At 27.9% G+C, this 144,179-nt stretch overlaps 2 protein-coding genes across 4 annotated transcripts; one reads left to right on the top strand and one right to left on the bottom strand.

Moving 5' to 3' along the window:
• Positions 1 to 52,494: 52,494 nt before the first annotated feature.
• Positions 52,495 to 112,252, bottom strand: LOC135922931 (squamous cell carcinoma antigen recognized by T-cells 3-like). 2 transcript variants are annotated; one of them, XM_065457467.1, is made up of 16 exons: positions 112,138 to 112,252; positions 111,997 to 112,098; positions 98,929 to 99,271; positions 97,868 to 98,218; positions 96,424 to 96,640; positions 92,694 to 93,045; positions 92,319 to 92,559; positions 79,954 to 80,134; positions 79,137 to 79,269; positions 67,287 to 67,460; positions 60,547 to 60,808; positions 60,154 to 60,278; positions 56,853 to 57,047; positions 53,855 to 54,048; positions 53,389 to 53,565; positions 52,495 to 52,920 (listed from the first exon to the last, which is right to left on the bottom strand). In XM_065457467.1, exons 1-16 carry the CDS (start codon positions 112,234 to 112,236, stop codon positions 52,878 to 52,880), a joined length of 3,189 nt encoding a protein of 1,062 aa, XP_065313539.1. In that variant the 5' UTR covers positions 112,237 to 112,252; the 3' UTR covers positions 52,495 to 52,877. The 2 variants fall into 2 exon arrangements, with proteins under 2 accessions (XP_065313539.1, XP_065313538.1); XM_065457466.1 differs by having other exon boundaries at positions 52,497 to 52,920; positions 97,811 to 98,218.
• Positions 112,253 to 125,341: 13,089 nt separating this feature from the next.
• On the top strand, positions 125,342 to 141,477 carry LOC135931435 (ERI1 exoribonuclease 3-like). Of its 2 annotated transcripts, none has more exons than XM_065468535.1 (2): positions 125,342 to 125,472; positions 140,447 to 141,477. In XM_065468535.1, exon 2 carries the CDS (start codon positions 140,537 to 140,539, stop codon positions 141,386 to 141,388), a length of 852 nt encoding a protein of 283 aa, XP_065324607.1. In that variant the 5' UTR covers positions 125,342 to 125,472; positions 140,447 to 140,536; the 3' UTR covers positions 141,389 to 141,477. The 2 variants fall into 2 exon arrangements, with proteins under 2 accessions (XP_065324607.1, XP_065324608.1); XM_065468536.1 differs by having other exon boundaries at positions 125,366 to 125,472; positions 140,591 to 141,474.
• Positions 141,478 to 144,179: the final 2,702 nt, after the last annotated feature.

Below are 144,179 nucleotides of genomic sequence, written 5' to 3'. Positions count from 1 at the left end.
GGGTATTTTGTAAGTATTAAATAAACAATTACTTTCGCATCTATGATGATTTTGACAAAAATTGCACAAACTAGCCCTGGTCTCCCCTACTATCAAGGATGGAGGTCGTGTATAGTTTTACAAAATGGGCTATTAGAGAGGAAATTAGAACCAAATTTAAGAATAGACTAATACTAGGTATATTTAAAGAATTGACTGTGAATCATTTTATACCAGGGCCTTAGTCTTATGGTAGACAGACCAATAAATGGCCTTAAAGGTTAAAGTCTAAGGAAATGGTTATATCCAATTTTTTCTACCATCCGAGTAAAGATTGCCTATTGATAGCCAACGCATTCTAAATATCTTAGGAAATCGCTGAAAGTTGAAAAATACGGTAAATACATAATCATCTATTACCAAAAAACTCTCTCCTACATCTTGGAAAAACGAAATAATATAAATCATCAAAAAAAATTGGCAAGATTTTTCCTTGAAGTTATTCGGATTGGTCTCGGGTTATACACATTAAGATAATTGTAGCAATAGAAACTTCTATCTTCATGCATGGTATATAGATGAAAGTTTATTTTGTGGATATCCCATTAAGATTAAAATATATGGTAAAATAAATCAAGAGATAGGTTCTTCTATGGGTCTTGATCACAATGCGAACAAAACTAAATTTTTGCTAACTACATTCAGTAAACCTAGACATAGGCTTTCAAAGATATTAGGCTAATAAATTTTTGATTAAGGGATCCCTAAAGAGGAGAGGTGATTATAATATTCTTTTAATTCAATTTCATAATGGGGATCTAGCTTGTAAATTAATTTCAGCATTTATATTCTCTGTTTTCACATAATTTGAAAAACTTAATAAGTCCTTTTTCTAACCCCACCAAGTATAAATACAAGGATGAAACGGATTGCGAATAAATTTGATAACCATTCTACTCTAATTCAATTTGATGTGCATTTCTCTTTTTCTGTCTTAAAAATTTAGCTAGAGATACAAATTTCCCAAAAAAAATATTTCCAAAAATTTTGGATTAGAACCCAACAATAAATGTTTATCTTTGCCCTACATCTTATTATCATTCTTATTGAATTACCTTACCACGTAACTGCATGATACCAAAAACTGGTTTCATATGAAAAGGTCCTGACTACAATGTATTCATGGCAGTCGACTCTATCCTCTCCCAGTACATTCTTGGCTACTCATCATAGCTAGTACTGAGATCTGGTAGTAACATTTTCAACGACGATACTCTCTGGCAATTTTAGAAATAACTTTTAGTGGTATAGCATAACAATTCCTCAAAAGGACAAAAAATAAAATTTTAAAACCTAAGTTGACTTTCTTGACTCCTTCTAATTTTAATAGAAACCTTACCAAGGTTATCTAGAAGGCTAGACCCGAATTATATTATATAATATTAGAATATCTCTTTATTCCAATTTCTAAAAAAATCATAATAACCATAAAGCCGAAAAGCCAAAGATACCTAAAAATAAGTCGAACTTCCAGTAAATTTTAAATGGGAAAACCCAATCTAATAATGCCGCTCCCCCCCCCCCCCCTCCACCCCTAAGTAAAATCCAGGCTACACCGCTAATATATACTTTCAAAAAAATAACAACTTCAAAAAATGTAAAATATTTTTTTCTTTATTTTTTATAATTTACTATCAGCACGGAGTATTATATGTTATTATTATTAATGCTTAGTAAAATATAATATTCAATTAGATTTGTAAATAATATAACAAGATATATTACATATTTAACTATTGCCCTTATTCTTTTATATTTTACATTTTTTCATATGATATCAGAGATTAAAAAAAAACAATTTTTAGAATATATGGATTTTTTATGACTTTCCTCTATTTGATTCCTTATTTAATATATTAATAACAAATTATTAATGAAATCCATCCCGTTACAAAATGAATCCCAAAAAATTATATTGAAAAAAATTGAAAACTGAAGGCTTCCCAAGATATTATAATTCGAAATAAGGAATCAACTTTAGAGAATTTAATATATATAAATTTATCTTTACTAAATAATAGCTCAGTCATAACGCTTGAGCGTAAAGAAATCATCATTGCAACCGTTTATAATTTCACTGTCACCAAAATTTATCTTATTTTGATATGTCATTTTTCAAAATATCAAGACTATTTGACTACTTATACCACCGCGACTAAGTTACAACTTTATTATATACTTCTGGTCGTATATTTTAAAATACAATAAAAGTAGACTTTTTATAATTATAGTAATTTTTTATATATTTAGTTTATTAAAATTTTTATTAAATTACTTTAGTGCTTCTATATTTTTTGTTCTATCTTGATTGATATAAATATTAAAAATTTCCTATTTTTTTAAATACTTTTTTATTTATACTGTTTACCAAACAGAATGAAACATTAAATTATAAAATGTAGAATATTTAGAATATTTAGGCATTAAATATTATCCTAAGACATAGAATTTAAAAATTTGGTAAACTTATGTTTAGAACTACGTGTTAATATGAAATTTAGATTCATATAAAAATATAAATCTATTCAAAATATAATGAGATTTTAATTTTATTTCTATATCTAGTGTTGTTAAAACGACTCATTTTGAGCCGATTTTTAAAACGGCTAACTCAATTTTTTAGCCGCCTAAGTCTCGAGATTTCAAAAATATATGTCTAGAACTTTGTTCCTTCTATGAACAAAATTTTCAAGCTTGCGTATTATTTTTCTGGATGAAATATTGAGTTAGCCGTTTTTAAAAAATAGCTCAAAACGAGCCATTTAACACTATCTATATCTATTAAAACTGAAAAAAACGAATAATATCTGTAAAAAATTTTTGAATTAGGTAAAAAGTAATCTATATTCAACATGATTGATTTTTGAGTCGCAATTTAAAATCCGATATTTGGACTCAGCCTAAGGCATGATGTTATTGTTTTTAATTTCCTTTGAATTGGTTCCTGTTTACTGTCTAAAAAATTGATTGATTAATTAATAAGTAATAATAAGGCATTATGACCCCACTGTAATTTTCATCCTAATATGATGCAAATCTTTTTTGCGAAATTTTTAAAGCCATCTATGAAACTTTTTAAACCACTAAATCCATTTGAAATAATTTTCAGAGTTAATGCTTCCAGAAGTTTAGCTAACTTCATTCTTAAGGCTTTATCAAAGTTTTTATTTTTCTCATAACTTGGTTATTCTTTTTATGGTTAGCAAAATTGATTGAAGAATTAGTAAGTATGGCAATTAATATTAACGCAAACCAAATATTTATTAATTATATATTCTACTTTCTGGCATGATGCCAATTTCGGAAACTTATATAACCGATAATTTTTTAAAGTTTTAACATTCAAACGATTAAAGTAAAAGTGTATTAATTAAACGCTACTCAGTCCTAAGCATCAAGTTTATCAAACTTTTAAAAACACTAATTCTAAAGATTAGGCAAATATGTAATGCTAAAGTAGTATAAATTTTACTTTAAAATTTCAGTCATTAGCTAAATTAAATTTTCTAAAACTAGTATCAAGATTAAAGAGAAACGAAAAATACAGAAACTCTAAAATAATAATAAAAAAAAGTAAATAAACAAAATATATACAAGGGGGGACCGGGGATAATCTGTTCTCGGGGTAGGTATTTCCTTCTCGAATAATTTAAAAATTAATAAAGTTTAAGTTTTGAAATTTAAGCCAAATATGTATTTTAATAAGGTGCTTAAGTAGGTCCAAAAATGTTTCGGACAAAATTGCTCATGAAAAATTTTAAATGCAAATTTAAATTTCTACATACCCAAAGTTACTAAAATTTTACATTTTCACTAATAACTTCTTTTATAAACGTTATTTGGACTTGATATTAATTCTAAATGATAAAGAAATATATATTTTATCATATATAAAAATATTGACACAATTTATGGTAATTTAATATCTTAAAATTATATTTTAACTAGAAGACCTGGGGCAGGTTTTGGCGGGGTACGTATCAGCCATTTTTAAGCTGGGATTTTGAATAAAAAAAAATTTAACTAAATTTATAAAAACATTAGAAGCCACTAGTTTATCTAGGACCACTAATGACAATATGAAGATGACTGACTTATTTTTTTATTTTCATTTTTTAAATTTCGCATCAATTATAAATGATTTTTTTCTTAAATATTAATTTCGGTAGAGATATATGTAAAGAATAAAATTACGTTTGATTTAGAAAAATTGCTTTGTCTATTTTTTTATAACACTAATTTTATGGACAATATAACCCCGTTCTCCCCTATATATTATAATTACTTTTTTTTATAAAAAATTAACTTTATTTCCAAATTCTGGAGCTTTGATAAATTTAATTATTAATGTAGGTAGTGTAGCTAAAAGGCCCGATGGCCCAATTAAAATTTTGGCCAAAAGAATATTATGCAAGCTTGAAAATTTTTCTCATAGATGGCAGAAAGGTTTAAACCTCTATTTGCCAAATTTCAAGGTTTATATAATATAATTTTTTGCTAAAATCTTAATCGGGCCGTTTTAAAAAGAACCAAAGAAGGCCGTTTAAAAACATAGGCATAAAAACACCATAGATAATTTTTTGCCCTTAAGAGCTAAGGTGCTATTATTAAAGTAGTATTAACTAGCCTTTTACGCTTGAAAATAGAAGAGGTCAAATGACGATCCCATGGGAATTACAGAATTTTTGGAAAGCATCCCGTTTTTTATTTTTTTATTATAATTTTTAACAAAAACAATTTATGCGAAAATTTGATTGAAAAATTAAATGATTATAATATTTTTTAATTGATTTAGGATTTTTACACTTCCGATTTTAAAAGAAGAATTTGTGAGAATATTTTAAAGAAATGGTAAATTTAATAGTAGGGTTTATCAATTTAAAAGATATAAAAGTTTTGTCTAGATATTAATATAACATAAATTTTTCCTAATCATATTTTCTATTTATGTCACTCATAAATACATGTTTAAAAAAGCAAAGTAAAAATAACCAGAAAATAATCAAAAATCCTTATATTCGTAGATGGGGACAAGGCCAAAGGTGACAAATAGGGGTTTGGAAATAAAGTCCCCTACACCCCCCCCCCCCTCATAATTAGGGAATTTTGTAAACCACTCCCACCTCCACTTCTTTTGGATAAGTTATATTATAAGGGTTCTTTTAATAGGTTATATAAAATAATCAATTTAAAATTATTTTTCTTCTATATGAATATATATGGTAATTTTTTTTAATATTTAATTTAAAAAAAGATAACTTTAACAATAACATCTAGTTTTATTTTAAAATAAACTATTAGTAAACTCTAGTCGTTATTTTATTCATCAAACGTCATTTATATTTCAACCCCCCGCCCCCCCCCCCCCCCCGCCCTTACTGTTTAAAGTCTCACAATTTTTAAAATTACAATTACAAATAAAAATTACCTTCTTCGGCTAAGTTCTTTAGCATTAGCTTCAGGGCTAATATGTGGTAATTTGTAATACGATAATAATGGCGATACGTATAATGCGCTCTGACTACTAAGTGGCCCGATTAAACCAACCAAAGAAATGTTGTACCTGAGATTGTTATTAATTATGCTTTGAATCTATTATTCTTTAAAACATTGTGAAGATACATATAGTTTGTAATATATAATAATCGAAAAAATAAGCTAAAAAAATAATAAATATACAAAATATATTCTCATAAATAAATGCATATTATTAAATTTGGCAATATTTTGATTTTGAATTACTGTTTTCATTTTCACTTTCTGTGGCAGAGTAATTTTCTAATTCAATTGAATAATAATTTTCATTTATGTTTTTAATTAATCGCACATTATAATAACGGCTAACTAATTTGCCCCTAGTCAAAGTTTTCAGTCTATTTCGGTTCTATTATGAATAAGACAGACCAATTTCTTTTTGAAGAGGAAGTTAAACTTGGAAGATTTAATAAGATATTTGCGATTTTCGTTAAAGGGCAAGGTGGGCAAAGTCCCTTCCACCTGCTTGATGCCGAAATCTAATTAATGGCCAAGGTTTATAATGCATTCCCTATATTTTGTTTTGTAAGATAGCTTGATTATCACTACCTTGCAGAATTCCTTGTTCTTTTGTCATATCACAAGCTTGATTGAATTCATTTTCGTGAGATTCCTTGATAACGAGGATCTAATAAGTAGGCAGCATTATAAACATGTATTTAGATCATATTTCTTATTTCATACATATTTATAAAAAAAATTTATTCTGATAGAGAGAATATTGAGTCTTGACACGATTGAATAAAATATTGTTCTAACTTGGGACAAAGTGCATTTGTCCCCTTGAATTCTCAATAACATAGCTAGAGGATCAAATGTATTTAAAAGCTGAATTTTTTATCCAAAATTGTTATTCGCCTAGAATTTGATAACTTATTCCTCTTACGCATATATCAAACAGTTCAATAAACGACGGTCAATTTAAATCTCTTTCGAAAATTTATTAGTTGCATACATTATATTAAGTCCACCTCGTTGAACTAATTGCAATGTGTGTGCAGCCCATCCATAATATTGAATATTATGGTTGATTTGGATTTTAAAAGTATTTAAGCAGCTTCTATATTAGCATCTCTGTAACTAAATAATACACTTTTGTAGGATTTAACTCCTCAACTATATTTTTAAATTGCTGAATATAATCTGCCGTATGCCGATTCTGGGAATTTAAAACTTATAAAATATGGGAACTATTGTCATTACCATAAAATTTAGAAAGCTTTCATTAGACTGAAAAAGTAGGCCCAGCCAGTTTTTTAAAAAAAATCGGGTTCGGGCCGGGTCGGGCCTAATATTTTTAAAAAAAATTCGGGACGGGTCGGACCTTGGAAATTTTTTAAAATATATTTAGATTTATCAATTTTATATTGAATTTTTTATGTAAAATAAGAATATTTTATTTTATTTATAAAACTAGACGCCATATATGTCTATTATTTTGAGTAATTATAAAAATTAATTTCTATATTTAAATAAAATCGGGCCGGACAGGGCCGGTAAATTTTTTTAAAGAAATTTCGGGTTCTGGCCAGGCCGGCAAAACTTTTTAAAAAAATTATGGGTCCTAGCCGGCAAAACTTTTTTTAAAAAAAATTCGGCTTGAAAAATTAGGCCCAATGCAGATCACTAGCTTTCATTTCCGATCTCCACTTCTCTAAAACAATAGATAAACGGAAAGCTGTATGTATAATATCATCAATTTTTGTTTCTATGTTTTCAAAAGCTAATCTAGGAGGTCACGCCAACTGCTTTAACTGAGTAAAATTATAAATAGGGCATATTCTTTAAAAAAACTATTTTATATATGGATTTTCGGCGATTGAATTGTTTAAAATAATATTTTAGAGTATTGACCAATTTGACCAGTCATATATACTTTCTGTCGACTTTATTTGACCAATCAATTGCCTGTTTGCCCCTGTTATAAATGATAAATAATAAACTACAAGCTGTTAAAAAATTTGAACAGCAAATTTCTAAACTAATGTTCTGGCGAATACGGAATTCTTTAGGATCATCTGTGAGATGGATAATTTTTCTTCCTAGCTCTTTCAAGAAGGAAAGTAGCTCATGTTATACAGTAAATTATTCAATCCATATCATTAGCCTTTACAATCTCAGGGGGCTCAAAAAATTTTTTAAAATTATTTTCAAACTTTTTTTTATATCTAATATTATCTATAATTACCCTCTTTTTTTAGCTAACATTATCTAAAATTCCTTTTTAACTAACTTACCTTTTTTTAGTATATAAAAAAATTCAAAATTTTGTGGGCTCTTCAAATTTTTTAGCCCCCCCTCCCCCCCCTCCCATAAAAAAATGACCCTACTGGTTAATATAGTTAGATAAATATCTTGTTTGTAAAATTTTACCGAATTTACGGTTTAGATCCGTGATAGATAATGGATCCTTATTTCGACTTAATAAACATTCCGAAAATGTTAATTATTCTCTAATAACCAGTGCTAATTATTTACTAGCTAATTTAATTTGGAATATAATATATTACACAAAAATATTAGCCTTCTTTTTAAACATAAATATAAAAATATATTATTATTAAAATAGAAGGGAAATTAACCTCCGTATTTTTTTCCTAATAATTTTATTCTGATTAAATATTTAATTGATCTTCTAATTTTAATAATTATTTATAATTTTATAATATTGAGAAATAAACGTCTGTTAGTTGAATTATCTGAATATTTGTCTTACTTGGGCAGTGGCAACATTGGAACATGGGCACGATAAAATAACCAATACTTATGTTATAAGAAGGTAGGAACAATTTTTCGTTTAACATTTCTATGATATAAATCATGCCGTATGATTCAATTATGGATACAAAGTTTAATTCATTTGAGACATATAATCGGGATCGGGATTACCAAGGTATATTTCATAGAGGCCGCCCACGTTGAAATCTTTCAACTTCACCAGCTGGGTTATAGGAAAAATTTTGAGGATGATGTTTTCACTACTGCAAACCATTACCAAAATAGCGTAGATCCTTAAAATTGACATCGTAGAGTAAATTTGTTGTTTCTACAAAAATTATTTAAAATTTTTTATATTAATTTTTAAAATAATTTTATATTATTATCCAAATAATATTAAATATTGGAATAATAGGGAATGACTTAAAACATAATATAGCGATGGTTAAATATGAATTAAAAAAAATAAATTAGTAACTTTTTTTAAATTATATTTAATTGGAAAATTTCTTTAAATTAAATTTCGTTTGAAATCGCAGTAAAACTATTATGCACGTTAATTGAAATAAAAGAATAACTCTTCCCGAAATGAATAATTCTTTACCTTTGTGCATATTGATTTATCATCTATCTACTATAATATTGAAATCATTAAATCATATCGATTTATTGTAATTCATAGCAGGCGCCAACTTAATTGAAGTATCAAAACCCTACTTATTCGGTAGAGAGGGAGGGAGTATATTCTTTATATACAAAACTACTATCCAAATTTAAATGAAGGATCTATTGAAAAATATATTAATTATTGTGTTATTATTGATTTTGATTTATAAATATATGTTAACTTTAAACATAAAATTATCAAATAAATATCAATATGATTTTTTGTACCTGAAATTTTAGAGAAATTCATGAAAATTAATTGATTCAAACCTCGATTTATTAAAAAACAAAAATAACTTCAGAGAATTCGATTATAATTATTTAAATTATTAACAGGCGACAAAGACACATACAGAATTAATTTAGAAATTAGTTTTAAGATAAGAAATTCCAAGTATTTAATTTTTTCTTGAGAGAATGTTTTGTCCTTGGACGAAATTATTATATCTCCTTTTTAATCGTACCCCATCGGTCAGGACTGGCCTCTGACTATTTTAAAGTCGTATTATAGATTTATATTTAATGACATATAAGGCCTCATCTAAAAAGTATAGCGTTCGTAGACCTTGATGTGTTTGAGAGTTGAACAACGAATATTTAAATTTAATTAAATTTTTCTGCCAGATATTTTTTCAGTTGCTTTTCTGAATAACATTTAAATTATTATTGGGTTATATTTTAAAAGGTTGAAATAAAAAGGCAGACGAAATATGATTTTCAAAAACATGAAAAAAATTGAAAGTGGTAAAACATTTTTGCCGAAAGCAACGTAATAGACGCAGGATATATTTTTTTCTAAATGTCAATTGAATACTTCCAGATTATCAAAATTTATATATTTTGCATTTAAATATCTATAGAATAGAAAAAATAAATAACTAATCTTTAAATCTTATTATACACTCTAATTATAAATTAAAGCTTTGTTTATTATTTTATTACATTAATCCCCTAACCAATACTTGTTTAAATTGGGGCATTCGTGCTTTTGATCGGAGTCTAGTAGCCCGATCTGTTTGACATAGTCATTTTTTGTCTTCAAACTATGTTAAATTTACATATATAATTATTATGGTTTGTATATTCTTAACCCTCTTCAAAACTTTTGTGTAGTTTACAGGAAATCTACAACTAGTGTTGTTAAACGGCTCGTTTTGAGCCGATTTTTAAAAACGGCTTACTCAATATTTCATCCATAATAATATTACACAAGCCTTAAGATTTTGTTTGTAAAAGGAACAACGGTTTGGACATCTATTAGCAAAATCTCGAGGCTTAGGCAATATTTACTGGCTAAAATATTGAGTTAGCCGTTTTAAAAAATCGGCTCAAAACGAACCATTTAACAACACCACATACAACTTTACAAAATTTCTTAGTTTTAATATCGACAATTATCTTTTGAAAACCATAAATGCTTTATCTAAACCTCAGCAACTAAATTTAATAATATTTTGACAGAGGGGAGATGCCTTGCCAGGCTGAAATTTGAATTGAATAAAAATATTTTTTTAAAATGTTTTTACTACTTATAAATAACTAAAAAATAATAATTAATAAACTAAACTTCAAAAATATTTTAAAAAAGGAAGTTTTATTAAAAGAATATATATTATTTTACCTGAAAATTTTTTTTAGAATAAAATTGTTCCTAGAAATACCCCCCCCCCCCCCCTTACATTTCTCTCCCATTGATTTAATGGTTTTTTATTAATTTTAATAGCAATTTGTTGAGCTTGGCATAAGATTTAAAAAAAATTATTTTATTTTGATTCCACGGCTATGTTCACATGAAAATCTTGTATTAGTCTTAAATAACTATGGAATATTAGTAATTAAGCCTTTATAGCTTAAAATTCAAGCATTATAGATTTATAATTTGTGACCAAGGAATATTATTACTCATATAGAATTTTTTAATATTTTGAGGTATAAAGGATTTTAATTAATTTACTTATATTGTCTAGCCCTAAATTAATTCAGTCAGAGTGAAATTATATAAATATATGTTTATTGTATGAAAAGTAAATAATGAGAACTTTAATACAATATTTATGTATACAAACATTTATATTTTATTAAATGAAAAATCAAATTTGACAATATAATATTTAAAAAAAAGATAAAACACTAAAATATTAAAACAAGTATATAAAAATATATAAAATTGATAAATAAAAATAAATATATATTATAAGTAATTTTTAAAATGAATTTTTAATAAAATTAGATGAGATTAGGAATGATTTGGATTTCCCAATCATTTTTATTAGGCCTAGGCATGTGAATATGTACAGCAGCATTCCAAATTGCTGTGCACACTGATTTCACAATATAAGTTATACAGGATTTTGAAATCCTTGAGCTATAAGCAAGTTGTGTAAAATATACACCATAAATACCTATTATATAAATAATTAATAATGAATTAAATTTATTTTACCTCATCTTGTATAATTATAAAATTGAGAATGTGTTAAATCGCCTTTATTATTAATATAATCAGAAAAAAGATTTCTTTTAACATATATTTGAGATGTCTTGCTCCTCTTCCTTTCTTTATTTTTTTAAGGAAATATAAGGCAAGTAATTTTTTTTGTTTTAAATTTAAAGGTTTCATATTAAAATTAAATTTAACGCATTAATTTAAACAAGGCTGCGTTTAAGTTTTTATGTATGAGTTTTGAAACGCTGCGTTGCAACGTTCAATTTGTGCGCACTATTAGTTACCCTAAATTTATCTATAATTATTAGCCAGACCATTTAGATAATATTTATATAAAGGTAATTTATACAATTAACAGTAACATCTTAACATCAATATCCAAGGAATGAAAAATAATTTTTCCTATACCACCTCCTATAACTTCAGAGTTTATAACAAGCTCACTTTCAATTGAAACTACTAACAACACATTATCTTGAAAAAAAATAAAAATACATTTACAAACACTATACTTAATTAATATTCTGATCCCATCTACAACAAAACCCTTATATACCAACATACCAGCAAATAACCTACTCCAATGGAATCCCGGAAAAAAACCCCTGGAAAAAACCGCCGGAAAAAATACCTCCAGGAAAATATACCCCCGGAAAAAAGCCCCCAGGAATTAAAACCCCCAGAAAAAAACTCCCGGAAAATAAACCCCTGGATTTTTTTTTTCATATTTATAGAATTTACTTAAGACCTAATAATAGTGTTGTTAAACGACTCATTTTGAGCCGATTTTTCAAAACGGCTAACTCAATATTTTAGCCAGAAAAATATTGCTTAAGCCTCGAGATTTTGATAATATATTTCTAAACCTTTGTTCCTTCTATGAGCAAGTTCTTCAGACTTGCGTAATATTTATTTTGATGAAATATTGAGTTAGCCGTTTATCGGCTCAAAACGAGTTGTTTATAAACACTACCTAATAATATAGGTATATTTTTATTTGAATTATAAGGGATATGCTCATACATATTTATAATGTATTGATTAATTAGTATTTTAGATAAAAATATAATATATTAATCAGTAAATTTCTTTAGGCCCTAATTCATTATTTAAAGATTACTCATATACCCTTCCATTAAAAAAGCTTAAACAAGATGCTGAAGTTCAAATTAATACGGGGAAAACCCCAGTAAAATAACCTATGTATTTATTATTTTCGTAAAGATTATTTGCTATAGTAATATATACAATATCAATCTTTTAATTACATTATTAAGTAGACTAAATTTGACAAAATTTTGTAATAAAATATATTTATTTTATTGATAAATCAAGATATATACAAAGAATAATAATTATATTGATTGACATCGAATATTGAAGGAAATCGCTCTCACACGGTATTCCTTTTAAAATTTCTTTAACCGAATCTGGGTATTATAACTGCGATTTTTTAACTATCTACAAGCCATCGTTCAAATTTCATCGATAACCACCTCGCATTCCATTTTTTAAAATAAATACCCAGATTGATGGGTGTTTATTCATAAACAGATTAGAAAAACGATGATTCCAACCTTCGCATTGATTATTTGTGCGTTATTCGTCGGATAGAGTGCTCTTATTCACGTTCCAAGTTTCCGGAGGAAATCGAGGCTTAATTCGACGTGTTTGGAATTGAGAATTGCTTCTTGTGACAAATTAAATATGGAAAAAAAATCCGAGGGTTTTTTTCCGGGGTTTTATTTTCCTGGTGGTTTATTTTCCGGGGGTTTTTTTCAGGGGGATTTTTCCCGGGGTTTTTTTCTTCCTATTACCATGTTTTTGTCTTAGACTCAAATTAACAAACTTCTCAGATATTAAACCATCTTCTCATAATAAGCATGTCATAAACTTATTAATATAAAAAAAGATGACCATCTATACAAACATGGCCCTCAAGCCCTCCCTTGCTTAGGTTCTAATACACTTTGCCCAAAACCAATAGAACCCCCAATTAATACCAAACATATACATGTAAATAACGAATCACTTGAAGAATTTTTCTTTTATTAAAAAAATACCAACAATAAAACACATCCCATCTAGTGTTATTTACCAGATCACTGACCACCTTACTAAATTATTTGATAATATTAACATAGATTTGTCAAATTTAAATCATTGGAATAATCTCTTCACTGAAAGGGAATGATTCCTTTTCAAATGCCTCTCAATCCCAAAGATAACAAATCTATATCACTACCTAACTTAATAAAAGACAGACTCAAAAATTTAGAAAATTTAACACAATTAGAATACATTAAAAATCCCAATAATTCTAATGAAAGTTTCGTAATATCTGCAACAAAATATCCAAAGAAATAAATGAAGGCGACATATACAGTGCACAAAAATTAATCTCTTTACAAACAAACCTCCCATTTAACGACCTTGACAACCTAAAATCCCTTCACCCACTAGTCTCTTACTCTAGCATACCAAACCCAACGCTCAATACCCCCCCCCCCCTTTTATAAATATAAACCTAGATATTTGCGAAACTATAAGTGAATTTAAGAAATTTTCAGCAGGCCCTGATGGCTTTAAACCATCTTACTTCCAAACATTTCGAAAATCTCACAATTCCAATAATTTTTTTAACTCACTTACCACCTTCCTTAATAATATAACTACTAAAGATATTCCCACATTAGCTCATCAAATTATATTTGGAGCTAACTTGATTGCTTTCGAAAAACCTAATGGAGGCATCCGCCCAAAAAGACGCCTGATAGCTAAAATTATTGCAAAAAAAATAAAATCTGATACTCAGTCTCTGTTTGGCAAATACCAATTAGGATGCGGAACTAAAGGAGGCGTAGATATCACCTCTCACTGCCTACGAATCTACCTCCAAAATCCACCAATAAACTTCTTTTATGCAAAATCGATTTTAAGAATGCCTTCAATACAATTTCACGTTCCTCGGCACTCGAATCTTTTTACAATAATTTTCTCCAATACTCGCGTTTCGTAGAAATCTGCTATAACAATAGAACTCCCCTCATTTTTAATGGTAGTGTTATATATTCCGAAGAGGGAGTACAAAAGGGCGACCCCCTCGGCCTTATTCTTTTCTGCTTAGCTATGCACAATATTATGAAAGATCTTAAATTCGATTTTTACCCTAACCTTAACCTATGGTACCTAGATGATGGAACGCTTTGCGGTAATTCACATCAATTAAGCATAGCCCTTAACCACAAGCAGAATGCACGATACAGAAATATGCTCCCTCAACCCCGAGATTCCCTATGATTTATTTAAAGATTACACTATTACGAAAAAATAAAATAGATATTCAACTCAACTCTTGGGCTCCCCATTACTTAATAATAATATATCCGAAAAAACTATCGATAAAACTTTTTCTGAGAATCAAAACTTGGGAAAGTTTATCAACCATATTCCATCGTACCAGCTGTTTTACTCACTAAAAAAGTGTTTATATCTACCTAAAATCTCGCATCTCTTCCACTCATCCTCCTCATTCACCTTCTCAAAGTTTTTCATTCAACACAATATTAACAAAACCTTTATAGAAAGGTTCCTCAACATTTCATTATCAGACTTTAATTGGCACTTAGCCCAATTACCCGCTAAACTAGGTAGCATCGACTTGATTCCATTAGAATTACTTTCCCTATCTCTATTTATTTCAAATCGTCTATCTCTTAATTCTGCGATCTCATCATTCATAACTCCCAATAATGATCTTCTAATAGCAGCAATTGAAAGATGGAATTTACTTACCCCAGACGGTTATATATTTCCAACCGAAATCTCTAATAATCTATCATCAAACCCCTAATAAAGAAATTACAAAATAGCCTTAATCCTACCGATAGTAACGATATACAACTATTACAATCCAACGATAAATATGGCGGGCATGAATGGCTCAAAGCACTTCCAAGCCAAACTTTAGATAATCTGTTAACCAATGACCAACTGAGAGTTACTATAGGATTTAGACTTGGATGCTCGCTTACACAGCCACACACTTGCCACGCAACTTACCCATTCATCGCCCGACACGGCCTAAACTGTACCCGCAGCCAAGGTCGCCATCTCCGGCATAAAGCAATTAATAAAATCACCCATAATGCTTATAAGGCAAAAATACCCAACATCCTCGAAACAACCAACCTTCATTACAGGATGGCCTTAGACCCGACGGTTTAACCTGTACCCCCTCATCCAATAGGAAATCTCTCATAACACAATCACTCTTGTTTTTTAGGTACATATTCATTATTAAAAAGCTCTTTTTAGAGCCTCCGATACTTAATATATTTATTTTATTTAGAATTTTGGATAAAAATCGCACTGAGACTTGTAAGTTGTATTGTAACCAGTGGCGTAGACAAGGGTAGAGGAGGAGGGGAGGGGGGTTGAACCCCCCTTAACAAAATTGTTTATTTAATTAAAAAAATTTTTTTTACTCAGCTAATGAAAATGGAGCTTTTTGTAAAGTATGCGTTATATTTTCACCAAGATATGCTGGAAACGGGTTACAAAAACTCAGAACATTGGTAAAGTGATCAAAAAATGCTCTTGAAAATTTTAATTATCATCAACAAAATAAATATCATCTCAATTCTTGTGAAGCCACTTCTATGAATCAAAAGATATCAATATCTATGTATTGAATAAAAAAACAATTGATATTGTTACAACCTACTGAGCAAGAATAATTATAATAATTAATGCAATCATTTGGTTAGGGAGGCAGGGTTTGGCATTAAGAGCTCATAGAATATCTACTGGCCCCTTAACACTTACATACTCTTCTCATAATGAAGGGAATTTCAAGGTATTGTTGAAACTTTTATGCATTAATAAGGATGACTATATAAAGGTTTTGAAAGCTATGCTAAAAATGCCACCTACCTTAGTCCAAGTATTCAAAATGAAATCATAGCCATATGCAATAGGTTCATATTAAAAGAAATTTCTATTAGTAACATAGAGCAATTATATGGAATCAGGTGATTTCAAAATGAAGGAACTCTTTATTTATTGACTTACATGACACCACTAAATCATAGACGATAGTGAAAGAAATTTTAGCATCCCTTCAAGACCTAGATTTAAATATAAATCTAATGAGAGGCCAAGGATATGATGGAGCTCCCTCGATGAGTGGTCACGTTAAAGGGGCGCAGTTAAAAGAGAGCTTAGCACAACTCTATATGTTCACTGTAGTTCACATTACCTAAATATGATATCTGAGGCAGCAAAATTCGAGACATCCGAACTATTACGTAAAAATATTTTAATTTAATTGTAACTTATTAGATTTTATTATGTATTATAGATATTTTTATATAATTCTAATATATTTTTCAAAATTTAGAAACAATATCATCGGTTTGTGCCTTTTTCACACCACCCGAATAGGCAGCTTTTTATCTGAACGTTTGATGATATTGATTTACATAATCAAAAAAAACTAAAAAGATTAAAGATTTTGTCCAACTAGATTTATTGAAAGACAAAAATCAGTGAGACTTTTCATCGAAATATTTGAAGTTATTTTTGCAGTGCTCGAATCTTACATATTTAGCAAAAAAAGTCCGCAGATGCTGAAAATATTTTGCAAGCTATTAGGAGCCACAATTTTTAATATCAATTAAATGTGTATATTTTTTATTTAATTATACATAGGATTTTAGCAAAATGCTACTAAAAATTGATATGGATTTGAAGGAGGTTATGATGAGGGCAAAGGATATTTTTGAAATATTAACAAATATCAGAGATAATGTAGATGAAAAATTTCATGAAATATACGAGAAAGTAAAGGAGATCCCTCATATGTTTGAGATTGAAATTTTTAAACCTAGAGTAGTTTACATTACGATTGAGGATTTTTATAAATTAAATATTTTTATTCCCCTTATTGATACATTTTTATTTCAATTAAAGGAAAGATTTATTAGTCACAATTTTATTTTAAAAAGCTTTAATTTCTTCTGTCGATTGAGTCTGAATTGTTGATTACACTTGAAACGCGAGAGGATATTAAGAAAATCTCAGAGTTTTATTCTGATGATTTATCAAGTGTGATGTCAAATTTTGGTATAAAAATCTTGATAGAATAGCTCTTTAAGACCAAAAAAGGCTTTGCAGACCCTTTTCATGTGTAATTCCATTTTAGATTCCCTGCCTAATATCAAAACATTGGTTTTTATTTTAGCTACTTAACCGATTAGTAGGGGAGACTGGGGTTAGGTAAACCGTGGGGCTTGGCAAACCATTTAATATTATTTTAAAATTATAAATACTAGAAGGTTAAAATTTTATCCTAATATAGATTTTATTAGTTTACATCTATAGACAAAAAATCTTTTGAAATGATTAATTATTAAAAATTTTATTTAAGAAATAAAATTTTGATGAAATTTTCTAAAGATTTTTACAAGACAGAATTTTAATTTTTATTAAAATATATATTCATTTATATATAAATTAAATTTTATAGCAAAGTTTAAACACTCTTTTATAATTTGGGAAAGTTTTATGAATATTTATTATGCCTATATAGTATTTCAATCATGATTAGTAAATTTAGAGCTAGCGGGGCTTGCTAAACAATACATGTCAATCCATTTCAATAATTTTTTTTAGCAATTATTACATTATTCGATATGGTGCGAAAATATAAATCCAAAAAAATTAATATAGGAGAATCATTTAATATTGATAATTATTTAGAAGTATATAAAAATTTAATGAATTAATATTATAATTGTAATTAGGCTATTAGGGTATATGAAAATTGTAAATCAACAAGGAAGACTAGTCAACTTACAGGTAAATTTATCTACATTATCTATCATATTTTTAAGATATAATCACAATAATTTTATGTAATTTTTAAACAATATAATCAATTTTTAGCAATATTTAATAATAGAAATTATGTAAATATTTTTATTAAATGTAATTTATAAATGATCTTATATTTTAGATTGATTACAATTTAGATGAAATATAGTATTATTGTATTAATTTGATGTAATTCTTAAACAATAAAATCAATTTTTAGCAATATTTAATGATAGAAATTATGTAAATATTTTTATTAAATGTAATTTATAAATGATCTTATATTTTAGATTGATTACAATTTAGATGAAGTATAGTATTATTGTATTAATTTTATGTAATTCTTAAACATTAAAATCAAATTTTAGCAATATTTAATAATAGAGAATATGCTAATAAAATCTAAATGGTAATGGTAAAGAGATTATCATTTTTAAATTTTATGTTCTTAAATGTTAAACTTATAATTAAATAATTATATATTTTACTTGACATTTTTATTTTAGGTATTCCTAGATTAAACTTTATGAGATATTATAAGAGATATCAAGAAAGTGGCATACTTACTAGTGTAGGACAAAATAATAAAAAGAGGATATTCACAGAAGAAGAAGAGGGAGATATAACTAAATATCTGATTCAATCTAGCCAAATTTTTTATGGCCTTTCAATTAAAAAGGTATAGTTTATTCTTAATTATTTTATATTGTTTTTTAGATAAAAAAGCCTACCAAATGGCAGTAAATATGAAGAAAAAATTTCCTAAATCTTAAAAGGACAATTCAATGGCTGGCCATGACTGGTATTTAGGATTTATGTCAAGAAATCCTACTCTCTCCTTAAGATCCTCTGAAGCTACAAGTATGGCTAGGGCAACTGGATTTAATGAAGAAAATGTTCTATACTTTTTTGATTTATATAAAAGTTTATTAAATGATTTGTTAAGTAAATGTTTACATTTTATTTAGGAATATTAGATGAACATAAATTAGAATGTATGGCAATTTACAACATGGATAGAAACTTAGATATATGTAATGATACTCCATCTACGTCTTATGTTCATTTAGATAATATTCCTGGACCATCGTGCAATTTATCAATATCCTTGCCTCATCCCAAAAAGGAAAGAGTCAAGAGAGTTAAAAGGAGAGCAGAGATATTTACATCATCTCCTTATAAAAAGAAATTAATTGAGAAAGAAAAGAAAATATTAACAAGAGAAAAATAGTGAAAAAAATTATTCACAAAGATATTTGTGTTTGTTGTAAGCTGGAATATATCAAACATCATAATTGTGAGTGGTACCAGTGCAGAATGTGCCACGAATGGGCACATGGTACATTTGCTAATTTTGATAAATTTTTTATATGTCCAAAATGTGTATTAAATTAACCAAAATTAAGTTTCAATTTTTATATATAATTAGCTTCAGATTTATATGTATTATGATATTTTTAACAATAAAAGAATAAAATTATAGTATATGTATCATTATTAATAAATAAAAATACATTTCAATTTATTATGGCCTAAAAAAACCATTGGTTTAGGAAGCCCCTTGAAGTGGTTTGCCTCACCCCGCTATTGGGGCTTGTTGGGCAAATTTACGACTTTTACAAAAAATAAAATTTAAAAAAAATGATTATATTCTAGAATTTTTTTATAAGGCACCTTTATAGAGTATAGTTTTAGGTATCCAATCATATATTGCTTTTTATATTATCTAAAAAAACCCAGGAGCTATAAACAATTTTGTAAAAATCGGTTCACCTAACCCCAGTCTCCCCTACTTGCACTAATGAAAGGTCTTTTTCAACTTTGAAAAGATTAAAAACTTATTTAAGAAATAGCACCAGTGAAAACTGTTTAAATGGATTAGCCCTATTAATATTTATAAGGAGATTATTCTAGATAAAAATCTGATTCTAGATGAATTAGCCAAATCTCAGAGAAAAGTAGACCTCTCTTTATCAATTCAAATCATAAAATTGCTATATGATTATAAAATGTTCTTAGTCATAAAATTTTATATGCAAAACTTAATTATAATGAATTAGTCATAATATTTATATATTTTTTATATTATACTATTTTTAATAAAAGTATTGCATTTACAATAAGAATTATTTATATTTCATTTTGATTCATTTGTATTAATTATAATTGTTAAATTATTTTTTTTAAATATCGTACAAGAATTACTTATATTTTATTGAATTATATTTTTTTTAAATATAGTTATTTACAATAAATTTTTAATATAATAATCTGTAAAATATTTCTAGATTTTGAAATTTATTTTATTGTATATTATCATTAAAATAAATGCATAGTTAAATAAAGAGATGTTATTTATACTAGAGATCTGCAAAAGTAGGGCACGACTCCACCCGGCCCGAAATTTTTCAAATATATCTTAAATTTATAAATTTTATGTTGTATTTTTTATGCTAAATAAAAATATTTGATTTTATTTATAGAAACTAAACGTCATATAACATATATCTTTTATTTTGAGCAATTAAAAAATTAATTTCTATATTTAAATAAATTCGGGTCCGGCCGGGCTGGTAATTTTTTTTAAAAAAAATTTCGGGTTCGGGCCGAGCCGGCAAAATCTTTTAAAAAAATTTTCGGGCAGGCCGGGCTTGAGAAATTAGGTCCTATGCAGATCACTAATTTATACTAAAGTATTTTAATACTAAATAAAATTTATAATGAAATTCTCTTAAATTTAATTAAAATAATTATTTTTTTTCTTTCTATACTGGATGAATTACTTTATAATTGACTAAACATTGATAAAATTTTTAGAATAATGCTTTCAGTCGCTTATTAATCATACATTTGGCCAAAATTCTGCTACTAATATTTATTGTATTTATGCTGGCTACTATAGTGGTTAGACACTAATAAATCACATAATATTGCTTAAATTTTAAAATAAGGGTTGGGGGCGAAGCCCCCCAAAATTTTTTTAACCCCCCCCCCCCCCCCATGGATAAATCCTGTCTAAGCTACTGATTATAACCCATTATGATGTCTATCTAGTCCTAACCTTTTGCCATTTTTTTCTCAAGGCTAGTTAGAAAGGAAAGAAAGAAAGGGTTATATACTTAGAATTTTATTTTTCAAAGATCCGAATCCGAAAATTTGTTTTAGAAATATTCAAGTTAATTAAAAAGTAAATTTTTAAGGAAATCAAAATATTATACACCATATGAAATAAAATATATAAAAATTATAAATCGTTTGGCATCTAGGAGGCAACAATAAGTAATAATCTTTCTTACCTTACTTATTGAAAATAATGGAAGAAAATGAGTTGAGAAGGGGAAAAAATAGTTTAGAAACATAACAAAAATTATTACTAATAATAACAAAAATTATTACTAATAAAATAATATTTTACAGAGGGGAGAGGCCTAGCGGAACTGAATGTTTAATTAAATGAAAAATTTTTTTTTAAAATTTTTTCATTTATAAATAAATAACTAAAAATAATAATTAATAAATCAACAAAATAAAAAAAGGTAGTTTTATTAAAAGTATATATATTATTTTGCCTAAAAAATTATTTTTAGAATAAAATCGTTCTTAAAAAATACCCTCCTCCCCTCCCCTTAGTGGCACTGCTACTAAATATTAATTTATTTTTTACCCTTAATATTTTACCATAAAGTGACATTGTCCAATTCAGAAAATCAAAAGGAGGTTTGTCTTTGTCTTATTATTTAATAATGTGAATGTAGCTTCGTACACGACGAAAAAGTCTAGAAAAAAATGCATATATTGTTCGACTTTGTATAGTTATAATACGTCTCAAAGTATGTTATTTATTTTATTTTGTCACATTTTCTCATTAGAAATTTTTCGCCATCATCATGGAGCCATTTGATGAGTACTTATTCATTTATAATGACAATCCTTCTAAAACTATTTCATTATTGCAGGGATTGAAAAGAAAGTACATTTGTAATATAATACATTTTTATAGAATTAATATAAATTATATATTCGATAATTTTTATTTATTCTAAATTTATCTCTTTAGAAAAGTATCATTAAATGATGATAGTAACAATCAAATAATGACCTATCATCTTGAGCCAGTAGTGCCATAGAAAACAAACTTGCTAGATTAGTGGAGAGGGAATGCAGATCGATTTCCTCATTTAGCTAAGATGGCGAAAGACTTTCTATGTCAAAAAACAACTTGACTGACTTAGAAAAGAACTTTTCCTCTTGCCGGAAATACTATTACAAAATTGAGCGGGGTGGCTCACTCCACCCTGAAAGTCATTATCCTGGGCTATAAATATAATAGCTCTACATGACTATAATATATGGCAAATTAAAACATCTTTTATTTGATACCCATATTATTATTTTGTGTTGATAAAAATATGCCTCACTCCTCAAGCCTTAGATTAGCCCATCGAGAGGGAACGCTTTTCTACTAATTGATATCTTTTGATTAGCTTTTAGATTACAACTAAAAATAAATGGGGTTTTGCTCTGGGTCTAAATTACGGGTATAGACCTCGTATCTAAACTAGTAGTCTGAGCCGAAAAATTGGTTTAGTTTCAAGCCGGCTCAGGAGTTGTTTCGAGTCTATTTGTTATCTAAATTTAATTATTTAAATATTTTAAAAGAGTATAAAAAATCTAGAATTAGTGTACCATGCAAAGTTCCCTCATTTATATTTTTTAATAATATTTTTATTTTTTTGTTTTTTAAATTTTTTTTTAAACAGAAAATGAATTTATTTATTTGATGTTTTTTTAATAAAAAAAATGATATGCTGATATTGTAATATTATTTATGTTACAATTTATTAGTGATTTTCACACCCAAAATTTTAAGCAAAAATTATTTTTTGAAGTTCAAAAAGATTTTTGAACATATTTTAATTTGATAAGAATTTTAAATCTTGTTTGTAAATAAATCATTTTTGAGGATTGTGATCTTTTATAGTTTTTTTTTACCATTTTTGTAAAAAATATTTATTTTTTTTTAAAGGGTAAGATACTTTATTTAAATAACAAATTTCACAAATTTTTCATTTACGAACTATAATTATATATATAAAAAAACTAATAATATATTAAAAATAAATTAAAAAATATGTATGTATAAAAGAGAAATGAGATAAAAAAATAATAATAAAATTTTTTAAAAAAGGGTACAAATCACCCTAGAGAAGAGTAAATGCTTAAAAAATTGGACCGGCAGATTTCCAGGGAAATCTGCTAGCGAAGGTAAAATCCTTCATTGGGATCCCCTGAGATCTGCCTCATTTTTTTCCCCTATAGTTTTGATGAAATTGAGAGCATCACTTTCGAACATGCCTAGGGTATTGGTAACGATTGAGATAAACACGGATTAGTGAGGCAAGCTTATTTGTTTTTTAGGATTTCGGCCTTTTCGATGTCAGAAAATGAGAGGTTGGACTTGGCAGGACACAGGTATAGTCCCAAGCTAGGGGGAGGCCATAAGTCCAGGGAATGAGAGATATGCCTTTCATTTGAGAGGCCCACTGGTTCAAGGGTGGGTGGAATATTAACTTTTTTAAGAGCAGCTAGGAGGATGTTGTTAATAGATTTATGACGCGGTTGTCGTCTATGGGAGAACCCTCGGTGCAACGGATGGTGAGCTTTCGATTCGATAGAATGGCCACAGTCGATGCGAATGGAGGGAATCACGTCGTTACAGTCAAGGCGTAGGGCTATGGAAATGCGTAGCTGTTCTCCAGTCAAGAGGAAGTCAAGATTAGAACTGGGGATGGCTTCGAGCTATTCTTAACCTGAGCTTGCATATAGTACTAAATTATTGGGATTGTCCTCAAAGGGCCTGTTCGAAATAAGGTATTCAACGGAACGGGCGATCAGAGGAGCATCCCAGTCTTTCTGAATGCTGGAAGCCGGACGACAAAGGGTGGGTGAGCAATTGCTGTCCCAGAAGGTGAAGGCCTGTGAGAGGTCAGTGTCTATGAGATAAAGGCTGAGAGGGAAAGTTGTATCGGGGATCGGATACCAATACCATCAGACCTCCTGGGAGAAGGGTGGCCTGAAGCCAAGATGAATTGGAAAATTTAAGGTTTAATGTTTTCAAGGAGACCCTTAATTTGGGTTTCATGAGAAACAAGCAAGTCACGGCATTTAAAGATCGGAGAGTATCTCAGGGCGTAAAGGATTTTAGGTACGTTGAAATAATTTTTTATTAAAAAAAAGATTGATGGGCTGGGAGGTAATTAAATAATGTATTTAATTTGGATAAATTGTTAAGGGATTTGTTTAAAAATGTCTCGATGGCTTTTCCACCTCCTATGGGTGATCCAAGGTGAGTCATCTCGTCTATGTTGATGACGTGATATGCCATGTTTGAAGGGATAGAAGTGGGATTTAGGAAACAAATCTCACATTTGGGGAGGTTAAGAGATAGTCCTGTTATATGAAAGAGATTCTCAATGATGGGGGGAATGGACATAATTGAGGAGAGGTTGCCCGAGAGAATGCCGTCACCAGGAATTTAAGATAAGGTTAGATTTAGCTTGAATTTCCTGGATTATCTTGTGGATCCCGATGCAAAAGAGGGCTGGGCCTAAGAGGTCACCTTGCTGAATTCCCTCTTGAGATACGATTATATTATTATTGAATTTTAAAAAAAAATGGTTCGAATAGCTGTGGAGGATGTAAGTAGAATATTCGGGGTATTGGTTGCAAAATAGAGGAACGAAGTGTTGGCGTTTTATTGGATTAAATGCATTGTTGAAATCCAGTTTTAGGACAACGTCATCAGGTATAATACAGTTAGCTATAGTTAAACAAGCAAGGTGAGCGGGAATTTCAGAGCCTCTAGGAACACCAAACCTAAGTTGAAGTGGCGACAAGAATGAAGAAAGGGATTCTTTTATTCGTGAAGCAATATTAGAGGCGGTCCTTCGGAAGAAAGACCCAACAGCAATTGGGCGAATACCTCCATCCTTTTTTTGAGGGCTATAAGGCGGGCACCAAAGAGAATAGATATGATAGGTGATGGAAGGGGTCCATTAAGAATTATATTTAGTAACCTGGTAAGATTCTGTAAGAGGGCTCTACACGAAATGTTGGGTTTTAAAATGTCTTGCTTGATAATAGCGCGAATTCCATCAAGACCTCCGGAAGAGTCTCTTTTAAAAGATCTAACAGCTTTGATAGTCTCATCAATGATGATTTCGGGAGCTATATGATCAATTTGGCTTCAGAAGGCAAATTCTGAATCACTTATAGGGTGTTTTAGAAGCAAAGCTTCTAAGGTAGACTCATGTTAGGAGCTAAGGAGTCTTCAGAGGTCATAGCCAGGAGGACTGAGTTTATATTAAGGCTGTTTATTTTGTTTAAAACTATTTTAGCCCTATGGGCAATGGAGGGTGAATTGGATGGATGGGTACGGGGTGTAGGGGTTTGTTTGGAATCCGGGTTGAACAGGGATATTGATGATTTAATATGTTTGGATAATAGAATATTTTTATTATCAGGGATTTTAAGGATGAAATTGGTAAAACTGAGTAAGTTTTTCCAATTGGATAGGTTTCCCGGATTGTTTACAGTAAATAGGATTAACTTGTTGAAGGAGTCTGCAAAAGAGTTGCGAGCACCTCGTGGTATGCGGGATATGGTAGGAAAGTTAGGTAGAGATAAAAAATCATTGGCCCATGATTGTATGTTGGGAGCAGTGTTGTTAAAATAGCGCGCTACTTTTTTCAGTAGCGGTAGCTTTAGCTGGCTACTTTTTTTAGAAAATAGCCCTAGCGGTAGCTCGCTACTAATTTAGAACTAAAAATTATTAAAATATATTTTTTATTAAATCAAAAATTATAATCCTTTTATTTTATTTAATTTTGAAATTTATATTTAAAAATATACATTATAAATCAGGTTAGCATTATAAATCTAGTTATTAAAAATGTGTGAGATTGTTGAAGATAGTGAAGTTTCTTTGGAAAATGAGAAAAATATATATTATCCTTTCCCAAAATTCAAAAAATACTTTAATCTTGAAGAAAAAATTACTACTGGATAGCGGTTTCGATGCAAGAAAATTTTGCCAACCACTGGTAGAGTCTGTGCTAAAAGGCATTAAGAAAAGGTCAAAACTTTATTTTTATTTTCTATTATACAATTATATAAAATGAATGATTTATTGCTTGATTAGCCATAATTTAAATTGGCTTAATTTACAATTCAATCTATAATATTAATATATAATATTAATACAAAATTAAAAATTAATATATTATTAATTACCTTGTGTATAATAATTATATTTTTAAAATCTTTATTTAACATAATTTAATGCTATTTTATAAATGAATCTAAATCTCAGATAAATTTAAATTTTGAAGATTAAATAGGTATTTTTCTTATTTTATAATTAATACAATCACTTTATATAAATTAGATTTCCAGATCTGTATGATGATGATAATGTAATAGCTGCTATCGTCATCCTAGTTTCAAGTTATATTGGCTATACATTAATTTGACTGAATCTAAATGGCAACTTGATAGGCTGATGGTAACATTAAAAAATGCCATGCCTAACCACGATACTAATACTATAGCAAGATCGAAACCTCGGCCTTCCATAGACGATTTTTTTTAAAATAAATAATAGTAATATTATTGAACCTCTAGATTATTTTTTTAAATCTAAAAATACTCATTTAAGTATCTTCGATGATTTTTTTCATATAAAAAGTGTGTTTATTAAATTTAATCTGCGTTGCCCTCAAATGCTAGTGCTGAACGATTATTTAGTATGGCAAGCTTATACTTTCTGATCGTTGCTCTAGACTTGGGGATGACAGTACAAAATGTTATTATTATAAAGTGCAATATTAAATAAATTATATATATATATATATGTGTGTAACAAATTATAGTCATGTTTTTATACCAATATTTTATTTGTGGAAATAAAGTTATGTAAAAAGAATTTTAAAAAACATCAAAATAGCATAAAAAGTAGCTAATAGCGCGCTACTTATTTGAAAACGATAGCGATAGCGCGCTATTTTTAAAAGTAGCGTTTAACAACACTGGTTGGGAGTTTCTTGACTGGGAGACAAATCAGTAGCACCAATAGGAGAGGGGCTGGCTAGATTTAATAGACTGAATGGAGGAGAATCTGTGTGTGTTATACTTGGTAGACCTGAACCTCGACATCTGGAGGATGGGGGACCATAGATTTGAAACTTTCTAGCTTTGGTAATATTTGTAGATTTATTGCATAAGGGGCATCTTTCATGCATTTTAATTTTATTTGCAAACACTCTAATTAATACATAGAATTCAGGGTGATTAAAATGATAGATAAAATTTGACATATGTTTAAAAGATTGGAATGATAACTTATGCAAGGTGTGTGATGTAGGAAAGGTGTTAAAGGTAGACATATATTTATATAAATAAAGTAAGATGAGGATAGGGTAAATCATATTAAATATTGCAATGGGAAACTGTGAAATAGTAGAGTGATCAGGGTCTAGTTGTTTTAAGAGTATCATAGACATTAGGATTAATAAATCATTATCATATTTTTTTTTAATAAACAAAAAATTTTAAAAACCATATAAGAATGATAATGCATATCTGTAGGCATAATTATGTTGAACTATTATGGAATGCAGTTGAGTAAATGTCTGTGTTTGAAATCGATGGAGGACCATGAATTAGAAACATCCTTACTTTGGTTATGTTTGAAAATTTATTGCATATGGGACACATATCATGTTTAAAATTTTTATATGTTAACCATCTTATTAATACATAGGAGAATTCCAAATAAGAGATAAGATTTGACATATATTAAGAATTTAGAATGATAATATGCAGGATATATATTGAAGGTGAGTAAGATGTAGGCAGAGTAAATCATAATAAAAGCAGCTTTAGGAGGCATGAGAATGGCAGCGCATAAACTATAGGCATAATTATATTAACCAGTTATGGAATGCAGTTGAAGATATATGACTGTATAACAATCTATTAGATAAGTAATAACAATGGTTTGGTGGTATTTGACAATTAATTAAAAAAATAAAATTTATTTTTTTAAGTATATTAAAAGAGGTGGTTTTTCTAAATAGTTTTTTTTTAAAAAATATTTATTTTAAACTGTTTTATTTTATTTTATATGATCTTTTGAAGGATAACATTTTAATGTGACAATTGTCATATTCGTTATTCTTCAATATTTTTGAAATTTTTTGACAAAAAATTGTATAAATAATATTTATATTGTAATAATTTTAAATTATAAATTTAAATGAAGATGTTCCTTGGAAAAATGACAAATATATTAATCGGTATTTTTAAACATTAGATTTTTTTGACGCTAATGGGCAATAATATGTATTTTTAACATGTTAAATAAAATTTCAATTAAGATGTACCATATAAAAGTGACAATTGTCATAATCGTTATTTTTAAAGTTTTTGATGCAAATGGGCAAAAATAAGTATTGATAACATGTTAAATTAAAAAATTAGTGATGATGTACCATAGAGAAGTGACAATTATCATAAACGTTATTTAAGTTTTTGATTTTTTTGACGCAAGTGGGTAATAATATAGATTGTAAACATGCTAAATTAAAATTTCAGTGAAGATGTACCATAGATAAGTGACAATTGTCATAATCGTTATTTTTAAAGTTTTTTAAATTTTTGAAGTAGATGGGTTAAATTAAGTATTGCTAAAATGTTTAAATAAAACTTCAGTGAATAAGTACCCTAGATAAGTGATAATTGTCATAATCGTTATTTTTAAAGTTTTTTGAATTTTTTTAATGGAAATAATGAAATGTCAGTGAAGATGTACCCTAGATAAGTAATAATTGTATCAGCTCTTTTTTAATGTTGTTTTAGGTTTAACTAATCACCATCTTTCAATTGTTATAGTTGATTATTTATATTCCTATCTTCATTATCAACAAAGATTTTACTTTATAATATTTTTTTTTATCCTATTGGAAAATCCTCTCGTTGAGCCACATAAGTAGCCTCCAGAACTCTTAGGTAGCTCACGTGCTTATTTTCAACTACAAGTATAAATATATTTAAATTCCACTTCAGTTTGGTACTTTGTTTTGGATAATTTTATGAATAATTTTATGAATAATATTTTCGTTTTTAAAATAATTTATACATTTTAAGAAAATACTAAAAACACAAAAACATCAGAGATTAATTTTTCTTTAATGCTACTTCGTCTTATTTACTTTATATTTTCAATTAATGTCTAAAAAATTTTTATATTATTTTATTGTTTATAAAAATGTGATAGAAAGGAAATAACACTCAATACTGGAAAAGTCACAATTTAAAAAATTGTTTAATTTTTTTTTAAAATTCTTGGTTAAATCTTTTCCATTTTTACTTATAATTTACTTAATTTGATAACCAATTAAAAAAAATAAAAAATAGTCACTATAGTTATCTTCACATTATTTTTACTTGAAATATTTAATTAAATTATTATATGGCCAAAATAAACGAAATATATGATAATATATTTAAATAATAAAGCTAACAAAAGCCGGAGTCAATTTTCCACTCAAAAAAATCTGAGTTTAGGACTAAGTAGACTTGGCTCAGCCATTAACAACACTAATCGCAAATAAAATTACGGCTCAAAGATCGGCTTGAGCCGACTCGAGCTAGCCGACTAATATGGCTCAAAAAGCTGGCTTGTTGCCTGAGTCAATTTTCACTCAAAAACTAGATGAGTTTAAAGCTAAGCCGGCTTGGCTCAGCCATTTTACAACCCAATTAACAACACTAATCGCAAATAAATAAATTTCGGCTCAAAAATTGGCTAGAGTCAAATTCTGAGCCAGGTTGAGCCTACTTGAGTTAGCCGACTGGGCTTGAGCGATCGTCTTGAGCAATGGTTTGAGCCTAAGCGAATTTTCGGCTTAAAAACTGGCTGAGTTTAGGGCTAAACCGGCTGATTAGCTTAGCCGTTTAACAACACTAATCTAAACCCCAAGTCTATGGTCTTAGTTAATGTTGTCAAAAACCGATTTGGATCAATTTTTAAATACGGCCGGATTAAGATTCTAGCCAAATAATATTGTAAAATCTCAAGATTTGACAAATAGAAGCCCAATCCTTTCTACATCTATAAGCAAAATTACCAGGTTTGCACAATATTATTTTGGTTATAATCTTAATCGAGCTGTTTTAAAAAATCAATCTGGCTTTTTGGTTTAGGGGATTTTTAGACCCAAACCACGGGTCTGGAATTCTCACAACCAGTCAATTAACCAATAAAGCATACTAATTAGGTATTTATAAATTGGATAATCCATAGACTTATATTAATACGACTGCTCAACGCACAATTGTATAATGTTATAAAAATGTTTTGGCAGCCATTTTCAAAATAGCTGATATCGTATTATCATATGCATTTATCTTATCAAAAATTTTTTCTTTTGTAAAAAATAACAGGATATTTACTGAAACTCCCCTCAGAAACCTATCAACTCCCTTAAAAAAATTTGCCTTATTAATTAAACCTTTTTAATTATAATGGTACTCCCTTCATAAATTTTAAGAAAAATAACTTAAATTATTAATTGAATATAAACTTATATGTTTATACCCGTTTTATTGTATCCAATCTTCAAGTATATAAAATAATATTGATATTAACTAAAAATAATAATAAAAATTAATGCTAATAATCATAAGAATGTATGTCTGTAATTTTCCCAATTTCCATCACTCTTTTCTTTCTATTTATCGCCTCGTATATTGTCATATATGACATCTCCCTTCTTTAATTCGCTCTGTCCCCGTTCTTTGACTTGTCTTCTTTACGAGTAATGCCTTTCATAGCTTTCATGTTTCATTCTTTCTACCCTCTCAGTATCGAATTCCCTACAACCCAGATCCTATTGTGATAATTAGTTTACAGGTTATTATTTTTGCAATATTCTCCGCATCTGATGTACTCATACATACACCAATGCTATGATTTTGTTATTCATCATATTTCTACTATAATTATTCATTCTTCCTCTTATCTTATTCTTTATCGTTTTCGTCTCTGTTGTAACCTTTTTCACTTCATTCCAATCTTTTCGTACCTTAAAGTTTTCTTTCTTCTTTTCACGCCCAGACCTGTCTTTCACTAATCTACTCTCAATCCTCCTTTAATTCCTGTTATATCACGCGGTATACGTAAATAATGATCGGTCGCCTTTAGGATTTGTTTTATTGTGCTTATTGTTACAATAAATAAATTTGTTTATATTACAAATAATATATTTTATAAGTGTAAATCTATTACACAATATTATGAATTTTTCTGCGTGTCTAACAATATGGTATGTCTTGTTTGTGTGTGTCTAGAATTATTATAATATTATATTATGAATTTGTTTGCGTGTCTAGCAATATGGTATGTCTTGTTTGTGTGGTGTATAGAATTATTATAATATTATATATCTTTCCGTTTTACAAATATGTTTAAAAAAAGATGAAATTAACTAAAATTTCCTATTCTCCGATTCTGAGAATGATTGTAAAAATTTAATAGAGAAAATATAATTTTAAATTTTAAATAATAGTAACTAATTAATTAAGATGTAGAAAAAGGAGAATTTAAATATAAAATATAACTAAGTCTTTGCCATTTGCTTCTCGACTTCTATTATCTTTAGTGAACTCAGTCTTTATATGTTGTCCCTAATTAATTCCTAAAAATCTTTCCTTTCTTTCTTCCCCCTATTCTCTTTTCATTGTTTCTTTTTACTCCTTCTCCTCTTTTCTCCTTTTCTTTCCTTTTGTTTTACCTTCTATCTCTCTCTCCTTCTTTCTTTCCTCCCCTTTCCAATTTGAATAATTTCATTAATCGCCCTTCGTATTAGTCATTTAATGCTTTATTTTCTTATTCAATTTGAATCCTCCGAATTGAATACTTCTTGGAATTATTGGCCGTATTTTGATTATCCAACGCTCAATTCAATTATTCTATTCTGTCGAATTCTCATAAATCAAATTAAATATCATATTTTGACTCTTACGAATATACTTATATTTATATTCACCAAATTCCGAATCGAATAGGAATACGAATATATTCAATTTTTCGTAATTCGTTATTGGTCTTTATGATCCTCTTGCCTGGCCGTAATTCTAGATTCTTCAATATATCCTTATTTCTTCTTACAAATAATTAATAATTACCCCCAAAAAGTTTTTTTAACTAACCATCCCAATACATAACATTCATAAACCTTTAAATCCTGGTTTTACTTTACTTTAATTTCATTTCAATATTTTATAATATCTAACTCTTCTTTAATATATAATTATTTTCCCCATAATTTCTATAAAATATTCCTATAATATATATAAATTCACCCGATATCTGTATCCTTCGTAACCCTTTATATAAATTCTCAATTTAAAATTATTATAGAAGTTCAAAATAAAGATCCAAATAATGAATGAAAAACCTTTTATTTTTTCCCCTCTTTTCAGATATTCTATCATAATCCCTCATTTTGATTTTCACTTTTTCTTCCACTTTATTATTCAATTTTAAGAAAATTTAATCCTAACAAAGTTATCTTCCCTCTTAATCTTCTTTAAAAGTTCCAAGTTACTAAAATTAAGTTAATAAAATCCTTTTTAATTCTCTTACATTGGAAATTCCGTGTGCTTCTAAATTTATCTCCATTTAATTTAGGTTTATCTGTACTATGATGTACACTTATTTCATTCTTTTACCAAAACAATTAAATTAATTTAGGCTTATATGTATTATCAACTGTCTATAAAACATTATTCAACCAGAACCAAATAAAATAATTTTCCCTTTTACCTTAATTCGAAATGTAGGCTTATCTGTACTATATGGCATATGCTATAAAAATTATTCAACCAGAACCATATAAAATAATTTTCCTACCTTCTCCCTTATTATTAAATGTAGACTCATTTGTACTATGACGTACGCCTATAACTTGTTCTGGCTGAATCATAATAAAGAGACACTTCTTTATTTTCACCTTTACCTTAACTTCCCTAAAATGTAAACTTATTTGTACTATGACGTACGTCTATAACTTGTTCTGGCTGATAAATCATAATAAAGAGACACTTCTTTATTTTCACCTTTACCTTAATTTCCCTGTAGGCTTATTTGTACTATGACGTACGCCTATAACTTGTTCTGGCTGAAAAATCATAATAAAGCGACACTTCTTTATTTTCACCTTTACCTTAATTTCCCTAAAATGTAGGCTTATTTATAATATGACTTACTCCTTATTATTCTGGTTCAATAATTGCAATGAAATAAACTCCTTTATTTTCTTATTCTTCCTAAAATTTTAGTTTTTAATATCCTTATTCCCCTAAATTTTAAAAAATGTCCATATTTCATCAAATTTATATCAATGGACTCTAAATATTCAATTCCTCTTTCATATAGTTTCAAATTAATTATTTAACCTTATATATATATAATATCCTTTCTCCTTTTATCATTATTTACTTATCTTTTTTCCATGGTTTAATCTCCTCCCATTTTTCCTTTTATCCATTTTCCTATAATATTACTAACAAAATAAAGGAAAAAGCTAAACTTAATTTCAAAAATAAGAAAAACAACTAGTTACTCTCAAAAATCTAATAATAAAAATTAAGTACTTTCAAAAATATCCTATAAACTTACCTCTAAAAATTACGAGGAAAATTTACCAAAAAAAATATCAAAGGAACCCAAATGAGGGAAAAAAAAATCAAAATAATCTAACAAATTTAAGAGATATTTTTATTGAATTTTGAACACAAATTGATAAAAAAATACTTTGAAAAAATCAGAGAAAAAAATTAATTGTTTTTGAAATTTTCATCACAAAAGAATAAAATAATTCAATTCATTTTTGAAAAAACGAAGAATAAAAATTCATATAAAAAAAATGATAAAAATTTTATCACAAAAAAATGATTGACATTTTAAATTTCATATAAACAAAAAAATATATTACGAACTAGAACAATTACTAATTATTAATATCTCCATTCTTGAAAGAAACAAGTTGTATTTTGTTTTAAATTAAATTTTATTTCTACTTTTAAAAAATCAAATAATTATAATCATCATATGTATAACAATCAACTGGTATATATAATAAAACATTTCAATAGATATTCAAATTAATACTCAATTAACATTAAAATAAATTATTTCAACTGATCACAAATTTAAATTAACATTACAATAAATTATGTTAATTGAACACAATTAACATTCCCCTCTTCGACAAAGTATCAAGTTGCTGTTTGGTGAGCGCATAAGTCTATGTTTGAGTCGCGTGAGTCCATACGTTTTCGTAGGTTTGATAAAATTGTTGTACGTTATCATTATCATAAGGAATGATTGATCAAATTTGAATATATGGAATACGGAATAAAATTTTAAATTTGGAAAAAAGAATTTGGAATAAAAATTTTGGAATATGAAATGATAAATATATAGAATTCCGTAAGAATGATAAATCAAAAAAGATTATTATATAATATTTCGCGTTTTTTCAAATTTTGCATTTTATATATTTTATTTTAATAATTTAAGTTGCATTTTAATATTTTATTTTAATAATTTAAGTTACGTTTTAATATTTTATTTTAATAATTTAAGTTACGTTTTAATATTTTATTTTAATAATTTAAGTTACGTTTTAATATTTTATTTTAATAATTTAAGTTCAATAGATTAGGTAGTCATCTCAATAGATTAAGCATTGGTCATATAGATTAGGTAGTCATCTCAATAAATTAGGCATTGATCATGTCAATAGATTAGGTAGTCATCTCAATAGATTAGGTAGTCATCTCAATAGATTAGGTAGTCATCTCAATAGATTAGGTAGTCATCTCAATAGATTAGGTAGTCATCTCAATAGATTAGGCATTGATCATGTCAATAGATTAGGTAGTCATCTCAATAGATTAAGCATTGGTCATATAATAGATTAGGTAGTCATCTCAATAGATTAGGCAGTCATATCAATAGATTAGGTAGTCATCTCAATAGATTAGGTAGTCATCTCAATAGGTAGTCCTCAATAGATTAGGTAGTCATCTCAATAGATTAGGCAGTCATATCAATAGATTAGGCAGTCATTTCAATAGATTAGGTAGTCATCTCAATAGGTAGTCGTCTCATTCTAGTCCACCACCCAGAGCCAGGGCACGATAAGTTACCTAATAAGGTCCTAGCCTTATATGCGTCAGACGCAATGTAATCCTCAAAGTATGCAACCATATCAAGGTATGTGTCCGTCATCTCTCCAATAAGTTTTAGAAATCTGAGACACGGATCGCATATAGCAGTAAGTTTACTGTCCATAATTAGCATTAAGTTTATTGTCCATAATTAGCATTAAGTTTATTGTCCATAATTAGCATTAAGTTTATTGTCCATTATAAAAATTTTACTTTAAGAAAATACTATATGTTTTAAGTTATGAATTTCATATCGAACAAAAAAAATTATGTTCATCGTCAAACGGAATTAAATAATTCTATGTCTTTAAATTTTACATCGTCAAAGCAAATCAAAAAAAAATCCTATGCTTTAATTTTGAGTCGTCAAAGGAAATTAGATAAATCAATCTCATTGAATTTAAGTCGTCAAAGGAAATTGGATAATTCTTTAAATTTAAGTTTTTAAAGAAAACTAGATTATTCTAAATCTCTAATTTTAAGTTATAAAAGAAAATTAGATAATATTATGTCTTTATATTTAAATTATCAAAATAGATCAGAAAATACTATAACATAAAAATATGTGTAATTCGTATTCAATTTATATACTATAATTTGTAGCATTATAAGCGTATCAAAATATAAATTGACGTAAAATAGTAAGTTTTAACATTTTGTGATCACGCAACCTATGAACATAAAGTTCTTATCTTGAATAATATGCGGTCTCCCATTTGTACCAATATGGGATTGATATTTATTGCTGAGGCTAGTGGGAGAGACTGAATATCTATGGAACTAATAATAAATAAATAAATATATAATTATTAATAATTTCTAATACTAATTCACTACTTTTACTCTTTATTCAACTTCTATCAAATCCAAAATAATAATCAAAATATCGTATAATTTTCGAAGAATCCAAATTATCCAAAAACTGTCCTTTTTTGAATTAACAATGTATATATATATATAAAAAAATTAAACAATTTTCGAAGAATTAAAAATATAAAATTTGCATATTTGAATATATATATAAAATTTATAGAAAAATATTATGTTCAATTTAAGATTATTTACATAGACAAATTACCCCAAAAATATTATCTTCGTCTACCATTTATTTATGAATAATCACTTTTCAAAATTAACATTCGAATTTGCATATACAACACCTCCTTCCTTTAGATCTCCCTTGCCCCCGAAGTGTTCGCTGATTCAACCATATTTCGCATCGGTAAATTCGTATTATTGTTCGCTGTCAACTCTACACTGGGACAATATCGTAACTTGTGTCCTCCCCCACAAGCCCAACATTCCACTCTCCTTCTTGTGTTATATGGTGCTATCCTGTGAACCCCTCTCGTTGGCGTCTCTTGTAGCCAATCCCCATATCTTTGTTTTGCTTCGTTCCTAGCGGCTTCTACCCATCTGTTGGACTCTTCTGAACCGTCAACCTCTCGGATCTCTATCTTCATTATTTTGTTACCCACTCTAACATAGGAGTCCATCTAAATAAAATACTTTATACACATATATATATATATTCTTCGACTCTTATTTCTCTATACTAGGTTAGATTTTCTTCTCTAACTCTTTATAAAATATAACTCTCCTAATTAAGTCTAACATCCATTTTATTTCCTACAACGTATGATTCTCCTACTATGTCTATCATCACGTTATTCCTTTCCAAATTATGATTCTCCTACTATGTCTATCATCACGTTATTCCTTTCCAAATTATGATTCTCCTACTATGTCTATCATCAATTTATTCCTTTCTAAATTATGATTCTCCTACTATGTCTATCATCAATTTATTCTTTTCTAATTCTTCGTATAATTCTCATTTCTCTCTAAGGCCTTAAGCTTCTACACCTTACTTGCTTCAGGTGCCTTGTAAAGGTTCCTCCTTGTCCTTCAATCTTTACTTCTACTTTTTTCTTTCCTATATTTTTGCTTATTACACCCTTCCCCCATTTAATAGGCCCATCAAACAACAATACCCACACCAAACTTCTTACTGGAAATCTTTCACTATCTGCTTGTTCTCTCCTTATCACTTTTTCCTTTAAAAAATCTAATTCTGATCTCGTCTTTCTTCCTAAAAATATTTCAGCTGGTGACTTTCCTTTTGCTGTTTCCGTACTGTTGTATGCTAACAATGATAACCACCATTGACCTTCTCCATATTTTGCTTTTTTCAACCAACTCTTTACTAACGCTACCATTCGTTCAGCTTGTCCATTGCTTCTTGGGTAATAAGGTGGTGATAATAAATGTCTAATATTCCACCTATCACAAAATTTATCAAATGCTCTACCTTTAAACGCTGGACCTCCATCTGATACTATCGTCTTCATCAAACCATATTTGCCTACAAAATCCTTTATCTTGTCTAAAGCTACTCTTGTTGATAAACCTGAAACTTGCTGACAATCTATCCATTTTGAACCTGCATCTACCATGATAAAAAATCTTTTCTTCTCATATTCTAAAAAATCTACATGTATTCTTTCGCATGGAATGTCTGTCTTTGGCCATTTATCTTCCTTATTCTTTGCTGGAACATTAGCCCACATGTTACAGGTTTCACAGCTCCTTGCTAACTCTTCAATTTCCTTATTCATCTTAGGCCACCACATATATTCTCTTGCTTTGTTTTTCATTCTTTCTATGCCTTGATGACCTGAATGTATTACATTTAAGGTTTCCTTTCTTAATTTATTCGGTATCACTAATCTATATCCTCTCAATAAACAATTGTCTTCTATATTTAATTCACTAACTTTTTTAAACGCTTTATCTTCATTTTTCCATTCTATATCTCCTTTTAAACAAGCTTTAATTCTTATTAATTCTTCATCTTTTTGGGATATCTTATCTACTATATCAAATGTTATAGGTTTTTCTCTTGTATCTATTCTCACCGCTCTTATAATATTACCATTTACATTTTCTTCTTCTTCTATATATTCTAAACTATTGATTACTGGTTCTTTGTCTTCAATGTCTTTATTAAACAATCTTGATAAAATGTCCGGTAAGCAATTTTGTTTACCTTCTCTGAATTTTATTTCAAAATCGAAATTACCAACTAAAATTAGCCATTTTTGCAACCTGGGTGAAATCATAAGTTCCTTATTCTCTTTTTTAAATAAATCTACCAACGGTTTATGGTCCGTATACAATAAAAACCTTTTTCCTATCAGATATTCCTTACATTTCGTAAGCCCGAATTTCACTGCTAGAGCCTCTCTTTCTATCGTTGAGTAATTTTTCTCAGTGCTATTAAATCGTCTCGATAAAAATAAAACAGGTTTCTCCACATTATCTATCATCTGCAACAAAACTCCTCCTATACCTTCATTAGAAGCATCTACTGCTAAAATAATATTTAATTTCTCATTAAAACAACTTAAAATCGGCTTCTCTACCATCTTTATTTTCAACTTTTCGAAACTTTTCTCCTGTGCTTCTCCCCATTCAAACTTTTTATTTTTCTTTAATAAATCATACAACGGTGTAGCAATTTCTGCAAAATTTTGAACAAACCGATGATAATAATTTGTTGCTCCTAAAAACGCTTGTACCTCCGCTTTATTATTCGGGGCTCTCATATTCATGATCTTATCTATATTCTTTCCAATTGGCGTAATTTCATTTCCCTTTATAACATGTCCTAAATACTTTATTTCTTTTACTCCAAAAACGCAATTAGCTTTTAAACCATTTTCTAATATAATATCTAACACTTTAACTAATCTCGAATTGTGTTCTTCTTCTGTTCTACCAGATATCAAAACATCATCTAAATAATACATTATTCCTTTTATTCCTTGAAATAACGCCGTCATCGTTCTTTGAAATATTGGCGCTGATATTTTCAAACCAAAAGGTAATCGGCAGAATGCAAACAAACCTCTATGAGTTGTAATCGTTAGTATCTTACTTGTCTTTTCACACCTTAATTTGCAAATAAGCATTCGAAAAATCAATCTTTGAAATCAGGGTGTCTCCTCTTAAATTCGCTAGCAATTGTTCTATTCTAGGTAGTGGATACTTTTCATTTATTACGCACTTATTAACTGTTACTCTATAGTCTATACACAATCTTAAACTGTTATCTGGTTTTCTTATGGGCACTAAAGGTTTGCCCATTCACTATGCACTATTGGTTTTATTATTCCGTCTTTTAACCATTTATCTAATTCTTTATCTATCTCTTCTATCCAGGAAAACGGTAATCTTCTTATGCCGCAAAACTTAGGCCTATAATTTTCTTCTAATCGTATATCTACTTCAAAATTTTTCAGAGTACCTAATTCTTCTTTAAAGACTTCATTATACCTATTCAAAATAATCTTTATTTCTTTGTCAACAATATCTTCAACAACATTCTGGTCTACCATATTATTAATTTCTTGTTTAATTTCGACTGAATTTACCTCTATTGTCTTTGTATCTCTTGTTTTCTTATTTTCTTCTAAGTTGCTTCTATATTTAATCAAAAATTCTGGTGTTCGATTTCTAAGTTTATCGAGAACTAATTCTTGTTTATCCTCTATAATAGGTAACTTAAATCTATCGAAATCTATCCTTTCACTATTTTCATCATTACTTACAGGGATAGTATCGAAAAATTTCCACCAATTATAAACTGGACCTAACGTTCTTATATCATCCCATCCTAAAATCGGTTCAATCTTCAACGTCGTTATCCACAAATTTATACTTTTATTAACTCTTGGTAACCTTACCCTATAATACCCTAAAATTTTCACCATGCTACCATCCAATTGTTTGGCTTTTATCTTTTTAGTAACAAACTCTTTCTCTGGCCAAAATCTCATAAAATCCTTTATACTTATTAAACTAATTTCTGCTCCTGTATCTAATAAAAAACAAATTTCTGCTTCCTCCATGTTTATCTTTACTCTAGGGCATCTATTTTTCATTAAAAAATTCTCTAATTCCATTTTTAGTACGTCTACCCTAGTTGCCTTTTTAATTCTATATATTTCAAAATCTCTACTTTTTATCTTTATATCACTTCTATTAATATCGCTTGAATTATCATTATCAACGTTAAAGCACTTTTTATCATAGCAAAATTTCTCGTTCTTATTACCATAATTATTCTTACTTGCACTAGCATTATCAACATTATCCAACTTATCATTATTAAAATTAAAATCTTTATTCTTATTTTCTACTAAATTATCAACGTTAAAAAAATTATTATCATTACCAAATTTATCATTATTAAAATATTTATTCTTACCTGAATTAAAATTATCAACATTAGAAAAATTATTATCATTACAAAATTTATCATTAAAATTAAAATATTTATTCTTACCTGAATTAAAACTATTAACATTAGAAAAATTATTATCATTACAAAATTTATCATTAAAATTAAAATATTTATTCTTACCTGAATTAAAATTATCAACCTTAGAAAAATTATTATCATTACAAAATTTATCATTCAAAATAACATATTTATTACCTGAATTAAAATTATCAACATTAGAAAAATTATTATCATTACAAAATTTATCATTAAAATTAAAATATTTATTCTTACCTGAATTAAAACTATTAACATTAGAAAAATTATAATCATTACAAAATTTATCATTAAAATTAAAATATTTATTCTTACCTGAATTAAAACTATCAACCTTAGAAAAATTATTATCATTACAAAATTTATCATTAAAATTAAAATATTTCTCTCTTAGTCATTTATTGCAATTTTCTTGGGTGTGTCCTTCTTGGGCACAATTATTGCACCTTACAATTGAATTGTTTACTCTGCAACTTATAGCCACATGGCCATTCTTGCCACACCTCGCGCATCTTAGATTCTTCGTTATCTCACACTGGCGCGACATGTGGCCCGGATGACCACAACTATAGCAAATTATCTGTCTGTAATTATCCGTTCGTATGAAGTTGTTTATATTTCTTTTCTTATCTTCCTCTCTTAATATATTCTTAATATTTTCTAACTCTTTAATCTCTATCTTAACGTAAGTCGTATTTCTTCCTATAATTAAACCTAACGTGAAACTTAAAATTAGCACCAAAAATATAATTATACTTATATTTTCAAGTATTAAACTTAATAAATTTATTTGCGTAATATACATTAAAGTGTACTCAATAACCACTTGATTAAAATAATTTTAACTAATCTTAAACAATTAAATAAATATAAACATACGAATAAAACCAATACCAAGATCCAAAATTTATATAACATCAATAAGAGAACCGAAATTATCAAAAATTTATATATATTTTTTATTATTTTTTTTACCTTGTTCCAATGTATAATTAGACTGACTTTTGATCTTCTAAAGCCTGGATCAATCGCTGTAAGGCACCACTGTACCAATATGGGATTGATATTTATTGCTGAGGCTAGTGGGAGAGACTGAATATCTATGGAACTAATAATAAATAAATAAATAATTATTAATAATTTCTAATACTAATTCACTACTTTTACTCTTTATTCAACTTCTATCAAATCCAAAATAATAATCAAAATATCGTATAATTTTCGAAGAATCCAAATTATCCAAAAACTGTCCTTTTTTGAATTAACAATGTATATATATATATAAAAAAATTAAACAATTTTCGAAGAATTAAAAATATAAAATTTGCATATTTGAATATATATATAAAATTTATAGAAAAATATTATGTTCAATTTAAGATTATTTACATAGACAAATTACCCCAAAAATATTATCTTCGTCTACCATTTATTTATGAATAATCACTTTTCAAAATTAACATTCGAATTTGCATATACAACACCATTCATTAACATATAATTGCGTAGCATCACAACCCCACATATCACGAGCATATGTGCGATGAAAATAGTGTTCGGCAAATTAATCGCCTTAAATTCTAACATTAAAAAAATTTTTTATTTTTTACCTTTTGTATATGTATATATCAGAATAATATTTGACTATGTTTTTTTTTAAAAAAGAAAAAAAACAAGTCATGTCCTTCGAATTTAATTTTCTTTTTTTTAATTTAAGGCAAATTTTATATATTTTATTTTTTTTTACAAAAACGTGCCGGGGCACCATGAAAGAAACAAGTTGTATTTTGTTTTAAATTAAATTTTATTTCTACATTTAAAAAATCAAATAATAATAATCATCATATGTATAACAATCAACTGGTATATATAATAAAACATTTCATTAGATATTCAAATTAATACTCAATTAACATTAAAATAAATTATTTCAACTGATCACAAATTTAAATTAACTTTACAATATTATGTTAATTGAACACAATTAACAATTCTATTAAATGCCTATCCCCCACCCTCACCCGCAAAAAAATGATTACAAACTGTTTCTACCCCCCCCCCCCCCCCACCCTCCGCTCATATAGACGCTTATCTTTTCACAACTAATTAATTATGTGTCGTAATTTTTAAAGGGATCAGAACTATACGGAATCATCACGGGGTTTAAAGGGATAACTAAAAAATTAAGGTTTTAAGTTAAGGAATGATAATATGGTATTATTACGTTTTAATCGTGATAAAGAGGAATCTTAATGCGTTGGATTAGGTGGGGCTGGGGAGTAGGGAGGGGTTAAAAAAATAAAAATTTGATATTAGTATCAAATATAAGGTAATTGAATCTCTTAAGACTATCATATTAAATAGCAGTAATGGTCGAGTCTAAGACGTAGGTGGTCAGAATTTATATAAAAAATATATATAATATAAATTGAATATGGTTTTCAAATACTTAGGAAGTCCGTTATTTATTAATAAATATATTCTACTCATTATTAAAATTGACTTTCATATAAAATTATAGATAAATCGTAATTTAATGTTAATGGTTGGGGTTGGCCTACATAATATAAAGCTAATTTGATTAAAATCATTCTTTTATGCGCTTCTAATATCTCGTAGTGTAAATTAAGATTTAAGATATTTATAAATTTTATGTCAAAACCTCATTAAAAAGACTTAGTCTTTTTTTGGTAGCCAGGCCCTCAGCATATTAACATAATGTGGGGTTGGATAGAATTTTAAGTAATAAAAGAGAATAAAGATAAAACAATTTTTTTTTTTATCTTTTCGCTTCCAATCCTGAACTCGAAATATATAAAATTCAGTGTTCTTAATGTAGCGCGTTATATATCTATTTTTTGTATCGAAAGTTTTAACCCGCTACCATTTTTTTTAAAAAAAGCCATAGCGGTAGCTCACTACTAAAATAATAGCTAAAATTATTAAAATAATTTTATAATTAATTCTAAAATCATAATCTTTTTATTTATTTTGTAAAATAACACCGGGCCGGGCTGGGGTCGGACCGGCAGATCTCTATTATCAATAAATAATGGTTTCATTGCATGTTATTTTATAATTTTAATGTTAGATAATTTTACAATTTTCATTTTAGATTATTTTACAATCTTTTTTTTTAGATTATTATAGAATAATTTTTCAATTAAATATTTTCAAATAATATTCAAAAATAAATATATTTTAAGGTAAATCGAATATTTCTAATTTGAGTTAGAAAATTGTCAATTATGTTCGGGTTAGGAATTTAAGGGAAAAAACTGGCTACGGCGGATCTTGGAAAATATTTTACTTTCGGGGCAAACGGTTTTAATATAATTGAAAAGGAAGAGAAACTTTATAAATACCTAAAGTGTGTCCTGGTTCGACTTATTGTAAACAGCCAGTTGTTTAGAGAGTTATAATAGTTTGCCTAAACAGCTTAAAAAGTGAGATATAAACAAAAAGAAAGAAAAAATCAAAAAACACAAGAACAATGCTATCAAACACTTAAAACATACCAAAACAGAGTGTCCTGGTTCAAAAGCTGTCTAGCCTAGGCTAAACAGAAATAAGTGTTATAATGAGTCGAACCAAGACACACTAGGTTTTTAAAATTATGTGTTTTCTGTAAAATATATATGTGTTCCTGACCCCTACAGGGAATAGACCCACCCACTTAGAGTTATAATTATTACTACAATCGAAAAGATATTTAAATCACCTTTTATTTGTTACCCATATCAAAAAAAATTATTTTACTGCACACCCACCCCCCCCCCTCCCCTCCATCTACCCCTCAGACTAAGTCCTACCCATCAAGACCAAGAATGAATGCTTTCAGTCAAAAGATATTTTAAATTAGCTTTTATTTGATACCTATATAGATATTGTGTTTTGATAAAAATATTCCTTCCCCCAAGACCTAACCTCGCCCGATTAAAGTTATTATTATTAATACTATAAAAAATATTTTTATTACCTTTTGTGTGATATCCATATCAAAAAAATTAATTTTTACCCCCCCCCCCCCCCCCTTCCCTTTATCCACCCCAATACCAAGACATACCCATCAAGACCAAGAATAAATGCTTTCAGTATTAGATATTAAAATTAGCATATTTGATACCCATATCGATATTTTATGTTAATAAAAATATTCTTGACCCCTCCGGCCTAGACCCTCCCACTTTGAGTGATAATTATTATTAAAATCAAAAGATATTTTAATTACCTTTTATATGATACTCATATCAATATTTTGTTTTGATAAAAATATTACTGACCCCCCATGACCTACACCCGCCCTCTTAGAGTAATAATTATTATTAGAATCAAATATTTAAATTATCTTTTATTTGATACCCATATCAAAAAATTATTTTTAACCCCCCCCCCCCTCCTCCTTCCACCTGCCCCCTAGACCAAGTCATACCCATCAAGACCAAAAATTAAGACTTTCAGTCAAAAGATATTAAAATTAGTTATTATTTGATACCTATATCGATATTTTGTTTTGATAAAAATATTCCTGACCCCCAGACCTAGATTTGCCCCTTAAGGGGGAGCTCCCATTAAATAGATCTTTTGATTAGCTATCGATTGATACTATTTTCCACATATCTACTTTCATAAGCCCCCAAAAACTTTGAAAAAAAATAAATAACAAAATTTAAAAAATAATAAACCAAAACGCGTTTTAAATTAAGATTCTTCTTTATCATGGTTCAAACGTGATAATACCGTATAGTTCTTTATCCTTTAAAAAATTGAATTATTAAAGGGGTTCCTTTAAAACCCGTGATGATCCCGGATCTGATCCCTTTAAAAATTAAGTTAAAATTGAATGTTATCTACAATTTTAATTAATATTTTTATTTTTAAACATACATATTTTTTATTATTTTTTAATATACAGACATAATGTTAATATCTCTGACTTCTTTTTTTTCTATTATTTTTATTCCTGATCACTTTATTTATACATAGAATAGGATGAAGCTTTGAATCAAAATAATAATTATTATTAGGTTTCCAGTTAACAATAAAGCTATATTAAGTAGGTGAGCCCATGAGGTTAAAAGAGGATTTTTTTAAAATCAAATTAATATTCATGTCTCTGCAGTGCACATTAAATAAATTTTTTAAAAATTTCCAAATTATCTAAATCCTAGTCTAACAATTTTAATTTATCATTAAAATAAATGTGGTTTTACAAGATTTTTAAATTCTTCCATTATTAATTAAACTCATTGTCCGTATAGATATAAACACATTTTGTTTCATCATTTTGAGAGAAAAAAGCTAAAATTTAAAAATAAATATTATATATTATAAATTAATTAATTAAAAATATAATATTTTTAGGCCAATAATTTTTTTTTCCATTATATAAAATATATTTTCCTGTTATTTATGAACTTTTAATTTTTCATGAATTGTATGGAGTTATTTTTAATTTTTCTTTAATATTATAATTTATCAATTAGTCTATTCTTCCAAAAAATCAAAATTTTAAATCTCATTTCATATTATAAAATATATATTTATATTCTGTTGTAAATGAAACCGCTATATTTATTTTATTAATAACATATAAATTAAATTTTTAAAAAGGTTACATCTTGCGGAAATATTTTTATTACTTTATTTTTTGTTTAATATATATATAATTATTTTTTACAATTAAAATATGAATGTTTAAACAATAATTAATTTTATATTGAATCTTTTTGAAAAATGTTATATATTGCAGTGTATATCAAATAGAAATTTAAAAAAGTATTTTTAAAAACATATATGTTATTATGTATATAACATTGTTATCCTATCCATATAAGATAAGAATGCTATCTTTCCAAAATCTTATGATTTTTGATATTATTTGCAGGACATCAAATTAAAAATAGATCTTATCTTTGATAAACCATGATATTTTTTTAACAAAACAATTATTTATCTTTATAAAGATAATTAGAAATATTAAAAACAATATGGCAGATCTATGTACAAAATGTTGATTTTCTGAAATTTTATTTAATTCTTCTAAACTTATAATTAATTGTTTAGCAATATATAATATATATTCAATTATTCACCATAACTAGTATAGTATTGTCTTAAAAAATGGAGATATCTTATTTAATATAACAAGGTATTTTTATATCAATATGCAAAGGTTACGGGAGATAGTGTTATGGCATGGGGTATTGAATTGAATTTATGAATATTAATACGAATTAAGATTTTAAAATTAATATAATATTAAGCCTATCATTATTCTTAACAAATTGAGCACCTCACTTTCATTGGCCATTATCTCTTTTCATATTACCTTAAAATGTTGTTAATCGGCTAAATCTAAGATCCAGGTTTTAGGTAGAAAAATTCAATTTTTCTTTATTGGCTTGGGAATTTTTATAAAATATGGGCCTATTGCTAAATAATAGTTAGTCTATTTTAAAAATCGGCTCAAATCGAGCCATTTAACAAAATTAGTATTTTGTAGGAAATTTTTATATATAATCTTTTTAAATTTATTAATTTTTAACGTGGCTAAGAGAAGTTGTAGTCGAAAATCGATTTCGAGTTGAATGTTTGATAGATTACAAAATTTTGTGAAAAATAGAAAAATCTATATAATTATTTATTTTTATATATATTTTTATTTAACTTATTTCCTTCTAGTTGGCACCCAGATTATATAATAAAAATTAAAATAATAAGAAAAGAATTTTAACATTATTATAAAAATTAACATCAACATCTTATTAACAACTTATTGTGAGCTATTAATTTTTTTTACATAAAAATAATGTGGGAAAATAAATAAGCAATTGGGTTGAATAAAAAATAGCATTTTAACTCTATAAAATAAGCCAAGGTTATAGAAATATTGTATAATAATTTCAAACCTATATCACAAGTCTTGTTTTCCGTGATTATATAAACTCAAACAGAGTAAAAAAATTAAGAAATTCAATATTTTTTTATGTTAAATTATTGCCTTCAATACTAAATTATCCTAAAAATAATGATACCACCAATATGATCTTTAATACAGTTATGTAAATGTAGAATATAAGTGATTTTCCGTTTTAAAAAAAATCAATTGATAATCACTGGTCGTGTTAAAATCTTGTAGTTCTCTATATTATTAGTTTTGTGCAAAAATTTAATTATTGCCAAAATCCGAGTCCATTTGGATTAAAAATTTTTTTTTAAATCAAGGAATTTCAAAAATGTCTGTCCCACCTTTTTTGATGATGTCATTTCAAAATTAGTATCCCTTAACTTTGTAACAATTTTCATTAAGACTACCTTATTTATTCTAAGACAATATAATATTAATAATTGATTCGGGTTTGACTAAATGCAGCCCAGGTAAACTGCAAACGTCAAGGTAAACTGCAAATGTTTTTATAATATATATTCTATTAATTGAAATGAGATTTTTCTTATGATATAAATAACTTATAAAAATTAAATTATTAGATATATTCAATAATAAAAGAATGTACATAAATAGTTGTATTTTCTTTTATCTCATAACAAATAGTTTAAATCCTTTAATATTATTATATTAAAAATAATTATTATTACATTTTAAATTTCAATAATATTATCGGCAAGTTGGTGTATAATTATTTTATGAAAAAAAATTCTTTACATCTGACAGCCGTAATATTAAAATTACTTTATCATACTATTATCATGTATAAGTGTTTGACTAAACTTGCTTAGATAAAATTTTTTGATATATACTCTATTAAAGTGAGATTCATTTTCTTACGATATTAATAACTTATAAAAATTAAATTATTAGTTTATTCATTAATAAAGGAATGTACATTAATAGTTGTAATTCTTTTATCTCATAATAGTTTAAATCCTTTAATATAATTATAATAAAAATAATTATAATTACATTTTAAATTTCAATAATATTAAATCCACAAGTTGGCGTATTATAATATTATGAAAAAAAATTTTCTAGCTATAATGCCATTGTTGCAGCAAAGTGATTGGCTTTGCCTCCCAAATTATATTAGAAGGTATAAGTTAACATAACACCTTTATCACCACCAATGGAGAAACTCAAAAATATTTGATTTGAATACCCTATAAGCATTATGAGGGTTGTCATAAATTTTACTTATTAACCATATAGTTATATAATTGAGAGTGGGACGATTATCCGGAACGTTCCTTAAACAGGTTAGAAATGTTCATAAAAATAATAAGTTTAAATTTAAAATTTAATTTACAACACAAGTATTTTAAAACTATAATATTTTATTGCCCGTAGCCAGGGATGCGAACCCGACAAAATTTTTACCCGGGTTCGGTTCGGGGTTTAAAAAAAGTGGGTTCGGTTCAGGGAAATATTTTTGAACCCGGGTTTGGTTCGGGTTCAAGAATTTTTGAGTTGATAAAAAAATTCTATATTTAAATCATAATAAAAAACTAGACATAAATTTGATATAAAAAATAAATTTTTTATTTTATTTATAGGCAAATATAGTTAAAAATACAAAGCATATAGTCATGTATCAATTTTAAAAATTTTATTTTGACGTATTAGCATAATATCTCCAAGAGTTGTTCACTCATCCTCGATCTATGTGGTGAAAGAATGAATTTCAAATGTGAAAAAGATCTTTCAACGCTAACCTATGTTAAATGTATTTATAAGTGAAAATATGATAAATTAACTTGGGTTGCAGGAACAGCAAATAAGATTTTAGATAAAATATATAATTCAGGGTGTTCCAGCTTAGCAGACTCCCAAAAATGCAAAATATTTTCCTTCTTATCTAATCTTTTATAATCGCTAAATCCAGTAATTATTGTTCCAATACTTTTCTCAGCAATCGTTGGCCCTCTTTTAAGTATTTTCTCCTGCCTTTCTTTAAGTTGTATCAATTTCTCTAAATCATCTTCTTGTTCAATAACTTCATCGGAACTAATATCATCAGATAAAATCGGCGTTGTTAAGCTTTTAATTCGTCTCCATAAATTTACAAGATGCCTTTTCGCACAAATCTTATCATCATCACTAAGTAATACCTGTAATATTTAAGGATTTATATTGTTTATATTTAAATATTCCATAAAATAACAATTTTAATATAAATCTAAAATAATTAATTTACTAAGCTTTTAATTAACCTTGTATCTTGGGTCCAGGTATAAGGCAGCTAAGAGAATTTCGTTCTTTATAAACCTTTCTTCGCTGTTCTTAAGACAAGAATATAGTAATTGAACAAAATGGTTTGGATTTTTTTCCAGTTAGATGCAGCATCTTAACCATGCTGCATAAAAATCTGTCAGTGTTAACTGTTCAGATTGGAATTGTTTGGTTACGATTTTTAGCGGTTTTAAAATTTCAACAATCGTTATTATCTCTTTCCAATCTTCAGTCAATAAATAATCAGATTGCTCTGAAAGAAAATCTTCGATATTGGGTTTTAGTAAAATCAGCCTTTCAAACATATCATGGGTTGAATGCCATCTGTGGCAATCTAACACAGGCTTAGGGAGTTTCATATTTTTTAATAACTTTTAATAAGTGGGATGTCTTAATTTTAAATTTAGGCTCCTAGCTTTTGCAATGGTTTGCACAATAGGTGATAATTTTATAGCATCTTGAAGTGCCAGCTGAAGTGTGTGAGCACACCGTACCTATAAATCGGATAGGATATAATAGTTGATAAAAAAGTATTTTGTATATCATCAATATCATATTTATATACATTTACATCCATATTTTCCTCATCTGCTGATTCACTCCTTATATCATAATCAGTTTCAGGTTGCAGGAGCTTTATAGCTCTTAAAAAATTACAACCATTATCAGAAGTAATTGTGTATATTTGTTGAATATTAATTTTAAATTTTAGTAAAGTTTTTAATATATTCTCTTTTATATATTCTCCTGTACATCTCTCTTTCAGCTCTACAATTCCAAGAGTCCTCAAATTTATAATGGACTTTGATATAAATTGAATATTTACACCAAGAATTGACCTATCTAGTCGTTGAACTGCATCAACTTTTAAACTTATTAATTTTCCTTCTACCTCTCTCGATATTTTGTCTCTAATTGATTGGGCTGTTTTATTAATAGTTCTGGATAAATTTTCTTTGTTTATAACTAAATTGAGCCCAGATAGGAGTGGATTTATAATTCTTTGAAATCCCGAATCTTCAAAAATTGATAAAGGCCGGCCATTTACAGTAACAAGTTCTAGTATAGAACTCATCAAATCATTAGATGATATATTTATACTTATATGCTTTTTTGGAAAAAAGGTTTCTATTAATTTTAGGTTTTTTTGCCAATAACAATTCCTGATATTTGGTTTTTTCATTTAAATATTCATTGTTGTGATTTCTTTCCAGGTGTCTTTCTAAATTTGACAAGTGATTACCAGACATTTTTACTTTGCAATATGAACATATTGATCTTTTTTCTATTGTATTAAGGTTAAAATGCTTATCAAATATGACTTTATCTTTAATCTTAAATCTATAAAAAGAGAACAATTTTTTTAAATAGCAATGATTTCAGAATTAAAAAAGAGATATTTATACATTTAATTTCATTTATAATATGCACTTCATTAATATCTTGTAAAAATTAATCTGAACCAAAAATAAATGATTAGCATATATAAATTTTAAAATCATTTTAATAAGTTCACAAAAACTGCCCTACATTTAACAATTTTTAAGTTAGATGTTTAGAATTTTTTAAATTAACAATATAATAATTTTTACTTTGATTTGTTAACCATTTTCTTCTAATTAATAATCTTTAAGAATAATGAGATAAAAATTTTAAAATAAATGGCGTAAATTAATTCAATTTTTTAACACTCCAATAGGAATCGAGAATAAATTTAAAAATGGCATAAATGAATTAAGTTGTTTAAAATTTATTAACACTTCATTTAATTGGAAATTTGAAAATATAATATTTGTATTTACATATATTAATATATGATTTTAAATAATACACTGAATATGGTTGAACCCGGGTTCAAATAAAATTATTGGGTTCGGTTCGGGGGTTTGAAAATTTTATAAATGGGATTCAGGTTCGGTTCGGGTTCAGAGTTTTGTTCTAAAAACCCGGGTTCGAATCCCTGCCCGTAGCATTATATGTGATTGAAATTCATAACTTGTGCATTTAAAATAAAGAAACTGAGAAATCAATCATGATATAACTTTTATTTCTTTATCTAAATTAGCCGTTGGTAATTCAATAAAAGTTAAAAGCATTTCGATATGCAAAGATCAATTTTTATATCTTCTGCTTTATATCTTATTTCCATCGTATCATAATTTTATAAAGGGGGTGGGGACTTAATTCTAATTAGTGGGACAGGCTTATTCATCGCATTTACGTTTTGTATTAATACCTACCCGCTAAAACAATCATTTTGCGTCAGAAAAAAAAAGATAAAATAGCAAAAACAATTAAAATTTTTATTATGAAATCGTATATGCTAAAACAATCATTTTGCGCCAAAAAAAGATAAAATAGTAAAAACAATTAAAATTTTTATTATGAAATCGTATTATTCTATTAATAAATCTAGCTGTAAATAAATTTGATATTTTATATAGTATGAATATAAACCTATTGAAACAAATATGAATATAGTGAGACAGGTCAAACTGTACTGAGAGCAAAAAAGAGTAATAACAGTAACGTATATAAGGCCTCATGCGTTAATTTTATTTAACAATCGAATAAAAATAGCAATTTAAAGCATTAAAAATATATTTTTTAAAACAAGGAATTTTTTTACACAATATTTTATAGTATATAATATTTATTTTAAATCTTCTATTTAACAAATTTATGATAAATAACATGGTATTTAACTACAATTTATAAATATCTAAGTGAAGTGATAGATGACACTCGGTAGCTATATATTTAATTTCTTAGCTTTTTTGTCGATCGCTAAAATCGTGAATCATCCTCTCCCTAATGCGAAATGTATTAAACAAAAAAATAAAAATTTTTTCAATTCAAAGTTACGATCATTCGATCAAAACAAAAATAATTTTTCCAAAAAAAAAATTGAAAGAATTAATCTACAACTTAATAGAACATTATATCGAAAATAGGGAGAAATTCTATATAATTTCACTATAACATCGTAAAATTATAACCCAAATAATATATATACAAGAAAATGGCGGGGAAGTGGGGTAACAAATATATTGTAAGCGTGCAAAAATTTCTGCGCGAAAATAAATTGAAAAAATATTTTCATTGCTTTTTTTTCCAACTTGATTCGTAAAATTTGGTAATCATTTTTCTAGTTGATAAAAATCTGAAAGCCGATTTTTTGTATTTTTTTATGAACATTTTATATTTAGCTTTTTTACATCTTAATATTTATATATAGGAAGTAGTGAGTATTATTTTTTTAAGAAAAATCAATCAGACATTTTTGATTCGTTGTTTGCGGGTTTTTCCATATCGCGAACAGAAAGTAGTTTAATTTGTCTGGGCAAGAAGACGCTAGAAACTCCTAAATCCAATTTTTTCTTTGGAGAATCGTGAAATTGAGAAGATGATGATGGATCCTCTGTTAACGTTGGCAATGGTTGTGAAGATTTGATGCTTTTATTTATAGATATTTGTTAAATTAAGTGAAATAAATCTAAGATGTTACAATTTCACTAAAATGCAAAGGCATCAATAACTTAAATTAAAAAAATATTTTCGATGAAAAATAGAAATATAAAAAAGATAATAGATAATTTAAAAGAAAAATCACAGGAGAATGAATAAATATTTTTTTAAAAAAATATATAAAAAATAAAATACGAGATACTAGAATGGTCAAAACCTATCGCTAGAGGCATGTTCAAAAAAAATATTTTTATAAATAAAACATTTAAAAACTCACTGGATAACGTTACCAGATAATCCCTTGAATTTCTTTCCATATCTAGACACGAAAACCGGTCGGTTCATCAGTTTAATCCGGTCCGCAGTTTGGGCTTTGGTAGTGGATTGGGCTGTATCGTAAACTAGGTAGGCGTAACCTTTGGATTTACCTTTTCGGGTGGAAACTACGTGAATGTGCTCTATGGATCCGAACTTTTTGTGTATTAAAAATATATTAAATTTATTTTGGAGCGGGAGCTAGCTCCTTTTTAAAACTTAGTGGCGGAAGCGGGATCTAAACTTTGGTTCAAATAATCTAATAGTGATCGGTGTTAATTAGTGCGCCGGTTTGAAATAGGTTGGTTTACTTTAAAATTTAATTCAAATTATAAGAATTAATGGTATTGTTTAAATAAATTATTTCCAGGTAAACTGAATGCTGTATAAATGTTAATATTTACAAAAAACAATTATTCGAAAAATTAAACGAAAATTAAAAGAAATGGTTAATAAAAATTTAATTTATTAAAATATCAAAACTATATAATAATTCATGGTTCCATATAATTCAGCGAAACTTTTATCGCGAAAATCGTTTATCGAAAATGGATTTTATAGCGAAACATTTACCGCGAATCCATATTAGCGAAAACAATTTCGATTTTTTAATATCGAAACCTTTAAAACGAATACATTACAGCGAAAGTTTTATAGAAGTCATTATCGCGAAGACAATATAGAGAAAACTATTTCGCAAAACATATATTAGCGAAAATATTATGGCAAGGTCAGTATCGCGATAATTGCTAATAGTTATTATTTTATGATCATATTAATTGAATAATATTATTTTTAAAATAAACCTTAATAAATTTATATAATGATAACTAAGATTTGGTTCATAAAATTTTTTATTAGAATACAATTTTCTTGTTATCCTGTCCTATGTTTTTCTCGAAATCTTATTATGGAAGCGAGACAACATAAGATTAATATATTAATCATTGCGTTCAATAGTTAAACTTTGATTCTTACTGGCGAAATTGATTGAGTTGCGCCAATATTAATTGTCTGATGAGTACTTAATATTAATAAATTCATCAATCAGTTTTGCCAGCTACCAACCAAAAACAGAGTTATAAGCTAATAAAAAATATGACATAACTCATTTGAAAAGCGATTCGAAAATAAATTACATATAAGTGAAATAAGGGATTTCTTCAATTTCAAAATTTTCTTTGAATCTTATGATTTTACGATCTTTATAGCTATTTTTTTATCATTTCTGTTTACTGAGATATAAAATATTAGTTATATTTTCAAAAAAATTGATAGAAATCTGAATCTAATAGACAACCTTAAAAACAAAGTTTGCCAAAGCAAGCATTAATTCTGAAACTTAAAATACATGTAGGTAATATTTATGATTTTTTTCCAATTAATTACTCAGAATTAAAACTATTTAGTAATTTTCAATGAATCCCCAAAAAGAGGGGTAGAAAGGGGGACGGAACCTACTTTAAAATAAATATCCATAATAGTATTAAATGAAACCTAATTAAATAAATATATTTAATTCATAGTTAGAGCTGGTTGGGGGTACAGGGTAAAATATTTACATATTTTTCCACATGGGTCTCAAATGATGAAGGCTAATAAAAGGATGTGTTTACATTGTTACTCATTTTTATATTTTTAGGGTAAATCGGGGGGGGGGGGTAAAAATTATAACATAATATCTGGACATGAATTTCAAATAAAAATTTTATCCTCTCCATCACTACAAATCACAAGGAAGATCAAATTTTATAAAAGCTTTTAACACATATATTTCTTAATATGGAAGGGGGGAAGGGGTTTTATGACATGCGTTGACGATTTAAGGAACTTTTATGGGTAAATTAATATTATTTATTAAGTTGTTATCCTTTAAATAAATGCATTCGCAATATATATTTATTGTTTCGAGATAATGCGCTTGCGCGATAATACATTCGCGGTAGGAAATTCGCTATAAAGGGTTTACAATAAAAGTTTCGCTAAAATGTATTCGCTCTTTTCGCGGAAATAAATTCACGATAATGAATTCGCTATAAATGTTTTGAGGAAAAAATTGGCGAAAATGATTTTGTGATATTACCTTCGCTATAAAATTCCTGATAAAAGTTTCACGATAAATGGTTCGTTGAATTGATATGATCGGTATTTTATGTTGGTGGAAACCCCGTAAAACACAAGTAATCCTACATGAATAGCCTCCCATTATGCTAGGGAGTCTTAGTGACTATAGGACGTATGTTAAGAAATGATAAATGATAGGCCTGTTGGTTCCAACTGAATTGGGAATTAAGTCTTTGCTAGTATTCTATTTATTAGGGCATTATTAATTTCCTTCCATGCTGCCAAACAGCTTGTTGAATTAGAGCAAAAAATGCAATATCTTCCATCACTTTTGACTAATAAGGAGCAACTTGCGCACTGTTAGGGCAGGAGGGTAATATATCATCTTAAACGCAAACCTGACTTGATTCACCATCGTTATTAAAACTAAGGTTTCGTAAACCTCAAAATAAAAAATCTTAAAAGATAATATTTTTGAACTCTGAAAATCAAAAAAATGAAGATTTTTTACAATATGATCAAATTTTACCTAAAATATCAAATCAAGATCTTCAGTAATTTTTGTAAATAAAAATTTCCATATTTGTTGATCCTCAAAGATTTTTGCTCAAAATACTGATGGAAAAACATATTCAAATTGAAAATTTTTTCCCTGTTTAAAACATCCTTATATTCTAACTAGGAAAAACATGTTTATAATCAAATTGAAATATTTCGACATAACTTCAAATTTTCACGCTTGCCAGTTAGGGCATTCACCAATGCTTGTATTATATATTAATAATTATTCATTACATAGCTTTGAATATATAATAATTTGTTCATCTAGTTCCTAAAAAAATGAACCTTTATTATGCTTAAAGTTACTGACAACTAGTTTTATATTTTAAGGTTACCTGGGAAAAGAGCTCGAATATTTGATCCCGAGTAGTTTTGTACGAAAGATTGCTCAAAAAAAGCGTCCTATCGGGAATTTTAGAATAATCAATCGTGACCTTGCTTTCGGTCAAGGGGATAGCCAAAGTTTCTGGTGTTTTGACGGGTTGAACTTCGGTCTTGAGATCGTCCACAAAATTTATGTAGTGCGGGGTCTTTTTTTATAAAACAATAATTATGAGATTATAAAGTATGATTCTTAACGCAGTCATATAAATCAATATAGGAAATAAAAGTCTGCAATTGGCGGGTTTTAAACCCGCCCACCCGAAAGGTTTTCTAAGATAAATACATTTAAATAAATAAAAAAAGAACCAAACCATCCATTAAGATAATTACGCAGCGGGTGGGTTAAACAAAATTTATAGATAAATGGGTGGGCGGGTAAATTATTTAGAAGGAATTTAAAGTGGGCGGGTGGGCTAAAAAATTCAAAAAGAGTGGTCGGGCTTTTTGGTTAAAACCCTCCCATAAAACTCTTAAGAATGCAGGGATGTTAAATTTCCGGGAATTTTGAGGATAAAATATGAATTTATTAAATCTTTATAACATATTTTTTTCACATAACTTTATTTAATTTATGATGAGTTATATCAAAGTTGCGAATATAAGAAACAGGAAAAACTATATTTTTTTATATTAAAATCCCAATTCATTTATTTTTTCATATTAAATCTAGCTTAGAAATTTCGGTTAAGTATGTCACTCTATTCCAATATGTGGCCATTTTTAACCTAATTTTTTTATAAATTATTTAAAGATATATATATATATATTATTTATATTTATTTTCGAAAGTTAAAACTCTAGAAATTAAGGTTATTTATGTCACTCTCAATATGCGGCGATATTTAAGCTAATTTGTTTACAATTATTTAAAGATAAGTAAGTATTTTTTATATTTATTTTCGAACGTTAAAATTTTATAAGGTTTGGTCCACTACTTTAACTCTTAGCTTAGGTTGCAATGTTAAAAATTAAAACTGAGAATTTTATCCCCTATCATTTAACATTAAGCGTTTTTAAATGCAACGTAAGAAGTGGAAATGGATTAAGTCTAAAAGCAGTTGTTGCATACAATGTGTCCCATTTATAATTATTTAGGTAAGAATTTAGCTAAAATTATTTTCCAAATATATAATTTTAAATACTAATTTCTTTTTCTATCTAGCTTTGATTAATTCTTTGTTTGTTTGTTTTTTAAAACTATTTTTGAATTCAACATTGAGAATCTTATGTCGGTCGACTACAAACATAATTTAATGGACATCATAATGTTGGGTTAAGAAGTTTACGAAATGAGTCAAAGGTTTTATATTTTATTTAAAAATTTGGCATGACATTTTTTTTAAAAAATAGCTCGGTGATAACACTTATACAACCGATGAGTTCGATCAAAGGTAGGTCGAAATAAATTTATCATAAATTCATGGATCAAAAAATAATCGCGCCAGTAAGAGGTACCTGTCTCTTCGAAATTATTATAATTTCGATGGTTCTTGGAATTTTATCCCTCATCATTTAATTATTTCTTCACATAAGGTTAAAGGACATGTAAGTTTTAAAATATTGCTTAGCAGCGTTTAAAATAGAGCGCTATGCTATTTTCATTTATTTTCGGTAATTTTAGAGATAGGACGTTTTTTAGATACTAATGAAGGTAACGTTATCTCATATCTGCTGTTATTACATTTGTCCACGTCATCTCGGGCCTTCCTCTAGGTCTTGATCCTCCTATTTCCATCAAGGTGCATCTCTTTACCCAGTCATCTTTTGTCATACGTTCCACAAGCCCAAACAATCTTAGTCTATTTCGTCACATTACCCTTCCAATCATTTCTATACCCAATTTTGCTGGCAATTCCTTACTAGTTTTTCTCTCTCTCAGAGATACCCCACACATCTATTTAATCATCCTCATCTCTGTTCTTCCTAATTTGGATTTGTGGGTCGCTTTCATTGCTTATGTTTCGCCGCCATAAACTAAACAACTCCTCACACAGCTTATGTAAACTTTCCACTTTAACTTCAGAGAGTTTTTTATGTTAAAATAGACGACATCTCTCTGAACTTGTTCCATACTTGTCTGACCCATGACAACCGCAGAATCTACACCACCATCTACGTTTAGTATATCACACAAATAATAAAACTTATCCACTTTTCCCAGGGTTAACCCATTGCCAATATCCAAACCATTATTTTCTCGTTATAAATTATGTATCCCTTTTATATACGTTCTACAAATAAAGGTCATTCTTGCTAACATCAAACTTTCCTTTTTCCCGCTACATCTATTAGATACCCAATTCTGGCACAAGGCCAGTTACCGGATTCCTCCATCTGTAGATTTTCCTCACCAATCCTCACCTTTGTCTTTGTTGCATTCATTTTCAAGCCCTTTGCTTCCATAGGCATCTGCCATTTATTTTATCCATCAATTCCTCACTGCTTGCCATTAATACAAGGTCATCTGCATATAATAGCTCCCAGGGAAGTCCTTCACGCATTTCTCTAGCCATTACATCCATTACTAAGATAAATAATAATGAACTCAGCAAGGATCCTTGATGAAGTCCTAACTTAACTTCAAGCTTTCACTATCTCCATCATCCATCCGCCGTACAGCAGTTTATGCTCCCACATACATTGTCATCACTGCCATAACCAACCATTCTTCCACACCTGATTTTCTCAAGGCCCATCTAGTAAAGTCGTGCGGGACCCTAAAAATGCTTTCTCCAAATCTACAAATAAAGTTTCTTTTCCTTCGCAAGATACTTCTCCTGTATTTGTCTCACATAAAAATTGCATCTGTCGTGCCTTTCTCTGATGTAAAACCAAATTGCATTTCATCAATTTTATTTTGTTCCCTTATCCGCTTCTCTAACATCTTCTCAAATACTCTCATTTCATGTTCTAAGAGTTTAATAGCTCTGTAAGACTCGAAGTCTAAAGGATCACCTTTCCCCTTGTATACTGGGATAATTATTCTTCGCGAATCCTCGGGGATAGTTCCTTCTATGACAATTTGATTGGCTAAATTCATTACCATTCAATCCCTAAGTCATTTTAAACATCTCTGATATCACCCTAGTTAAACCCGCTACCTTCCCTTTTTAATCTTTTTCAATGATCTCTTTATTTCGTCCTTGTTAAATTTATACCCTGGACCTTTTACCTTTGCACAACTAACATCAATATACGAACTGGTAAGACAATACTAATAATGTATTATTAAGAAAAAAATATGTAATAAACCAGAGGAGTGAGTTGGGAGGCCAATAAATTTTGATCTTGTGGAAGATGTGGAAGTTGACCAGATGATTTTTTGATGGCACGACTTTCGTAAGGACGAGATAATGGCGCTCCGGGTATGGTGAAACCTATACGTCGACGATATTAAAAAGAAAAAGAACTTAATTTAAAAAATAAAAATTGAGTCGAATAATTATACATTAATTATCCAATAATAAAATTCGTGGTCATTTTAAGGAATAACAATTTTTAAGAGTATATTAGTTTTTTTTATTAAATGAAAAACAAGGAATATTATTCGATTCTAGTTCTCCGAAAACTATAAAATATCAGATAACGGAAATAGAATTATATGCCAGGACAAACCAATAATAAATATTTTATTTATTTCTTTACCATCACTATCCTTAGAGCCTTTCTTCTTGTAAACGCTGTTCGAGGGGTCATCTCTAGTTTTTTCATCTTGCATCTCTTTAGAGGCTTCTAGCGACTGCTGGTTTTCGTTTCGAAGATCACCCGAAAGATTTTTTTCGTCATTTCCGGATTTTCTTTGATAACCTTTATCGCGCGTATCAGAGCGATCTGGCCTCTTGTTCCTCTCGTTTCGGCCGCGGCTTTTCCGTCTTTTTTTGTTGTCTCGTTTGTCGCGATCGGTTTCCTTTACGGGTATGTAAGTTTAAATTTTTTTACATGAAATATTATACCGGGTGGCTCAAAAAAAAGTCGCGTTTTGAAATCTTTATAATTCTAAAACAAGTCACTTGTTCTTTTTAAATTCGCATTTTGTTAAAGAATGTGGAACTTAATATCCTGAAATATTCTAGAATTTGATTGAGTAGTTTTTTAGAAAATTGAGAAGAAAAAAAATACTAAAATTTGACAAAAGATAACTCGACTCTTAATTATTTAAAAAGGATTTGATTGCTTCTCATTATTTTGGACTACCGGGTGTTCAATTTTTTGCTAATTACAAGTTAAATGCAGAACACAACTTTGAGATCTCTATTTATTTAAATACAATAAAATAAAATAAAATAAACATAAAATACATAAATATAATTAAAGAAATATAGTTGGATAATTGGTCATTTATCTTGAATATCACTTAACAATCCAATCTTCCACTGATCAAACGCATTTGATATTTTCTTTTCAAATTCGTCCAAATCTTATAGCATAAACTAAAGTCGAACACTTGATAATCTAGTGGATTCAAGGGCCTTGTTTTCAGAATATGAATCTCACATTTAGAAGCCGTCATAAAGTTCGTTGAATTAAACATAAAAGCATTTTTTAGAAAATTTAAAAAAAACCAAAACGACGCACACAAGCGCAGCCGATTTTTTTTAAACATTTTTTATGATTTTTTTGGGTTAATTGATTTTTATGTACAATGTTTTCAATGATATATTTTATTTTATATATGAAAAAGAAAAAAATGAAAATCATTAAAATTTTCGCATAAAAAATAATGTATATTTTTGTTTCATTATGAATTCTAAAAATTTAAGTGGTGGTACTTTTTAAAAAAATATAATTCTTTTATTGTTTTGCTACACCCATCCATAACCAAGTGGTTTCTGGCTTATGATATCGGACACCTCGTGATTCCATAAATACATATTAATTAAATAATAAATAGGGGTTTTATTATTACATTTTAATAAATTTTGGTCGATGTCTAGCAAATTAATTTCAAATATACCCAAAAATTGCATAATTAATAATTGCACATGGCATAATATAATGGACAAACCGCATTAGAAAAAGACATGGTGGACTTAATTTTAGCGATATAAAGAAAAGCTTTGAAATAGTAGCTTTTAAAAATATTTCTAAAAATTGGACGAATAGCAAGGTAATTTTTTTTTATTAAATATTTAATTGTTTATACTTATCTTATAAAGAAAGCTCTAGACTTCAAACATTACAATCCAAAAAGGAGAGGTATATATACTTTCATCATTAAATATAATATTTTATTTTAGCTTTAAAATCAGTGTGTTTTATGCTGCACTTGATTTTATTATTATATAGTTTAATGAAAGATTTAATGATGAATTTTAAATTAAACATCATTTTTTACACCTAGGGAATGGCGGAAAAGTGAATTGTTAAAGATGATATCGAGGATATCTGTGAATTTTACCATTTAAATTCAAGTCAAATTTTTGAAGAAATAGAAGTTTCGAAATATTTATAAGATGGCTAAAACGGGGGATGTAATTATTATTTTGAGATAATTTATTTAATTAAAATATTTTTACTAATACATTATTTAGCTTCTTCTGATGAATTATGAGACTTATGATTCAAACTGGAAAAACTATTCGTTTATTTTACCTTATCGTCTACTTTAAAATTTTTATGCTTTCCCTAATTTAACAATTTTAATATAAATATTTATTAACCATTCCTACTACCTCATGTCTGCCGAGTGCCGAAAGGGCCATGAGTAAAATTAAATTAATTAAAACAAGACTTCATAGTACCATGAAAGATCCATTTCTTAATAATTTAACCATTTTATCAATGGAAAAAATTTTATTTAAACAATTAAATATTGATGAAATTATAAATTCTTTCGCTTTCTCTTCTCCTAATTTGTCTAAATGATTAATTTAAAAATAATATTTTTAAAGTATATATTTTTTTACATTTTATTTATATTATATATAAAGATTGATGCAATAAAAATTATTTTTAAAATTTATGAGGTCAAAAAATAATTTACCATTTTTTCGTAGGTAGAGGGGGTACTTTTAGGAGTTATTCTGCATTTATCCCTCAGAATATAATTAAAAAATAAACAGCAATACGCAACAGATATCAAAAGAAATAAAAAAGTATGTAACCCAAAATAATCTAAGGAGTTTCTACCTTAAGAATAGCAGAAAGATTAATTTTCTTACTATACAGTGTTGTGATGATTTAATGAAACATATTGACGATTTAATTCAAACCCATTCATATAAAATTATATTATTTGTAATTTTTGTAAATATTATAATTTTATATGAATGGGTTTGAATTTAATCGTCAATATGTTTCATTAAATCATCACAACACTGTATAAAGGGGAGTTATGATTAATTAGAATAACCAAGCAAAATAATGTATACTTGAAACTATCTTTGGGTGTTAGAAATTATTTTTAAATTCATACTATCTTTATATAAGGCCAATGCCTATAGTAACACGTATTAACTGATAATGGTAGGCGATTTTACCATTTTGATTCTTTCATTATCAAGATTAAGTGAGGGTATATTATTTCGTTAATAACTTCATCGCATGTTCTTTATCGTCAGAATATTATAATAATTTTTCCTGTTTAAAATTAAATATGAAATGAATAATATGTTATAAAGTGAAAGAGGGATATTTTTTTACCAGATATTGAAAACAAATGTGCAAGTCCAACTATATTCTCGACACTTAACTAATCCCCACCTTCATCGCTAACTTCTCGATTACTGAATAATTCTTTTCTGCTTTACTTAAGGCTCTCTCGAAAAATATAGTATCAGACGCTCCCTCCCTTCCATTATATATAGCATAAACCCTCCGATCCCTATATTATTATATTTTTCTATTTGTAATACTTAAACATTATAAGTTATGTTATACAAATATTGAACAATTTTTTTAAAAAATACCACACTTGAAGTTTACATATAAAAAAATTTTATAAATACCATATTTATACATTTTTACATAATAAAATACAAAAATTTGTTTAACATATCTTTATTAGCTTAGTTAAAGATATTTTATGTAGAATAATTTTAAAAAATATTCATCTTATAATTATTAAATCTTAGTCAAAATTTTTTTTATTTTATTTTATCATATTTGAACCTTTGAAAATGATATAAATTTTTTAAAATATTTTATTCAATTTAGATATTATTTAAAAATTAAGTAAAGTAATCTATTAGTAATTAAATATAAAATACGATATATAATTGAAGGTACTTGTGAATTTGCATTGTCATCTGTTAACTAAAGAATAATTAATTATTAAAAAATTTTTATATGATTGATAAATCAAAGAAAAATTTAAATTTCTTGGAATAATTGGGAATGAATAAGAGCTATTACTAGTGTTGTATTCATTTTATGAAATTAGATATGTAAAATTATTAATTTATAAATACGGGTTTTCAAATATTAAATTATTAATTTATAAATAAGGTTTTTTATGTAATAATATTAATTTATAAATTTTTTTTTGTTTAATAAAAAATATATTTAAACTTAGAAAAATTGCTCAATATTTGTTGATGCAGAGGCTAATTGGTGTATTTATCATCAGTTCAAACATAACATTGCTTGTATTTATATAATATCATTGAAACCATGATAATATATTAACATAATTAATGAGTCCATAATAATACACAACTAATAAGCATAATAAAAATACTAATAATAATTATTCGTCATATTAATTTAACATGTCAAATTTTGCTTTTCTTAATCACATGATAGGGATAAATTTTTCACAATCCCTCATCATCTTCGCCAGTCATTGCATCCCCCTCCCCCACATATCCAATCCAAAATATCCTCATGCAGTGGCAAGCCTTGGGTGGCTCAAATAGCATATAACAGTCCTCGAGGATCGTTATCGCTTGCACAGCCAAGGGGTCACCCTACCCAATTTTTGCACCTAGATTTGTCACCAATCATACTCATGTAGATAGCCTATATGGCGTTAAACGTTGAACGGTCCTTGAACAATCCGTTATTGCTTAAAACTCCACGAGGTCACGGTAACCACCAAAACCAATTTACTCCAGATCCTAAATCCCCCTCCTTACTATCATTAACTGAGTGGTCATCATCACTTCTCCATATCGATGGGCCTCGACTCCCCTTTTTAAAATATTAATCTGGTGGACAACTACCCTATAGTATCTTTATAAATGGTAGCCCATTCTTTTATCTGGGCCCTTACCCTAGGGCATCTTTGATAGATAACATAGAATCAATCTTTAATTTGAATAAAGGGTAGTAAATATGATTGCTAACCCATAGCCCCAATTCATACTCGTATTCCTTAATTTATCATCTGTGGTGACTATGGCTGCTAGCACATAGTCCCATTGTAATTATATAATTACGTCCTAATTAACAAGATTTTTATCAACATCGATTCACATATATATTCCTTATTTACCTAAATTAATTATCATATTCCATATATCTTATCTCCATGTATATGTCACTCTTACGATTATTATTCACAATCATTTAATAATTCCAATTTGTGATCCAATCACAATAGTCATTCTCCAAAAATATATTTTTTCATACGTATTCCTGTATCCAAATTTAAATGTCATCATGGGCATGAACCAGGTCATCCATATTTCCATTCCAAATAACATATATGATTTTCCATAAATACATATTCCAGGCACAAATTCTATATTTCTTTCGTCCATATTTATTGTTAATTCATTCAAAAATAGAATCTTTGTCAAAATCTCAAAATATTATTATACCAAATTAATATTATTCCAAATATTGGCATGTTTAATATTTGTGTTGTGAATATACTTCATTCTTTTGCAATTTCATTCAAATTATTTAGATTTGCATGAACTTATATTTAATCAGCATCATCAATCATTTATTATTAAGATCACTATACCTTTTTAAGATAATAACATTAAATTATTTTTAAACCAATATAAACATAACTAAGTTACCACCATTCATTTTCACATTTCTATAATCCAAAATTATTAATTCGATACCAATCATTAATATACAGGTTTTCCCATTAAGATTCCATAATCCAGCCGCCATATGAAATAGAGGGTAATTGGTTCATTTATTTATTCATCATCATCAATCTTATCACTGCTAGTATTTATATAACTTAATTGAAACCATAATAATACATTCACATAATTATATAACATAAATGAGTCCATAATAATACACACCTAATAAACATAATAATTATCATCCACCATATTAATATAACACATGTCAAACTTAGTTTTCTTAATCACATAATATAAATTCATTCTTTGCAATCCCTCGTCACTTCGCCAGTCGTTACATTTGTATTATAATTTATGCTTAAATATAACAAAAATATAATAAGATCATTTCATAGGTTTTAAACATCTGGTAAAAAATATCACCCCTTTTACTGATGCAGTAAAAATATTTTTTTGTGTTAGAAACACAACTATTATTAAAAAAAGATATTTTTATCCCTTTCTCAAGCCCTGGAATATTATAATACACATCGTATACCAATTTTGAAATAAGATTTAGGCATGTAATCTTTCTTTGCAAATTAAAAATTTGCCAATTTTAACATTATGTTCCTGATGTTACATTAATGCAAAGGTCATTTTTAAGGGACCTGTTAAACCTAGTGTTGTTAAATATAGCTCGTTTTGAGCCGATTTTTAAAAACGGCTAACTCAAAATTTTGGCTAGAAAAATATTGCCTAAGCCTCGAGTTTTCGATAATATATGTATAGACCTTTGTTCTTTCTATGAGCAAAATCTTCAGGCTTGCGTAATATTGCTCTGGATGAAGTATTGAGTTAGCCGTTTTTAAAAATCGGCTTAAAACCAGCCGTTTAACAATACTAGTTAAACCTTTTATTTTTTTATAGATAAATATGATCTAGATATATGGTGATGAGTAGGAATTGGTTCCTAAATAATTATTTTGACGCCTACCTAAATGCCTCGTCCGTAATGGGATAATTTTCTAAAAATCGATGATCAGATTTTTAAAAAAAAAAAAATTGTATTAAGTTTTAATAAATTACTAAATTTTATTTATAAAAAAACAAATAATATTGCGTATTATCGCCTTTTTTGAGCCACCCGGTATACATTTTTTAAATATTCGTATATTACGCTTAAGTTATTAAATATCCGCCGGTTTTAACTTTTAAGTATCCGACGGATAATAAATTAAAGAATTCGATTATACTTCAAAATTAATATAGCATACGGTTGTGTTCGAAAAATATTCACCTCCCTAGTTATATTTAATTCTATTATTATTGTATTCAAACTATTAAAAAAATTAGGTAAATTACACAGGTATTAAGACTTATGTAATGGTAAAAAAAATTAAAGAGGTTTTAAACCTTCTCGGTTTCCGCCAATTTCCGTTTACGTTCAGCAGCTCGATGAATCACTTCGGTTATTTTAGCGGCGGTCTCTTGCCAGATCTTTAAGTCAGTTCCATACACCCTGTCGTGATTGAGCAAAGCATCGGTTATCCATTCAATCTTATCAATGCTTTGATTATTCAAGGCCCGCTTTGCAAATTTGATTAACAAAATAATTATCCAAGGAGGAAAAAATGTGTAAGAGAATACGAAAAGCAATGTTTTTAGTAAGTTACTTAAAGGGGTTGATGCAGGAAGAGCATCCGATCGTAAAAAATAAAAGCTCCAAAATCCCCATATATTACAGGCGGGGCTATAAGTACCCTATAGGCCTCCTCATTCGCCTACGACAAAAAGAAGGATGGGAAACCAAGAGGCACAACTGCCGTAAATGAAAATTATGGAGGTCATAAAAGACCTGACCTTATGTAGTGAAACCGATTAGATGGTGACGGTTGCAACATGTAATATAGGTATAGGATGATAGGTAACGCTGGTGACATAGTGGAAGCGCTAAACAGAAGGAGAGTAGATATATACAAGATGGATAGGAAAAGGCGTTAAGAATGATTGGCGGTACTGGCTCAAAATACATGTTTTTCTGGCAGAAATGTGATGAGGGCAATGCTGGTATTGGGATGTTTGTTAAAGAGAAGTGGGTAGACGAGATATTGAACGTAAAAAGATAAAATGATCGGATATAGTAGTTAAATTGATCGTTGGTAAAAGAATATCTAACATGAACTCAGTGTATGCATCCCAAGTCGGCAGAAATAATAAAGAGAAAGATGTATTTTAGGATGAACTGTTATAAATGAGAGCAGGCCTCTCTAATGGGGAGACAATTATGATAGGTAATGATTTAAATGGCATGTTGTTGACATTCTAAAGGATATGAAGGAGTTGATGGAGACTTTAGGTTTGGTATGAGAAACGTTGAAGGAGAGATGACATTAGATTTTACCATTACGCTTTTGTAGACTTGAAGAAGGCGTTTGACAAGGTCCCGCTTTACAAAGTGGTCTTTGGGAAAGTTAGGCGTAGAGGAATAGTTAGTTTTGGCAGTGATGGCAATGTACAAGGATGCCAGAATGATTGTTGGACTCATGGTGGTGATAGTGAGTGCTATGAAGTAAAGATGGGACTACATGGGAGGATCAGTCATGAGCCCATTATATTTATCATAGTAATGAGGTGATAACGAGAGAGTTTGGTGGAAAACTATCTTAGAAACTTCTATATTCTGACGATCTTGTACCTGGTAACAACAAGTGAGGCAGAGTTAAAGGATAAGAGCAAAAGGTTTAAAGTAAACGATGGAAAGACTAAGGCGATGGAGGTGAAGGATCGCGGAATAAGTAAGAAATGGGCACTTAGCCATGTAGTGTGTATGAGAGAGGTGTTGCTAGGTATTCAATCCAATGCACCAGCTGTCAGAAATGGGTGCTTGGAGTTTAATGAAAGTATGAGTGACTTTTACCTGCAGAACATGCATGAAAGGGGTTAATGATAATTATAATGTAATGGTTAATAGAGCTATTCTTGAAAATGTCGTAAGTTCTGTTATTTGGGTGAATTTAAAATACAGATAGAGGTGTTTATTCAGCTGTTTTGCAAGGGTAAGATGTGCATGGAAGAAGTTTCGAGAGATGTCTTCTATTCTAACAGATAAGAACGTATCTCTGAAGCTGAGAGGAAAAGTGTATGAAAGGTGGATGAGAAACTGTAGTCTACGGTTGCGAAACGTAGGTAATGAAAGAGGCATATGAAGCTAAATTGGAAAGAAAGGAGATGAGAATGGTTAGATGCATGTTTGGGTTGCCGGGTTTTCTATAAGAGAGAAAAAACACTGAGCCGTAGGAAAGAATTGGTATAGATGCGATTGAAGTTGTGATAAGAAGAAATAGACTGAGAATTTGGGCATGTGGAACGAAATACAAAAGATTACTGGGTTAAGCGATGCATTTCATTGTAAGTAATAGGATGAAGGCCTCGAGGAAGACCAACGAAGACGTGGATGAAATGGATGTATGACTTAAAAATGATGGATTTTACAGTTAGCGAAGCCCAAGATTGCAAAAGGTGGAGAAAAAGAATCAGGGGAGACACTGATTTATAGGGGTAAACCTAGAAAACTGCCAATAAATAATGATGTAAACGATTGAACGCGTTCGTGAACTAAGTTTATTTTTTTGAAAAAATGTGACGAACTTTAAACGTGTTTTTTAGTTCAATTTTAGAAAGTCTTCTTATTTCTATTCATTTGAAAATAAAAAATATTAATATAATATTAATCCAAGTTTTTTAAGAAAAGGGGGTAATTTATAATCAGCTGTTTCCTTTATCACATTTGAACTTTTTTAACCAGTCATTATTTCGGTCCAGTATAGTTTAATTTAAATATTATTATTCTAGATTGGCGAAAGCATGGATGATGTAATTTATTCATCATCATCTGATTCTGAATTCATTACCACCAAATATAATAAATAAACTAATTCTATCCTTACCAAATGTAAAATGTGTCCAAAAAGTATATCAGTTTCAAAATTATCAAATTCTAATTTAAAGAGATACTTGATTGTAATTTGATTATTTTATGTAATATAACTATAAGTATCCTGTTAATTTCTTTAGATTCTTGTATTTCATAGGCTTATTAAATTATTATGATTATTATAACAGATAAAGTAAATAAAAATTAAATAATATATATCATAATATACATAGATATGGATAGTAGTTAATCTCTTTTAGAATTTATTTATTTTTAGTATGATTATTTGAAATTTCTTTTATCAAGGGTTTTATATTTTAATAGTTGAACACAATTTAAAGTATTATTAATTATATTATATATTAAATAATAATAAGAAATTTAAATACATAAATTTTTTTTTAAATTCACTTAAAACTATTAATTTTAGGCTAATATATTGTGTTAAAAATATGGTATTTATTTATATTAAATTAAATTTAAAAAAAATATTCATAAAGTTTTGAACAAACTTAGAAATTTATACAGAGATAAAAATACAGATCAGTTTAATTGATAACTAAAATAAAATAGTAAATATTGAGAGATTTCAAAAAAAAAATAATCTTGCAATCTAATAGGTTTTATATTTTTTTTAAATACCTTTTTATTTTGTTGTGATAAAATTAAGTTGGTATATAGTGGAAATAGTTTATCTGTAAAGATACTGTCAAGAAGGGTAAGATTTTTATTAATGATCAAATTATTCTGTTTTATTATTTGTCAAATCATAGGATTAAAAATAAATTTGTAATTTTGATGAATCATCGCTATATAAATTAATATTGTATTTGGATGAGTCATCATTGTTTTAATTTATTTTATTTTTTTATTATAACTTTTTCCACCTGCTTCCCCAACTCATCTCCTTTAATGAGCCCATTTATAAATTTATCTTCCTTTTTTTTAACACGCTATTAGACGGCGTTATTTTCACAGCTTGGTATATATTGCGCGTTAACATAGAACATATTTTCCCTGCCCAAATTGAGCACTATAAAATATATTACATCCCGATACCTATAAAATCTCCCTGCAGATAACGATTTCCCAAATTTATTCCGGGCTTCTTCCAGGATACCTATTCCATTGCACGTATATATTGAGCGCTATAATAGAGCAATTATTTCCCCGCCCAACTTGAGCACTATAAAATACATTATATCCCGATATCTATTAAATCTTCCTTTCCGATAAATGTTTTCCCAGATATTTTTCCATATAATAATTATTATTCTACTGAGACATTATAAAAGCTCCAGTCCTTATTTCGGGTTTCTTTTGATACCCATTCCATTGCACGCATATACTGAGCATTATAATAGAGCAATTATTTCCTTGCCCAACTTGAGCACTATAAAATATATCATATCCCGATACCTATTAAATCTTCCTTTTAAATTTCAAATTCTTTTATACATGTATTTCTTTTCACTCATTTTCGATAATATATCGACCAACTTCATACCCCCGATCGTAATCTTCCGGGCTCCACACCTCTTTTCAACTGATCCCGATGTCGTACTCCCTCTCTTCCATCGGCGAACCTTACTCGACTTAACTTGTTCCCAATGTTTTCCACGATCCTCCCGGATTCCCATTTCCTGGTAGTTCCATATACTCTAACCCACACGGTTTGACCCACTATGAATTCCAACATCTCAATTTTCTCCTCTTCCACTTCTTGATTCGTGTCCCGTTTTAATAAATCCAGTAATGTTCTGGTTCGTCTCCCCAAAAACCTTTCTGCCGGAGATTGTTCCTCTCCCTTTCGACAGTTGTTGTAATAAGCTACTGCTACCCAAATTTCCCCTACTTTGATTTTCTTAACCAATTTTTGACAATCGACACCATTCGTTCCGCTTGACCGTTCGAGCTCGGATGATATGGTGGCGTCAAAATATGTCTCGCCCCGGTTTCCGCACAAAAAGACTTGAATTGTCCACTTATGAAGGCCGGTCCTCCATCCGAAACTATTATCTTAGCTACTCCGAATCGAGCCCACAGATTTTTCAGCATCTTTACCACAACCTGAGTTGTCAATCCTCTCACTTCCTCGTATTCTACCCACTTGGAAAAAGCGTCTACCACTAGAATATATATTTTGTTTTCGAAGTCGAAGAAATCAACATGTATGCGCTCCCAGGGTCGTGTAGCCTTGGGCCATACACTTTTCTTGTCTCTGCGAGGCATCGTGGCCCACAAATTACACATCTCACAGCCTCTGGTTATATCCTCAATTTCTTTATTCATTCCGGGCCACCATACATACTCCCGACCCCACTGTTTCATTTTCTCAAAGCCCTGATGTCCGGCATGAATCATCTTTAACACCGCATCCCGTAATCTGAACGGTACTATACCCAGATTCCCCCGTACCACGCAGTCATCTACTATCGCTAATTCCTTTTCTATGTACTTGTAAGATTTATCTCCGTCTCGCCAAGATCTGCGCCCCTTTATGCATGCCTTGACTCGGGTCAATTCCCGACCTTTCAAGGTGGCCCCTTTCAATTCCTCCCACGTTACCGGTCCTCCTTTGGTTATTTTGACCATCGTTCTAATTAATCCCTGCTCCTTCGATTCCTCTATCTCTTTCAATTTTCCTTCATCTCCCTCTTCGCCCGCCCCACATCTTGACAGAATATCGGGTAAATAATTTTCTCTTCCCCGCCGATATTTCAACTGTACGTCAAAGCTCCCTACCAGCAAAAGCCATCGTTGGAGTCTTGGCGACAATATGAGCTCTTTGTTATCTTTCCTGAACAGATGCACCAAAGGTTTGTGATGGGTATAAATAACAAATCTACGCCCAAACAGATACTCCCTACATTTGGTCAATCCGAATATTACCGCCAACGCCTCTTTTTCGATCACTGAATACCTTGTCTCCGCCGCCCTAAATATCCTCAAGAATAAAACCGGTCTTTTTTCATCCACATAATGCAATAACGCCCCACCTACTCCCTTGATCGACGCGTCTACGGCCAGTAACACTTCCAGGTCATTGTTAAAGCACATGAGAATGGGTTCCCTTCCAATTCTAGACTTCAATTCCTCAAACGCATTCTCTTGCTCCTCTTTCCAGTCAAATCTTTCTCCCTTTTTTAACAGAGTATACAATGGCGCTGCGATCTGAGCGAATCCCTCGACAAATCGGTGATAGTAATTCACCATTCCCCAAAATGCCTGGATTTCTAATTTATTACTAGGCCTCAACATATTTGTAATTCCGGTCATATTTTTATCCAATGATCGCACCTCCCTTCCCGTAATTTTGTGCCCCAAATATACGACCTCCTTCACCCCTAACACACTTTTTTCGGCACTCGCTCGCAAACCTTTATCTTTAATCCTCCGGAACACCTCTTCCAATCTTTGTTCGTGTTGCTCAGGAGTTCTACCCATCACCAGTACATCATCCATGTAATAGAATACCCCTTCCATTCCTTGAAAAACGGCCGCCATAGTGCGCTGAAAGATAGGAGCGGATACACTCAATCCAAACGGCAATCTACAAAATGCAAATAACCCTTTTGGGGTCGTAATAGTCAATAATTTCCTTACCTCCGACCTCACCCGTAACTGTAAGTATGCATTGGAAAAATCCACTTTCGAAAAATATATACTCCCCTTTAAATTGGCCAATATTTCTTCAATTCTGGGTAACGGATACTTGACCTCTACTACCCAGGGATTTAGCGTCACTCGAAAATCCGCACATAAACGGAGTTGGCCATTGGCTTTCTTCACGGGAACCAACGGAGTCGCCCATTCACTATACTCCACAGAACATATGATGCCCTTTTGTACCCATTGCTCCAATTCAACTTCAACTTCCTTCCTCCACTCAAATGGTACTCGCCGCAACGCGCAAAATTTCGGTACACATCCCTCTTTTAATTTGATATCCACTTCATAATCTTTCAGACAGCCCAACTCCTCATCAAAGATCTCTTGAAAAACATCCACCAATCTCCGTATTCCGTCTTGCACCCGGATCAATTCATCTTCTAATTCCTCACTGCTAAACTCTCGATCATTCTTCTGATTCTCCCTTTCCATCACCTCCTGCGACTCGATTTCCTCGTCTCTTGTTTTCCCATATATTATTGCTCGATCGACAGTATCCTGAATATCGGTCCACTCCCATTTCTTCTCTTCTTCCCTCTCACGACCATTATAAATCGACTTCCCTAATCCTTCCCGATAACCCCTCTCCGCTTCCCTATGACTATCCGCCTCGATTTCTACCCTATAATTCTTCGCCCCTATTTCCCCCTTAGAATTATAATTATTCGCCCCTGTTTCCCCCTTAGAATTATAATTATTCGCCCCTATTCCCCCCTTAGAATTATGATTATTCGCCCCTATTTCCACCTAAGAATTATAATTATTCGCCCCTATTTCCCCCTTAGAATTATAATTATTCGCCCCTGTTTCCCCCTTAGAATAATAATTATTCGCCCCTATTTCCCCCTTAGATTTATTTGCCCCGATTTCTCTCATATAATTATTCCTTCCTCCTCTTCCCCTCCCATTCTCCCCAAAGTCTCTACTCACATTATCTCTCCTTACCTCCTCCTCTCTGACCCCTACAGCCCTACTTCGCACGTCCCTCCTCATCTCCCCTCTTTGTTCCTCAACCCCATCTCTTTCCCGATAAAAAATACTCTCTATTCCCGGCAATATTCCCAAATTTTCATCGACCTCCCTCTCATAATATATATCCTCACTAGTCATGGGCACAAATATCCCCCACCATGAAAATACTCCCCAAAAACTATACCATGGACCAATTCGTGTGATCCAGTCCCATCCCAGCACCGCTTCTACCCTCCTATTAATGATCCATAAATCTAATATTTCCATCTCCCCTTCCCTCATCACCTCTATTTCAACTTTTCCCATTACTGCCACTTGTGACCCATCGAACTGCCGTATTCTCAAACCCTCATTTGTTATCATTTCCTCAGGCCAAATACTCCTATACCTAGCATAACTCATCACTGAAATAGCCGCCCCAGTATCAAAAAGCATAGGTACCATATACCCATTAAAATCTATCATGACCCTCGGACAAGGATCATGTATTATCTCCTCCTGCATCATATTTAAGCATCCTGGTACATTTATTTTTCCTCGTGAACACACCTCCCCGGCTCTTAATACTCGGCACGCCTTGACCTGAGTCGCTATTTTTTTACTATCATATAGTCAGCAATTACTGCAATCTCTCGCTACATGTCCCTGTTCCTGACATCTAAAACATTCAGCGGTTTGCTCTCCAACTCCTTGCATCCTAGGTACCCTCAGCCCCTCCACTCTGGCTCTTTCAATAGATCGCACAGTTGAAGTACTTTGTCCCGTTCCTCGTTGTGGAAATCCCCCTCTGGTGTTATAATTCCCCGTATTACATTCTTCTTTATTATGACCAAATCTTCCACAGCTGGCACATCGTAATTCTCTTGTTTACCCGGACAATAAGGGGATATATGTCCAAATTTTCCGCATTCGAAACACTTTGCTTCCCGACTATCCCTGACCATATGTCCCTGTCTTCCGCAATTATAACAATTCATTCTCCCCCTTACTCTAGAATCAAAGTTGGGTCTCATTTCTCCTTTCCTTCCTTGAGAATTTTCTCTAGGTCCCCTATATGTCCCCAATCTCTGATTTGTATATGAGTCTCTCCTTTCAAACCTATAAGTTAATTTATCTAATTCGCTATCCGTCCACCCATTAATTAACTCCTGCACCGGGAACCATGTTACCTTTCCCATAATATCTTCTTCTCCATTATGTCCTTCTATTGTCAGTGTCTGCCCCTTTATTCTCACACTTCGACTTCTCCTCATCCTTCTTCCCCATATTAAGCTACACATCCATATTACTAGTATAATCAATGCCCCAAAAATATTATACTGTATTTCCCAGTATTTTACAAATTTTAAACTCTTCATCATCACTCTATAAAAAGTTTATGATCAATTTCAAAATAAAAATTTTGGTTATTTGCAATGTCAACAGATAAGATATTATTAAGAGTGTAAACAATCCAATGATGTACATGTACATCTACAGTTAATAAGTTTAAAGATATGACAACAATTTGGGCAAATTTTGTGTAACAGATTTACAACTTGTAAAATTTGGGAGTACTTTCGTACGATAAGAGTTTTTTTTAAATTTTTTTTTTTGGCAAAAATGGACAGAATTTACGTGTAATTTGGCCACTCTATGTACTTTAAAAAAAAAACGTGTTCCACAATCCTTCAACGCTTTCCCTATCAATTAGGTTTCAACGTTATTCAGTATATACAACACTTTTCCTATTTTCAACGTTATTCCGTATATACAACGCTTTTCCTATTTTCAAAGTTATTCCGTATATACAACGCTTTTTTTATTTTCAACGTTATTCCGTATATACAACGTTTTTCCTATATTCAACATTATTCCGTATATACAACGCTTTTTTTATTTTCAACGTTATTCCGTATATACAACGTTTTTCTAATTTTCAACGTTATTCCGTATATACAACGTTTTTCCTACTAATTAGTTTTCCCACGTTATTCCAAAAAAAAAAAATATTTTCCCGTACACGACGTCTGGGGTGCCACTTTTATGTTTATACACCCAAATATTTTATATCCCAATAAATTAGATTCTTTAATGCGGTAACTCTTTATTATTCTTCAATTAAAATTTATTTAATTTATTTCCACTTTTAAAGACGCGTCAAAAAAAATATAATTTACAATCCAAAATTCCAAATATAAAATTCCAAAAAAAAATATAAAAATAAATTCCAATTATGATATTTTCCCTTTTTTTTTGTCTTTTATAGATTCACAAAAATAAATATATATTTATTAATAATAAAATAAAATAAATTAATTTCTAAAACAATGATGACTCATCCAAATACAATATTAATTTATATAGCGATGATTCATCAAAATTACAAATTTATTTTTAATCCTATGATTTGACAAATAATAAAACAGAATAATTTGATCATTAATAAAAATCTTACCCTTCTTGACACGCCCCCTTTTATAATGAGCCCAAGTCCCCCTCATCGCTCTCTCCTAGTAGAATAATAATTATTATATGGAAAAATATCTGGGAAAACATTTATCGGAAAGGAAGATTTAATAGATATCGGGATATCATATATTTTATAGTGCTCAAGTTGGGCAGGGAAATAATTGCTCTATTATAGCGCTCAATATATACGTGCAATGGAATAGGTATCCTGGAAGAAGCCCGGAATAAATTTGGGAAATCGTTATCTGCAGGGAGATTTAATAGGTATTGGGATGTAATATATTTTATAGTGCTCAATTTGGGCAGGGAAAATATGTTCTATGTTAACGCGCAATATATACCAAGCTGTGAAAATAACGCCGTCAAAAAAAAAGAAAAATTTATAAATGGGCTCATTAAAGGAGATGAGTTGGGGAAGAAGGTGGAAAAGGTTATAATAAAAAATAAAATAAAGATAAAAATTTGCGAAGAAAGGAATGAAAGATTTAAAAATTAAAGACAACGGAATAGTTGACAAAATCGATCAATTAAAAAGAATTTTTGTTATGAAGTAATTATAGGCCGAGATCATAAATTATTAAATTATCGGTAATGTGTTAAAGATTGGAGGAAAATGTTTGAGATTTAAAAATGTCATTGCCAAGTAAAGAAAAAAAAAGAATGATGTGGTAAAGGCCAAGATCATAAATTATAAAATTATTTAGAATGTGTCAAAAATTTGGGAAAAATGTTCGAAATTCGGGAATGTCAGTGCCAAGTTTAATAAAAGGGGGAATGACTTAATAATCGTGGGTAATAAAAAAAAAATTTTGTTTGCGAGTATTCACTTTAGAATTAGTTTGAAAGAAAATAAAATAATATTTCTTTTTATTTTCGTAATTTATTCTAGTAATTACTGGAAATTTTATTGGTGGAGAAAAACTGATACAAATATCCGAATTCTTAAAAATGGCGATAAATAAAATATGGTATATTGGGGATACAGTGATCCAGCTAATAATTCGGCCTCGAACTAATTTTGAACGCAGGACGGCAAGAATAACATCTTCCCGGGCAGCCATTGGAGGATCCACGGAAATGCTTCAGATGTCAACAAAGGGGCCATGTACGGAGTAGGTGCCCACTGGATAGTCGAAACGGAAATGAAGAAACGGAGTACCGGGTATCATCTCCTATCAGATTGGTAGCCGCGGCTGAGATGCGACCGGTAGCCGAGATTGTGGGCCAGAGGGCAGATATCCTACGACAAACGGAGGGAGAGCAGGCAGACCCAATTCCGCTATCTCTGGGCTAGATGCAATGGCCCGTGGTGGACATTTCGGAAGAAACCTCGGGGAGAAATCAGTTGGTGGATGCCTATCTCATGAACTCAAGGACGGAAGAGGCGCAGGGAGTAGACCGGGACCCGGATGGAATATTCAGCAGAGAGGTTGGTGATATATTGAATTTCCTCATAACGGATGAGGAACTGGAGGGGATTCTAGGAGAGAGCGATGAGGGGGACTTGGGCTCATTATAAAAGGGGGCGTGTCAAGAAGGGTAAGATTTTTATTAATGATCAAATTATTCTGTTTTATTATTTGTCAAATCATAGGATTAAAAATAAATTTGTAATTTTGATGAATCATCGCTATATAAATTAATATTGTATTTGGATGAGTCATCATTGTTTTAGAAATTAATTTATTTTATTTTATTATTAATAAATATATATTTATTTTTGTGAATCTATAAAAGACAAAAAAAAAGGGAAAATATCATAATTGGAATTTATTTTTATATTTTTTTTTGGAATTTTATATTTGGAATTTGGATTGTAAATTATATTTTTTTTGATGCGTCTTTAAAAGTGGAAATAAATTAAATATATTTTAATTGAAGAATAATAAAGAGTTACCGCATTAAAGAATCTAATTTATTGGGATATAAAATATTTGGGTGTATAAACATAAAAGATACTACCTATGATCTCACAAAAAAAGGATATTGGGCCGTCTCCCGACTCGTCTCTTCCTATTTAAAATTGTATATACAAAAATTAAGTTTATCTAGGAGGTGGTCTTACTGCTGAAAAATTTAAAAATAATAATGGCTTTTTATTTCTTTTAATTTTTATAATGAAAGCAGGATTGGCACCCATACATAATTGGTTTGTCTCAAGATCAAAAATAAGAGGCTGGCAGTTCTTTGTACCATTAAAATACATTGCACTTTTGTATGAAGAGCTTGCTTACCCACAAAATCTTTCGTGCATTCTCGATGTATCCATTAGATTTTTCACAGTTGTACCAATCCAGCCAAATGTGGCTAGAGGAACTAGCGATCCTGACTAATTGGTTCCAAGCTTTACGACTCTGGTCTATGTCCCTAAAACATATTTTAAAAATTTATTATTTAGTGTAATTAATTTTAATTTCGCTTAATTTTTTCTTATTATCTTTCATTCATTCCTCATATATTTTCCTTTGTTCCATCTATCTTCCTTTTCTGCCGTCCATAATATGAGCTTAATTCTATTGTTTTTTCCACCACCTGTCTCGTATCTTTATTTCACCAAATGTGGATCGGACCAACTTAATATCTAAATAAAAATTATTATTTAGGCTCTGGGCACTTATTCACTTTTACGAATCTGCCTAAAAAGCTAAGCTAGTTTAGTGTTGAACCGGATATTTAATCATTTCTTTTAAATTCGGGTCGAGCGGTTCTATATGAAGGTGACTAGAACTATTTTTATTTCATCAATTCTGAATAATATTTTGATGAAACTATTAAAATATAGTTTCGATAATTTTTAATTGGATTTTGATGTGTTTAACTCCTATATTTTTATTAAATTATGTGGGAGTTTAGTTCATAATCAATTTTATATAGATCCGGTACAGTGGGAGCAAATTAGACTCAGAACAGTGCCGGTATTAAATTTTTTAAGTTGATAACGTTCCACAAGTTAATTACTAGTATCCATTATAATTCGTCAGTTCCACAAAAATTGCTGCAGCAGGGGGGCGTATTCGACATTAAAGATATTCGAGTAATATATAATTAAACTTGAATATATGGGTCTCCGCCTGGGCCCAAAAGTGGCATATAGGAATGATGGCATCGTCACAAAGCTGGGAATCAAAAACGGCGTCAGAAAAATGGTTTCGCATGTAATTTAAAGCCATTTCGAAAGCATTCCTCAATTCCGATTGGGCGCGGTTTCTAGCATCGGAAGAGTTAATCTTTTCTGGTAACAAAATAATAATTATATTTAAATAAAGTTTTCCTAATCGTCTTTTCTTTTAAAGACTTGCGATTTTGGGTAATCATATTTGTGCCTAAGAAAATAGACTTTCACAAAGTGTAGAAAAGCCCTGATTATATTTTAAAAAATGATTGAAAATTTGGACAGATTATGGCATACTGTGATAAATATCTCTTGTGGATTCATGTTTGGTATAATTTTTGGTTCCCCTAGATAAGGAAAACTGTTATAATATTTCTCTAATTTTATAATATAGCAGGCTCGAGCCAGCTCATTGAGATATGAGTCGGCAGGCTCAGAGTTGGCTCAAGCCGGCTTAATGAGATCAATTTTGAGTCTAAATTTATTCATATGTGATTGAGATTAAGAATATAATTATGGAGATTTGTTCCGCCACCACGTTTTGAGTGAAAAAATGGATTCAGAATCAAGCTAGTTATGGGCAACATAAATGGGCTAGCTAAAGTTGCATCAGAACTTTGAGGTCGCTCACATGTTTATTGATATATACATTAAAAAACTATATTCTACCTAGTCTAATTCATTTTTAATCATTCTTTCGTAATATTTTTTATTTGTTTTTTATGGACTAATTTAATTTTTTTAAATTATTATTTTATAGACAAATAAAAAGAGTTAATGTTAAAAAAAATAAACATAAAAATAATGAAGCATGGAGATAATTTATCTACAAATTTTAATTTGTAAGTCTTATTTGAAATTTGAATAATTACTTTTGCAAAGTCTGATTGATTCATTTTTTATATTTTTTATTTATTATAATATTGAATTTGTTTTTTTATAGCATAATGTAATTTTTTAAATTATTATTTTATATTATTTATGCTTATACCCATAAATGGGAAAAAACTAGTGATGTTAAGGCCAGAATGTATCTACAAACAGACCCCAGTGACGATATCCTAATTAAGATAGATTTTTCAAACGCTTTTAACTCTATAAAACGTACAGCGTTTCTTAATCCCATCCTTACCCTTTACCCAGAATACTCGCAATTCATCTTCGATTGTTATGCTAGTCCATCGCATCTTCAATTTGGAGATAGATTGATTCCTTCTAGTAGTGGAATACAACAAGGTGACCCTCTAGGCTCCTTTTTATTCTGTCTGGGCATTAATAGCCTAATACAAGGCATAAATGACCAAGGTAAACTAAACCTTCATAACTGGTATATCGACGATGGTATACTAGGCGGCTCACCCAGCGAAGTTATGAAGGCGGTCGAAATAATAAAATTCAGCTAGAGCAGTTTGGGACTGCGATTCAATCAAGACAAGAGCGAATATTGTCCTCTTGGAATCATCGTCCTCAACTATAATCCTATGTTCAATCATACACCATTGAACTTCTTAACACATCTCGGATCTCCAGTGGGTAAAGACGAGTCCTTTGTCAAGTTCTTCGCCGACACTCTACTAGAGATATTCCTTATGCGCGGTACACTATCTCGCCTCCCAGCCCACCAAGCGTTGTGTGGAATAACTGTAAGCAGAAGCTAATCTGATCATATCTATTAAAGAACTACCTCCTAATCCCAAAAATTCTATATACACTCCGATCGTCACGTATCTTCCAATACGACGTCAACCTCGCTGCACACGAGGTAGAGATTAAACACCTCACAGAGGATATACTCAATCTCAAATTCGGAGACCTATCTTGGCTACAAGCTACCCAAATCCGGCGGCATTGGCATACGATCGCCTTCCCTACTCTCTGTTAGTGCGTTCATATCCTCTCGCCTGTCCTGCGAGCCCATCATACACGCACTCACAAAACATCCTGACCCTTTACTTCCCCAGGCAATTGATCTATGGAAATCTCTTTCATTAGTCGATCCTCCCTCATCGGCACTGCAGAAGGACTGGGATAAGCCTCTAGTTGGCAACTCCGTTGCATACCTTAAATCGAGGAGCCAACCCGAGGACCATTCTCTACTCTTCTCCATTTCCGCAGACAGCGGATATGAATTTCTCGAAGCTTTTCCATCGCGAAACCTTGACCAGCTCCTAAGCAATGATGAGCTACGTCACGCCATCGGTCTAAGACTTAATTGTGATATGGTAATACCCTATCACTGCATCCTTTGTCAAACGCCGGTCAACTCCAAAGGCCGTCACTCTTTACACTGCAAGCGCTGTAGAGGCAGATTCATTAGATATTCAAAATGCAATACTATTGCCAGGGCCCTAAAATCTGTCGGTATCCCATCAACCCTCGAACCTACTGGACTCTACAATTCTGATGGTAAGCGTCCCGATGGCTCTACCATGATCCCTTGGAAGAGGGGGGAATTCCTAACCTGGGATTTCTCATGCATCGGTCCCCTTGCCCCTTCCAATATAAATAGAGATGCTCTAGTAGACGCCGAGACGAATAAACTCGATAAGTATTCGCCATCGCTTCCGGCCAATTACACATTCCTACCACTAATCGCCACGACTCTAACGTCGTTCGGCTCTCATGCCCTGGCCTTCTTTAAAAAGCTGGGGAAACGGATCTCTACTAGGACCGAAGATCCCAACGAGGGTTACTACCTACGCCAAAGATTAGCCCTCAATATAATAAAATCCAATTACCTCAGCTTCATATTCTCAATGACTGATACCCCCTAATCACAGAATCGGCGATGAGAAGAGCAATTAAGAACAAGAGAGGGATATTCAGATGGAAGTCAACAAAAGAACCAAACCCTAATCACAGAATCGGCGATAAGAAAAGCAATTAAGAACAAGAGAGGAATATTCAGATGGAAGAAGAAAAACTGAAGGGCAAACTATGAAAACTCATATTTCTTTTAAATCATATGCTCAATTTATTATATTAATTTACTATATATTTATTTATATTATTTAAATATATTATTATTTATTCTTAAAAGATATACTAACAAATGTGATTATTTTTTAAATTGACATATTAACTCATTTAATAAATAAATTTTTACTAGTGTAACTAGTTACATTTTGGCTAAAAAATAACTGTAACTAGTTATATTTTTAAAATTGTAACTAGTAACTGTAACTAGTTATAATTTTTGAAATGTAACTGCCAAAAGTAACGAGTTACTTTTAAAGATATATTCAAATAATTAATTTTATTTTTAATATGTTGTGATAAATTAATTTTAAATTAAATTTATTAAAATTTTGTGAAAATGTCTGATTGTTATAATTTCCCGTTCAAATTGATTTTCTTTTCTTAAATTGTTACATTGCTGCTGGGCTTCATAATTTTGTAAGCAAATTCAAGTTATTTAATAAATTTTAATATTATATTTATTTACAAATGTAGCACAATATATTTTTTTCCGTCAAGTAACAAGCATTGGAACTTCATATCATACGTAATAAAAAAATTTTTTAATTTAGTATAAGGAAAAACAAAGACAGATTATTTTAGAATTTAATATTAAATTATTAATCATTACTTACAAGAACCAAGTCTAACAAAAACATAAGCACATTACTCAAATTTTAAAAAATGATTGCTTTCTGAAATTTATTTTTTGGACTAGCCTAAATTTTTAATTATAATCAAATTATATATAAATTAGACACATTTTAGCACTGTATGTTTCACTCATTAATTGATTATTCTATTCCTAATTTAGATAGTGTTATTTATATTTATGTCCTAGATAGAAACAGAATACAATATGAATTCTGAGTCAGATGATGAAGAAATTATACCTTCTCCTTCTACAATAATTGCAAAAATAAAGGACCTTCCTTGGCCAAATTTTGGAAAATATTTTGAATTCCACAAAGAGAAGGCTGGTAGTAAAATGTCTCTTATGCCTACCATATAAAAAGTATATTGCAGCATCTAAGTCATCCACAGCTAATTTATGGAAACATATCTCTGTAAGTTTACATAAATTGTATTAATATTATATATAATTAAATGAATTAACTTTATAAGAATAATTAATATTGATTAAATATTTATATATATAAAACATATATCTATAGAGAAAGCATGCTAACCAATCCGTAAATATAAAACAAACCATAGATAATAAGAAAATTAATTCAGCCACATCAAGTAAGTTAAACAAACTAAACTTGACTTTGGTGGAAAATCAAATTTTAAAGGTATCAGCAAAGATAAATTTGATTTACAAATTATTAAATATTTAATAAATGGAAATCACCCATATACGACCTGTGATGATGAAGATTTTGTTGAGCTGATAAACACCCTGCAACCTAATATGAAGATTATATGCAGACAAACCTTAACCTTAAGAATATCAAAATATTTTGTTCAAATGAAGGATATTCTAATAGAAAAATTGTTAGAGCCTAATTATGTTTGTACAACAGCTGACTGCTGGACAGCATTTAATCGGTAAATATTATTTTTTACTAAAGGCACAATACATTTGGTTATCTTTTGTTATATTAATAATAGCTCCTATATTGGTATAACAGTACATTGGATTGATGTGAAGAAATTGGAAAGGCGTTCAGCTATTCTAGCCTGCCAAAGACTACAAGGTAGGCATACATATGATGTGATCAGCAAAGCCTTAAGCTGTTTTTAAGGAGTTCCATATCCAAAATAAAAATATCTGCACAATAACGGATAATGCAAGCAACTTTTCAAAGGCGTTTAGGTATGCCTAACTAATTTACTTTATAAATTATTTCTCTTAGAGTATTTAGCTGCCCATCTATTATAATGGAGGAAGATTCTGTTTCTGATATTGAATATATCTCAATAGAAGATATAATGTCTTCTTCTGGGCTCTCCAGTTATGATATTAATGACTTCGACTACCTTCCCAGGCATTGAAGATGTTCTTGCCATACATTAAACTTAATGGCAACACAAGATGCCAACAAGTTACTTTTAAACAATGAGGGGTATAGGAAAGTTTATAACTTAGCTATATCTAAACGCCAACGTTTGTGGAACCTCCAAAATAAATCTAAGCCATCCGCCGAACTTATTAAAAAAAAATTACATTCTCAACTCCCATATCCCGTTATAACAAGATGGGGTTCCTTTTATAAATCCCTGGCCAAAATATTATCGTTTTTAAATCAAGTGCCTGTGGAATTTGATGTGATGAATTATATTTGTGTAGATTCACATCAGATGATCGTGATTTTATAAAAGAATATTGTAGTGTAAATTTAAATTAATGTCTTATAAAAATTTACAATTTAAAAATTAGATTATGCAACCAGTGTCCAAAGCTATTGATATTCTTGAAGGGGAAAAATACATGTATCTGGGTTATTATACCCCAACAATAACACAAATACTTATATGTATGGCAGATGTGCAGGGATTAAAATATTGTCAACCTCTAAAGGATACTATATTAGCTAGTATTGAAAAAAGGTAACTTAAATCAAATAATTATTTATAAATTAATAATATCATGTTATAGGTTTAATAATCTTTATGATAATGACAACATCATTGCTGCAATTCTTCACCCTTTATTTAAAACTGACTGGCCTTGGATTAGGCAAGAAAGGAATAAAGCAAAAAAGGAGGAAATTTTAAATTTAATAAATATCTTAATACCTCAAAATGAATCCCAGACGAATGAATCATGCTCAAAACCAACATCACTTGATGTAGTTGGATTTTTTGACCTAAAGCGCCAAATTCTGGATAATGAACTTATAGAAAACTTTATCAAATCTAATAACAACACTTTTTCTTTATATAACAATTTTCCAAAGAATTACTCTTTATTAAATATAATGTTGTTCTAACATCAAGTGCTTCCATAAAGCGCTTGTTCAGTCTAGGTAAGCTCATTTTTGGAGATAAACGAGCACGTCTCCTAGATAATAACTTTGAAATTAATTTGTTGTTAAAAGCAAATAAACATTTATTAGATTCTAATTTTTATGAAAAATAAATGTTTTTATTTCAATGCAAATATATATTTTTATATTCGATGTAAATATTCAATTTTGCGATATTTTTTTATATAAATAAATTGTATATTATTATAAATAACTGATTATACTTTGTTTATCCTAATTTTTTTTATATTAAATAAATGCATTCAATAAATAAATAATGCGCATATGAATGATGTATATAAAATAAGTAACTAGTTACTTTTGAAAATAACTGTAACTAATAACTAGTTACTTTTGTAAAAATGTAACTAGTAACTGTAACTAGTTATGTTTTTGCCAATGTAACTAGTAACTGTAACTAGTTATGTTTCAAAAGTAACTTTTAACATCACTAGAAAAAACAGACAAATTTAGAATTTGTAAATAAATTAACTCCTCATATATATATTTTTAATAATATTTTATTTTTTTTTGTACATGTTATTTTATTTTATTGGTATAGAAATTAAAATATAAATCATTTTTTTCTTTTAAGCTAAAGATTAGTTGATAAATAATCTTTCATTAACTCAACATTTTATTTCTTTATTTTTTCATAGAATTTGATGTAAATATTAATTAATTTTTTTATTAAACATTTTTAAAGGTGGTTTTTATTAATATTAAGTTTTGCTTATGAATTTTTAAATGTGATTTTTTTAATATTAATTAATTTACAGATACCTGCTAAGGTAATTTGCATGGCCCAAATTTTTAAAATATAAAAATTTCGTACCGGCTCCTATTTTCAAAAAAAATTAGGCCTGGACAGGTTTTTAAAAAGATTTAGACATAGTCCGTGCTTTATATACTCAGGGCCGGCCCATCCCAGACTTTTTTAATGTTGTTTAGGTCTAACCGCCATCTTTCAATCGTTTGAGCTGATTATTGATATTTTTATCTTCAATATCAACAAAGATATTACCTTAACAATATAAATACATTTTGTTGAACATATTTTGATTTGATAAAAATTTTAATTTTCTTTAAATCAGAGTTGTTAACGCTCTTTTTAAAAGTAGCTAGCTCCTGCTCTCACTCTTACCTTCTCAAAAAGAGCTAGCTCCCGCTGCAAGTAATGGAGTGCCATTCCATAACCGCTCTTTTGATTTTCATTTTTTTAGAGGGTATACGAAATAAAATCTTATTTTTTTTTATCAAAAAGCTTTATTTATATTAAATGATCTATCAAAATATTTATAACCTTTTATTAGCTTTTAAAAGTAATAAATTTTAAATTAGAATCTATCAAACATCCACCCCCCTCCCCTAAGACCTGTTTTGCAATACTAAATAGGCACTCCACAGGAGTACTAGAGGGAAGCAGGGTATCGTATTTTATTAAGATATTTTTTAATTCAGGGAATTTATCAAAAATAGAATTTTGGTATCATTTTAAAAAATATATGTCCATATATTATCTTCCTGATGATCAATTTCATAGAATCCAAAAAAATCTTCCAAATTAATTTGTTTTTAAAAAAAAGATTTTTTAATTTTCGATGCTTTTTTAGACTGAAGCTGCTCACTTTTAAAATTAAATAGTTTTATTTAAACACAAAAGACATTTTGCCCGTAATTTGTTTGATCATTTACAACATCTTTTAGAAGTTTAAAATATTTTTTGTATGATGGAAATGGAAATTCGATTTCTTCATCTATGATCTCTAAATCCATAATATCTAAAACTATTTTTTATTATATATCTATAAAATGAATATTAATATGAGTTACAATATTTTCCAAAAAATTTTCAATATAAAAAGGAAAACTTGATGTTTAATATTTAAAATGATTAAATGAAAAACCAATATAAAACTCGGCTAAACATTTAATAATGGATAAATTTAAATTAAATAAAATTTCATTTATTGAATTTTAATGAATAAATATTATTAATATTTAAAAATAATTTAATTTATAAATTAAATTTAAAGGAGCGGTGGAGCGGCGCTCCTCCACTCCAGACCTAAAAGGAGCTAGCTCCCGTTCCCGCTCCCCAATTTTAAAAAGGAGGGAGTTCCAGGTGTTTTTGAAAAAATGTAGCGGCGGCTCCTTAACAACTCTGAAATAAATCAATTTTGAGGAATTCTTTTGAGAATTTTATTATAAATAAACAATCTTTTAGGTGAAATCTTTTAATTTTTTTTATCATCTTTGTAAAATTATCTATTTTTTAATTATATTAAAAGATGTGATTTTTTCTAAATATTTATTTTAATATTTATAATAAACTTTTTTATATTATTTTATATGTTATATTAACGAAAATATATTAATGTGGCATTTGTAATATTCGTTAATTTTTAACATTTTTGACACAAAAGGGTAAAATATTTATATCGTAAAGATATTATAAATTCAATGAAGTTGTTCATTGGAAAACTAACAATATCATAATCGGTATTTTTATACAAATTAGATTTTTTGACGCTAATGGGCCAAAATATGTATTTTTAACATGTTATAAATTTTAAATTAAGATGTACCATATAAAAGTGACAATGTCGTAATCGTTACTTTTAAAGTTTTTTGACGCAAATGGGCAAAAAGAAAGTATTTGCTAACATGTTAAATTAAAATTTCAATTAAGATGTACCATATAAAAGTGGCAATTGTCGTAATCGTTATTTTTAAAGGTTTTTGACGTAAATGGGTAAAAATATAGATTGTAAACATGTTAAATTAAAATTTCATTAAGATGTAGCATAGAAAAGTGACAAATGTCATAATCGTTATTTTTAAAGTTTTTGAATATTTTTGACGTAAATGGGTTAAAATATATATTGTAAACATGATATATGGATTTTAAATTCTTTTCATAAAAATCTTACCCTGGATTAAGACTCAGCACGATTTCGCAGTAAGTATACAAAATTTTTGCTAACTGTGAATGCAGGGTTATACATTTTAATAGATGTAGAATTAAAATTTATTAATTAAACGAATAAGATTGTGAATCCATATATTAAAAGTTTAGAATCTGACATGAGTTACAACTCTTTTTAGTAATCAATTTGCATATTTTTATCAAATTTTAAGCAGGATAAAAGGGACAATGATATGAGTATAAAAATTGCCATTTGTTTTTTTGTTTCGCCAAATGGTACTAACACATATTTCATAATAAGAAAGTTAAAGAATGAAGATTGTGATTTACTAAATTATTTCAATAAAATTTTTAAAAAATATTAGAATGATTTCTCAAAAAAAATATTAAAAAATTTTAAAATAACGATTATGATAATTGCCACTTTTTCCTATGGTACATCTTCATGAAATTTAAACTTGACATTTTTACAATATATTTTAACCCATTTGGGTAAATTCAAAAATAAAGAATTATGACAATTGCCACTTATCTATACATCTTGAGTAAAGTTTTATTTTAACATGTTAGCAATCTATATTTTTGCCCATTTGCGTCATAAAAATTGAAAACTTAAAATAACGATTATGATAATTGTCACTTTTCTATGGTACATCTTCATGAAATTTTAATTTAACATGTTTTATTTATATTTTAACCCATTCCTCAAAAAAAATCAAAAAACTTTAAAAATAACAAATATGACCATTGGCACTTTTCTATGCTACATCTTCATGAAATTTTAATTTAACATGTATACAATCTATATTTTTACCCATTTGCGTCAAAAAAATACAAAAAACTTTAAAAATAACTATTATGACAATTGTCACTTATCTATAGTACATCTTCACTGAAATTTTAATTTAACATGTTTACAACTTATATTTACACCCATTTGCGTCAAAAAAATTGAATAAACTTTAAAAATAACGACCATGACAATTGTCACTTATCTAAGGTACATCTTCACTAAAGTTTTATTATGTTAGCAATACTTATTTTAGCCCATTTAAGGCAAAATTTTAAAAACTTTAAAAATAACAATTATGATAATTGTCACTTAACTATGGTACAACTTCACTAAATTCTTAATTTAACATGTTAGCAATACTTATTTTTGCACATTTGCATCAAAAAAAATAAAAAAACTTTAAAAATAACGGTTATGACAATTGTCACTTTTATATGTTACATCTTAATTGAAATTTAATTTACCATGTTAAAAATACATATTTTTGCCCATTAGCGTTAAAAAAAAAATCTAATATGTTTAAAAATACCGATTATAATAATTGTCATTTTTTCAAGGAATATCTTCATTTAATTTCTAATTTAACATCTTTACAATATAAATATGATTTTACTCTTTTGTGTCAAAAAATTTCAAAAATAACGAATATGACAATTGTCACATTCAAATATTTTTCTTAAAAAGATCATATAAAATAACCTAAAAAGTTTAATTAAATATTTTTAAAAAAATTATTTAGAAAAAATCACCTCTTTTAATATACAAAAAATAGATAATTTTATAAAGATGATAAAAACAACTATAAAAGATTTCACCTAAAAGATTGTTTATTTATAATAAAATTCTCAAAAGAATTCCTCAAAAATGATTTATTTACAAAGAAAATTTAAAATTCTCAAAGTATGTTCAAAAATTTTTTTGAACTTCAGAAGATTTTTTTGCTTAAAATTTTAAGCGTGAATTGAGGAGTGGGAGCTAGCTCCTTTTAAGGCTGGAGTGGAGGAGCGCCGCTCCACCGCTCATTTAAATTTAATGTATAAATTAAATTATTTTATAAATATTAATAATAATTGTTAATTAAAATTCAATAAAAATGAAATTTTATTTTATTTAAATTTATCCATTATTAAATGTTTAGCCGAGTTTTATATTGGATTTTCATCTAATCATTTTAAATATTAAAAATCAAGTTTTCCTTTTTATATTGAAAATCTTTTGGAAAATCTTGTAAGTCATATTAATATTCATTTTATAGATATATAATAAAAAATAGTTTTAGAATATTATGGATTTAGAGATTATAGATGAAGAAATCGAATTTCCATTTCCATCATATAAAAAATATTTTAAACTTCTAAAAGATGTTGATCCAAGTGATCAAACAAATTTAAGGGCAATTAATGCCTCTTGTGTTTAAATAAAACTATTTAATTTTCAAAAGTGAGCCGCTTCAATCTAAAAAAGCATCTAAAAGTAAAAAATCTTTCTTTAATACAAAATGATTTGTAAGATTTTTTTGGATTCCATGAAATTGATCATCAGGAAGAGGACAAATATTTTTCAAATAATAATACCAAAATTACTCTTTTTGTTAAATTCCCTGAATTAAAAAATATCTTTATAAAATACAATACCCCACTTCCCTCTAGTTGCTCCTGTAGAGCGCCTATTTAGTATTGCAAAAGAGGTCTTAGGGGAGAGGCGTAGATGTTTGTTAGATTCTAATTTAGAAAATTTATTACTTTTAAAAGCTAATAAAAGGTTATAAATATTTTGATAGATCATTTAATATAAATAAAACTTTTTGATAAAAAAATATGATTTTGTTTAGTATACCTTCTAAAAAATGAAAATCAAAGGAGCAGTTATGGAGTGCCACTACATTACTTAGAGCGGGAGCTAGCTCCTTTAAAAAATGTAGTAACGGGAGTGGGAGCTAGCTCCTTTCGAGAAGGTAGGAGCAGGAGCGGAAGCTAGCTACTTTTATAAAGGAGCGTTAACAACTGTGAAATAAACTGATAGCTTTAACCCATCATCACTTTATTTAGCGAATAATTTAGGTATATTTATATGGGCAACAATAATTAAGTGTTATTTGCTATTGGTATTTAATATAATAGTGATAAAATAAAAATAATTAAAAAGATAGGTACTTCTTTTTACATAATTCTAATAAGTTTGTTATCGAATCGAAAGGGTTCAACCCAGGTTGTGAAGGAACTAAACCGATGATAATTTTTTAAGAATCGAACGAAAATCTTAAACCGTTATTCCTATATGAACCTAACCGCAAACTTAACCAAACCGATATTCGGTATAGTTGGAATCGATTTAAATTTTTAATCAGAGATTTCTATAGACCAGAATGAGAACTTATATATTATTGTAAATTTAATTCCCATAAATTTGAAGTCTTTTGATAAATATTAAAATCCTGAACCTTTTTTTGTCTGGGTTAAATTCTAGTGACTATATTTTTGATAACAAATTTTTAGAGCCCACCCTGGATTTAAAAAAAAATTCCCATTGGTCCTGATAATTTCTTCATATGTATCATTTTAGCCCCTGGATTGCAAGTATTTGATTTAAAATAATTAAACGTTGTTGTAAGGTATCTAAAAAATAAAGAATCAATTTTTTAGAAAATACCCAAGAGATGCAATCGTCTTCGGCAAAACTCTGCATAGAACATAAAAATGTGAACCGAGTTCTTTGCAGCGCGAGCGGCGGAATCCCTAACGCGACCTCCTGTGGGTAATTTTTTATTCCAATAGTCGGGCTTCAATCGGGAAGGCAATTCGATACCGTATTTTAGAGCAAGACTCAGCCATTCTTTCGGATAAGTCCAACGGTTTAAAAGATTCGCTGAATGAGTGGGACCAGCAGTAATCTGGGGGATATAATATAATCATTTACAAGATTTATAGCATATTTATATTTGGGAATCTAGCAAAGATTTATTTTGGATTGATAGAATAACATTTATAACTATAAGAAAGAAAAAGGTTTTGTTTTAATGCTCACAAATTCGATCAAGTCGGAAGCATCCCAAGAAAAGAACTTTGCCTGGTCCAAAATCTCTACGCCAGTCTCCATCATTCCTACCCCGTTAACGGTCGCACCACTCATTCCGCCAAATGCCCTGATAGAGTTCACCTCTTCGGTTATAAACAAATCCATATCGATCTCCCGCTCATGGCAAGTGAGCAGGGAAGTCCACAAGTGTACAAATGCTGTACCCGTTCCGCCGCCACCAGCCCCTGAAGACCGGGAGGAAACGGAAGGAGGAGCTAAGAAGTTGCGAACCCCCCTTAGAGCCACTCGACGGCAGGCACGGGGATCGTCCAAACGGAGGAGAAAGAAATCGTGGGCGTACCTATGTAAAAAATGGATTTATTGAATTTTGTATAGAATAGATAACTTTCTAAAAATGAAATATTTAAAACTTAAACAAACTAAAAAATCATATCATTTTAGTTTCTTTATTTTTATGAGAAAGATAGGTTGACTAAATTGGTAATTATTATTGTCCATTTTGGGAAACAAAATCACCAAAATATTGGGGGGGGGGAAGGGGTGACCAATAATTAGATTGCTTTACAGTACCAATATTAAACCATATATTTAATTAGTGAAATATACTCAATATTATTTACACAAACTGAACTGCACATACAATCTGACAATAATTCTCATAATGTGAAAATTTTTATTAATAAATTTTTGTATGATGCCAAATGGAATCATTATTTTTTTTATAAATATATTGTAAAATAAAATTGAAACTAAAAATTTAAAGGGGTATATAAATCAGAGACCTGCAGAGGTAACATTTGCACAGCCCGGCTAGGATTTTTTTTTTCAAAAATTTTTTATAGGACTGGCCTGGGTTTTTTTTAAAAAAAATATCAGGCCTGGCCCGGATTTTTTAAAAATATATTATATTTATTTTTAATTTTATAGTAATAATAGCGAATATACGGCCTGACCTGATCCAGATTAAACAAAATTTTAGACTGGCCCAGGTATATTTTAAAAAATTAAAATACGGCCTGGCCCGTGGATCATGGCTGGGCTTAAGGGCCTCCAGGTATTTGATATAAATAAAGAATTTACAATTTTTTTTTACTAATTAAAAAAATTGGGCATCAAAGGGGTGGAGTCAAAGTAACATAATGTAGTGGCATCTCAAATTGATTACTTTGTCCTTGATGATAGCAAATATATTTTTTTTTACTTTTGGTGGAATGAAAAAATCGAAGATATCTAATGTGGGTTTTTTGGAAGGTGATTATCTACAAGGCCGTATGTTAATTAATCATTATTTTAACTAATTCTTTAGGAAAAATTCTTCTTTTAATCTTGTAAATTTTCATATCTATATAAGTTTCTTTGTATCATATACATGAGGATATGAAAATGTAAGAATTTAAAAAAAAAATCATATTGTATATACAACAGAATATATTTTTAAACTCTTTGATAGTATCTATAAGGTAATTATTTATTTTTAGCCGAGTCTCGGATTTCTTTATGAAAATATAGCTAAACTTTGAAGATAGCAAAAATATTGGATTTCTTACGGTACAAGCATGGTTGCCAGATGTTTCATTTATGGTAACGATTTTTTCCCTGCCACCTATTTGCCGAATTTAGGCCTGTTTTTGCCCAGTCCTATTCTGGTTTATCAATATTTTTCATTCATTTTTGATAAATTTATCTCGGTACCGGTCTGATAAAGAGCCAGTATTAGGGTTGGCACGATTCTAATTTAAAGATGTTTCTGGATAAAAATCAAGATTTAAATCAATTTACTTGCTTGAGTTTAAATAATTATTAATTTTTGATTTAAAGTCTGAACATTTTTTATGTACTCCATTTTACAATATTTTGCATATAAGTTTTAAATAATTGCTAAAATTTCATTTTTATAGGTTGTGTTTGTGTTAATCAGGGATGTGAACCCTTCGACAAAAAAAGGGTCCGGGTTCATGAATAAAAGTTGAAAAGGACCCGGGTCCAGGGTTCGGGTTCAGGGAACATAAAAATAATAACTCAAAATAATATTTTTTTTCATTCATTTATTATTATACTTCAATATATACATATTCATAATTTACAAATTAAATAATTTATATTTTAAATTGTTTTATTCAACCGCACAATCATAATATCTTCTAAAATATCATCCTTGAGATTTCCACATAAAGTAGACAATATATTTTAAAGATGAAAATTCACGTTCTACCTCTACCTAAAATAGATAGTTATCTTTATAAAATTATTGTGCTTGTGTTGACGGTTCAGCCATCCAGATTCTAGATAAGATATATATAATTCTGGATATATTAAAGAATTTTCTTCCCAGAATTTTAAAATATTTACATCCTTATTTATTCTCCTAACTTCTGAGAACTTTACTATTAAAGATGCAATAGGCATTTTTTGATCTTCCTTTCTATCTGAAGATAATTTGATTTTTTTTTCTTTATCTAAAAGTAAAATTTCAAGATCATCAATGTTGCAATCATTATTATTATTATCGCTACAACCAATAGGTATTGTCGTAGCTTCCAATATATTGTAAATAATGGAGTTTTGCTTATGCCATAAATCCTTAAGATGGTCTTTAGCCAGTTTATGCTCAATACTCAATAAAACTTGATATCGAGGGTCTAAATATCTAGAAGCGTATACAACACTATTTTGCAAATATTGTTGCTCTCGAATTTCCATGTTTTCTAATATTTCGTATAAAAAGGACTGTAAATTTTTCTAAATCTAACCGGCATCCAATCCATATGCCATAAAAATCAAATAAACATAATTGTTCTGATTGTATCTTAATATTGTTATTTTTAAAGGAACTAATACACTAGTAAGGTCCTTTATTTGGCACCAATCATCTTCCGACAAAATGACTTCAAATACTCCTATAATAAGAAATCTTTCAGACTTAAGAATCGTTCTAGCATCATAAAAATTGAGGACCAACGTGTTGTGCATTATCATTTAAATTAAAATATTAATACACAATTCACTTTAAAAATAATCAATGTATTTCTATAACATAGCATAAATTTAGATAATAAAATATTATTACCTACACTAATGATATTAATCTCTAAATAAAATGGAAGTCCAGGAAGAAAATTGAAAGAAAAACGTGAAGATAAAATAAATGATTCCACAAAAAAAGTTAAAAAAATATTATTTTTAAAAATTTTTATGACACCTAGAACCCTTGGACCCTCCACTTTTAAAAAGGGTCCGGGTTCGGGTTCAGCTAAAATACGAGGGTTCAGGATCCGGGTTCACATCCTTGGTGTTAATCCTAAAAAAGAAAGTATTCTATAAAAACAATATGCCTTTTCTTGTATTTTAATACGGTTTATACCAGAAAAATGAGTCTGAAGATCCTTTCAATTTTTATGAAAAAACCCAAAACAAGAATTATAAAATTTGTTTTATTAACCAATACCCAGATTTTAAACTTACCAATACTTGGTATTTGAAATATTAGTTCCCATTCCTTGCTTTACTTATAATTAATCGATAATCTGATAATTAAACATTATTATTGTATAATATTCCATCCAAATATTTTTTAGCTGATATATTTTTAATCGAATCTTTGATAGTTATTAATTTTATTGGCTTAAGATAATTAGATTATATGAATATGAAATATCTGAGCAACTTTAATAATTGCTAATTATTTTTTGCTTATGAAAATATCGATTAAGTCATATACCCACGCCACAAGTCTGCATCTCCAGGGCGGTCCGATAAAGCTCTTTCGTATAAGCAAGCCACTCGGGAGGGTATTACTCTAAACTTGAGTCCAGAGTGGGTAGAGGAAGAAAAACAAGCCTCCGTCTCATATCGGATATACGAACGATAACAATCACGCAAGTCACGGGAGGTTCGCTCTAACCGTTCTGCTAAGTCAGCTGTCCGGTCTATAAATTCTGTAAAAAAATTTGTATGGAAGAAAAGATGTTGGGGAAAAAATATAACAATTAAAAATGAGCAGCTAAACCCTACGAGAAATGGCAAAAGGTTTAATAAGATTAGGCATTGATAAAATATATAAGCAAAAACCAATTATATTTTCTCTCTAGGTACAGCTCTAGCCTAATACTTTTCTAAGAGTAAGCTATGAGTAGCTAATTACTTTTTATCATAATGAAATCAATTAATTCTTAGATAAATTTATTTGTATTCCATTTTTTGTAAATCAATTTTGATTTAACTTATAGAAAGGTTTTAATTTACTTTTAGAGTTGGAAGCAATAAAATTCAGGAGATGGGGGTATGCTAAAGTCAAGACACTATGATAAAAAATCCTACCTCTTGCAATTTGTGTTATTGCTGAATATTATACCCCCCTCCTTGTAGTACAATGCCTGATGCCAATCCTTGCTGTTAAAACTACAATAGTAATCACGCATGTTTCTTATATATAGCAGCTTTTCTAACATATCTTTATTGATCCAATAATTGGTAAAAAAAATAATCAGGGGGAAATTGTATAATTTATTTAATAAACACGTAGTAAACAGTGTTAGAAACAATAAAAAAAATTAAAAGTAAGAAGATTTTAAGTGGTTTAAAATAGTTATTAAATCTGAAATGGAAGGAGATCGAAGATGGGGAAGGATGGAAGACGTCTAAAATGTTTCTAGCAATACGACAGAGACTGGGTTAAGAAAATAACAATGGTAGAAAAAAATGGGTAAAAAAAGACCTAGACTAAGAGGGAAATGGTGTTGGAAATGGATTCACAGCTAACTTAAGCGTATCAGATGTATATAAAAGAAATATTTGGAAGGCTCGTATTACAAAAAACAAAGACTAACATTTTCCTAAGAGGAAAAGTATTAAAATAAACCTAGTGATACATTAGCACTACTGTCCATAATTCGAAAAATTCCTCAAAGCAATCCGAAAAAAATCTCGATAAAATAACCCTTCCTAAATTAATTTTAAAATCACGATCTTTGTGTTAAATAAAATACATAGTTATTTAGCAACATGCCCATATTTTTGCCCACAAGAAATAAATTTAAAAATTATATATCAGAAAAATCTTCAACGAGTAATCCGGGTTTTGTAATATGAATTTAATAAATTTAAACTTTTATCGTCCACGGATCCCTCGTCCCCCATTTCACCTATCCCTATACTATTGTTACCTTCGTGATTGAAATGTTCGGGGGAAAGTTGAAGCATGGCTTGGCGGGCGGTAAAAACGGCGTCCTCGTAGGACAAAATTTCGGCGAGTTTGGCTTGGGCTGGCTCGAAAACCCATTTCACAGTGGCTTCGGTCTCGGTTAGTAATAGATGAGGCAGCCGATTAGTCTGGCCCATTTTAGTAGACCATGTTTGGAATTCTCCTAGGGTGGCCTCCATACCGAGCAATGGGACCGCCAACTGTCGTTTAAAGAGCGAGAGAACCCGTTTATCTTGTGCCGATAATTCGATGGAGAGGGGGCTGGTGGCAGACTCCACCTCGGATGGGCTTGAGGCCGGGGTAAATTGAGTTACTGCGATAAATATTTAAGTGATAATAAAACTTTGATTAACACGAGAAATTTAAGAATTGTAACCAGGCCCTCTCTTACTATTTTTAAAAACCAGAACCCATTTTAAAATTTCCAGGAACCGGTTTAAACAAAAGTGCGTCTAATTAATATGTAGAATACTGTTTACCCTTGAGTGGTATACCAGGGCAAAGCAATACCCTATAAAAAATTTAAAAATTACTATAAAAAACCTGCCAATATTTTGACCTGGTTCCTTAATATCCTCCTACTTTATGCTAAACTATGTTTCTGCAAATCATGCATTTTTTTTTAAAATAATTCTTAAGATATTATATTAGCACATTTTTAAATATTAATAAAATAAAAAATTTTCTTATTGCATGTTAAAATTGATTTTTAATAGTAAAAATATGAAATATAGCATTGAAGATAATTTTGCTTAATTTTGGACGCTACAAAAAATCTTATAAAATTTTCAGTCAATTTATTTTTCGTCCAATTTTGGTTAATGATCATTATGAAAGGTGATCTAACTCTAAAAAGATGCTAGTTTTCTTCTAATGTCTAATCAAGCTAATAATAAATCCTTAAAAGTATTTAATCCTGAGATTGGTTGAAATATTTGAATTTTTACAAATAAAAAAATCATCAAAATTGAGGGGCGGAGATCGAGGAGCAATAAAAAACGCGGGTGGGTAGGAGAGATTTACTTTGTTGGATCGCAATTTCGAGGGCTTGAGCATAGCCGTCAGCTAAGGCAGACTCGAACTCGCGGTATGCGTCCCATATTAGGGCCCCTTGGGTAACGTGAAGCCCTGCTTGGGCGAGACCAGCTTCGAGTATTGCCCTTACACCACTAACTCCTATAGTTCCAGTTCGCCCCACAGCGTATTGAGCGTATTCGAGCCATGTGTCCACGCAGAGCCGGTCTTTGACAGCACGTTCAAATAGGGTTAAAATAGGATCGACCATTAACTCGGTAGATATCTCTCCGTTTGCAGAGACTAGGTCGGGAATCTGCTGAGAATCGTCGTCGTGCATGCGGATCTCATCCTGAGTGTAGAACATGGAAATTAAGGGGAAAAAAATGTAAAATGACATTTTCAAAAAAATTTGCATTATCTCTAATTAGTATTCGAACAACTCAGAAACATTTTTGTTTTAAAAAATAAACATATTTATGTCAAGGTTGGGCAGTGGCTAACTACATTTGTAATTAAACTATGAACTAACTTTTAGTTAGTCCAGTTTTTAAATGTAATTAGTAGTAAATAATTAGCTACATTTAAGAAAAAGGTAATTTGTGATTATGTTCAAATTTTTCTAAGCAACTACAAAGTATTTTTAATTTTTGCAGATTTAACAATGTATTTATAAAGATAGTTTTGAGAAAATTAAACACAAATTATATTAAAAAAATTGTTGGTAGTTAATAGTTTTTAGCCAAAGGTGAGCAGTAACGCCAATATTTGTATTTATTACAATTTGACGATTATAAATACTTTTTTATAAATTAAATTTCTAATTTAAATCCAAAATTAATTTATTATTAAATTTATGACCCAAGTAGGCGAAAAAAAACATCTTATACATTTAATCTCGTTTTATTTATAAAATAAGATAATCTTTTCGCAACTTTCTCATATCCTTATTTTAAATGTAGATGAGTAGAATTTTTAGTAAAAAAAACATTCACATCATATGCTTTTAGATAAATCCTTCTTAATTCAAAAAAAAAATGAGATAATGGACTAGGTAAATATTTCATCCTCTTGGAAGACTATTTTTTAGTTTTAAAAATTCTATAAAACGTTAATAATGCTTCTATCAATGTAAAGTAATAAATAAGTATTAAATTATTTAAAAGATGAGTGCAAAGATATAATGTCAAATAAATTTAAAATATTTTTTTACCGAATATGATTCTATTTTGTCTATTCTGCTCCGAGAGAAAGATTATTAAGTTTTACAAATTTAATTAATAGGCCAAATAGGAGCATAGATTAAATGATATTATGTTTGAAAACTTTATTATATTAAGATCAATTTTTTTCATTTTCAAATGTTATTCATTTGAATTTTTTGATGGATATGAATGGAAAAGCAAATAATTTCTGGTTTAAAAAAGGTTATCGAATTAAAGCTGATAAAGAAGGAACATATTTCCCACGATCAAAGACAAAGATAACGTCTTATGTCATTGTTATGAAAGAAGTGGTACTACATATTTGGATTACCCTATATTTTGGCTTTTAATTTGACCATTTCAACAAAAGAACGTAAAAGAACTCCGTGCTCAAGATATATTTACTTTAGTAGAAAATTCAATTATTTTCATAGAACCGAAAAAAAATATCTACTTCTCATAACATAATAAAATATTATGTTATATTTTAAAGTAGTAATAAGGTATGATAATTAAAATTTTTATATTAGCATATAACATTATTAAAGACTCAATTTTGTAATTTTAATTAGAATAGGTGATATTTCTAATTTAAAATATAAAGAAAAATAGAATACATGATTTCCACCCCCTCCCTCACCTTAGAAAAATTCCTGGTTAGACTGTGTAACTGATAAACATAATATATATAATTTTGTATTACCGTAGAAAAGAAAAAAAGTCTCGAAACGATGTTATTATATACATAATTATATTAGAATTTTTGAAAATGGTCAATAATATAATTAACAAGAAAAATTGAGTGTTATACAATAAAAATGAACTTGTAAAAATCGTCAAATTATTTAAATCTAAATACTATTTTCAATTTTTTTACTACTATTTAGTAGTGTTGTTAAAGTAACCAGTTATTTATAACTATTTACATTTATGCCAAAAAATAACTATAAGAGGTCACATTTGAAAAATTTGACTAGTAATTGTAACCAGTTATATTTTTTGGAATGTAACTGCTAAAAATAACTAGTTAATTTTGAAAATATTCATATATATTATTAGAAATATATTCAAATAATTAATTTTATTTTTAATATATTATATTATAATAAAATTATCTTAAATTAAACTTATTAATTTCAAATTTTGATTAAATATCTGATTCTGTATGAGGGCCTTTTTTATTGTTAATATTAATAAAAAAAACAAATCTGTCAGATACAGAATCATAACATGGATTTTGCTCGGGAAAAGGCACTATTATGTTGGTTTTTGCCCCATAAATTTTATTGGTAGTTCACCTATTGTAGGCCTTTAGCTATGTTATATTTTTATAAAAATAATTTTGCAACTTTTTTTATAAAAATTTTGAATTATAGTCATTATTTAAAAATAATATTAACTTATTATTATTTTTATTTTTCTTTCAAATTCTTGTTATAGAGATATATTGAATATATTTTGGGGGAAATGGGGTGGTGGTGTAAGGGGAAAATTTTTATTAGCTTAAAATGATATTTAAGAGAGAACAGATAAGTTTCCGAAGGGGGAATTTCCCCTGGCTACGCCTCTGCACAGAATTTAATAAGAATTATCATTTAATGAAAATGAAATTCAAATGATTCTGAATGATGAAATAGAAATTGTACCATCCCTTTCCACAAGTATTATCAAAATAACAAATTTAAATATTAAAATACCTTGGCTAAGCTTCAAAAGTATTTAATTTCACATAGAGAAGGCTGGTATTACAGGTAATTTAGTGTTAAGTGTCTCTAAGTAGTATTGTTAAACGGGCTGATTTGGGCCAAAAAAATGGTGTCGGTGGACCATGGAAAATTTTATAAGGGCCCGATTAAGATTTTAGCTAAAAGAATATTATGTAAGCCTGGAGATTTTGCTCATAGATGGCAGAAAGGTTAGAACTTCTATTTCGAAAATTTCGATGTGTGATTTATATGCCTAAAAAAAATTTCGTTAATATAATGATCTTTACAAAATTTCTTTTTAAAACTCTGATAATATTTGTGAACGTTGATATGAATAAAGATTAGATGATAAAACAGACATCGTTGTTTTTTTTATTCGTTTAGGGGGAAGGGTCTGGTAATTTAATTGTATGGTATGCTCATAAAAATTATATTGAATGAAATGAAGACTAAATATAACACGTATTTCCAATTTTTTATATATTCAGATACCAGCACTGGGCATCGGCGAACGTAAATTTTTAAAAACCTTGAACCACACCCGGGAATTTTTTGGAACCCGGGTTCAATGGGGTTCAGTGAAAATAGTTTAAAATTATATATTAAAGATATTAGTAAAATTATAAATACAAATATTAATAATTATATGAGATTTTTTAATATTTTCAATTCATTTAAATATGAACGCTATAAATCTTTAAATATTACAGATATTACTTAATGATGAATAGATTTGTGCCAAGGGCGTCTCGTTAATTTATAGAGTAGGATTAAACTATCCACGCCCATTTTATCTGATGATTATAGTTAGGACGAAGTTATTGAACAATGATTTAGAAAAATTGATACAACTTAAAGAAAGTTGGGAGAAAATATTTAAAAGAGGGCCAACGATTGCAGATAAAAGTATTGGATTGATAATTATTGAATTTCGTGATTTTAAAAGATTATGTAAGATGGAAAATATTTTGCATTTTTGGAAATCCCTGTATATATTTTATCCAAAATTTTAGTTATTCCTGCAACCCAAGTTTTATCATATTTTCATATAAATATATTTAATAGAGTATAGCCTTTTTCACATTTAAAATTCATTCTTTCACTACATAGATCGAGGATGAGAAAACAACTCTTGATAGATTTAATGCTAATACGTCTAAATAAAATTTTTAATATCATGACTATGATTTGTATTCTTAAATAAATTTTTTATAAATAAAATAAAAATTTTATTTTTATTTTTTTAATTATAATTTATATATATAATATTTTTTATCAATTCAAAAATTCCTAAGCCCGTATTGAACCCGGAATCAAACCCGGCTTCAAAAATATTCACCTGAACCGAATCCGAACCGCATTTCTGTAATAGCACTATTTGCAATCTCATAAAAATGAAAGGTTTTGTAAATGTTTCTAGGCGAGTAGTGGAGTATCCATATATATATTTAATTTTCCTTATGATATACATTATACAATGCTTAAGCATATACATAAGAAAGAGAAAAATTGAATCAACATATATCTCATCTGTGGAATGAGAGAAAAGTATATTCAAATTATATATTCAAGAAAACAAATGAACAATGTTTGATATTAAAGATTATTTTCACCTTAATTCTATAAAGACCGAAATCTGTTACTCTTTTTTATCATCACATGCTCCGAGTGTAAGGATTTCAATGGAAAAATTAGAAAAACAGTTATTTAAAAAAATAAACCCACATCAAATCTTATTCATATTGATTACCTACTGAATAGATTTGATACTTCAATGGAGTTTAACCATTAAATTAAGATTTTCTCATTGTGCAATAGCTCATAAGTATTACATATATTATTTGTTTCATTTCATCAACCATTCAACATATCTTAAAACTTGCCAAGGTCTGAAGATTAAGACTTCTAACTGAATTTAATGGAACCACTAAATCTATCTAAATTATATTTATTTGACAAGTAAAGAAAGTAGCACTGAAAACTTTATCTCATTCTTTTAGTGAATTCTTTAAGTTAATTAAATATGCATGATACATAATATCAGGGTCATGCAAACAGTGGGGAGAGCAAGTGGAACAGCTGCCAGGCCGCCTACACTACATACAAGGCATTACTCCTTTCTTTTGTAAAAAATCTATGTGATGTTTGAAAAAAGATTTAATATATCTATATAATAAAAAATTTTATTATAATATATTTAGTAAAAAAATATTATTTAATTTTTTAATTATTGAAATTTTTCTATTATAAATAATCTTTAAAAACAATTTAATTAAATTTCCTATTAGCAAAGAAACAAGGGTATAATATTTGGTCTATTTTCTCAAAAAGGTCTACTTTTGGGATATTCTGATAAGTCAATTTTAAAATAAAGTTTACATAGTCTTCATTACATAGACCTTTCAGGTGAACACTTTAAATTACTCTAATCTAGATTGAGTTATTATTTTAATTAAGATAGATTCGACTATTAAATGTTTAATTTAATATATACTATATAATTTGCTAGTATCAGACCCTTATAAATGACAAACTTGATTAATGTGAAAATACTGTTTAGTGAATTAATTGCTAGGAGACATCATATAATCTTTTATTTCATAACTAATAATTTTTAAAATAGTAAGGGGAAACAAATATAATTCAGGCACTAAACAAAAAAGAAAGAAGACCAAAGCTACATTTATTATTTCTCAAAAATATTTTGAAACACTTTAAAAATAAATATATGTGACATCATGTGCTATAAGTGAATGGCAAAAATACTTGATATCCATCTCAACGATGAGCATATTGATATTCGTGCCAATCATGAAGATCCCACTAAAATCACTGGTTCACATATTTTTCTCTCTCATCATGACAATCTTGCAGAAGAATTTGTAGATGGAATGTTCAAAAACAGTTTTCTTACGAAGAAGATGGCATGCCTATGGGTAATTCCATGACAAATCGACCAATGATTCGGCCGACCATCTCAATAATGAATGAAACTTTGCAAGTTAGTTATTTATGTTGTAAATGTTAAGAAAATCAAAATTTTATAGTGCTAGCTCAACCATATCCAAAGTTATACGCCTTCAAAGTCGAAAATCGCGAAGTGCGTGATTTCGTTAAATCGTGTTTTTAAAAAAAATACTTAAGATAGTTACAAATTATATATCATTTTATAGACCTTAAAATTTTACGTTGGAAAATATAAAAAAAAATTTAAAAATTTCAAGTGTTTTCCTATTTCCGGTAAAAATAAAAAATTAACATTGTTAGGAAGGGGTTTTTTTTGGGTGTTAATATTCACTAAAAATGTTTATTACCTTTATATTAAACGATTTAATAAAATCTCGATAGCCATTTTTGTTTTTTTTAATTTGATTTAAATTTTTATTATTTTTATAAATAAAAAAAATGTAATATATATGGCGTTATATTATAATATTTTTATTATATATAATTTTTAATAAAAATATGTATAGTATTGTGATTAAAATTAAAAAATCAATTGAGTATAACCAAGAATGATGTCCTGGGGCGATATGTAAGCAGGCAGCCCATACAGATATTATTTTATTGACGCTATATTGTAAAATAAACATATTTTAAAATTTTATATTCAAACTATTATAAATTTGCGTTCATTAATAGAAATTCATAAAGCCATAATTTGTAGATATATCCTTTCATTTTTAGGATCTACTATCGTTATTATTTGAAATTAAAGATTTTATCAGTTTATTTTATTTTTTTTTATGTCATCTTCCAATATAAAACCTGGGCGAACAATTGATCAGGAAACTGTGAATATTATAGAAAAATTTTACTCCTCTGATGAAGTTAGCCGCGCGATGCCCGGGAAAAAGGACTATAAATACATATCAAAGGGAAAAGGGAGCAGTCTCAAAAAAGATAAATTTTAATCATTTTAAAAGAATTATATGAACGATTTAAAGAGATGCACCCGATAGTTAAAGTTGGATTTTCTAAATTTGCAGATTTACGGCCAAAAAATTGTATTCTGGCTGGATCCAGTGGAACACACAGTATGTGTGTTTGTGTAATTCATCAAAATTTTAAGCTTATGTTTGCGGATGGTAATTTGGCAAAACTATTAGCTAGGCCAGAATATCCATTACATAACTATAAAAATATTTTAGCCCAAGCAATATGCAATCCAGCCCTCCCTATATTTTATTTAGAAGATTGTAACTATTGCTTATTCTCAATTAAATAAAAATTAAATGATGTATTTACCCAAAATGATATAGATCATATATCCTTTAAACAGTGGGTATCTGTTGATAGAAGTAATCTAGAAACAATAACAAAATCTTCTCAGGAATTCTTAATTTTTTTTTTAGAAAAAATTCCACCGATGCTACATCATTCCTTTATCGCTACCAATCAATCATCATATATTTCAAAACTTAACTTTTACAACCAAATGAATTTATGATAATTTGTGATTTCTCTGAAAATTATGCATTTATAATCCAAGACGCTGTTCAAGGATTCTACTAGAATAACAATCAAGCCACTATCCATCCTATGATAGCATATTATTATAGGGTCATTCCATGTCAAATGAGCAAAAAAATCAAGATTTTCGGCCGACCCCTTTCAATTTTGATAAAAAGTTGTAGACTGGTTATATATCTTTCCATTAGATTATAAACAAAATTTTAGCGCATTAGCAACTATATTAGCGGAGATAATAGGGGTTAAAGGTCCAAAAAACGCCTTTTTTTCCTTTTTACTGATGTTAAATAATTAGTTTTTAATTTAAAACTAATTATGATCAAATATTGAATTTAATATCAATAGCTAAGTTAATAATTGATAATTATGGCGAAAACATCAAAAATAATTTTTTTTAAAATATGGGTCATCTTATGGTCAGTTGAAAACTTGAAATTAATATTTCGAAATGTATATGATCTCCGATTTTTAATTTTTTTAAGAAATATTATCCGTTTACTATTTTTTTAATAATTTCTTTAACAATTAGCATGGCTGGATATTTATTTAAAAAAATATTGCGATTTTTATACTTTAAAAAAAATAGATGGCGCTATATATAATAGTTTTAATATGTTAAAATTCATTTTTTTTATTGATTAAAAATATTTTAATGTATAATATATCATAAAATTCGATTATATAACTTTGTAAACCTTATTCCTCTGAGATATTCACAGGATAAAAAATTTTAATAATTTTTTTAATATTTCAATGTAAATTAAAATAATTAAAAAATCGGACTAGCACACGAACAAAAAAGCAGGATTAAAGGGGTGCAGGAAAATTATTAAGGGAAAAATCGAAAATCACATTAATTACCAGGCCTACCCCCAACCCCCTATCCACCCTTTCCCCAGACTAAGTCATACCCATTAAGACCAAGAATGTTATGAAATTGTCATTATCTTACATTATTAAAATAACCAGAGATAAAGAAAATTTCAAAGATTTTAAAACCTTAATTATGTGGTAATATCAGAGTCACTTCAACATGATGTTATTGCAGTACATTTATACCAGACTAAAATGATAAAGTTTTTGATCAATCAATTCAACAAAAAGCCAAACAAAATATATTACTGCTCTGACGGATCATCTGCGATATAAAAACAGAAAATTTTTTATAAATCTATGTTATCATGAATCAGATTTTGGTGTAGCAGCTGAATGGCATTTTTCAGCTACATCCCATGGAAAAGGTCCATGTGACGGCCTTGGCAGAACATTAAAATGATTAGCAGCACGTTTAAACCTTCAGCGCATCAGTTCTGGCCACATTTTAACGCCAATTGATTTATATCAATTTGCAAAACAAAACATTCCATCAAATTTTACTTATATAACAAAAGAACAATACAATTTGCAAGAGATTAAACTTCGGGAAAGATTCAGTTTAGCACGTCCCATTCCAGGAACTCAGGAAATACATGCTGTATTTCCTTTGAGTTTAAGTAAGCTTAAATCAAAAATATATTCATATGCAGAGGACTTTCATATTAACATTATCTCAAATGCTAATAATTTGCCTATTGCCGATAATTTGTTTTTTGCCGATATTAAAGGATTCGTAACATGTGTTTATGACGATTGGTGGCCACAGTACTAAAAAATAATGAAATTACTTAGGAGATATATATCCTTTTTACCAGAGTTGTTAAAGTAGCAGCGCGCTATCTTTTTTGGTAGCTATAGCTAATAGCGGCTACTTTTTTTGAAATTATTTAATTTTTTAGCGTGCTACTTTTAAAAAATATAATGAATGTAAGTATAAGCATGAAAATTTAAATATAATACCATAATTAATTATAATTTTTATGATTTATTATTTAATTTTGAAATTGAAATATATTTTCAATTTGTATTATAAATCTAAATCACCTGTTAATAATTTAAAATGGCATCGCATACGGTTCCAAATCGTTGAAAGTGATTTAGAGTCAGACAATGATATTATGGAAGATACTAGGGAAAAAAATGATATTCATAGCAATACTTTCCCATTCCCTAGATTTCAAAAAATTTTCAAGATAAATATTAAAACAAAAACTGACTTCAAATTTATATGTTTAAAATGTAAAAAAAATATTTCCTCAAATCAATCCAGTAGCTATAACCTCAAGAAACACCTAAAGGTAAATTATCATTTTTACATAAAATAATAATATTTATTTTAAAAGACTGTTCATGCTAATAGTTTTAAGGAAATTGAACAACATTTAAATAACTTTGGCATAGGTGAATCTACATCCAAAAAGACTAATTCCATTCAGACAAAATTAATTAATAATACAAATGCCAATATTTCTCAGAAATTAACTGATAAAGTTATTGTGGATTTTATAATTGATACAGTTCAACCAATGTCCTTGGTTGATAATCCATCATTTACTATGATGATTAAAACTTTATCACCTGGTACAATTATTTTATGTCGCCAGACACTTGTGAATAAAATAGCAAATAAGTTTAAAGTGATGAAAGATGCTTTAATAGTAGAATTATCAGAGATATCTCATATATGTACCACGGCTGATAGTTGGACACAACAATGTATATAAGATTAAATAATCACTTGCCCTCAAGTGCTAGTGTCGAGATTATTTAGTAAGGCAAAACTGATACTTTCTGATCGTCGCTCTAGACTTGGGGATGATAATATTGAAATGATTTTATCATTAAAATTCAACAAATTACCATAAATATTTAAAATTTATTACATAAATTTTTTATGTTGATTTTTATATAATATTTACTATACAATTACATTATATGCAAAATAAAAAAAAAATTGTTTCTAAATTTTTTTTTATAAAAAGTAGCCTAAAAGTAGCTAAGGCTACTTTAAATATTAGCTAATAGCGAGCTACTTTTTTTGACAAATAGCGATAGCAGTAGCGTGCTAATTTTTTGACAAATAGCGATAGTGGTAGCGCGCTACTTTTAAAAGTAGCGATTAACAACTCTGCTTTTTATATCCCCATGGACCATCACAATCCTTCTTTTACCCCACAATTGAGGAAAAGATTTGGTTACCCATTAATCAAATAATAACGATAGTAGATAGTGAAGTATATAAAATTTTAAAATATGTTTATTTTACAATATAGCGTCCAAATAAAATAATATCTGTATAAGCTGCCTGCTTACATATCGCCCCAGGACATCATTCTAGATTATACTCAATTGATTTTTTAGTTTAAATCACAATACTATATTCATATTTTTATTAAAAATTATATATTATAAAAATATTTTAATATAACGCCATCTGTATTACATTTTTTTATTTATAAAAATTTTATTAAATCGTTTAATATAAAGGTAATAAACATTTTTAGTGAATATTAACACCCAAAAAAATCCCTTCCTAACAATGTTAACTTTTTATTTTTACCGGAAATAAGAAAACACTTGAAATTTTTTAATTTTTTTTTTATATTTTCCAAAGTAAAATTTTAAGGGCTATAAAATGATATATAATTTGTAAATCTGTCTTAAGTATTTTTTAAAAAACACGATTTAAAGAAATCACGCAAAATCACGCACTTCGCGATTTTCGACTTTGAAGGCGTATATCTTTGAATCTGGTTGAGCTAGCACTCTGAAATTTTGATTTTATTAACATTTACAACATAAATAACTATAAGATTGATTCTTTCAATGTATTACAAGATCAAGCGAGAAATTTGTGAGGGACATTTACAGCAGTTAAAGCTACTTAAAGATAATTTTAGATTCTTATTCAATATACCAGAATTAATAACTGCAGCTGAAAAGGCATTTTTTAAAATAATTATGAAATATGCTTAGGTAAATTGTGTTTTTTAAGGGGCCATCAGATTAATTTTTGGCCTGACCCATCAAAAGTCTCAGCACTGTGTTGCATAGTATATCTTGATAGAAATAAATAGGGCTGTGCCGATCCACATATTTTTCACTGACCCAATCCAATATTTTCCGATATTGCTTCAAAACCAATCCGATACTGATCCGATAATTATACTGATTTTTAATCACCCCCATTTGAACCAAATGTAATTAAGAAATCAATATTTTTTATGTAAAAATCAAATTATGAATTTAATTTAATTTTTCTATTTCTACAATTAAGACTATAATAAAAAATATATATTTAATAATATATACATTTTATGTTGGTATGAATTATAAAATTGTAATATTTAATATATAAAATTATAATATATTAGATTTTTTTAATAAATATGAGAGCCTCTAGATTTTCTGGGAGTAAGCTTCTATGATATGGACTATATATCTCCTGCCGTATTGAAGGCAGACTCAGATGATTCCTCAGATAACACATTTTGCAAAAATTATCTTTTGTAAAATATTTCCATAATTCAGATACCATATTTAAAAAAATTCTTTTATTTAAAGTATAAATAAAAAAATTGGCGTTATTTAAAACATTTAAAATAAAATAAATAAAACTTTGGGTGTTCCTTTCTATTTTTATAAAAAAAAACTTTTAAAATACTATAAATACATTTTAAAAAAGAAATAAAATTTAAAAAAATAATTTAGAAAATATTATAATAATGTAAAATAATACATAACATAAAAAACAAAAAAAAGAAAAGAAAAGTAAAAAGATCAGATCGGGTCAGTTTTTTACAGGTATCAACCTGTTCCGATATTTTCGGAAAACGCTAAATATCGGTACCGATCCTTAATATCGGAACAGCCCTAGAAACAAAGAATGACGAATTATGTTAATAACAAATTAAATGTTTGAAAATACAATGTGAAAATTAAAGTTGCTCAAATAAATATAGGGTGCCAAAAATAATATTAGAGTATCAGATTTTTATTTTAAAAGTTCTAAGCACCCCCCCCCTCCCATTCTAAAGCAATTAAAATTGTGAGACTCATATATTATTAAAGGAAAAGTGAGCAGATTTTTGTGTTTCAACATATATTAACCTTACCCAATATCTGAAATTTTTTTAACCATATCCAAACCTAATCTAAGAGGTTGGCTTCAGAAAAATATCGATTCTGCTAGGAATAAAGCAAGATAAAGTATATAATAATGCATAATTCAATTACAGAGTAAGACAATAATAAACAAAAAAAGGTATGTCAAGCTAATTACTTTATTATAATACACCAAATTTATTGACCTAATTTATGTATGTCCAAGTATTTAACAAAAATCACATAACTATGTATTCATCTATAATATTATATAAATAACTTATGATTCCAACACTTATACTTAATAACATTAATAAGAAATTCATATACATAATTCATAACTAATTTATTCAAATTAAAATGAGAGATAAGTATCTGTGTAGGTTTAAATAATTGTTTATGTACTTAAAACATAGTAAACAAAATTAAATATAATTAGGCAGATAAAATTAATTATTTTAAAAAGTGTTGTTTGAACATACAAAAAGTAATAAATAAGTTTTATCCTGTTTACAAAAGAAAATGCAGAAAGTTTATTAGTTCCCCAATATATTTTATATATTATGATAATAATGTATTTAGTAGCTCTAAAAATTAGATTATAATTAAATCTACAATTTTTATTATATATTTTAAATAATTTAAAGCATAATTTTTAATAATCTAATATAAATCTTATAATTATCTTATTATATATATCAATATGAACTCACATTAATCCAATCTAGCCATATATCAGGCGGCAAAGGAAATATATTAGATATTTTTTTTCTAACATCTCGTAATTCTTCAAAATCGCCATTTTCTTTATAAATCTAAAACAACTTAGTTAATATAATATAAAGCTATATTACTTTGATCAAAGTTAAATATAGATCATATCGAAAAGGATTTTTATCAATTTCATGTAAAATATCTATAATTTTTTTATTAGTTTTGCTTTGTTCTTCCATTTCTTCAAAATATTCTTTAAAGGTAGGTAGAGAATCCCCTTTTAGAATTTCCATGTGAATTGCAATTCGAATAAACAGATTGAGTTAAATGACAAAAAGCCGAATATATATTTAGTAAACAGATATATTTGTAAATTTTTTTTTGGGTAAATTCTCTCTTTATTTCAATAGTTGCTGATATAATATGTTATCAAAAGTTTATAGCAAATAATAAATTTTTTTATATGGTAAAATTAATAAAGGTAAAAAAATATAAAAATATAATTGGCGAAAGAGGGTAAGGGATAAAAGAATAGAAACTAGGAAAGAGAAAGGAGAGAGAGCATAAACATAGGAGATTATTCAGTGGAAGAGATGAAACTTAGGTAGTTAGAGCGAATGATGGCGGTAGCAAGTCTTTGTCGTAAGAAAAGGGACTCTTTAGGCTGATCGGTTTTTTCCCGAATCCGTTTGCCTAATTCTTTAAAAAAACTTAGAGCTTTGCTACCGAAGGTGGTAAGAGTAGAGCAGGCGATAGGTATGAATAAGAAAGAGGGGTCTATGGAACTATATTTGATAGTTTTACGAGTTTCTGCTAGAGCGAGGGCATCGACGTTGTGGTTGGGTGGTGCATTTGGGTCAATGCAGGTGAAGTCCCAGACTAGTAGCTGGCCCCTTGACCAAGGAATCAAGGACATTCCATCAGGACGTTTTCCGTCGGATCTAAAGATGCCGGTCGGTTCAAGTCTTGATGGAATGCCTGCGGACTTGAGAGCCCGCAATATGATGTCATTGCAATTGGTGTGCCGTGGAAAACGGCCTCGGCAAAAGCGGCAATGGAGGCAATGTCAGCCCTTGCGATCGACGAGCCTTAATTTTAATCAAGAAAAGAATTATCCCTTCTTTTATTTTAAAATATATTGATAGTGGAATCAATACAATTTTTAGCATCCACTAGATTAGTACCTACTGACTGTAGATACTTATTTAGTGGATCTAATTTTTATTATATCTCATAATATAAGCTAATATAACGTAATTTATATTAACGCATTGAGATAAAAGACTAGAGGTTTTGACTGAATCATGAGTGAAAACCTCTGAATTAAGAGTTCTATTTGAAAAGTAAAATAATACTTCACCAATAGCATCAAAATTCTCATAAATAATGCGAGATGTTTATGAATGACCGTCTACCTCTGGCTAAAAGTCTCTTAAGATATGACCTGTATATTTACAGGATACTTTAAAATGTCTAGAAAATTATACAATGCATTAGATAAATTAAAAAAATTAGAAATGATAACAATTTATACCAATTTTGAACCACAATATGAAACTTGAGGTTATAGCATATAAAAGGAACTTTTTTATTAATTATTTTTTGAAGGATTTGCACTCCTCCATTTTGATCAAACATGACGTTTGCACGGTCATATACCTGGCTTATTAAATTCGTTGAATTAATATTTAACTCATGCAATCAGTAATGCTTTCAGTAGAAAGACACTGTAAATTAATAATTCCTATTAAATTTTCTTGAATTTCTCCAGATAAAAATATAGTGAATAATTATGCTCAGGTTTTGTCAATTCTGATGCATCTTTTGCCTCATCAGGTTTAAGACAAAAAAAAGGCACTCACTTTTGTTATATTTATCTGAGATATTTCAAGCACCGTATCCTCCATAATAAATATTACTTCCTTTTGAATCTGGGATGATGTATATTGGGTATTTTTGGGTATTTCATAATTTTATAAAGGGTCTTTTTGGATGGTTTATGAAACATAGCTATATATAGTCCAGAAGAATAAATTATGTTTTCATCTTTTGCAGCATCGGTAATTTTTGTTGAACCAATCCCGCGAAAAGGTAGCTCCTCTATGCTAAGAAATAATAACCAATCAAATATTGATTTAAGATATTAAAGATTATATTATTACTTTTATTTTTAAAAAACTTCAATGCACAGTTATGAAAATAAAACAAAACAATGATGAAAAATTATAATTGACATACTATATCTATATTCTATATTAAAATATATAATTAAAAGAAGTGAAATTGAAAAAATAATTTAAAATAATATATTTAGTTATGGTCAGCGGGACTTAATGACCCATGTATGGATATGATTGGATCGATAAATTTTAATTGATTTTCTTTGTCGAGGGTAAAAGCCTACTTTTGGATCACCTGTGATTAAACGTAACCTTATTACGGTTAATTTGTTGTCTTACCAAAATTGTTGTTAACTCAGTTTTCTTCATAATTCTAAAATATTCATCTCTGTTTTAAATAAATAATAATATTATGATTGAACCATAATAAATAAAATAATTATCATTGAAATAAGTACAATTTAACAAACACACATGAAAATGATAAAATATGAATGAATGATGATTTATTAAAGGATAAAAATAAAACAGGATAGAAAGAAATTTACAAACTAGACATGTTTTAAAAATATAAAAATAATATAGTAAAAAAAATTTTTTAATTGGGGGGCCGGAAATGGGAGCCGGAAAAATTTATGGGGCCCAATTTGGGGGCCAAAGATTTTTTCTGGGGGGCTAGGATTGGGTGCCAAAAATTTTTTGGGGGTACCTGCCCCCCCCCCCGGGGTCTCCCATGGCTACAGTCCTGCGTGGACGCAATTTTATTCCATATTTTTTTTCATAACTTAATTTTTTGGGTTATCTCCAATAAAACGAGTTAAGATTTGTTATTTCTTATAAAAATATTAGGACAGACCTGATTTTGTCATGATTCTCTATTAAGAGGTGTGCGTATTCACGTGTTTTTTTTGTTTGTATACTAGGAGCTAACCCGAATCAGAGATTTCCCTTTCATTTGATGATAAATTAATTAGAAATTTAACTACATCCGGGCTTGGGGGAATTTTTTTAAAACTATTGCGGACTTGGATTTGGCTTGGAATTTTTTAATATTAAATATTAGCCATAGGTAATCAGTATTATTTTAACAAAGAATTTTGATCTGGGTCTAAGTAAAAGCTAATTTAAATATATTTTACTCACAAAATATCCTCTTCAGTTGGACTTGGCCTGAAGAGGGGTGGAGGAATAAAATGAATAAAAATTGAATATGGTTTCAAATAAAAGGTAACATCTATCGTAAAAGAAGGAAGAAAATTCTCATTCCCCGTCATTTTTGACGGGCTATCTACTAGTTTAAATAATATATATTAAAATATATTAAGACGAAATAAAAAATAATATATATAATATTGAAACGTATATATAAAAATAATATAATATTCATTAAATTTCTTTTTCCTTTATAGATGTCAGTTCATGATTGTGAAGGATATTTCTTGTGTAAAGGAATATTATAACCCTTCCTTAGCCATGATGCCCATTAATTCTTAAAAACAACATTCCCAAAATTATTTTAAGCAAATAAATTTATTTAAAATTTTAAGCAAATAAATTTATTTAAAATTTTTTCAAATAATTTTGTACAATTCCGCTGACTTTTAATGAATAAATTATAAGTTTTTTTTTTTTAAATAAATGCTCATTTTAAATGAGAATTTATACGAAAGAATGATAAAAATAAGAGTTTGACTTTTTTTAAAATTTATGTTAATGAGAACAAGATTTAAAAATATGTTTAAGTATTTTGTGCTTACATAATTAGAGTCTATGTTCGAAAACAACGGCAAACCCTGTATATAAATATAATAAAATTTGATCTGTCAGATACATTCATATCTGTATCTAGATCCTTTTATCTAGATTCATTTAAAAAGTAATTTCATATATTTAAATAGTATAAGTTAACATCAGGCAAGAATATTGAAATTTTTATTTAGCTAATAAATTGATATTTATAGATGCAACTTTACTTTGTATTGTTGATTAATTTTGCGAGGTTTTACGATCTCTGGAAAGTTTATTTTGTTGATTAACCTGCCATTTTTTTTAAATAGCTAATCAGCATCTGTACAATCATTAAGAGAGGTTAAGACAGAACCTGTTATCCAAAATAAAAATAAAATAAAAATTTAAAAAATAATAATTGACTGAACCTCCATAGAGGTCACCATAGATGTTTCTTTCAAATTGATATCTAAAATACATATATATAATTTACTTCAATATAATATAATTTAATTCAAATCTGCACAACACTATAATTAAAATTTCATATGTGACTAATTAGTTCTAATTTTATTTGAATATTATATTTTATTTCAAATCTGCCCAACATTGTAATTAAAATTTCATATGACCCTTTAAAATTGAATTTACTTGAATACTGTTGAATTAAATTTAGAATAGAAGGATTTGAAGAAAAACTGTGTATATTTTATTAGGATTGGTTTAAAAACTGAGAATCACATATATATAATTGAATTAACTTGAATACTGTTGAGTTGAATTAAAAACAGAATGATTTGAAGAAATATTCTGCATACAAAACATATGATAAAATATCTATTTTTAATTTTTTTTATTTTGATATTTTTAATTAAAAATAATAAATACGCACCTATAACATGACGTGCCAATAGCATGACGCAGTTAGGTCATCAGAAAATAATAATTTGCATATTGGTCATAGACCTACCGAAAGTGAGCATAAGAGAATTATATATAGGCCCATCTACCAATTAATTATACCGATTTTTTCCTCAAGAATACCAACAAACCTTGTAACCTAGATAAAGTTAAATAAGAGGTGGGACTATATCCAGAGTTGGACAGGTCCTCCGGAATAAGAATTTAGATACAGATACCGATTCTTTATAAAAAAATGAATATTAGATATAAATACTAGTATATTTTTTCAAAATATGAAAAAGATACGAGATAAAAGTTACTTGTATCTTTGGCTAAATTAAAGTATTTTAAATACAAGATACTTTAAATTATCATTACCAATTTAATTAGAATAGTTTAAAAAAAAAATAAAATACAGTTTTTTATTATTTTTTTGTGAAGAATATAACAAGAATAAATATTTACAATAGTTAATAAAATATTTAATGATAGATTAATTATAATAATCAGGCATTTTAATATTAGTATTAGCTCATTCTTTGCCTGGATAAAAAGGTAGATTAATATTTTCAATAGGAGTTGAAATATTAATTGCAAAAGAGTATTTAAAATAGATTCATTATTTTATAAGATAATAAAATTTTTCAAATAATTTATCATTAGATGTCGTTTTGGCGTTATAACATTGTGACAATAAATAATCTTTCAATTGGAGCTGAAAGGTATTGCAGTATTATATTTTAAAAACATTACCTTAAGGATAATAATTAAGCATTTACAATGTATTTCGACTTTCTTTAGTATAATTTAAACCTCCCGTTCAATATTTGTATTCAACAACATTCGTTTCATCAAAGAAAAATAATGATCATTTTCTATATTAGATGTTAAATCTATTGGTGTTATAGTTTGAGCTTAATTATATACTCTTACATTTAGTACTTCATTGTATTTTTTTTATCATCTAATTCAATTCTTAAGTTCTTAAATGGCAAAAAAGTCTCATTATATTCATATCATAGGAAAATATTTTCTCAAAATTTTTTGCCCATACCATTTTGGGCGTAGACAATATTGTAAACTTGAATTTTTAAGATAACCTATGCCCCTTTTAATAGCATATAAATAATATACTTTAATATGTTTAACAAAATTTGTGTTGACTTTATCATTTTTTGTTTATACAGGTTTTACATTTATCCTGTACATATCTTTTTTAACTTTTATTTTAAAATTTCTATCTAAAATTTTAATTGGGATTTGTAAAAATAAAATATTTTTATAATCCCAAAAATCATAATATTTTTGACTAAACTGAGAATTGACATCATAACTCAAAAAATAATGATGGAAACTTAAATTTTTTTTCATTTTATGTTTATATGAGTAAGTTTACACAAAATGAGTCAAAAAAATAAAATATTTTTAAAATACCAAAAATCTAAATATTTTTGACTAAACTGAGAATTAACATCATAACTCAAAAAATAATAACGAAAACTAACTTAAATTTTTTTTCATTTTATATTTATATGAGTGTAGGTTTACACAAAATGAGTCATAAAAATAAAATATTTTTAGAATCCCAAAAATAATATTTTAGACTAAACTGAGAATTAACATCATAACTCAAAAAATAATAACGGAAACTTAAATTTTTTTTCATTTTATGTTTATATGAGTAAGATTACACAAAATGAGTAAAAAAATATTATATTTTTAAAATCCCAAAAATCTAAATATTTTTGACTAAACTGAGGAATTGACATCATAACTCAAAAAATAATGACGGAAACTTATTTTTTTTTTCATTTTATATTTATATGAGTATGTTTACACAAAATGAGTCAAAAAAAATAAAATATTTTTAAAATCCTAAAAATCTAAAAAATTTTGACTAAACTGAGAATTTCACATCATAACTCAAATAATAATGACGGAAACTTAATTTTTATTTAATTTTGTGTTTATATGAGTATGTTTATATGAGTATGTTTATATGAGTATGTTTATATGAGTATGTTTATATGAGTATGTTTATATGAGTATGTTTACACAAAATGAGTCAAAAAAAATAAAATATTTTTAAAATCCCAAAAATCTAAAAAATTTTGATTAAACTAAGAATGCACATCATAACTCAAAAAATAATGATGGAAACTAACAATTTTTTTCATTTTATGTTATTATGAGTAAGTTTACACAAAATGAGTCAAAAAAATAAAATATTTTTAAAATGCCAAAAATCTAAATATTTTTGACTAAACTGAGAATTAACATCATAACTCAATAAATAATGACGGAAACTTAAATTTTTTTTCATTTTATGTTTATATGAGTAAGTTTACACAAAATGAGTCAAAAAAATAAAATATTTTTAAAATACCAAAAATCTAAATATTTTTGACTAAACTGAGAATTAACATCATAACTCAAAAAATAATAACGAAAACTTAATTTTTTTTTCATTTTATATTTATATGAGTGTAGGTTTACACAAAATGAGTCATAAAAATAAAATATTTTTAAAATCCCAAAAATAATATTTTAGACTAAACTGAGAATTAACATCATAACTCAAAAAATAATAACGGAAACTTAAATTTTTTTTCATTTTATGTTTATATGAGTAAGATTACACAAAATGAGTAAAAAAATATTATATTTTTAAAATCCCAAAATAAAAAATTTTGACTAAAGTGAGAATTGACATCATAACTCAAAAAATAATGACGAAAACTTAATTTTTTTTTCATTTTATATTTATATGAGTATGTTTACACAAAATGAGTCAAAAAAAATAAAATATTTTTAAAATCCTAAACTCTAAAAATTTTTGACTAAACTGAGAATTTCACATCATAACTCAAATAATAATGACGGAAACTTAATTTTTTTTTCATTTTATATTTATATGAGTGTAGGTTTACACAAAATGAGTCATAAAAATAAAATGTTTTTAAAATCCCAAAAATAATATTTTTGACTAAACTGAGAATTGACATCATAACTCAAAAAATAATGACGGAAACTTATTTTTTTTTTCATTTTATGTTTATTTGAGTAGGTTTACACAATATGAGTCATAAAAATAAAATATTTTTATAATCCCAAAAATCATAATATTTTTGACTAAACTGAGAATTGACATCATAACTCAAAAAATAATGACGGAAACTTAAATTTTTTTTCATTTTATATTTATATGAGTGTAGGTTTACACAAAATGAGTCATAAAAATAAAATATTTTTAAAATCCCAAAAATAATATTTTTGACTAAACTGAGAATTGACATCATAATTCAAAAAATAATGACGGAAACTTAATTTTTTTTTCATTTTATGTTTATATGAGTAAGTTTACACAAAATGAGTCAAAAAAATAAAATATTTTTAAAATGTCAAAAATCTAAATATTTTTGACTAAACTGAGAATTGACATCATAACTCAAAAAATAATGACGGAAACTTAAATTTTTTTTCATTTTATGTTTATATGAGTAAGTTTACACAAAATGAATCAAAAAAATAAAATATTTTTAAAATCCCAAAAATCTAAATATTTTTGACTAAACTGAGAATTAACATCATAACTCAAAAAATAATAACGGAAACTTAAATTTTTTTTCATTTTATGTTTATATGAGTAAGTTTACACAAAATGAGTCAAAAAAATATAATATTTTTAAAATCCCAAAAATCTTAATATTTTTGACTAAACTGAGAATTGACATCATAACTCAAAAAATAATGACGGAAACTTATTTTTTTTTTCATTTTATGTTTATTTGAGTAGGTTTACACAAAATGAGTCATAAAAATAAAATATTTTTAAAATCCCAAAAATCATAATATTTTTGACTAAACTGAGAATTGACATCATAACTCAAAAAATAATGACTGAAACTTAAATTTTTTTTCATTTTATATTTATATGAGTGTAGGTTTCACAAAATGAGTCATAAAAATAAAATATTTTTAAAATCCCAAAAATCTAAAAAATTTTGACTAAAGTGAGAATTGACATCATAACTCAAAAAATAATGACGAAAACTTAATTTTTTTTTTCATTTTATATTTATATGAGTAGGTTTACACAAAATGAGTCAAAAAAATAAAATATTTTTAAAATCACAAAAATCTAAATATTTTTGACTAAACTGAGAATTAACATCATAACTCAAAAAATAATAACGGAAACTTAAATTTTTTTTTCATTTTATATTTATATGAGTGTAGGTTTCACAAAATGAGTCATAAAAATAAAATATTTTTAAAATCCCAAAAATAATATTTTTGACTAAACTGAGAATTAACATCATAACTCAAAAAATAATGACTGAAACTTAAATTTTTTTTCATTTTATATTTATATGAGTGTAGGTTTACACAAAATGAGTCATAAAAATAAAATATTTTTAAAATCCCAAAAATAATATTTTTGACTAAACTGAGAATTAACATCATAACTCAAAAAATAATAACGGAAACTTAAATTTTTTTTCATTTTATGTTTATATGAGTAAGTTTACACAAAATGAGTCAAAAAAATAAAATATTTTTAAAATCCCAAAAATCTTAATATTTTTGACTAAACTGAGAATTGACATCATAACTCAAAAAATAATAACGGAAACTTATTTTTTTTTTCATTTTATGTTTATTTGAGTAGGTTTACACAAAATGAGTCATAAAAATAAAATATTTTTAAAATCCCAAAAATCATAATATTTTTGACTAAACTGAGAATTGACATCATAACTCAAAAAATAATGACTGAAACTTAAATTTTTTTTCATTTTATATTTATATGAGTGTAGGTTTACACAAAATGAGTCATAAAAATAAAATATTTTTAAAATCCCAAAAATAATATTTTTGACTAAACTGAGAATTGATATCATAACTCAAAAAATAATGACGGAAACTTAATTTTTTTTTCATTTTATGTTTATATGAGTAGGTTTACACAAAATGAGTCAAATAAATAAAATATTTTTAAAATCCCAAAAATCTAAATATTTTTGACTAAACTGAGGAATTGACATCATAACTCAAAAAATAATGACGGAAACTTATTTTTTTTTTCATTTTATATTTATATGAGTAGGTTTACACAAAATGAGTCAAAAAAATAAAATATTTTTAAAATCCCAAAAATCTAAATATTTTTGACTAAACTGAGAATTAACATCATAACTCAATAAATAATGACGGAAACTTAAATTTTTTTTCATTTTTGTTTATATGAGTAAGGTTACACAAAATGAGTCAAAAAAATAAAATATTTTTAAAATACCAAAAATCTAAATATTTTTGACTAAACTGAGAATTAACATCATAACTCAAAAAATAATAACGGAAACTTAAATTTTTTTCATTTTATATTTATATGAGTAGGTTTACACAAAATGAGTCAAAAAAATAAAATATTTTTAAAATCCCAAAAATCTAAATATTTTTGACTAAACTGAGAATTAACATCATAACTCAATAAATAATGACGGAAACTTAAATTTTTTTTCATTTTATGTTTATACGAGTATTTACACAAAATGAGTCAAAAAAATAAAATATTTTTAAAATCCCAAAAATCTAAATATTTTTGACTAAACTGAGAATTGACATCATAACTCAAAAAATAATGACGGAAACTTAAATTTTTTTCATTTTATGTTTATATGAGTAAGTTTACACAAAATGAATCAAAAAAATAAAATATTTTTAAAATCCCAAAAATCTAAATATTTTTGACTAAACTGAGAATTAACATCATAACTCAAAAAATAATAACGGAAACTTAAATTTTTTTTCATTTTATGTTTATATGAGTAAGTTTACACAAAAATGAGTCAAAAAAATATAATATTTTTAAAATCCCAAAAATATTAATATTTTTGACTAAACTGAGAATTGACATCATAACTCAAAAAATAATGACGGAAACTTAATTTTTTTTTCATTTTATGTTTATATGAGTAGGTTTACACAAAATGAGTCAAAAAAATAAAATATTTTTAAAATCCCAAAAATCTTAATATTTTTGACTAAACTGAGAATTGACATCATAACTCAAAAAATAATAACGGAAACTTATTTTTTTTTTCATTTTATGTTTATTTGAGTAGGTTTACACAAAATGAGTCATAAAAATAAAATATTTTTAAAATCCCAAAAATCATAATATTTTTGACTAAACTGAGAATTGACATCATAACTCAAAAAATAATGACTGAAACTTAAATTTTTTTTCATTTTATATTTATATGAGTGTAGGTTTACACAAAATGAGTCATAAAAATAAAATATTTTTAAAATCCCAAAAATAATATTTTTGACTAAACTGAGAATTGATATCATAACTCAAAAAATAATGACGGAAACTTAATTTTTTTTTCATTTTATGTTTATATGAGTAGGTTTACACAAAATGAGTCAAAAAAATAAAATATTTTTAAAATCCTAAAAATCTAAATATTTTTGACTAAACTGAGGAATTGACATCATAACTCAAAAAATAGTGACGGAAACTTATTTTTTTTTTCATTTTATATTTATATGAGTAGGTTTACACAAAATGAGTCAAAAAAATAAAATATTTTTAAAATCCCAAAAATCTAAATATTTTTGACTAAACTGAGAATTAACATCATAACTCAATAAATAATGACGGAAACTTAAATTTTTTTTCATTTTTGTTTATATGAGTAAGGTTACACAAAATGAGTCAAAAAAATAAAATATTTTTAAAATACCAAAAATCTAAATATTTTTGACTAAACTGAGAATTAACATCATAACTCAAAAAATAATAACGGAAACTTAAATTTTTTTTCATTTTATATTTATATGAGTAGGTTTACACAAAATGAGTCAAAAAAATAAAATATTTTTAAAATCCCAAAAATCTAAATATTTTTGACTAAACTGAGAATTGACATCATAACTCAAAAAATAATGACGGAAACTTAAATTTTTTTCATTTTATGTTTATATGAGTAAGTTTACACAAAATGAATCAAAAAAATAAAATATTTTTAAAATCCCAAAAATCTAAATATTTTTGACTAAACTGAGAATTAACATCATAACTCAAAAAATAATAACGGAAACTTAAATTTTTTTTCATTTTATGTTTATATGAGTAAGTTTACACAAAAATGAATCAAAAAAATATAATATTTTTAAAATCCCAAAAATATTAATATTTTTGACTAAACTGAGAATTGACATCATAACTCAAAAAATAATGACGGAAACTTAATTTTTTTTTCATTTTATGTTTATATGAGTAGGTTTACACAAAATGAGTCAAAAAAATAAAATATTTTTAAAATCCCAAAAATCTAAATATTTTTGACTAAACTGAGAATTGACATCATAACTCAAAAAATAATAACGGAAACTTACATTTTTTTTCATTTTATGTTTATATGAGTAGGTTTACACAAAATGAGTCAAAAAAATAAAATATTTTTAAAATCCCAAAAATCTATATATTTTTGACTAAAGTGTGAATTAACATCATAACTCAAAAAATAATAACGGAAACTTAAATTTTTTTTCATTTTATGTTTATATGAGTAGGTTTACACAAAATGAGTCATAAAAATAAAATATTTTTAAAATCCCAAAAATCTAAATATTTTTGACTAAACTGAGAATTGACATCATAACTCAAAAAATAATAACGGAAACTTAAATTTTTTTTCATTTTATGTTTATATGAGGAAGTTTACACAAAATGAATCAAAAAAATAAAATATTTTTAAAATCCCAAAAATCTAAATATTTTTAACTAATCTGAGAATTGACATCATAACTCAAAAAATAATGACGGAAACTTAATTTTTTTTTCATTTTATATTTATATGAGTAGGTTTACACAAAATGAGTCATAAAAATAAAATATTTTTAAAATCCCAAAAATCTAAATATTTTTAACTAAACTGAGAATTGACATCATAACTCAAAATATAATAACGAAAACTTAAATTTTTTTTCATTTTATGTTTATATGAGTAAGTTTACACAAAATGAGTCAAAAAAATAAAATATTTTTAAAATCCCAAAAATCTAAATATTTCGACTAAACTGAGAATTGATATCATAACTCAAAAAATAATGACGGAAACTTAAATTTTTTTTCATTTTATGTTTTTAATCCAAAGTAAAGAATTATGCTCCTATTATTCATATTTTTTTTAATTAAAAACTAAATTTGTAATATATTACGCCATCTAACGAAAATATATTTATGATTTTTTTAATATATATGAATGATTTATTTTCTATGTAACATATCTGTTCTATACATATTTGAAATTTATGGACTACAATTTCTTCTATATTTTCTTTTATTTATTTAGATAAAATTATGTTTGGATAAATTTGATTTTCATAATAAAAACATTTTATTTTTATTTTTAAAATAAATCTGCTATAAAATAAAAATAAATTATACCTGTCTATTTTCAGTTTACCTGTCCATTCTCAGTTTAAATATTTTTATTTAAATAAAAATAAAATTTACCTGTCTATTCTCAGTTTACCTATCCATTCTCAGTTTACCTGTCAATTCTTAGTTTACTTACACCGATCAATATATTTCTTAAATGCATCATTTATAATTTAGTAGATTATTCTCAATGACTATATAATAATTCTATCCAGAATAATTTCAATAGTAATACAATATCCTTCCACAACATCAAAACCAGAAAAGTATAAATATTCATGGTATTTATTTGATATAAAGTCACTTTTGAATCTTGAACGTATAATCTTAAAAAAAATTTCCTCTGGGGGGGGGGGGCGTCTCCATAGCTATGCCACTGCTGTGATATGTAAAATTTTCATAAATTTAAAATAAACTGTATCTGTATCTTTTGTCAAGAAGATGAAAAAGATAAATGATTCTTTTCAGAATAAAGAATCTTAGATACAGATACTCTTATCTTATTAAAATGTGAAAAAGTCAAAAAGATATTGAGTACAAGATACAAAAGGATCTTGTATCTTAGATAGGTACTGCCCATCTCTGAGTATATCCGAGTCATATATGTATTTACATTTAATAAAGATCTTATCAAACTTGTCAAATCTGACAATTTATGTGATTAAAAATAAATTCCATGAATCTTAATAAATTAAGAATTTGATTAACTTGATAATAAGATTAGAAGATACATATTTCAAAATTTATATCGTGATTAGAAGGGTTAGAAATATATTCGAGAATTACCTTAGGTAATAAAAAATTATATTATAATTAAAGTTTCTTCAAAATTTTAGGTTAATAATGATTTTAGGCAGCATTTTTTTGACATGAGATTAAAAATTATAGAAAATGTTTTGTAATTAATTCTACCATTCCTAATAAAATTATTTGTTTTATAAATTGATTTGATCTTAAATTTATATTACCAACAAACAATACCCAAATCGGACCTGCAGAGGTTAAAATTTCAGGCATTCCCAAGATTTTTAAAAAGTATTGCCTGGCCTAAAACATCTCAACTGAAATCCTTTAAATTTAATTATTTTTGATAACTTAGCAGTTTCAAGATAAAGCTAAATATATAACCCTTAAATGAATATTTGACTCCTCATTGTATACTGGGTTTGCACATTTTCAAAAATGTGCATTCAAATATAATACAAGTACATTTTGAACAAATATACCCACTAAAAAAAATATTTAAATATAAATACAAGTATATTTTGAACAAATGTACTTAAAATATTAAATACCCACTAAAAAAAGTATTTAAATATTAATATAAGTATATTTTGAACAAATGTATTTAAAATACTAAATTCCTACAAAAAATTTTTGAAAAAAGTATTTAAATACTTTTGCAAGTCAATTTTTATACTATCACTAATAATTATTTTACTTATACAATTTTTTTTAAAATTAATAATCATTTAAAATTCTAACAATTAGATAAATAATATCACCATATTGAAACATTTCTGCATTAATACAAATAATAAAAAAATAGTATATTTATTGCAGCAGTAGCATATATAGATGATATTATATTTAAATATATTACAGTTTTACAGCACATGATAAATAAAGCAAAAATATAAATAATTTAAAATTGCAGAATAATCATTTTTCTAATATGATAGCTCATTATTTTTTAATATATTAAGTTTTTCATATCATTTAATCTATGCCTATTTGGCCTTTAATCAATGTAAAACTAAATAATCTTTCCACTGCAGCAGAAGATGGTAAAATAGAAATATATTTTAAAAGCAGATATATATCTTTGCATTCATCTTTAAAATAATTTAATGTTTTTAAGTCTTTGTTGTTAGATGCATTATAAACATTTATCTATTGTTCAAAACTAAAATGATCATCTCCAACATAAGAAGATGTAATAGCATGCTCCATTGTTTTATTTTCTTTTTGAATTACAGGGGCTTCATCTCACCATATACTATCCATCTTTTTTTTAAATTGGGATGTAAAAAAGTTGAAGTTCCTCTTATACTCAGCATCACATTTAAATAATGACCAAACCATTCAGTCATCTCATTACCGCAAGTAACTTACAATAATGTTAGCTAGATATTAATTTTTTAATATCTCATTTTATGACAAGCTTGCAATGATAACACTTATTTTAACCTTATAATTTGTCAATTCTTACCTAGTAATGTAAGTTTTTTAAAACTGAGAGACATTCATTACTATCATACACACTATTCCAACGAGTTACACAATAAAGTTTAATAACGAAACAGGAGATAAAAGCAAAACTTTATTTTCAAATATAATATCACTGAAATTTATATAATCATTAAAAATAAAATATAATAAATATATAAGTTTTAAAATATAATTTTTTAAATCATTTTTTGCATTCTAATAATATTTTACACTTTTATTAAATCAGTACCACTACAATCGATCGTTGCACTTGGTTTCATATGTCGTTTATTATCTTATTGATTGTCAGGCTTGCTTATTTCTTTATTGTCTTCATATCTAATTTTTCTTTTTTTCCCTTCTATATGTTTCACCACCTTCTACTTTTCCTTTAAATATATATTTTCAACCTTTGCAATAATATCCTCTTTTACTTCTACCTCCTTTATTTTATCTCTTAAACTTAAAACTTCAGCTAATGTAATATTCCTTAAGTGTATCTGATATTTTTATTAATAGATGATATCCTTTTAAGTGTATCTGATATTTTTATTAATAGATGATATCCTTTTTAATCACTACCGTCCTTGAGTAAACATTATTTCTTAAAACACAAAGACGGCTTACCCAATTTATGCGTTTCATTCTTGCATTAAATAAAACTAAACTGGCATTCGTTGGTTTTTTTGGATGCAATAATTAAAATTTTTCAATCAAAATCGTTCAGCTAATAAAGCCCGTCAGCCAGCATATAGCTTTCACCTTAACACACTCGCCATCAGGTAATCTCGTAAATGATCCAGCCTTGCCGATATATGAAATTAGTATCTTTAAATATATCCTCAAACCTGCTTAAAAATAAATCTCCATTAGCCGAAAATATCGGAAATTCGAAACTTATGCTATTATTTATTAACTAATTGTTTCATTTTCATTTATTTATCGAATTTTTTATTAATTATACATTAATTATGTTCTTTCTTATTTTTTAGCGTTGTTGATGGTAAACCGATTACCCTCTGCGTCCCTGCATTGTGCACCTTGAATATACCGATAAGTAGTTATCATGTCATATAAGTTCATAATAAAAATGCACTCTTTGTTTTCTGTGAATGTGTCATACCAGCCTATGTGATCCAAAGTGACAAGATTGCACTTTTGGGAAGGACCTGTATAAAGGTTTTTGGTAACATATTAAATAAATTTGTGAATTTAATAGATATAGATTATGATATTAGTATACAAAAATTAATCAAGCAATGTATTTTTAAGTTGAATAAAAATTGATCTTGCAAATTGTGTTAGACTACATCTCAAACAAGACACTACACCGAAGATTATACATCCAAAACGAATCCCGGAAAATAAACCCCCGGAAAATAAACCCCCAGGAAAAAAAACACCCGGAAAAAACCCCCAGGAAATTAAACCCCTGGGAATTTTTTTTCATTTTTATAGAATTTAGTTAAGACATAATAATAAAGGTATATTTTTATTTGGCCTACTCTCCATAAAAAAATGCTTAAATAAGAAAAACTAATGTTTAAATTGGTACTGGGAAAAAATGCCTCAGTAAAATAACTATGTATTGTAAAAAAAATTTGCTATAGTAAAAATACAATACCATCTTTAAATATGATATTAAATAGACTAAATTTGACAAAACTTAGAAATAAGAAATGTTTATTTTATTGGTAAATCATGATTATGTATATACAAATTTTATAATTTATAATAATAATTATATTGGTTGACATCGAATATTGAAGGATATCGCTCTTATAAAATCCGGAAGGCTTCGCACCCCATTACGGTATTTTTCGCAAAGTTTCTTTAGCCGAATCTGGTTGTTAGAACTCTGCGATTTTGTTTTCGATGTCCAACTACCTACGCGCCATCTTTCAAGTTTGGTTTCATCGGCAGCCACCTCGCATTTCATTTTTTAAATGAGTACCCAGATTGATGGGTGTTTATTCCCAACCAGATTAGAAAAACGATGATTCCAACCTTCGCATTGATTATTTGTTCGTTCTTCATCTGAGAGAGTGCTTTGATTCACGTTCCAGGCTTCTAGAGGTAATCGAAGCTCAATTCGACGTGTTTGGGATTGAGAATCGCTTCTCATGACCTCCCTTGATACTCCATTGACATAATTTTTATCGAAATAATCAAGAATGTCCTTACCATTGCTCGTAGTAACTGATCTCAGGAATGTCATTGCATTGTCCATATCACATATCGGAACGAATGCTAAGCCGTCCATCATGCCACAAAAAAACTTAGAGTTTCATCGGTCCTGTATTCGCTTTCCAGACCCAGCTTCTGAATTTTTCTATGTGTACTTTGACACAAATGTAAAAACATCCTCTAATTACGATGTGACCCCCTAATCGAAAAAATAAATATATATTATTAAACATATTAATAATCATACCAATGATACTCTTAACCGCGGTCATAGCAGACTTTTCGAAATCCATGTATATATATTATGGATCAGGAAATAAATCCCTTTCCTGACATTTAGACATTATTGTTTGAAATATTATTTCATATGTACTTTGAGTTTTTTTCTGGAGTACACAATAAACCGCTGTAATAAAAATATTGTTTATTGCTACTCTAATCACCTATAATTGTAGAAAATTTTTTGGGGACATGGCAAAATTACCATCCATATACCACTCTGCCCTATTAGATATTAGATTTAAGGAATCATCTGTTGCGAACATTATTATGCGTTCTTCAGCTTGTGGGCCATTATCAAATAATAAAAATCGTTTTGAGTTCTGGGAGCCACAATTTGCCCAATCACCTATAATATTTAAATTTTTATGAAAATATAATTATATTTAAACTAATACCTTCAATAACTAGGTCTTCCAAATTCTCAAGATTTGAAGGGTGTTGCATTGTTTTGTGATTCCTTAGAGTTCTTTTTACAGAATCTTCCGATAACATATGCGACTGAACTCTTTGGTCTAATTTTACAATTTCCTCTGCTTAAATTTGAAGAGGTTTTGCCAAAGAGTCTGCACATCGCTTCTTTATGTTAGCAATGGATTTCATTGCTACTAGTCCATCAATATTTGATGGATGAGCTGTATCAGGAACCGGGTCTTGATTATCGAGTGTTTAAAAAAGTATTGCTCGGCATTTAAAAGAAGAATACTTTGAGCAGCGCCATCTAATCTTGTTTGAGCATTTTTTATGTATGGTATAAGAATAACCTTCAAATATGAGCTTTCCAGGATGAATAAGATCCATTAAATTTTTTTTATAAAATATAAATTTTATGAATAAAATATTTTTGTAAATTTAATTTTTTTTTTGTCTTTATATACGGTATAAAGATCCAAATTATTATTGTTTAATTTTATAAAATACCAATTATAGCGTTTTTAATTTATAAACAATTTTTATTCTTTTGATTAAAAATACATTTTAAAACATAATGATCATAATACATTTTAATATCTGTTCATAAAACTAGTTGCTGAACAATAATATTTTTAACAAATTATTAACTTGCAATTGTCTAAATACCAATTATAGCGTTTTTAATTTATAAACAATTTTTATTCTTTTGATTAAAAATACATTTTAAAACAATACATTTTAATATCTGTTCATAACTAGTTGCTGAACAATAATATTTTTAACAAATTATTAACTTGCAATTGTCTAAATATCAATTATAGCGTTTTTAATTAATAAACAATTTTTATTCTTTTGATTAAAAATACATTTTAAAACTTTTAATAAGCTAAAAACTAAAGGTAGTTGCATATCAATGAGGTGAGAAATCATGAATAAATTGAAATTATCACATATATTCAAAATACCAAATGCAAAAAAATCGAGTATTTTCCATTTGCATTTTAATGGTTTTAACTGAATTAAATTGTATATTGGGTGAATGTATATTTGTTTCTATTATAATAAATCACGAATTTATTTCAATATTCATCTTTTAAATATGCAATGAATTAAGTTTCTATTTCTTTATATACTGGCTGCTAACAACCAATCAAGTTATATGCAGATGTATTTCTAAAAATTGATTATCTGCTTAAATAAATTTGTATTTTAAAAAAATCTGTTTGGATTGGCCTATTTATGCAAGCAGTTACTTCTAAAATTTAGAATATATACATTACGTTTTAAGTATCAATAGTAAATATAAATAACCCATCATATTGGGGGGTAAATTTGGATGGTGCATCATATTCATCGGAGGCACACCAACTCCAGCAAGGCCCATGATGACAGTAGGAGGAGGTGGGGGTGGAGGAAGCTTGAATGGTCTATCAGCAAAAATTTGATGAGGTCATAATATTTTTAACAAATTATTAACTTGCAATTGTATATACCAATTCAATATAAATTATTGCTAGAATATACTTAGCTTTTTTCCGGGGGTTTTATTTCCTGGGGGTTTTTTTCCGGCGTTTTTTTTCCTATTACCATCCAAGACATGTTCCATCTTCAAGCAATGTATTTTTAAGTTGAATAAAAAATCGATCGTGCAAATTATGTTAGACTACATCTCAAACAAAACACTACACCGAAGATTATACATCCAAGACATGTTCCATCTTAGAATTGATTTAATTACAAAGGTGATCTACAATGCCGCATAAATATCTTATTGTAGTTAAATATCCTACAAAATACGACATTAATGCCACATTTGATGAAAATTTGGGCGACGTTTTACGACACTTCATAAAAGAAAATGAATAGTGCATTTTTATTATAAAGACTTAGATGACATGATAACTGCTTATGGTACATTCAAGGTGCAAAATGCAGATTCACAGGAGGTAATTGGTTTACCATCAATGTCAAAAAATACGAAAGAACATAATAAACGTCGTATTATATTTTTCACAATATATTGTACGATTGATAAATTTAAGTGAAAATGAAACAATTAGTTAATAATAATAATAATCGCATAAGTATAGAATTTCCGACATCGGATACTCAGATTTCAGATCTCGACAAAGATGGATCATTCACAAAAAGATTACCGGATGACGAGTGTGTTAAGTTGAAAGCCATATGCTTAATCCAACGATTTTGAATGAAAAATTTAAATTATTACATCCAAAAAAACCAACGAATGCAAGTTTAGTTTTATTTAATGAGGCAGTTCAGGCGAAGAATGAAGCGTATATAAATTGGGAAAGCCTTCTTTGTGTTTTAAGAAATAAATGTTTCCTCGAGGACGGTAGAATGATTAAAAAGGTTAAAATATCATCTATTAATATATATCAGACAAAAAATTACACTTAAAGATAATATTACATTAGCTAAAGTTTTAAGAGATGAAATATGAAATAGAGGAGGTAGAAGTAAAAAAGGATATTATAGTAAAGGTAGAAAATATATCTCTAAACTAAAAAATAGAAGGTGGTGAAACCTCGGTGAAACATATAGAAGGGCAAAGAGATAAAAAGATAAACAAATAGTTAGATACGAAACAATGAAGAAATAAGCAAACTTGACAATCAATAAGACGATAAACGACATCGAAACCAAGTGGAGCAAAGATCGATTGTAGTTGTACTAATTTAATAAAAGTGGGAAATGTTATTAGAATGGAAAAAATGTTTTAAAAAAGGAATTATTATTATTTCTATTTATATTTTTTATATTTATTTTTACGTTATTATTCAAAAAGATTTATAATAACTTATATTTCATTTTAAATACTTTTACATTAATATTCAAATAAATTGTATCTTCTATTTTTTATATTATTTATTGGTAAGTTGGTGTCTAGTGTTAAACGGCTCGTATCGAGCCGATTTTTAAAAACGGCTAACTCAATATTTTAGCCAGAAAAATATTGGCTAAGCCTCAAGATGTCTAGACCTTTGTTCTTTCTATGAGCGGAATCTTCAGACATGCGTAATATTTTTCTGGATGAAGTAGTAAGTTAGCCGTTTTTAAAAATCGGCTCAAAACGAGCCGTTTAACAACATTATTGATGTCATTAAACTCGGGGAAATTTTTAATATTATTTATTTCGATCATGTGGATATTGGTGGAAATTTTTTTGTGAAAATTTTCACAATTCTTTAAATTTACATTAAAAATGAAGTATATTATTTAAAAATTTTAAAAATGTGTGCTATATTGGATGCTACTAAGTTAAAACTATTAAATTAAATACTAGATAATTAAGCAATTTATTTGAATAAACATAATATATAAATAATGATAATATAGACATATAATTTTAAGGAAAAACAAAAATAGTTCTATATAAATTTATATCATTTTTAAAAATTTAATCTATTTACTTAAATTTGACATATTTTTAATATAAGAAACTAAGAATATTCATTTATATATGTCGTATTGGGATATGAAATGATGTGGGATTAAGAATCTCAACGCCACGTTTTATTCGGGATCTTAAAAAAATATTTAAAAAATATTCCGAATCCCCATGAAAAAAAATAAATAATTTAATTACTTTTTCTTCTCTTTTTTTGCGGCTGGCACCATATAATTAAAAGACCGAAATAAGGGATTTAAAAAGTGAATTTAAAAAAAAGTAAATAGTATAAAATTAAGGCATATAAAGAATGAAAAGGGATGAGGTTAAGACTTTTTTGTTTTAAAATCAGAGTTGTTAATCTACTTTTAAAAGTAGCGTGCTACCGCTATCGCTATTTGACAAAAAAAGTAGCTCGCTATTAGCTACATTTAGGCTACTTTTTATAAAAAAAATTTAGAAACAATTTTTTTTTATTTTGCATATAATGTAATTGTATAGTAAATAATTTATAAAAATCAACATTTATAAATATTAAAATATAGTTAATTTTGATTATAAAAAAATTTATGTAATAAATTTTAAATATTTATGGTAATTTGTTGAATTTTAATAATAAAATCATTTCAATATTATCATCCCCAAGTCTAGAGCGACGATCAGAAAGTATCAGTTTTGCTTTACTAAATAATCTCTGAAGGCAGTATTTAATCTTATATTATTTTTTTTTAACATAAGAGAGATTATATTCATTTCAGTATTTTTTGACTTAAAAAAGGAATCGAGTGGATTTTTTATTATACACTCTTCTATTTCAAAAAACTTATTGTCGGATGTCTTCGATGTTGTAATAGGGCCATCTTTGTTTGAGTTCAGACTATTCAACCTAGCCATGAGCCTATCACGTTGATCTATAGCATCATGGGAATTGATGTATGGCCAGTTAAGTTTAAACTTTGGATAAATCATTGCTGTTAATAAATTTTCATCACTGTAAAGGTTGGGGAATCTAAAAGTTGCAAAAATAGAGTATTTAAAATATATCTTAATCATAAAATTATAAATTTTTTTTAGCTTTAAACATAGATTATTTAGTCAAGATCAAAACAATATAAATTTTATTTACCTTCTCTCAATGCCTTTTAACATGGAGTCTACTAGAGGCTGGCATAAGATTAGATGATTAAAACTCTTTAGTTTGGTGGTTAGGATACTTAATGTGGGAACATAATACCCCATTTCCATATTATCCTCACCTTCCAAAATTTCAAGGGAAACAGCCACATATTGCATAACCTAAAAAATTAAAATGATATGAAATTGAATCATTATTAATTAAAATTACTTCTGTATACTCTTTTATAAAAGTATGCTCTTCATCATTAATATATTGGATTCCAACAAGATCACATAGGAAATTCATTTCTAATCTTTTTTCCTCTAGAAAAAAATGCTATTAATTTTATTGCCTGGTATACAGAGTTCCATCTTGTATGGTTAGGAGTTAATAAGTATCTGCCTAATTTTTTTAAAATAAGTCTGAGCATTTAGCAGACTTGTTCTGCTTATTCCATAAAGTTTGACATTTATGGAAAGTGGATCTTGAAACCCTTTTAAAATCTTCACTATTTAGGGCTCCTTCAGCATCCACTGTTGCTATCAAATTAAAATTTGGCAAGTGCATCTCTGATGACTGGGTAACATTGAGTTGGAGTTATTTGATGCTATAGAATAAGATTAACATGTATTATAAAATAATTTAAACCTTCTTCTAAGATCTCATTAATATCAATTGCATCAACACCCATTTCCTCCTCTTCCAATACATGCTGACTAAGATTCTGTATCTCACCTTCAGCATTTTCAGGTAATTGAACGCATTATCGGTCACCATCTTGCAAACTTTATTATGAATCCTAAAAGACTTGTGGACATCAATAATTTTATTTGCAAGTACATCGTATGTCTGGCATCCTATTACCTTTTGAGGGCTAATGCTACAGATCTTCTTTTTAAAATCCTAAGTTGTACCAGGTGATAAAGTTTTAATCATCATAGTAAATGATGGATTATCAACCAAGGACATTGGCTGCACTGTATCAATGATAAAATCTACAATAACATTATCAGCTAATTTTGAGAAATATGGGCATTTGTATTATTAATTAATTTAGTCTGAATTGAATTCGACTTTTTGGATGTAGATTCACCTATGCCAAAGTTATTTAAATGTTGTTCAATTCTTAAAACTATTAGCATGAACAGTCTAATAAAATAAATATTATTATTTTATGTAAAAATGATAATTTACCTTTAGGTTCTTTAGGTTATAGCTACTTGATTGATTTGAGGAAATATTTTTTTTACATTTTAAACATATAAATTTGAAGCCAGTTTTTGTTTTAATATTTATCTTGAAAAATTTTTGAAATCTAGGAAATGGGAAAGTATTGCCATGAATATCATTTTTCTTCCCTGGTATTTTCCATTTCATTAACATCATTGTCTGACTCTGAATCACTTTCAACGATTCGGATATCCATATGCGATGCCATTTTAAATTATTAAAAGGTGTTAGGTTTATAATACAAATTGAAAATATAAATTACAAATTGAAAATATATTTCAATTTCAAAATTTAATAAATCATTAAAATTATAATTAATTATGGTATTATATTTAAATTTTCATGCTTATACTTACATTCATTATATTTTTTAAAAGTAGCGTGCTAAAAAATTATATAAAAAAAGTAGCCGCTATTAGATATAGCTACCAAAAAAGATAGCGCTACTTTAACAACTCTGATATATTTATAAAAATCCGAATTATTGCAACAATTTTCGGTGAACATTTAAGCAGGGACGGTTACGGTTCAGTATGTAAAAAATTATAATCGTTACGTTTTGGTTACGGTTCTTGAGAAGAAATTTATAAAGGTTCGGTTCGGTTCAACTAATTATAAAGGTTTAGTTCATTACTCTTAGAAATTTTTTTTTATTGAAACCATCTTCTAATTTATTTATATTATAAGTAGGAGTGTACCGATACCACTTTTTGGAGGCCGATCCGATCCGATATTCCAGATATTAAATTGATATCAGCCGATAACCGATCCGATATCATATCTAATTTTGTATTCTGTAAAGATGCCAATGGTTTTAATTTTTAATATACTTTTTATTAGTATAACATCTATAATTTTGCTATACCATAATATATGTCATTTTAATATATTATAATGATCAGTTATAGTTTATATTCAATTCAATTGCAATTCTAAAAGTATATAAAATATTTTTATTGATATAAATTACTTATTTATATAATTATTAACATTAATCTATTTACATAATTAGTAATAAACAAATATATTATGAAATTTTAGTTCCAATTTATCAGAGATCAGTCTGCGGCGATGGGGACTGTCAATTGGTGATCTGCATCAGGCCTAATTTTTCAAGCCCGGCCACGCCCGAATTTTTTTTAAAAAAGTTTTGCCGGCCCAGCCCGAACCCGAATTTTTTTTAAAAAGTTTTGCCGGCCCGGCCCGAATCCGAAATTTATTTTAAAAAAAATTATCGACCCGGCCAGGCCCGAATTTATTTAAATATAGAAATTAATTTTTATAATTACTTAAAATAAAAGACATATGTTATATAGCGTTTAGTTTCAATAAATTAAATCAAAAATTTTTATTTTACATAAAAAATTCAATATAAAATTGATAAATTTAGATATATTTAATAAAATTTCCAAGGTCCGTCCCTACCCGGCCCGAATTTTTTAAAAAATATTAGGCCCGGCCCGGCTACTTTGCAGATCTCTACTGTCAATATCACTAGCATCACTAAAAACACATTCTGAAGATTATTGAACACTTTTTTAAACAGAATGCGAAAAAAAATCACTATATGGCAGAATGTTTATTAACTATTATTACTATTAAAAAAATTAAACATAAAAATTGATTTCGATTTTATTTATAAAAATTAGATATAACTTTTTTTAAAAATTTTATAACATTTTATTTTTGTTAAAAACAGCATTTTTTATCGGATAGGATAGGAAAATTTTATAATATTGGTCGATAACCGATATTTTATAATGGGTGAAATATCGACCCGATCCGATAAAAAATATCGATATATCCCTAATCATATCCATTTTCTTAAGATTGTTATAACTTGAAAAATATTAAATTTTAAGATTTATCAATATTTAATTTAGCCCTTCCATTTGTCCGTCATTATAGTTGAATCAGTATGTACGTGCTTACTGATTATACCCAGAAGGGTCTCTTTTTCAGTTTTATCTATATAAAATATTCCATTGATATCCCACCACCCAAATGGCATTTAATTTAAAATCTTCCATGTGTTATTTTTCCTTTTAAAAATATGGGATTCACGTGCCCAGGGCCCCTATTTTTCAAAAGATATTGTCTGTGTATGGCAGCTAGTTTTTCTAAATATTGCATACCTAAAATAACTTATTGGCAAATTTTATAGATGTATTGTGCTAATCCTATTAAACGAAGACTGTGACTTATAAAAGTCCTGGACACAAAAAGATAATAAATTTTTTCACAGGATGATTAGTATTTTCAAATATAGTTTAATAAAACTAAATTTAAAAATTAATATAATACTAAACCCTATATAGAATATCTGCTTGAACATGTTGAACATCTTATGCTACATTTTCTTCATTCTCATGTTATTATAATATATGTGATTAATAAGAAGTTCTGATCTTTTAAAAAACTCGGTAAAATTAATGTAATCCATAAAAAGTGGAAAAAAATATTTATTAAATTTGAAAAAATATTATACGTTAAATTAATATTTAATTATTAAAAAATCTTCAACTAAGGTCACAAAAAATTTTTAAATATCGAAAATTACTCAAATTCAATGAAAAAAGATATGCAATTCTTAAAACTTTTCATCAAAAAATTTCCACCAATATCCACGCGATCTCATATTTATCATTTTTTAATAAAAATAATATTAAAAATTTCCCCGAGATTAAGTAACTTATCGATTTTTTTTTATAAATTTCAGTGATATTATGTTTGAAAATAAAGTTTTACTTTTATCTCATTAAACTTATTAATAAATTAGAAATCTTATGCCTTTAATATTTTCCTTATAATAGGCAGATAACTCATTATGACAAGTTATTCCTTCTGAAACAGGTCTTTATAAACTAGCCCCGGCCACTACAATTAACTGTACCTCCGATTATCTCATACCGATTTGCCATGAGATGTGGCTCAGAAATACAACTCAGCTTTTATTCCAAAATCATAATCATGGTGGCAAAAATTGATTATATTTTTGCGATTTTTATATTGTGATGCTGCTCCATTTGGAAAGTGGGAAAAATTTATTAAGCGGCTTTAAATGTCTCTGTTAAGTAGCGACTAAATATTTTTGGAATAAATGAATGGCAATTCTATTATGAATGAGAGATTCCAATATAATTATGTAACTTAATAATTTTCAGCAAAATTTGCTTGAACGATATATTCTCCTTTATTTAAAATCATTTAAATAGAATTCATGCCTTATACACCTCTGTATCTCGGGAACCAGTTGTGCTTGCGAGCTAAAATAAGCACATTTTTATTTTTTTACCGATCTCAATAATTCCATCAATTTTTAACAATTTTAAAAAGGGTCAGCCTAAAATAGGTCTTTTTGATATATTGACGTGGTTGTCCCAGAAATTCAAAATATTTTAGTATAAGAAATAAAAATATCTTTTTTTTGATAATTTAGTATAACCATAATTAATTTATAGTTTTATATAGCGTCATCTATTTTATGCAAATATATATGTCAATTTTTGGTGAAAATGCATCAGAACCGCCTATAACTTCGACAAAGTTTTCACATCATATATATATACTTATAAATGGTGTCTAAATAAAAGGCAAAATTTTTTTTCTAAAACCAAGCTTAATAACATGGGTAAAGTAATATAGTTAAACCGGAAGTTTTATTGTTATAATAGGCCTCTTGAGGTTTTTTTTACCTAAAATTTGATATATTATGTTCATTTTTACTATAAATATCTTTTAAGATATATGCATTTTGCATTTTAAAAATTTTACATTTTTAATAGCATACCTAAAAAGCTTAAAGGCCTTTATGAAATTTCCCATTATCAGTAACGGTTGCAATAACCTTGTCAGATATTTTAAAAGTTCTATTAACTGTCAATTATTTCACCAATTCTGTCAAATGTGTGACTTCCCTGGTATTTTAAAATCATTGAAATAAAATGAAATTTTTTCTAGTCAAAAAAAAAGCAATGATTAGTATTTTATAAAAATCTAATATTATATTGCATATAATATATAAATATTTAAAAAAAGAAATTAAAGGAAGTGAAATTAAAATGGTTAGAAAGTAAATTAAGGGAATAACGTGCAAACGTGTTTATATCATTATCAATATCTTATTTTGTAAATAAAAAAAATTCCGTAATTAGGAAATGATATATATTCAGACCTGAAGTTGAGATTTTATCAATTAATGAAGGTCAACACTCCAATTTTCCCAATTTAGACCAAACTTTAGTGGTTTGGTCTTTATAATTTGTTCCATGTTTTCAGTCTGGACCAATAAATAATATATTAACATTTAGAATTAGATGTATATAGTAATTATACAATTAAATTTTTTCCTTTTAAAAATATGATATATTTGTTCACAAAATCAAATTAGATATCAACCTTACCTTAACATGGATTCAAAATATTCCAGATCATTTTTCACTTAAACCTTTTTTACCCATCTCTTATTCCTATTTTATTTATGAAGCCCCTTTTAAAACTTATCCACTCAGATTTAACAACTAAATTTTACCAGATTACAAAACCTAGTCACCTGCAATCTAAAGCAATTAACCCACTCCTGAAATCTCAAATGATTATTCAATCCTATGAACCCATTGATCCCTTATCTATGTTTAACAACCTCCTACTTTTAGACTTCGAGGCTACATGTTCAGGTAAAGGGGCTCAACCACCTGACCCCCAGGAGATTATCGAGTTTCCAGTCATCTGGGTTACCATCAAACCAGAACCCCACCAACTAGAGATACGTGCTCGCTTTCATCGATTTGTTCGGCCAGTCATTCACCCTCAAATATCTTCCTTCTGCTCAACCTTGACAGGTCTCACTCAAGAGACCATAGAAGAGTCTTTTCCTCTAGAACATATTCTAGAAGATTTTCATGTCTGGCTTCAGCACAACGGTTTGTTGCTACCAACATCATCCACAACGTTATTCCCCAACTTCACATTTGTCACATGCGGTGATGCTGATCTACGCAAGCTCCTTCCCCGTCAACTGACTTACATGCATCCCACCAATATTCATCCTGATAATTATTTTCACCATCAACAATATACCAAAGATCTCTCTCGATTTGCTACTGGTCCACAATACATTTATTTCAAACGTTGGATTGACTTAAAAGTTGCCTTCTGGGCGTTGACCAGAGAATGGCCAGTTCGAGGTCTTACCCACATGCTCTCTAATCTTGGGCTTCGATTTGAGGGTCGACCCCATAGTGGTTTAGATGACTGCCTCAATATGCTAAGGATTATGAGGATTATGGCCAAGCGTGGGTATCGTTTTAATAAAATTACCAGCTCAATGTGATCTCAACAAAATATTTTTTTCATTTTTTATAGTATTGAGTGATGTCAATTATTGAAAATTTATGGATATTTTGTACTTTTGATTAGCTTATAAAAAATATTTTTGCCTATTATTGTATGATGCTTATATATATTTCAATGATAATTCGATTCATGAATCATTCTTATAACTGATCTTCAGGCAAACAAGGACTCTATGAATTAGAAATATTGAATCTTTTTAAGGATTTAATAAATTGCAAATGATTAATATATTTTTTCAGAAATCGGAAGAGCGCAGAGATCAAAGCTCTAACCACAGGTCGGATTTAAAAAATTTTTTTGATCTAGCCCAGGTTTGTAAATTTTTTTGGTTTTCAAGCCCTACCTTGTCTGGATTTTGCAATTTTACCGTTTAGAGATTAAAGAAGTTATATCATCCCTATTTTTTTTAAAAAAATCAATGATTTAAATCAAAATATAAGATAGTGAAAGGTAAGGACTTAGATAAGCAAATCTAATTAAATAACCAAATTGTACTAGTAATTACCACTTGTTAGACAAAGAAGTTTATTTTTTATCTCAATTTTTAACATAGTAGAAAAAGAATTGTTGATTCTAATCGCAATAGTGAAAAATTATTTAATATACGAAACTATTAACCACACATATTTAAAATTTTTTTATTTATTTATAATAAAAAAATGATTATTTAGTTTGTAAAATTAAGAAATAACATAAAAATCACAAGTAATAAATCGTCGACAACGGTATTAGAATTTAAAAAAACTAATCTTTCTGCCTTGTCTGTTCCTAACCAATTCCTAAGTTTCGAGTGAACAACTCCAAATGATGATAATACTTTCTCGACTGAAGCGGATGATGAAGATGCAGTAAATAATTGTTTTATTATTTTTAGAATATTTACATCCTTCATCAAATTTCCATGAGCCACCCACCATTTAGTCTAATTTATTTACTATATTATCCGAAACCATAATTTTAGTAAAGGCTCTGATCTTGCTTAAAACTTTACCAAGATAGATAAAATATCAATGTTTAGATACAGAAGCCCCCCGTATTCTATTGCCGTTTACATTTTATTAGTTTATAAATTTGATTGTTATTTCGGGTTTAAAAGGTAAAATAAGTGTGCAGGAGTTAAAGCTTAATTGTATCGTTTAGCAAAGGATGAAAGTTGAATTTTTTTACTAGCATGTAAGGTGGTGAAAAACTTGAAATTCTTTCAACAATTAGGATTTTAAAATTAGGCTAATTCTTAACCGGTTGAGAGATTGCAATAGCTAATTTTAGTTCGAAAAAATTAAATTTCATTGGCATTTTTATTTAAATCAGAAAATTCTACAATAAAATTATTAACAATATCAGCTGACCGATATTGTTAGTTAAATTTTTTTTAAAAAATAACATCATCGGCTCCTTATTTGAAAAAATATCAAATTATAACATTTAATTTTTCAACAATTTCCTGACTTGTTCCCTTGAGGTTTTTTACTTGCAAGATAATATCAAAATGAAATTTAAAAAATAGATATTTTACAATCTTAGTTAGGCCATAATCGATTTTTTTTTAAAAAATTACCATTTTTGCCAACCCTAGAGGGTCATGTTAATACCCTGGGCAATTTGTACATAAAAAATTATCTGATTTTAAATTGAAGAATATCTTATTTTGAAAATGTTACTAATTTTTAACCTGGTCCCAGCATAGATTTGAAATATTTTACCCCATTTTTATTGTAAAATTATTTTTAGCCTGGGAGTTTTTTTAAAAGCACTGTTCGTGTAATCAGAAATAAAAATCGCATTCCTTATACTAATTGTTTAAAACAAACTGTTAAATGTCAAGGGTAATGATATGATTATTTTATTAGTTCAGAAGGAAGCCTGGCCTTTATAAGCGACATAATAAGCGCTTTTAAGTTAAAAGATATATTATATCAACATTTTTACCAATTATCCACGCTTTATTTTCTGATGGCACTAGTATATATGAAGATGGCTGGCACCTCTCATATGAAATATCGACTTTAAGGATAGTTTCTGACAGTGGGATTAATATTTTTTGACAACATTTAACATTGGAGCAGATTTTCCATAATAGTAAATTTCGCCATGTATTTTGTTAATCGCTAAAGCAAATGGGATCATTGTGTGGAAATATTCTTCCAAATATTGTATTTCAGTATCGGAAATTCTAATTCACATAATTTTGGTACTTCGTTTTAAATTTTAATAAACTAATAAGGCTATCGAACATGCTATTCCCTCTCGTACAGCATGTTATAGCTAATTCTTTTCCTAAAACTGCTTTGTACTGCATTAGTAATGTATGTCATAGTGCTGTAAAGTAACATCGTTACTAACGGCATTACCTTTTTTGAAGAAAAGGAATGCCTTCGTTACCTACAATTATCTGGTCAGATTCATCCAATTGACCAAAGAAATATTTGACCTGGTCAAATACTCAAAAGTAATATTGGTGAATAAATATATCGATTTATTTTTAAATTTCCGACAAGGTAATTACTAATTTTTAGTGATGATAATGATGGTGCGGTTCAAATATTTTTGAAAGAATAATTAATAGTACTGTATTTGTACTGGTATTTATTTTATTTAATCATGTTTATTTCTCGGTTTTCTCAAATACTAATTAATAGTAAAATTAATATAGCCAATATAAACCTCCCATTATCAAATTTTTTATTTAATCGGGCATGGGCTTTTGACCTCTCCCATGGGCGTTTAAGTAGGGGGGTTTGCCTCTTGCGCGCACAGGTACACCTGTA

This window comes from Gordionus sp. m RMFG-2023, chromosome 1 (genome assembly GCF_954871325.1).
Source record: "Gordionus sp. m RMFG-2023 chromosome 1, tfGorSpeb1-WG-v2, whole genome shotgun sequence".
Classification (NCBI taxonomy): Eukaryota; Metazoa; Nematomorpha; class Gordioida; order Chordodea; family Parachordodidae; genus Gordionus; species Gordionus sp. m RMFG-2023.
The sequence above is the reverse complement of the archived record's forward strand: the minus strand, read 5'-3'. Positions and strand labels throughout refer to the sequence as shown.

What these genes read in the sequence shown, in the direction of transcription:
- LOC135922931 (XM_065457466.1), bottom strand. Translation starts at nt 112,236, where the DNA reads ATGGAAGAACAAAGCAAAACTAATAAAAAAATTATAGATATTTTACAT. An exon ending in GGGATCCGTGGACGATAAAA is followed by an intron (nt 96,641 to 97,810) that starts GTTTAAATTTAT and finishes ATTTTTTTACAG; the next exon opens with AATTTATAGACCGGACAGCT. An exon ending in TATTCGAGCTCTTTTCCCAG is followed by an intron (nt 54,049 to 56,852) that starts GTAACCTTAAAA and finishes ATACACAAAAAG; the next exon opens with TTCGGATCCATAGAGCACAT.
- LOC135931435 (XM_065468535.1), top strand. Translation starts at nt 140,537, where the DNA reads ATGAAGCCCCTTTTAAAACTTATCCACTCAGATTTAACAACTAAATTT.